Source organism: Crassostrea angulata, chromosome 9 (genome assembly GCF_025612915.1).
Source record: "Crassostrea angulata isolate pt1a10 chromosome 9, ASM2561291v2, whole genome shotgun sequence".
In the NCBI taxonomy this organism is placed as follows: domain Eukaryota; kingdom Metazoa; phylum Mollusca; class Bivalvia; order Ostreida; family Ostreidae; genus Magallana; species Magallana angulata.
The window spans coordinates 30,211,102-30,355,280 of record NC_069119.1 but is presented as its reverse complement, the minus strand read 5'-3'; the positions used below and the strand labels follow the sequence as shown (position 1 = coordinate 30,355,280).

The 144,179-nt window shown below is 33.1% G+C and overlaps 6 protein-coding genes, 1 long non-coding RNA gene and 1 pseudogene across 14 annotated transcripts in view; all 8 read right to left on the bottom strand.

Moving 5' to 3' along the window:
* Nucleotides 1-4,611: 4,611 nt before the first annotated feature.
* Nucleotides 4,612-10,431, bottom strand: LOC128162782 (multiple epidermal growth factor-like domains protein 6). The gene is made up of 8 exons (XM_052826167.1): nt 10,251-10,431; nt 9,057-9,284; nt 7,182-7,436; nt 6,615-6,749; nt 6,270-6,407; nt 5,524-5,661; nt 4,936-5,073; nt 4,612-4,805 (listed from the first exon to the last, which is right to left on the bottom strand). The coding sequence occupies exons 1-8, from the start codon at nt 10,333-10,335 to the stop codon at nt 4,624-4,626; spliced, it is 1,299 nt and encodes a 432-aa protein (XP_052682127.1). The 5' UTR covers nt 10,336-10,431; the 3' UTR covers nt 4,612-4,623.
* Nucleotides 10,432-29,777: 19,346 nt separating this feature from the next.
* On the bottom strand, nt 29,778-44,524 carry LOC128162758 (tripartite motif-containing protein 2-like). The gene is made up of 7 exons (XM_052826124.1): nt 44,418-44,524; nt 41,195-41,258; nt 40,374-40,445; nt 34,802-36,487; nt 33,446-34,387; nt 32,003-32,085; nt 29,778-31,641 (listed from the first exon to the last, which is right to left on the bottom strand). The coding sequence occupies exons 4-6, from the start codon at nt 36,453-36,455 to the stop codon at nt 32,018-32,020; spliced, it is 2,664 nt and encodes an 887-aa protein (XP_052682084.1). The 5' UTR covers nt 36,456-36,487; nt 40,374-40,445; nt 41,195-41,258; nt 44,418-44,524; the 3' UTR covers nt 29,778-31,641; nt 32,003-32,017.
* A 9,064-nt stretch (nt 44,525-53,588) lies between these two features.
* LOC128162786 (uncharacterized) lies at nt 53,589-54,614 on the bottom strand. Its single transcript, XM_052826172.1, has one exon. It carries the CDS (start codon nt 54,612-54,614, stop codon nt 53,589-53,591), a length of 1,026 nt encoding a protein of 341 aa, XP_052682132.1.
* A 7,379-nt stretch (nt 54,615-61,993) lies between these two features.
* On the bottom strand, nt 61,994-72,718 carry LOC128162757 (uncharacterized). Its single transcript, XM_052826123.1, has 6 exons — nt 72,055-72,718; nt 70,444-70,507; nt 65,129-66,814; nt 63,775-64,719; nt 63,210-63,292; nt 61,994-62,880 (listed from the first exon to the last, which is right to left on the bottom strand). Exons 3-5 carry the CDS (start codon nt 66,780-66,782, stop codon nt 63,225-63,227), a joined length of 2,667 nt encoding a protein of 888 aa, XP_052682083.1. The 5' UTR covers nt 66,783-66,814; nt 70,444-70,507; nt 72,055-72,718; the 3' UTR covers nt 61,994-62,880; nt 63,210-63,224.
* A 4,905-nt stretch (nt 72,719-77,623) lies between these two features.
* LOC128162795 (uncharacterized) lies at nt 77,624-81,283 on the bottom strand. Its single transcript, XR_008240706.1, has 2 exons — nt 80,137-81,283; nt 77,624-77,922 (listed from the first exon to the last, which is right to left on the bottom strand). It is a non-coding gene; the product is annotated as an uncharacterized LOC128162795 (long non-coding RNA).
* Nucleotides 81,284-83,537: 2,254 nt separating this feature from the next.
* LOC128162760 (uncharacterized) lies at nt 83,538-91,134 on the bottom strand. Of its 8 annotated transcripts, none has more exons than XM_052826130.1 (15): nt 91,078-91,134; nt 89,153-89,216; nt 88,600-88,810; nt 87,939-88,094; nt 87,482-87,526; nt 87,158-87,211; nt 86,832-86,918; nt 86,411-86,708; nt 86,042-86,324; nt 85,691-85,927; nt 85,426-85,502; nt 85,226-85,330; nt 84,890-85,110; nt 84,603-84,767; nt 83,538-84,512 (listed from the first exon to the last, which is right to left on the bottom strand). In XM_052826130.1, the coding sequence occupies exons 3-15, from the start codon at nt 88,794-88,796 to the stop codon at nt 84,260-84,262; spliced, it is 2,178 nt and encodes a 725-aa protein (XP_052682090.1). In that variant the 5' UTR covers nt 88,797-88,810; nt 89,153-89,216; nt 91,078-91,134; the 3' UTR covers nt 83,538-84,259. The 8 variants fall into 8 exon arrangements, with proteins under 8 accessions (XP_052682090.1, XP_052682089.1, XP_052682093.1 ...); XM_052826129.1 differs by having other exon boundaries at nt 88,600-88,869; nt 91,078-91,128; XM_052826133.1 differs by having other exon boundaries at nt 91,033-91,119.
* Nucleotides 91,135-96,190: 5,056 nt separating this feature from the next.
* LOC128162790 (MAM and LDL-receptor class A domain-containing protein 1-like) lies at nt 96,191-108,835 on the bottom strand (annotated as a pseudogene).
* An 11,054-nt stretch (nt 108,836-119,889) lies between these two features.
* The window catches only part of LOC128162267 (integrin alpha-8-like), a 37,049-nt gene continuing 12,759 nt past the window's right edge, over nt 119,890-144,179 (bottom strand). The window contains exons 6-27 of the mRNA XM_052825430.1: nt 143,944-144,133; nt 142,289-142,621; nt 140,872-140,978; nt 140,331-140,520; nt 139,565-139,659; nt 135,645-135,699; nt 135,077-135,187; nt 134,628-134,722; nt 134,292-134,348; nt 134,024-134,194; nt 132,994-133,099; nt 130,072-130,257; nt 128,871-129,077; nt 127,539-127,690; nt 126,902-127,039; nt 125,712-126,193; nt 124,571-124,736; nt 124,094-124,300; nt 123,593-123,733; nt 122,919-123,014; nt 121,868-121,996; nt 119,890-121,523 (exon numbers count right to left, since the gene is read on the bottom strand). Of these exons, the coding sequence (XP_052681390.1) occupies nt 121,326-121,523; nt 121,868-121,996; nt 122,919-123,014; nt 123,593-123,733; nt 124,094-124,300; nt 124,571-124,736; nt 125,712-126,193; nt 126,902-127,039; nt 127,539-127,690; nt 128,871-129,077; nt 130,072-130,257; nt 132,994-133,099; nt 134,024-134,194; nt 134,292-134,348; nt 134,628-134,722; nt 135,077-135,187; nt 135,645-135,699; nt 139,565-139,659; nt 140,331-140,520; nt 140,872-140,978; nt 142,289-142,621; nt 143,944-144,133 (3,612 nt within the window). The 3' untranslated portion in view covers nt 119,890-121,325. The remainder of the gene's footprint in view (nt 121,524-121,867; nt 121,997-122,918; nt 123,015-123,592; nt 123,734-124,093; nt 124,301-124,570; nt 124,737-125,711; nt 126,194-126,901; nt 127,040-127,538; nt 127,691-128,870; nt 129,078-130,071; nt 130,258-132,993; nt 133,100-134,023; nt 134,195-134,291; nt 134,349-134,627; nt 134,723-135,076; nt 135,188-135,644; nt 135,700-139,564; nt 139,660-140,330; nt 140,521-140,871; nt 140,979-142,288; nt 142,622-143,943; nt 144,134-144,179) is intronic.

Sequence of the window (144,179 nt, the reverse complement as noted above, 5' to 3'; positions counted from 1 at the left end):
TAAGTGTTAGTATAAAAAAGGTAACAAGTTCTCTTGATATAAAACTGTATAAGGATGTTAGATGCCATCAGATTCATCTACAACGTTTATAGCTCTAGCTGTTTTTTAACTATAAAGTATTAAGCATTAGTAAATATTTTTTTTTTTAAAAATAACACCTCCCAAGATTTTTAATTAACTACCAGTAAGCATCCTTATTCAAAAATTTCAACTTTGAATCATTAGGCTATTGTTTGTATTATAAATCATTAACAACTGTTCATCGTTCCAGTCACGTCAAACTAATGAGCATTTCCAACTTTTTCACAAACTTGATTATTCAAGTCTTCTGATCAGTATCTCCGTTTGATTAAGTGACTAAGATCTGAGAAAAATTATTTAGAGAAATAAAACTATTTCCTCCGAGCTAAATTTTTTTGCGCAAGGTCACAATAACCGTATAACACAACGTTGAATCATCGTTAATCTTTGGAAAAAAATAATGCGGGTCATATAAGGGGCTGGCTCAAACATTTAATAATATAAATCAAATTGTATGAGTTTAATTGAACAACTTTAATTACGTGATTATATATTTTTTTCATCCAACTTGTTGAAATGGTTATATAACGACCATAAAAGAAATATAAATTCAAATAAAATATATATATATATATATATATATATATATATATATATATATATATATATATATATATATATATATATATATATATATATATATATATATATATATATATATATATATTATGCTGTTAGTCTCATTTTATATCAATTTATATTTTGTGTAGTTAATTACATATATATAATTTTTTTTAAGGAACCCTATACGCAAACTGTAATTCACTACACAAAAAATAAATTGATATAAAATGAGACTAACAGCATAATGTTAACCCTTAAATTTTGTTGATTATTTTTTAAATTGATAATAAGATAAACTTGTTTATTACTACCTCGCTTAGTAAACATATAAAGACCTAAACAAGGATTAATAAAACAAATGATTACTGTCATCATAGTTCTTTCTACAAAAAACTCATTGTCCATGGTTTATTCCAGAGGCTTTACTTAGAAATACTTTCTTGTCTCGGCGCTGTTCTCTGTTTAATAGTCCTACTACCTCGCTTAGTAAACATATAAACATGTAGAGTCATTTCAAGTGCAAAATTATCAAACTTCATACATGTCTAGCAGAACACAGAATACATGTCATTACATTTTTATCTATACCAAACAGACGGAAATAAGTATGGGAGGAGAAATTCTTGCTAAGACTTAAACAAGGATTTATAAAACAATATTTACTGTCATTATACATATAGTTCTCTCTACAATCATTTTTCATGGTTTATAATTACTCCAGAGGCTTCACTTAGAAATACTATCTTTTCTCGACGCTGTTCTCTGTTTGATAGTTAACTATATTTGATTGATAATAATAATTTTAAAAAATACCCCCTCCCCAAAAGACAAACAAACAAACAAAAATGCACTTAAAAAGAGTTTTTATCATTAACGTCTCTTGACATTTAATTGGAACGGTGTTTACAGTCCCTGAAACGTTCTTCTTTCCCACTTGAACGATGAGTGAACGGTGGCGCACTCTGAGCGTACGATGAGCGCACTCTGAACGAACGTTGAGCGCACTCTGATCGAACGTTGAGCACACGCTGAACGGAATTTGGTGAACGATAATTTGGTGAACGATGAGCGAACGCAGAGCGCAAACGGAGCGCAAAGTGAACGGTAAACGATATGTAAATGCTTTGTGAACGCAAGATAAACAATTTATTCGCTGTGTCTCGGGAGGTATCCTTACATTGCATTTAGTTGGTAATCAGGAAAAAATAGCTAATAAACTACATGTACAGTGCTGCTGTCGTAAAAGTTGACAAGACAATCCTATTCTATTTTATATCATGTATCCTACACCTTATCCTTAAATAATATCCATCCTATCCTATTTTATGCAATACCATTTATGTTTCGGAATAAGAGTTAGATAAAACAATCAAAGTACTGAAGTACAGAAAGCCGGGCTCTTTTGATATGTCTTTACGCATATTGTGAAGTAAAGACTGAAAATCTCTCTCTCTCTCTCTCTCTCCCTCTCTCTCTCATGCTTTTAATGTCGGCAAAGCATCAGAGAGCGACCAAATTTTGTAAGCGGCTATAACCAAAAAATATGTCTGTCTAGTAGAAGTTTAAATGTTCAACAGTTGCTGCCTTGAATTTTGCAACAAGCATTATATATTCAATCCCCAGTTCTTCATTGCGCAGCAAAGTAGTTCATGGAAATTCATGCGCAGTGTATGTGTCCAAAATGCATAGTAATGTTTTAAAAACACGTTATTAATAAGAAAACTAAAGAATAGACAATTCATTCGAAAATCCCCCCAAAAAAGAAGAAAGAAACAAAATGCCAACATTTTTGACAAAACGTGGCTCTTTGTGTAACTATTTGGTATAGCGGAAGGTTTACCTTGACGCTGTTTGGTTTTTTGTTCACTTTTGAAGTTGTGCTATTTATAGTAACATTGGCGATTTGCCTGCTTATAGCCAGGTCTCTGCTTTCAGCAGAGCCCGGCTAAAAATTAAGACAATAATTATTTTATCAACGAATAAACAAAAATTGTAATAATAACTAGACTCTTGTTGCTATTGCAACAAAAAGGTCTTCCGTTCCTCATGTATTAATCTGTACAAAAATCCATTTCTCTTGTAAACAGAAAATGGATATAATATATACTGTACAGGAATTCCCAAGAAATAAAAAAAAGACAAAATGTCAATTACTGAGTACTCTCTGTTACGACTGGAAGTTACGCCGGAACAGAATATAGTAAACATATCTTCATACATTGTTTTTTCTTTCCTCAAAGTTTGGATGTTTAAGCTTTTTGAGTTTTAATGTCTCGTAGAGAAAAAGTTTCTGCTTTGGGACCAGAAACGAACAAACGGAAGTGATTTAATAAATTGAAAGTAGATATTTTAGTACATTTACCTACGGTACGTTACTGTTCATTAAAATTGAGTGAAATGTTTTTAAAAAAATTAAAGTTAAAAAAAACAACTTCAATTGCTTGAACGCATCGAGTGAGAACCGGAAGTGACGTACGACCAAATGAAACCCGTTAAACACATGTTCAATCAAACGTCCATTATCCATATAAGTTTTGTGTCTTGATCTCTCACACTTTCTGAGATCTTGTGGGTAATTTTTTTTAAAAAAGAAGGCTACCTGAGATATTTGAGATGTCTCAACGGAAGTACAACTTTTTTTACCATGTACAGATGACCTTTTGTATTTCTATAGCTAAAATGTTACTTCCATGCTAAATAACCAAATTATTTTTAAAGAATCAAAATAAGATGTACTTCCTGTGACGACTGGAAGTTACTCCGGATAAAACAAATAGTGTTAGCATATGTACATACATTGGTCTATCATCCCATTCAAGTTTTGTTGGTTATGTCGTTACCTTTTTGAGATCTCATCAAAATAAGGTTTTTTTTGTCTTGGGACAGGAAACGGACAAACGGAAGTGCTCAATGTAAATTGTATTAAATATTTCTTGTAAACTTGCCTTTTGTACATCATTATTCATCGAGCTAACTACAATTATCAAAGGAATAAAGTTAAACTGATAAACGGCTCGATTTATTTGAACTCTTTTTTTGTAGACCGGAAGTGACAGAAGACAAAATAAAACAGGTTAAACACATTTTCAATCAAAAGTCTATCATCCATGAAAGTTTCGTGATTTGATCACTTATTGTTTCTGAGATCTCGTGTGTACAAAATGTATTTTAAAAAAGGTTCCTGAGATAATTGAGATATCTCATCGGAAGCAGATTTTTTTGTTGATTTAACATCGTGTAGATAACCTATGTAACAAAGCAAATATTTATTCATGTACACTAAAATGAAAATTTAATACAAAACTGGCTAATGAGAAACATTAAAACTGCAGGGGTTTGAAATTTAAAAGCTCCTTAACAACTTTAAATATTAATTAATCAGAAAAAATGGTCATGCTTCATTTATTCCACAGGCAAACACTTACCTGCGATGCACTGCGTGTATTATTCCCCGTTTGTTCATACATACCAGAACTTTCCAAAAAATAACGCGACAACGCGTTGTAATAGGCATTTATATCAATTTTAAAATCATTCACGGTCATTACAATTTAAGTACAAATTTCTTTTTTCATTTTTTGTAAAAGCTGCCATGTATCCAATATTTCCAGATAATGTCATGCATTATTCACTCTAGAAACAGTTCCACTACACTGTCATTGATTTTATTATCATTGAATTCTAGCCACATGAGTATTCATGTTTATGCAAACATTGAGTATGTTCCTGATATAATGTATGTTTTGTAATTTTTAGTCTGTTTGTGGTTGTTTGACGCCGTCTCTCTTGTCAAATAAAAGAAAAAATGTAAACACTTACCTATGGAAAAAGCATCTGCTTCTGATATACTTATCTTTTAACACGATTATATTTTCTCAAATAATGTTTTCTTTTGTATCATCTTGTATGCAATTTATGTTTTTACATTTGTTATAAATGATATATGGATAATAATTAACATTTTTTTTAAACAAAAATTTAAATGAAAATATGCGTGTAAATGAGATTATTACTTTTTTGACAGAAGTAACCAATCCAGCCAGGAGGGCACTCATAATCGCATGAACCACTGACATCGTTACAACCACCACATGTGTAACTGGCGTAGCTGTTGATACACATCTCAGAACAGTCTTGTCCAAAATATCCAACAGGGCAAGCTGACATGGACCAAATATGTAACAAAATTAGAATTAATCACCACCTATTATGTCATTCTACTTTCCTAGGATATACATGAAGTATATATCAATTTGTTCTATGTCTAATATTTGATATATATCTACTCACGGGTTTTACACAAGTCTCCTTGAAAATCAGCACCACATCCAGTCAAACATGTCCCATTTATATTTGAACACTGGTCTACGTCACGACAGTGTCCACATGTTTCCCTGCATTCAAATCCATACGACCCTCTGTCACATGCTAAGAATAAAATGTTCATTCTCATTAGGTAAGCGTATGAATTTTTTTTCGATTTCACTGTTTTGAACTCAGTCTTATATTATCACATTTAGATAGTATATTTCATTTTAACAGCAACTTGATCTGATAAGATTTTTATCAATAAGACATATAAGAGACATAGATTAACAGATCAATAAAGAAGCAAAGTGGTCCGTCTGATCAAGTTAGGTACATGTACATACATTATGCTATTCATGACTTTTTTCCCTTCTCATTCACAATTTTAAAAAAAATCCAGCATAAGTGTTATAAGACAGAAATGATATGTATACAGAAAACTTCTTAGTATTGATCTAGAAAATCAGAATGATACTGTAAAATTATCAATACATCTATTATGATTAAGTTTTGATCGCAATAAATATATTTGTTTTATTTAAAATGTATATCATAAAACAAAACACTTACATGTTTGACACAAGTCCCCTTGATAACCAGCATAACACCCAGTCAGACATGTCCCATTGATATTGGAACACTGGTTCACGTCACGACAGTGTCCACATGTTTCATTGCATTCAGAACCATACGAACCTCTGTCACATACTAAAAGTTTAAAATCATTTTTTCTATTTGTACAAATAGGTGTATTGATAATTTTAAGTTGCAAATATAGAAGTTTGTCCATATTACACAGGTGACTAACTAAATCTATGATTATTGAATGCATTCATACATGTACTTATATTCTAGGCCTGTTTATTTAGATTGAAGACATAAAAAATGATGGTTAATACGAAGTTGTCGTTTTTTATAAACATTTGATTTAAACAACACATATGTTGTGATTTTCTTCTTTTTCCTGAATATATGTTTCGTGTGTCGATATAGGTAGGTGAATATTAATACATGACTCCTATTTAATGTGTGTGAGAGTCTGTGAAAGTGAAAAATAAATTAAAAAATGATAAAATAAAATAATACCAACCATTTTCTATATTACACCCTGCATCAGCCCACGACTAAATTATCCCCTTGTGTCCTTGGCCCTCTGGCAAATATTGGTGTTTCAGGCTGATATAGGGTGTAATATGTAGAAAATATGTAGAAAAGTTTCCCATTACAATAGCGATACATCCAATTAAGCAAGTATCATTGTTGAAAGAACACTTGTTTACGTCACTTTATATGTGTTTATTTATCCACACACTTACCAGTTTTACAGAAGTCTCCTTTAAAACCAGCATCACATCCAGTTAAACAAGTCCCATTAATATTGGAACACTGGTTAACGTCACGGCAGTATCCACATGCTTCTTTGCAACCAGCACCATAAGACCGTCCTTCACAAGCTATCAATACAAAAACAATTTCTTATGGGAAATAATCGAACATGACGTATTAATTTATACTTTATTTTATTCTGATATAGGCTGAAAAAACCCCAGAAAGATATAAAATACTATGTTGTATCTGCATGTTCATCAGTATTTAATCCACTGTATCTATAAGGCAACTGAAAAAGATTTTTTCGTCGAGCTACATATCTGCAAATTTACCTAATTCACATCGGTGACCTTTGTATCCAGGCATACAGCCCTGACAGGTGCCCGTCTCTATGTGACAGTACTGACAGTTGACGTCTGGACAGGGAAAGGAACAGTTGGATCCAAAATATCCGGTAGAATAACATCCTTCAATTTATACAATGGCAATGATTTAGTTATACTTCTAAAATGTTTCGTTCTTAATATGATCACCATATGATCAAATGTAAAATGACATTGTTTTACTTCTACGTAATTATTAGTGAGTTATATCATGGTTATTAAATGATGCATAAAATAATGCATATGCATCTTGTAATTATTATTAATTTTAATATGGTTCATTTCAATTTTTATGAAGCATTGTGGCGGGACACTATTAACAAAAAGAATGCAATCATCATTGTATAAGTTTATGTGCAATTATATATTTAAAATAATGGTTATTATTGCGTGGAAAAAAAACTCCAAAATGGATATAAAAAACACAATATATATGTACCATACTAAAGATATTGGCAAAATCACCGCTTCTATCATTTTATTTACATATTTAATAAAAGACTAAGGAAAACTCACCATACACCTCCACTTCACAGAGGTCACTGAAAATATAATCAGAGTACTCGTCAGGGTAGGTAGCTCCGGGTAGTCTCTCGTTGTAATAGATGACGTACTGTCCATGTACAGGACAAGTGGTGGTGAAGACAGCAGGTATAGTGTCCCTTGTAAAGTTGTCGTCCTTGTAACACAGTGTTCCCTGTAGTCTGTCTGTTGTATTCGAGACGTACACCAAGAATCCAAGAAAGTACTTTGTGAGCTCATTAGAAGGACCTGCCAGAGAAATTAGTAGAATTATTGTAAATGGAAGGACATATGTAGCTAAATAAAAAATAACGATAAATGATACGCGACATTGTCTATTCACAAATCTGTTTGACAGACAATATAAACGCACAAATAAAGCTTGCATGTAAACATAATTCATGTCAACGAAATTGCGTCTACTAAGAGGCTTTTTCATAGTATATATAACAATGTTTTACAAAAGTGCAAATTCATGTAGATGAGTATATCAAAGGATCAACAATGAAACAAAAAGATCTTAAATACTAACAAAAAAGCTTTGTTAGTGTATCCATGCCAATAATACAAAAAAAAATTACTTGATGCCCCTACCACCTAATGTAGAAGGGGTTTACTTGATGATTCTGTCTGGTTTAAAAGTGTGCTGTCGCCTTATAGCAGCGTTAGTGAATACCTGAACATATGCATTTAGAATTCACGAAAATAATAATTGTCGACTTAAATTTAAAATGCGGTTATCTTTAAATTTTTACTGTAAGTTGATAGGAAGCACATCTTAGACATAAATGTATAAATATTGTTTTACTCCATGTAATGGTACATTATTAGTAAAGAAATGATTGATTCGGTTTCATATTTGTATTTCTAAGTTTCTTGAATTGTTCTGTTGAGCTTAACAGGGGTTCGGCTCGCAGAAATGATTTAGAGCAGGGGCGTAGTTAAAGTTTGTTTATTGTGGAAGCAAATTAAGACAGGGGCATAAGGCCCCCAGTGGATCCAGGGCGAAGCCTTGATGAGGGCCCAGAGTGTGAAGCCCCCGGGACCTGGCGAGTTTTCAGCATTTCAGACATTTAACTTTCAGTATCTAGAAAAAAGAATTTCATAAAAATAACCATTTTTAATGTGTTAAATGCTTACTTCATCATCTTCATCATAAAATTACCGACAAAGAAAGAAAAAGTAGTGCCTGTTTTATGACGAGATTATTTTGATTTTATCTGATAAGTCTTGTGATTTTTCTACTACTGATCTATATCTTTTTTGTCTACGAAAACACTCTTTACGCTTTTTCTCAGTATATTCTGTAAACATATGCTACATTGACTAATCGGTGGAACAATAAAATTCCGGAATGATTTATACAGTTTAGTTTAAGTTTCATTCCTTAAACAAAATTTTAATTTTTTTTTGCGTGAAAATGATGAGGAAGCACTTGCATACGCCTAGCAATGCGCCTGCAGAGGATCGTCTAAACGAATAGAGGATTTTGATTTCTCTGATAATCTTGTTAAAAGTCCGACCATTGGTTGTGCCGGGCGGGGGGGGGGGGGGGTCATATCAGACTAAAACTTACATCGTTATCAAATAAACGTAATTTCGTAATTTAAGTTAACAGTATGTAAACATCAAACTTTTTTTGGATTTTTGAAAAAATATTTGTTTATACCAGGTAGGTATTTCATTTTTGCCTGTTCGTTGTTAATCATAGAATTTACTTATAAAGACATTAACACTAATTCTCTTGTTTTTTGTCCTGATGATATACGGGACTAAAACCCCAACAGCCTTGTTACAAATAATAACAACAACGGAGTGTACGTCTGATAGGAGATTATCATTAACGAAAAGTAGAAAATGTGGCAATACCCCATGGATTATTGTTCGTCAGGAAGTAGATGGTAATGTGATGGATGCTGTGGATCCTTGTCAGGTCCAACCACCAGGTGGCAGTTTGTGTGGGATATGATCCAGCACATTGACCTCCCCTCTCACTCAGGTCTGACTTACGTCCGTCTACAGCGTTACTGGCGTCAATTGTGTCGTCACCTAGTGCAGGGAACTGTTGGTATGCTGGTTTGTTGAGGGCAATATTAACTATGGAGATAAACACACGTTCTAACAACGTTACAATCGTGATGATGTAAACTTATGCTTTTTATTGCTTATAATACATTAATGCATGCATTGAACATTTAAATGCAGTTGTTTTTATGAAACGATTTGAAGATATCCCCTTTTCTCCAGCAGAACTTATATATAAAATTCAAATGTAGTTCGATAAAAGAACCTAAGTAACTAATATTATAAATATTATGAATATAAATGTTCATATCTGATAGAATTAAATTGAAGTTTGAGAGAATAAATTCCTATGGATAAATTATTGTATAATATAAATTGTGTATACTGTGTGTATATCTATATTTTTTTTTCAAAACTAATAGTGTTTTAAGTTTGAAGAGTTTAAACAGTGCGTAAAAGATAAGGAAGCATTAGTTAGAGACCCGAAAAGAAGTACCCCCACCCTGGAAGACACGTGTGCTATCGTTACAATACACAAAATTTAATCATTTGATTAAAAAAAATGAATTTTTCCTAGCAAATATGTATATAATTCAAATGTAGTACAATCAGTAAAAATACTTTAACATACACTATAAAGGTTGCAGCATTATCCTAAATTAGAATTCACGAGTCCTTAGTTGCCATTGCTCCTAACTACCGAACCATTGACCTTTTCCGGCATCAAGTGACAATAGAAACTTAATATTTCCTTTTTTATATATTTCTTCAAAGTACGTTAAGCATTTAGCCTTTCAGATATTTGCAGTTAATATGTAAATACTGTTTTGAGTGTAGAGATTGGTTTTAGAATGTGGTATCGCTTTGATTATTTTATCAATATTTTCTTGGAAATTCAATAAAATACCCTTAAATCATTTTCATTTTTTTCTTTCAAATTACCAACTAATGGTTTGGTTCATTCCTTGTAAAGCAACCTAAACAACCTCATTTGGAAAATATCAATGATTTTAAGAAATGTTCATAATGTGGACTCACCGTACGCTTGGGATACTGTCAGCAAACAGAACCACACAGAGAGAATATCGTGGGGATACACAGAGTGTTCGGACAGGGACAACATGGTGTTGTCAATCTGGTCAAACGACAAAGTCTATGAGTATAGATTTGTTCGCCCAGCCGAAAGAACGTAACAAATATCAAACATTACTCCGTCTGAGAAGACAGATGTAGAAGGCTATTTATGTAGTTGCTCAGACGTTTAAGTAAGGGAAATGTTAAGTGTGTGTGGCGTAGTGAAGACGCAGACTCAGTGATCACGTAATGAGGAAGTAAATCTATAAACATCAAGAGACACAGGATGAATGACCATCTTTAAGTCCTCCTTAAAGATAGCTTAAAGGTGTTTAAAGGTAGCTTAAAGACGATCTTTAAGCCACCTTTAAGCTACCTTTAAGCTATAAGTGTTGCTTAAAGGTGGCTTAAAGAAAGCGTAAAGATGGCTTAAAGGCAGCTTAAAGACTATCTTTAAGCCACCTTTAAGTCACCTTTAAGGACAACTTATACGTCCTTAATGTCCAAACTTCTTTAAGCCACCTTTAAACCACCTTTAAGCCATTAAAAAAAATTTAATTCAATATTGTGCTTAATTTCCAACAAAATGTATTAACTTTATGAAAGAAAAGGTATTAAAACGGTTTTTGTTCTAGAAAGAAAAATGAAAAAAAAACACAAAAAAAAAAAACCGGCCACGGCGAGAATTGAACCCGGGACCCTTAGTTTACTAACATCATCACACATCCTCTGCGCCACGGCAACTTACATATATATGAGCGTTTTTATATCCTATATATCAGTGGATATTGAATCACTGTATTGAATGTGTTTACTTGAAAAGATTTTGACAAACCATTCAGTTTGTAACAATCAATTATATCTAATTTATAAATTACATGCATGCATGTATTTAGAATGAAATACGGAACTTGGTCTTCAGTGAACAAAAATATATTATACCTAAATGGAAACCGTTAGGTTCACTATAGTAGGCTTTCTTAGTTAATAAATTTAAACCGAGTAGATATACGTTCATCTAATTTATAGCTATAAAAATGTAAGAAAGAAAATGAAATCATTTCTTTTATTAAATGCATTTATACAATTAGGGTATTTGTTCAATTTCCCGCAATTTCCCGGTTTTCATGATCGCGGCGCCGTTCCAATATGTTTAAATATTTACATGTAATTGTATGTACATGATTTTTAAACTATCAATTCTATAACAAACAAAATTACCAATTACCGGTGACGTATTTACTGCATGTGGCAATTGCAAATGACTTGTACATACAATTGTATGATGTGCCAGGCCGGGTATATTTGACATATTTACCCTTATACATATATTTAAATAATCAACCCCTATTTATGATCACCGGTACATTAATTAATTAGCCTCAAGATTTTACTTTTACATTCATATATCGTTAATTTGTAGACGTAACATCTTTGAAACCCAGAGCTAGGAAATAATACTTTCAAAATGAATTACAAATGTAAATTAACTTTTATTCACTAGACTTATCGTATACTCATACATACTAAGATTCAACGCCTTTAGAAACCCTGACGTGCACCTGGGCACACGACACACCTGTTGTGTATATCTTGTATATTCTGTGTTAGTTCCAGGGGTTTTCTTAAGTTGGACAAACAATAGACTTTAATTAGATATACACAAACATGCACCTGGGCACACGACACAACTGCTGTGTATATCTTGTATATTCTGTGTTAGTTCCAGGGGTTTTCTTAAGTTGGACAAACAATAGACTCTAATTAGATATACACAAACGAACAAAACTATGTCTAGACAAACAAAGCAGTAATATCCTGCCCGATATAACAAAGGCAGTTTGGAGTCTTTTCATCTTTAACATGTATCTAGCAGATCTAGAGTTAGAAATAATGAAAATTGAAAAAAAAAATACAAACCTTAAACCGATTAACAAATTAAATCATGCATTTTTGGTTCATTATCTTTATTTTGTTTAATAATTTTTTTCACCGATTAATTTATAATAGGAAACAAACATACTTTAATTAGTTTTATGCACATATTAAGATACAGAGACTGCGCTCATACCTACAATAATTTTGAAACCCCCAAAAAATTATAAAGAATTTTATAACGGCAATCTGTGTCCATCAGAGCGGTGCTGATGATAGCGATCTGTGTTTAATGGAGCGACGATTAAAACCGCCTGGAACAACCCCCCCCCCTTCCTTGGAAATTATATTATCACTCGGATGACCCCCTCCCATCTCTATAAAAGAGCTTTTGCATTTAATATATGGTTTTATTGTTCAGCTTGATCAATATTGACTTAAAGGCCACTTAAAGACAGTGTAAAGGCAGTGTAAAGAGAGCGTAAATGCCACTAAAAGATGCTTAAAGGTGGCTTAAAGGTGGCTTAAAGGTAGCTTAAAGAAGTTTTGATTATTAAGGACCTATAAGCACTTGCTTAAAGGTGACTTAAAGGCGGCTTAAAGGTTGTATAGCCTTTAAGCTCCTTTAAGTCACCTTTAAGCCACCTTTAAGGACTTGCTTAAAGATGGTTTTTCGCCCTGTGAGATTGTACAATGTTGCATAACCAGCTGTCAATCATTATTACTTTAAGTAGATATTATGTGACATTTTTTTCTCCCTTTTAGAAATTAATCAATAGATTTTAATATGATAAGATATGATGCACACATGTAGGTGAATTAAAGGTTGTTGATGTAAACATTATTTTATTCGTTCAAGGTCGTATAAAACAATATCTTGAGCATATTGAGTTATATACGGGAATTAATTTATAACTGCATCGATTAAAAGAGGGGTTTTCAATGCGGGGTTTGACAGAAAATAACCATCTCAATAACGTGAAAACATAATAGGTGGATACCCGATGAGGCGTACCTTAAGAGTTAAAAATCAAAATAACTACCGAAACACTATATGCATCCATAACAGGCTTGGGGTAATGCTAAATGTAATGGTAATGCATTGCAATGCATTACATGTTTTCAAAGTAATGCTTGTAATGTGTAATGCCACAAAATTAGCATTACAAGTAATGGTAATGTAATTCATTACTTTCCAAAATTTAGTGTAATGCTGGCATTACATGGCATTACTTTGCATTACTATGCTTATTTATGCATGTTCACTTTAAAAAATGTGATGAACAAATGAATAGCTGAAATTGAATTTGATTAACTTTATTATTAAGAAGAAAGAAATAATTCATCAAATAAAAATGTTTTAGTTGTATTAAAAAAGATTTATAAAATTTCATTTTTAAATTGTTCATATTACTAAATATAACAACACAGTTTCATAACATTTTTATGAGTGTTGTTTTTAAGAGTTTTAAATCATTTAAACAATTTACTCCAATTAGTTTGCACTTCAATAGAGATGTGTCAACAATACACTATGCCCCCAGGATAACCTAAGTATCAAAACAATCTATTGTTATAAGAAGTGCTAAACACCCCAATCCCCTTCCCTACGCCATGTCCCAATAGAATAGAGGACAGACATGCATGCACCTTTAAGGGCAAAATGAATGCACTGTCCATCCATGATGAAAATCAAAATCACTTCCAATATTATAACCCATTTGAAAATAATTTTACTCTCGCTTTCTCTCTCTCTCTCTTCCTTCTCTCTTTCTCTCTCTCTCTCTCTCTCTCTCTCTCTCTCTCTCTCTCTCTCTCTCTCTCTCTCTGTTGTACAGTTGTACATGTATATTAAGTACATTAGTTTGGACTGATAGAAAATACAAGATTCATGTATTTTTTCACTTAGTATATCCTAAGATAAAGATTGTCAAACAATCTTTCAGTCCCAGCTTCCACTGCACCTGTACACCATTTATTTAGTATAGCTGGGAAGATTTTCAAACTAATAGGAAGCAGTTAAAAGATGAAACCTTTGAAACTTTGATCATAAAGTGCAACAGCAATCTTTTGTATTAAAGTGTCCTCAGCATATAAAAATCCGATTAAAATATATCAAGAAATATAACTGGGAAAACCCCTCTGTCTATAAATTAATACAACTAAGTGTCCAAAATTATAAAGATTTGTGTTATCTGGGGAAATATCTCTATTTAGCTTTTTAATAACTGCAACATTATTCCAGAAATTGTTTTCTATTATGCACAAATTCTGTGTCTCTATATCATATCTGACATTGTATCATGCCAAATGTGTATAATATATCTTTTTACTTATATAATATGTTGTTCATAATGCCACAAGATTATTATATATTGAGCAAATAAAGAATGACTCTTGTATATATAGTCATTGAATTTGAACCTGATACTGAACATGAACCTGTAGATATGTTAAAGAGTGTTTTATATTTGAAACATTTGCAAAAAACTCTTTATTAAAGAAAGTAATGGTAATGGTAATGCATTACTTTACTCATGTAATGGTAATGTAATGCATTACTTCAAGAAAAACAAGTAATGGTAATGGTAATTTAATGCCCAAATTCATGAAGTAATGGTAATGTAATGCATTACTTTATGATGTAATTCACCCCAAGCCTGATCCATAATAACATTATCATTGTAATACATGTACAATGTGGTCTAGAGTGTCGGGACGAGGTCTTTTTTTGTGACTATGGTTGAGGAAAATGTCAGTTGAGAGACATCTAGATAACTCTCTACCATGTCATTTACAAACTTATGTACAATAGAATGACATCAAGACAATTCTTTATCATGTTGTTTTATAATATCGGGACAATTCTTAATCATGCTGTTTTACCATGTAACAATCTGTACAGTATACTTGTATCCAGACAATTATTAATCATGCTACCTACCATGTATAAATCTGTACAGTAGAATGGTATCCAGACAATTATTATGCATGTTGCTACCACATGAAAAACTCTGTACAGTAAGGTATCTAGACAATTATCAAGCATGCTGCAATCTCATGTATAAAGGGAGCATGTTCTAATTTTTTTAGCTGTCATTACAGTATATGTTTGTAAATAGGACAAATGAGATAAAAGCTTGGTTTATGGTTGTCAAGACGCCATTACAGTATCCATAGTTTTATAAATAAGAGAAATGGGATAAAACTTTGATAGACAGATATCAAAGTGATTTAAAAAGAGATATAAAGCTTGGAAGACGGTTGACAAGATAACCTTTTTTATGAGACAATTGAGATTAAAGCTTAGCAAGTGGTTGTCAAGACGCCACTCCAATATTCATAGTTTTGAAAATGAAAAAAATTAGATGAAAGCTTGGCAGACCATTATCCAGATGCCATTTTAATCAGCATAGTTTTTTTAATGAGACACCAGAAATAAACCTTTATTATTTGAAAGACAGTTATCAAAGGGACTTTTTTAATTATAAGACAAATGAGATATAAAGCTTGGATGACGGTTACGACGATAACCTTTTTTAATGAGAGAAATGAATCGTCAAGATACCACTCCAATATTCATAGTTTTGTAAATGAGACAAATGAGATGAAAGCTTGGCAGACAGTTGTCGAGATGCCACTCCAATAAGCATACTTTTTTTAAATGAGACATATTAAATAAGTCTTTATTATTTGAAAGACGGTTATCAAAGTGATTTTTTTTAATTATAAGACAAATGAGATATAAAGCTTGGATGACGTTTAGTTGTTGGTTATTAAGATAACCCCTTTTTAATGTCACAAATGAGATAAAAGCTTGGCAGACAGTTGTCGAGATGCCACTCTATTATTAATAGTATTTAAAATGAGACAAATGAGATAAAACTTGGCAGACAGTTTTCAAGATGTCACTCACATATCCATATTTTTATAAATGAGACAAATCAGATAACCCCTTAATATTTGGTAGACAGTTATGAAAGTTTTTCTAAATAATCAATGAGACAAATGAGATATAAATTTTGGAAGACAGTTGGTAAGATAACCTTTTTAATGAGAGAAATGAGATAAAAGCTTGGCAAGTGGTTGTCAAGATGTCACTCCAATTTGCATAATTTTGTCAAAGAGACAGTTAGGATAAAATCTTTGCAGATAGTTGACAAGATGGGATTCCAATATTCATCGTCTTATGAATAAATAAAAGCTTGGCAGTTCTACTTTAGAATATTTCATGTGGTCGTTCTAGCCTTGAACTGTCATTCCGTAAAATTGAATATCCAAATACTTTAGCATGTAAATATATTTCTATATTTTCAGCTAGAGCTCTTCTTCTCCAGATGATAAATAGAGTCTAAAAATGGCGACAGCCATCCAACCCTCTTACCACTTGTTTAAATAATTCTACTTAGTGAAACTGAAAAGTTTTCTCATGACTAGTGATCTTTATATGTTAGTGATGTAACTTGCGTCGCTTTAATTATGAAATTTCTCTCGATAAATGAATCTTAAAACAGTCTTTGATGTAAGCCTTCTTGAATAATTGACTTAGGTATCTTTGAACGGAATCAAGGAAAAAAACAATTTTAGAAACCATCAGGGCGAAACAAATCGTGGATTATTATATTTAAAAGATCTTCAGACCTACTACATTAAGTCAGTCACAGAAGTGCACTATCCCTTCTAAACCAAGGATCAAAACAGCAAAAGGTTTGATCTACGTCTGTTCATTTTTGAGGTCGTAGAAAATAGTTCTTCAATTGAGATTTCTTTGAGAAAACGGAAAGTGATAAAAAAAATCATATATAGTTAATTTGTAGACAATTTAAAAAAACGTTTTACATGATGATTTAGTTGTGAATGCAAATCTTATACAAGGCACAAATTATGTATTTAACTCTCGGTCAACAATTTATTTCAAGGATAAATTATAACAAGAGGCACAGGTTAATTCTGATCAAATTAGCATTACAGTATCAAAATATCCTGACAACTGAGTACAGTAGATCTTGCTAAAAAAAATTGAAAATCTGCCAATTTTATCCACCTCTTATTTTTTGGTAAATACAATGCCCCTTTTGTTGTTGTAAATGTAAGAAGATTTTTCTCTATTCCTATATACCCCCTTCCCATTTCGTGGCCCCACTTTTCTCTAGGGAATTATGGTTTCATCAAACATAAATCTGCATAACCTGTGCTTTCCCACTAAGAACTGAGTTTTGGACCAAAAACTTTCCCAAAATATTTTTAAAGATTTTCTCTATATATTCCTATGTAAAACTTGATCCCCAATTGTGGCCCCACCCTACCCTCGGGGACTATGATTTGAAGAAACTTGAATCTACACTATTTGAGGATGCTTCCACTCAAATTTGAGCTTTCCTGGCCTAATAGTTTTTGAGAAGAAGATTTTAAAAGATTTTCTCTATATATTCCTATGTAAAACTTGATCCCTCAATTGTGGCCCCACCCTACCCCCGGGGACCATGATTTGAAGAAACTTGATTCACTCTATCTGAGGATGCTTCCACTCAAATTTGAGCTTTCCTGGCCTAATAGTTTTTGAGAAGAAGATTTTTAAAGATTTTCTCTATATATTCCTATGTAAAACTTGATCCCCCAATTGTGACCCCAACCTACCCCCGGGGATCCTGATTTGAACAAACTTGAAACTACACTACCTGAGGATGCTTCCACTTTGATTTGAGCTTTTCTGGCTTAATAGTTTTTGAATAGAAGATTTTTAAAGATTTTCTCTATATATTCATATGTAAAACATGACCCCCCTCTTGTGGATCCACCCTACACCCAGGGACCATGATTTGAACAAACTTGAATCTACACTACCTGAGGATGCTTCCGTTTTAATTTGAGCTTTTCTGGCCTAATAGTTTTTGAGAAGATTTTTAAAGATTTTCTCTATATATTCCTATGTAAAAGTTGATCCCCCTCTTGTGGCCCCTCCCTACCCCCGGGGACCACGATTTGAACAAACTTGAATCTACACTGCCTGATGTTGCCTTCACAGAAGTTTAAGCTTGTGAAGCCTTTTAGTTTTTGAGAAGAAGATTTTTGAAAAATACCAACAAATTTTCAATAATTCTCAATTATCTCCCATTTAAAGAAGGCGTGACACTTCATTTGAACAAACTTGAATCCCCTTTACCTAGTGGTGCTTTGTGCCAAATTTGGTTGAAATCTGCCCAGTGGTTCTTGAGAAGAAAATGAAAATGTGAAAAGTTAACAACGACGACGACGACGACAACGACAACGACATACAACGGACAAATTGTGATCAGAAAAGCTCACTTGAGCCTTTGGCTCAGGTGAGCTAAAAACGGAACTAAAGAGGTAAAAATTCTCTAAAGGTGAATTATTTACCACAACCTTTCTCTCTTTCTTTTTTCTTGCTCTTTCTCTCTCTCTCCTCTATATATAATTATTTACTACAGGTTTACCACAGAACAAGACAATTTATTCCAAAATGTCTGCTGCCAACGTATCAGCAGAATTGCTGATTATGTGCGGAGCTCTGTTTTGTTTTTATTTCATCATCTTCATGGTATATCTATTTGTGGACAAATATCTGTGTAACAGAACAAGAAAACGTTTAAGTCCGTTAAAGCAAAACGAATCGGCCAAATGTTGAACAATACGGAGTTTACAATGTAAATATAATGGTTGTGTGATATATTTGTTCTATATTTTTTTGAGGTTGGAAATTTTTGTTAATCAAACACCAAATATGTAGACGCCTATTTACAACCTGTAATCAGTACCAACCATTTCATTTCATGTTCGAAAACAAAACCTTTTCAGAAGATGTGATAGAACAATCTAATAGCATTATTGTAATGTTACGTTATTATTTGATTTATTTGTTTGGATGCTCATATTTGTTTTACGTAAATAGTTTTAATGAGTTGTTTTGAAGAATTTGCAAAAGAAAATTTTGACTATTTCTAAAAAGTTTTGATTCAAATAAAGATATACAATCATTTTATATATTTACTCTTTTTTTTCCGTTTATGAATATGCAATTAATATCAAAACATGTACACATAATAGAACATTTTTCATTTATTTTTTTTTTATATTATTACAATAAATTCATATGTGAGCTCCAGTATATTAATTCAAGTGAGACATTTTTGCGTAGAAAATTCAAATACGGAATAACTCTTTTCAATAGAAAAATTGTAAAAATTCAACTTTTAGAACCAAAGTATCGAAAACTTTTACTCCAATATTATGCATCATCTCTGTGTTGCTTCATTCATAGACATATTAGCGTCTTTTATCAGACTGATTTTCACATGCGCGCTTGTTGTAATTACATCTTTGTTTTAGACTCAAAACTATTTGAAAAAAAAAATGTATAATTTCGTTATCTTTTCAAAAGAGACTTTTTTCTTTTCAACAAACAACAAAAGAAATCCTCCATTTTAAAAAAAGTTGTTATATCATCTATCGACTATGGTCTGTAAGAGACGCATGGGCAGTTTATGGAAAGTAAGTCTTAGGCGGGTAACATTTTAAAGCCACCTTAGCACTGGCATTAAGATTCGTTTTGATGTTGATTACTGAAAAAAGCTCTGAGCTGTTACATCCTTTGCTTTCTGTACACGGGTCTGATCCTTTTGAAACAACATTTTTGTCAACTTCAGAACGAATATAACACTACGTGATTAAATATTCAACATCTGGTACGGTATTCCAATTGATAAACGCATTCTTAAAGGGGCATGGTCACTATTTTGGTCAAAAAATTATTTTTCCGATTTTAATATTTACAATGCTTCAGAAATGCATTTTTAATAGGCAACCAAAATTTGAGTGTCATTTGTTGAGTTATAAGCGAGTTACAGAGCTTGAAATTCTTCGCTACATTGTATGTAAACAAAGTGTTTGTTTACATTTTGAACATTAAAGTAAAAAATTAATTTTTAAACTTAAAACGAATATGTTATACGTAAGGAACTGTTTATCCATGCCCATAATAAATAAAAAGATATAATAAGCTGGAAATAGATTTTTTACTGGTATATTGGACCTATGTAAACAAAAACAGGGCACGAGCTTTGTTTACATGGCAAAGAATTGTGAGCCCATTAACTTGTTTATAACTCTACGAATCACTCTCAAATTTTAATTGATTATTAGAAATGCCTTACTGGAGTATTGTAAACAATAGAAATCGAAAAAAAAATTTGACCAAAAGCATGACGAGATTGAGAATCCTCGTCAGATCATTCCCTTTTTAAGACAAAACTCCTCTAGATCTTAAACCGCTAAATGGAATTCCGAAAAACATTGTGGGTTTGATGAAAACACTGTGAAAATGTTCATATAACCACAAACATTCGACTTCATTAATTTATATTTACTTCTACTAAGTATTATTTCCTCTATTTCTTACGGAAACTTATATAAGGAATAAGGAATCATTCGTTGAGTATTATGAGGTGATAATTTCGGTCGGGGCGTGATCAAATCCAATAAAGCCCGAAGGGCTTTATGATAGATTTGATCACCCCAAGACCGAAATTATCACCTCATAATATTCAAAGAATGATTCCTTATTATATTTATATTATTTCAAGCCATCGTATGATTAAGTATTTAAATATAAATAAGCAAACCCCGCTGGCGCCTCAATTTGGCGTCATTTGTATTATGGGTTATATAGTACGAATCGATACGTAGTGTTATCACAGGCAAAAGACACTGATAAATGTAAATATAGTTAATTCATAGCTCTTTAGAAACAGCTAGACAGAAATATACACGCACCGTTTATCGATTGGTCGAAATCTACAGCGGCTGAAACTGAGAAGAAACTGACAGGAGTAAAATTCACAAGCCCTGGCCCCGAGGTTATAAAACTTTTTTCATACTCGTACTCATACTCATACTCCGTACTCCGAGTATGTGCTCCACTGAGTACGACTTTAAAAACCGAGGTTATAAAAGTGTTGGAGTACGTTCTCCGCTGAGTACTATTTGGAGTATGCTCCAAAAGCCGATCGATGAATTTTTACGTCTCTGAAGAAAGACAGAGTACGGTAATTCATGTAAATAGTCCTGGCATGAAGGCAAACTGTACATGTATTCAGATTAATTATTTATTAACAAAATGTAACACATTATTTACATGTACATATTACCTTCTCCATCTGCAAGCATGGAGATGTGTCTGCATCTATAACTTATGAATTTTTGAGCAACAGAGACGATAAATCCAGTGTAATTGGTAAAATTATCAACAAATTGTGTTTATGTCAAATCTTTCTCTCTCTCTCTCTCTCTCTCTCTCTCTCTCTCTCTCATGAGACTCAGATAGTGATTCATGCATGTTATGATTAAGTATAATTATGTTGTAAGGAACGATATGAATATAAAAGAAAGAAGTAAGAATTTACACGGATATGAAGAGAGTATTTCAACATAGAATTTAGTTCGATATATCTTAAGTTTTCCTGGCTTTTATACGATTTTGATATTTTACATGCTAGGAAAAGGTCAGAAACGACGCCAATATAAAACTGGAAAGTCACTGCCCCCAAGTGGATATCTCTTAAGATATTTAGTGAGCAGTTCCTGTATTAGGGAAAACAGGGAAGAGTTTAATTCAAAAATAGAAACATATACTTGGGAAAATCACAAAAATACTGAGAAGATCCGTTTATTTTTACACTCATATAGTATACACTAAGGAAATTATATGGGCATTCCAATTTAATTGCAACATACTTAGTACTATATTTGCCTTTTAAAATTCTTGTGAGAAAAAAACATCTAATATCTTGAAGGGGTGGGGTGGGGGTGGGTGTTGGAATTGCATCAATGAACATATGCCAAAGGCCAAGGACACACGTAAAGTTTCTCATTTTAATATTGTTGGGAATGTGCACGAGAGTTTAAGAAAATTCACTGAAATATTTTTGAAATTTCCAATTTGAGGACCACGTTAAACCGAAACAACGTGATCAAGGAAATTGTGTACTAAAGTTGCTGTACCCCTTTTTGTGGGTTTTTTTTATGGTTCAAGTTTTTCTCACTTATTCAAGGCTTGAAAATGTGTGTTTAGAATTTATATATACATACTGTGTCATTTTTAATCTTAAGTAACGTCCATTGATATTTTTGAGCAAGCCTTTTCCTATTCATCTTTAAAATTCGAAATACATGTGTTAATTTTGATGCATTTGACATAGATATTTGGTTACTTTGGATAAAAAAGGAATAGCTATATGAATTATCTAAATAGTTACTTGCTAATAAAATTAAACAATTTAAGAGATGAATATTCCCACAGCTAAGCTATATAGAGAAAAATCTCTCACATGAAAATGCGAAGAGGCTATTTAAAGTAGTACATGTGTTTTCAATCGATTGCATAGAATAACAATAATCCCCTTCAAATCTCTCTCTCTCTCTCTCTCTCTCTCTCTCTCTCTCTCTCTCTCTCATAAATTCTAGCTTTTATCATGCGGGTTATGATTAATTTAGGCGTTATCTTTTTTTTCTTTTTTTTTTTTAACATAAACAAGCTTTTAATTAACTTTAAATTACCCGAATTCTCAAGCAGAATATATACGTCGATCATACTTAATGTTTTTCCATAACTGTGTATTTAAGAATAAAATTTGATGTCATAACACCAAATTTTATTTGTAGAAAGATACTAATATAATACTTAAGACTATGGGGTCACCGGGACCCACCATCCCTATATTCGAGCGTTTATAATCAAATGTTAAACCAAACAATGCATTTCACCTTACGTATACTTAGACATGTCTATGCTCTCGATGTTTTAATTCGAAATAAAAAATAAAGATCGTAAGGTAGGTGATGTTCCATGGTAAAATTTCTTTAATATTTGGAAAATAAAAATCAATTACTGGTAGATGGTTCGGAATGGATACTCTACCTTCCCGCAGTAAAATTAAAAAGAAGTTGCGGTCTATATTAGACAAAGAACACATCTAGATCTCTGCAGCTACATTTAGTATATGGTCACCTAAATTCATATGTGAGCTCCAGTATATTAATTCAAGTGAGACATTTTTGCGTAGAAAATTCAAATACGGAATAACTCTTTTCAATAGAAAAATTGTAAAATACAACTTTTAGAACCAAAGTATCGAAAACTTTCACTCCAATATTATGCATCATCTCTGTGTTGCTTCATTCATAAACATATTAGCGTCTTTTATCAGACTGATTTTCACATGCGCGCTTGTTGTAATTACATCTTTGTTTTAGACTCAAAACTATTTGAAAAAAAAATGTATAATTTCGTTATCTTTTCAAAAAAGACTTTTTTCTTTTCAACAAACAACAAAAGAAATCCTCCATTTTAAAAAAAGTTGTTATATCATCTATCGACTAAGAGACGCATGGGCAATTTATGGAAAGTAAGTCTTAGGCGGGTAACATTTTAAAGCCACCTTAGCACTGGCATTAATATTCGTTTTGATGTTGATTACTGAAAAAAGCGCTGAGCTGTTACATCCTTTGCTTTCTGTACACGGGTCTGATCCTTTTGAAACAACATTTTTGTCAACTTCAGAACGAATATAACACTACGTGATTAAATATTCAACATCTGGTACGGTATTCCAATTGATAAACGCATTCTTAAAGGGGCATGGTCACTATTTTGGTCAAAAATTATTTTTCCGATTTTAATATTTCCAATGCTTCAGAAATGCATTTTTAATAGGCAACCAAAATTTGAGTGTCATTTGTTGAGTTATAAGCGAGTTACAGAGCTTGAAATTCTTCGCTACATTGTATGTGAACAAAGTGTTTGTTTACATTTTGAACATTAAAGTAAAAAATTAATTTTTAAACTTAAAACGAATGTGTTATACGTAAGGAACTGTTTATCCATGCCCATAATAAATAAAAAGATATAATAAGCTGGAAATAGATTTTTTTACTGGTATATTGGACCTATGTAAACAAAAACAGGGCACGAGCTTTGTTTACATGGCAAAGAATTGTGAGCCCATTAACTTGTTTATAACTCTACGAATCACTTTCAAATTTTAATTGATTATTAGAAATGCCTTACTGGAGTATTGTAAACGATAGAAATCGAAAAAAAAATTTGACCAAAAGCATGACGAGATTGAGAATCCTCGTCAGATCATTCCCTTTTTAAGACAAAACTCCTCTAGATCTTAAACCGCTAAATGGAATTCCGAAAAACTTTGTGGGTTTAATGAAAACACTGTGAAAATGTTCATATAACCACAAACATTCGACTTCATTAATTTATATTTACTTCTACTAAGTATTATTTCCTCTATTTCTTACGGAAACTTATATAAGGAATAAGGAATCATTCGTTGAGTATTATGAGGTGATAATATCGGTCGGGACGTGATCAAATCCAATAAAGCCCGAAGGGCTTTATGATAGATTTGATCACCCCAAGACCGAAATTATCACCTCATAATATTCAAAGAATGATTCCTTATTATATTTATATTATTTTAAGCCATCGTATGATTAAGTATTTAAATATAAATAAGCAAACCCCGCTGGCGCCTCAATTTGGCGTCATTTGTATTATGGGTTATATAGTACGAATCGATACGTAGTGTTATCACAGGCAAAAGACACTGATAAATGTAAATATAGTTAATTCATAGCTCTTTAGAAACAGCTAGACAGAAATATACACGCACCGTTTATCGATTGGTCGAAATCTACAGCGGCTGAAACTGAGAAGAAACTGACAGGAGTAAAATTCACAAGCCCTGGCCCCGAGGTTATAAAACTTTTTTCATACTCGTACTCATACTCCGTACTCCGAGTATGTGCTCCACTGAGTACGACTTTAAAAACCGAGGTTATAAAAGTGTTGGAGTACGTTCTCCGCTGAGTACTATTTGGAGTATGCTCCAAAAGCCGATCGATGAATTTTTACGTCTCTGAAGAAAGACAGAGTACGGTAATTCATGTAAATAGTCCTGGCATGTAGGCAAACTGTACATGTATTCAGATTAATTATTTATTAACAAAATGTAACACATTATTTACATGTACATATTACCTTCTCCATCTGCAAGCATGGAGATGTGTCTGCATCTATAACTTATGAATTTTTGAGCAACAGAGACGATAAATCCAGTGTAATTGGTAAAATTATCAACAAATTGTGTTTATGTCAAATCTCTCTCTCTCTCTCTCTCTCTCTCTCTCTCTCTCTCTCTCTCTCTCTCATGAGACTCAGATAGTGATTCATGCATGTTATGATTAAGTATAATTATGTTGTAAGGAACGATATGAATATAAAAGAAAGAAGTAAGAATTTACACGGATATGAAGAGAGTATTTCAACATAGAATTTAGTTCGATATATCTTAAGTTTTCCTGGCTTTTATACGATTTTGATATTTTACATGCTAGGAAAAGGTCAGAAACGACGCCAATATAAAACTGGAAAGTCACTGCCCCCAAGTGGATATCTCTTAAGATATTTAGTGAGCAGTTCCTGTATTAGGGAAAACAGGGAAGAGTTTAATTCAAAAATAGAAACATATACTTGGGAAAATCACAAAAATACTGAGAAGATCCGTTTATTTTTACACTCATATAGTATACACTAAGGAAATTATATGGGTATTCCAATTTAATTGCAACATACTTAGTACTATATTTGCCTTTTAAAATTCTTGTGAGAAAAAACATCTAATATCTTGAAGGGGTGGGGTGGGGGTGGGTGTTGGAATTGCATCAATGAACATATGCCAAAGGCCAAGGACACACGTAAAGTTTCTCATTTTAATATTGTTGGGAATGTGCACGAGAGTTTAAGAAAATTCACTGAAATATTTTTGAAATTTCCAATTTGAGGACCACGTTAAACCGAAACAACGTGTTCAAGGAAATTGTGTACTAAAGTTGCTGTACCCCTTTTTGTGGTTTTTTTTTATGGTTCAAGTTTTTCTCACTTAGTCAAGGCTTGAAAATGTGTGTTTAGAATTTATATATACATACTGTGTCATTTTTAATCTTAAGTAACGTCCATTGATATTTTTGAGCAAGCCTTTTCCTATTCATCTTTAAAATTCGAAATACATGTGTTAATTTTGATGCATTTGACATAGATATTTGGTTACTTTGGATAAAAAAGGAATAGCTATATGAATTATCTAAATAGTTACTTGCTAATAAAATTAAACAATTTAAGAGATGAATATTCCCACAGCTAAGCTATATAGAGAAAAATCTCTCACATGAAAATGCGAAGAGGCTATTTAAAGTAGTACATGTGTTTTCAATCGATTGCATAGAATAACAATAATCCCCTTCAAATCTCTCTCTCTCTCTCTCTCTCTCTCTCTCTCTCTCTCTCTCTCTCTCTCTCTCTCTCTCTCTCTCTCTCTCATAAATTCTAGCTTTTATCATGCGGGTTATGATTAATTTAAGTGTTGTCTTTTTTTTCTTTTTTTTTTTTTAACATAAACAAGCTTTTAATTAACTTTAAATTACCCGAATTCTCAAGCAGAATATATACGTCGATCATACTTAATGTTTTTCCACAACTGTGTATTTAAGAATAAAATTTGATGTCATAACACCAAATTTTATTTGTAGAAAGATACTAATATAATACTTAAGACTATGGGGTCACCGGGACCCACCATTCTTATATTCGAGCGTTTATAATCAAATGTTAAACCAAACAATGCATTTCACCTTACGTATACTTAGACATGTCTAAGCTCTCGATGTTTTAATTCGAAATAAAGAATAAAGATCGTTAGGTAGGTGATGTTCCATGGTAAAATTTCTTTAATATTTGGAAAATAAAAATCAATTACTGGTAGATGGTTCGGAATGGATACTCTACCTTCCCGCAGTAAAATTAAAAAGAAGTTGCGGTCTATATTAGACAAAGAACACATCTAGATCTCTGCAGCTACATGTAGTATATGGTCACCTAGGAAGCCAAATATGTACGTCATAATTTTAAAAATATTGCCAATACAAAACTTAAAAATTCGAAATATTATCTTTATGTTTACATCTAACGCCCTTTAACATGCGTTTTAATTGCTTACTGCTGATTCTTGATTACTTTCTACATTTCCAAGTAAGATTGCTTTTTGTTAACTTTCAAAATAGGTTTAATTATCGATATTTCGAGATAAAAAGAAATGAACCTTGTTCAAAATTACTCTATATTTCACAGCGTTTTTGACACTACAGAGGAAAGGCGATTTATAAGCCAATATTTTCCACATGCAGACAGTAACTGTTTTATGAAAATAAAAAAAACCCAACAACAATCGTATAGATAAACCATAGGAAGAAGGATTCGCCGCCCCCCCCCCGCTTTGTGGCCTCCAGATGGTCCAGGGCAAAGTCCTGTTGGTGACCCAGGGGGCAAAGCCGGCCCCGGAAGCTCCAGGATTCTAGAGATTTTGTAGGGTAAAAGGAAGTCTTTAAATAGACGTTTGAGATATTTCTTCTCGTGATTACCGGTATACTTAAAGTAATAAAATTATTTACAATTTTTAAAGGTTTGTAGATTTAAGACCTACAGTCATCAAATTCCTCTGTCTTGTAGAAATCCAAGAAACATATCCTTTTATTTTTTTTTCTTTCGAATGACTGTAAATTAATCAGTTTAAAAACCAAGTTCAATGGGACAATGTAAATTAATGAAGTTTTAATAAAAGATACATGTAACTACATATACCAGCTTATATTATAATAACAATGGAAGAGTCGTTAAAACACTAGTTAGTATAACCAATTACTTAAAGGTGGGTATATGGGTGACTGATCATATTTGAACCCAAGGACAGCGTAACCAAAATGTTTTTTTCTGGGTTTTTTTAGTTACACCATTGAACACACGCGTTTTCTTCATATTGCACCATTGAAACAGTCTAATGTAGAGAAATCCCCCAAGTTAAAAAAAAAGATAATTAAGACTCGCAAGTTGTACATTTTCTTTGCCAGAAGGAGTATGATTTAACTTTATTTGGACAATTTTTTTAGGGCTGTGGGGGGGGGGGACGCCGGGTGCGACCTCCTTTACTCCGCCACTGATTTACCGCTTATTCTATAAAATGTTTCCCTTTCCAAGTTTTGTGGCATGCAACATAAATGATAATTGATTAATAAGTAAGTAATAGAAAGCGTTAGACTTTTATGCATCCCCCATTCTTTGTAATGTTTAGAACTAACCTACATTTTCACTATAATCAAAAAATGGACCCAGCAAGTACATCTGATTGAAATTGATTAATAACGATACATGTACATTGATTTCTTTGTTTTAAATGATGGGGTGTATGGGTCGTATTTGACAAAAAACAGAATTCTTAAAAAGTCAGGCTATTCAACGGTAGTATTTTGTACGTAGTTATACATGTATATGTACATTGATGAATGAAGCAAACTATCTAAAGGTTATTTTGATAATCTTGGTTGCAGTTCGCCCTTACTCTTAAATTCACCTCCTTTATATCTAGATATGTCATTAATAAAATGGTAAAAACTTTCCATTTTAATTCATATACATGTAAATATGATTAAATTAGAGCGTATAATACAGCAATGTTACAGTATGAACAATATTATATGTTTGCACTGCATTTTATTTAGATTAAATGTCTTGAGTACGACTTTGAGAAAGCTTCAAAGCTTACTCAGAAAATCGCATTTTTGTACTCAGCCGGAGTACGAGTAGGAGTATGAAAAAGTTTTATAACCTCGATATCTTGAGTAGTAGGAGTACGATTTGGAGTACGAGATCGTACTCAAAAAAGTTTTATAACCTCGGGGCCTGTTTATCGACTGGTCGAAGCCTACAGCGACCTAAGAAAAATCACGGACTGCACGAAATAATCATGATGCTGTCAGACTCAAAGTCTCACAGGAGACGATTTGGCTGTTTCTTTTAGCTAAAGTACTCACGTACATTAACAGTAATTGAGTGAATTTTACTTACTTTTGATAATCAATTTATTAATTAGTTAAAAGAAAGATGTTAATATGAATAATAAAATTCTTTCTTTGATGATTCATGCGGGTTATGAAGGTAGCGATCATTGCAGAAAAAATTTACATAACCCGCTAACGCGGTTTATGTATTTTTTCTGCAATGTCGCTACTTTCATATCCCGAATGAATCCCAAAAGAAGGCATTTTATTGTTTAAATAATTGGTATAGTACTTAATGAATAGTTTCTAAGCGCAACTCCTCGCAAACCGCTGCACGGAATTTCGTAAAGCCTTCTAGCTTTTTAGGACATAATGTGTGAATGTGCATAATACCAGTAATTACTAATTCCACCAATTTTTGCGTTTCTGTATATTTCAATTTATAATTTAATTGTCGTTAAAAAAAAGTATAGACATGCATGATTGCAGGACAATTTGATATGATAGATTTTTGAGTTATGCCCCTTTTAAAATCAAATCATTTTGTTTATAAAATATATATCCTGCTTCTTATACCTGTTAAGCCATCATACTGAGGTAGATTCACAATACTTAGATGATTGATCCATTATTGTCTCCTTGTTCTTTTGTAAACTGCACAGAGTCTGACTAATAAAAAGATATAACTATATGGATAGTTGAATGTATTTTATTCACTTTCATATACATCAAATGTGGATCATAAATGAGATTACTTGGGAAAAAAACATAACATGAACCGCAAAATGCAGTATCTGTGCACACAAAAACCCTGCACCAATGAAAAAGAGGTTGATTTGACTTTCAGTTCAGAGATGACGTTATATTTAATAATAACGTTGAATTGTATTCTCACATCAAGAAATGTAATTAATAAACTGTTGTTGTACAGGGGGGCATAGAGACATTTTGTACTTGAGTTCGAACAACATTAAATTTACTTAATATTTCAATTTTTAATATTTAGGATAAATTTAAATAAATTAAACAAGCTTTGCCCCGGATGGATTAGATTTTAGCAATGTGCCATTTAACTGACTAAATTAAGGAGGAATTCTGTATAAATGTACACTTATAAAATCTAGTCATCCCTATATTTCATGTTAACTCAGTTCAATGATCAATATCATTTCTATCAGCTATAATTATTAATTTTAAATTATCTAAACATTGATCAAACATTTATGCATGTACTATGGTTGCATGTATTTGAACTTCTCAAAAAATATTTTCAAATACTTCAAGTTGACAGACATAAAGATAAAGGGAAAAAAAATGGGTGTACAATATTGAATAATATTGTATTAAGAAGACATAAAATTTTGGAATCAACATGTAAGTAAAACCAAGATACATGTATAATTGATGAGAAATATCACTTTAAAAACCAGTTCTCTGAGAAATCATTTACCCAAAACAACAGTTCATGTAAAAGAAGAAACTTCTGTTACATCACTGAATAAGTTTGTGTAAAGCAGACTAGAGCTAAAAACACACGGTCCGTTACATCACTGAATAAGTTTGTGTGGAGCTATAAACACACGGTCCGTTACATCACTGAATAAGTTTGTGTGGAGCTATAAACACACGGCTCGTTACATCACTGAATAAGTTTGTGTAGAGCTATGAACACATTGTCCATTACATCACTGAATAAGTCTGTTTAGAGCTAAAAACACGTGGTCCACTACATCACTGAATAAGTCTGTTTAGAGCTAAAAACACGTGGTCCATTACATCACTTAATAAGTCTGTGTGGAGCTATAAACACACGGTCCGTTACATCACTCAATAAGTCTGTGTGGAGCTATAAACACACGGTCCGTTACATCACTCAATAAGTCTGTGTGGAGCTATAAACACACGGTCCGTTACATCACTGAATAAGTCTGTGTAGAGCTTTAAACACACGGTCCGTTACATCACTCAATAAGTCTGTGTGGAGCTATAAACACACGGTCCGTTACATCACTGAATAAGTTTGTGTGGAGCTATAAACACACGGTCCGTTACATCACTGAATAAGTTTGTGTGGAGCTATAAACACACGGTCCGTTACATCACTCAGTAAGTCTGTGTAGAGCTATAAACACACGGCCCAATACATCACTGAATAAGTCTGTGTGGAGCTATAAACACACGGTCCGTTACATCACTGAATAAGTCTGTGTAGAGCTTTAAACACACGGTCCGTTACATCACTCAATAAGTCTGTGTGGAGCTATAAACACACGGTCCGTTACATCACTGAATAAGTTTGTGTGGAGCTATAAACACACGGTCCGTTACATCACTGAATAAGTTTGTGTGGAGCTATAAACACACGGCCCATTACATCACTCAGTAAGTCTGTGTAGAGCTATAAACACACGGTCCGTTACATCACTCAATAAGATACTGGTATCTGTCTCTTCAGGAAATATTTTGTCCGATTCCACCATAAAGTGTGTTGGATATACTTTAAATGGAAAATCATGGTCAGGAATCCACAATGTTTGTATGAATTCAATAGCATTCTTCATATCTAATGGTGAAAAAAGACACAAGTTTAAATCTAAACACTAAGTATTATTAATTATTATCTTATTAATTAATTATTATCTTATTAATTTATTATATCTTATTAATTAATTATTATCTTATTTATATCTCCAGTCCATTTCCATTACATTTTATTCACATATCCACATATAGCAACAGACAACCATGTATGTGCAACAGACAGCCATGTTTGGATGATCACAAAGTGTGAAATAAGCAGGAGTCAGTATTACAGTCAATATGGATTATACACAGGTCAATTTCAGCTGCAGATGTTGAACAAAGGGACAAACAACAGGTGTGGTTTTGAGAGCAGACTAGATTTGTACAGAAACATTTACAACCTGTCAATATCCAAGCTATCTCCATTCTACGGCTGATGTTGAGCTAAACATGGCCTCCTCATCAGGACGTGGTCTGTGCTCATCTTCAAGAGATTAATTAGCTGTTAATTGATTAATCAACATCATACAGTATATATAAGACAGGGCTACATCTACAAATAAGTTTAACCTAATTGCATTAACACATGCTTTAATAGTTATGTAATTAATTAAATCATTTCAATCGACTTGTACTCGTAACAAAACAAATTACAAATACATGTGTCACTTCATATTTTTGGAGTTATTCCCCTTTGGTAAACATTTATCGTCAGCACAACAACATAACGACGAACGACAGAAAACGTATGGGAAGCCAGAAACAAGTCGTAATACAGATGTCAGATTTGAGATTTATACATTACCGTAATAAAACTGGAAGGATCAACTGAATAAACAGCCGAAACTGTTATGTAACGTTAAAGTTTAAAAATACGGAATAATGGTAAAATCGTAACTCGAACTGGAAATTGTAAGATTAGGTAACCATGAGATGACTGAGTACCATTTCAAAGTCCCCAGAGACAACCAAAAACATGCTTTCAAAAATCAAACAGCTTGATTTACAGCAAGACCAAAGTATAATGTGATGAATAAAACTGTAAGTAGACTGCTTCTCATCAGTAATTGTTTGTCACTTCACAAATTGCCAATAGCTTGTTAGAAAGAGATAACCAGACATCTAGGCCCAATTAAACAGAGCAGAAAGACAACATCAACACATACTTTGGCTTACATACTGTTCAGACATTAATATCATTAAAATGATGTGAAAAATGCTGATAATACGGTTACAAACTTTAAGGTAAAAAAAACGAAATCTGAATTTCCGTGACCTAGAAAAAGTTGTAGTTGACATTTCGAGTAGTCTCACTTTATATTGAATACAAGCCTTTACATCATTAAACGAAGAAAATTGCAAGAACATTTCATATCCTAGGATATAAAACAAAGTAATATATATGTTTGCCAAGTCATTTTTACTTTGTTGTTAAAAGTAGTTAGTCAAAAAACTTCAGGGGATATGACGAGATCTACGTTAACGTCTACCATTTTGGGAACATACTTATGGCCAACTACTGTACATGATTGTGTTACTATATTAACATCTGGTTTATTAATTACACTGACCTGTTATATTAATTAATTAATTAACTAATTAGAATGACATGTGACTGCACATCTTATTATAAAATACATTCAATTTCTATTTATTTTAGATAAACAATTATTCCCAATGACTGGTAGATACAGCTAACCCTGTAACAATGAGCTGTTTATATTGACAAACAATCACACAGATAAACATGTCTTACATGTATCTTATTTACTGATAATTAACATGGACTGTGTGTCTTAGTTAGCTATATCTAATGAACGTGAATGATAATGACTCAGACTTACCTGTCAGAGCGTCCTGTCTGGTGATATACCTGCAGATACACACCTTGTTGTTGTGCCGTGATCCGACCCAGAGACAGTGAGTGTTGACATCATAACTAAGGCTCCGTGGTTCACCCATCTCTTGTGATTTTGTCAGTAGATGCGACAGGAACAGACCATCTTTGTCCAACATCTGTACTGTTTTGGTTCTACCATCACACACCAGGATGTGTGACAGCGCGTCAGTACAGATTCCACGTGGCCTTAGTCCTGATCCTGATGGACGTCCTGTGTAGGAGAAACAATGTCTTCCTCCACGCTCTGTCACCACTACAGCACCAGACCCATAGCCACAGTCAGACACCACGACATCCCCATTGTTGTTCTCTGTTATATAGTGAGGTCCACTGTACAGTCCCCGTCCTGTGTTGTCGTTCTGTATGGTTTGGGTCAGTTGTCCGCTCTGGTTGTACCGGGTTACCTTGCCTATTTTTATATAGTTATTTATATAACACACCCCAACCAGTAGATCCCCAGTGGACGGGGACCAGTACACACACCGTGGTCTCCATGTTGAGTCTGTTCTCTCTATAAATGTGGTGGTTGTTTTTATATCCTTTGACAGTTTGTTGATGTTATGATTCCTATCTATATAAATCAGTTCACTCTCACTGTTCACTGTGTGTAATCCATTATTACCATCATATAAATCACTACATGAATCCTCCACACGATGTAGAGGGACACCTGTTGTGTCTGTCAAGATGAGATTGTTTCTGTCACTGACCCAGACCCGGTCTGATGTCACACAGGAAATGTGATTACAACCAACACTTGTCACTGTGAGAGATTGAAGTATATCAGGGGGAGACATCAGTTTCAGCAGACACTGGTTTTCTTGCTGTGGTTTTTCGGTCCCTGGGGTTGGGATTCCACTTAATGACTCCATCACACGAGTTTGATCTACAAACATCAAACATAGAGTTCTAATCCTGTATTGTTACAAGGAGTAGATTAAGTTAATTAGATACTCTGATTAAAGTAATTATCAAACTCACTCAAATACTTTAAATGAATTTCTCTTGTATATCCTAATTTCATAACCATGATTTATATATACTGTTTGCATCTTATTTAAATAAGTTTGAGGAATAAACTACATTTGTTAACATGTACATAGATATAATAATGGATAACAATTACATGGATATATAACTAATATATGAATTACAATCACAATGAAATAGATATAAACTGATTTAACAATTTAATATGACTTGTGTGATATAACAAAGATAACTAAGGTATACTTAGATCTCATTGAAACCTGTATGATACCTAACACATATATACTACATCAATGATAATTACCATTACCTGTCAGAGCGTCCTGTCTGGTGATATACCTGTAGACACACACCTTGTTGTTGGACCCTGATCCGACCCAGAGACGGTGAGTGTTGACATCATAACTAAGGCTCCATGGTTCACCCATCTCTTGTGATTTTGTCAGTAGATGTGACAGGAACTGACCATCCTTGTCCAACATCTGTACTGTTTTGGTGGTATAATCACACACCAGGATGTGTGACAGCGCGTCAGTACAGATTCCACGTGGCCTTAGTCCTAATCCTGATGGACGTCCTGTGTAGGAGAAACGATGTCTTCCTCCACGCTCTGTCACCACTACAGCACCAGACCCATAGCCATAGTCAGACACCACGACATCCCCATTGTTGTTCTCTGTTATGTAGTAAGGTATACTATACAGTCCCCGTCCTGTGTTGTCGTGCTGTATGGTTTGTGTGAGTTGCCCACTCTGGTTGTACCGGGTTACCTTGCCTGTCTCTGTATGTATATACCACATCCCGACCAGTAGATCCCCAGTGGACGGGGACCAGTACACACACCGTTGCCACCATGTAGAGTCTGTTCTCTCTATAAATCTGGTGGTTGTTTTCATATCCTTTGACAGTTTGTTGATGTTATAATTTCTATCTATGTAAATCAGTTCACTCTCACTGTTCACTGTGTGTAATCCTCCATATAAATCACTCCATGAATCCTCCACACGATGTAGAGGGACACCTGTTGTGTCTGTCAAGATGAGATTGTTTCTATCACTGACCCAGACCCGGTCTGGTGTCACACAGGAAAAGTCTAAACAATGACCGACACCTGTCACTGTGAGAGATTGATGGAACTCAGGAACAGATGTCAGTTTCAGCAGACCCTGGTTTCCTACGCGTCGATTTCCTCTCTCTGTGATTTGGATTGCACTCAGTGACTCCATCACATCCTCCTTGTTGAGTGACTCAGTCATGGAGAGCTGGCTGGTGTGGAGTGTAAGATGTATCTGGGCAAGGGCTGTCTTTATGGAGGAGAGGAATTGTAGCGGTCTGATTACTTTCCTCTGTTCATATATGTGTACATATCTCTGTAGGCTGACAATATGTACGATCATTTCTTTCTTTTGTTTTAAACATCTGTGTTTGAAATCAAAGTCACAAAACACATTACACATGAAATCGTTTTGTATATAGTAAATGAGATGCATCAGTGCCTGGGCCTTTGTTAACATCTCTGATTGATAGAGGGAGAATTCTGTGTGACAGGTTTTGAAATCAGTTTTGATTCGTGGCAGGAGAACAGGTCTGTAAAAGAGAGCCTCACTTCTGATGGTGTGAATGGTTCCTCTGTGTTGTTCTCGCTTTGTGTCATAGGATGTTGTAATAACTAATTGTCGGTGATTTCCAAGTTGTGTGCAATGGTAACAGACAGGAACTTGACAAGGTTCACAGTACTTTCTATAAACATGGCTAGGATGTCTCACGCAGATCTCTTGTGTTGGGATGTAGTTGATTTTATCAAGGTGTGACACAACATCATGGTCTATTGTTTGGAGATCTTTTACATGGTTCTCTTTACACTGGGGACACAGATCACATGGACACGATACACAATAGTACTCTGTGTCCCCCAGACACTTAGAACATTGATGTACTTTACATGGAATGCTTGCTGTTTCCATTGTGTGGAGGGACTAGGTCTCAAAATCACAACCTGTTTAATTAAAAAAAAGTGTTTTAAATGAAGTCAACCCCATTCTTTCCACATATCAATATCAAATTTTATATGAAATGTTTTCATTTAAAACATGTTTCTTTAATGTAATAATATATCATTCCTACAAAGATAATAATGACTCATATAAATTATGATTCATCAATATGGCTCTGGTTACAGAGACACTTAACTTGTTAAAGAAATGGCCCAAAATATGATTGACATTAGAGAGAAGGAGTAAGAGAGAGAGAGAGAGAGAGAGAGAGAATTCTCTGACCTTCTCTGTAAAACATGTTATCTTGTTTTCTCTTTTTATCTATCCTTTTCTCACTCTCTAGAACATTTTCCAGACAAGAATTCTCTCTCTCTTTGAGGCTTAACACATACCCTTGATTCTTTTCTTTCAATCTCTCTCTCTTTATTTTTCTCTCTCTCTCTCTGTATATCCCTCAGAAGGTTCTTGCTTAGCTTGATCTCATGTTTCTCATTCCTTCTTTCACTCTTTATCCCTCTTTCTCAAAATTTCTCTGCTTTTTACATCCTTGCTTTCTCTGAGAGAGAAAGAGAGTTTCATAGCCTAAATTTATCTCTTGTTCTCTCTCTTTCTCTCTCTCTGACTTAACCTAAATCTTTGTCTCCTTTCACTTTCATTTGCTTTCTCTCTTTTTGTCTGTATGTATTCTTGCTTTGTTCATTTCTCATTCCTTCTTTCATTCTTTATCCTTTTCTCAATATTTCTTTGCTTTCATACATGCTTGCTCTCAATGCTTGCTTTCAATGAGAGAGAGAGAGAGAGAGAGAGAGAGAGAATATTCTCTTTTTTCTCTCTCTCTCTGTATATCCCTTAGAATGTTCTTGTTTAGCTTGAACTCATGTTTTTCATTCCTTCTTTCATTCTCTATCCCTATTTCTCAAAATGTGTCTACTTTTAACACAGTTGCTTACTCTGAGAGAGAGAAAGAGAGTTTCATTACTAAACTTAATCTCTCTTTCTCTCCTTCTTTCTGACTTAACATAGATCCTTGCCTCCTTTCTTTCATTCTCCCTCTCTCCCTCTCTCTCTCTCTGTATGTATCTCAGACTTTTCTTGCTAAGCTTATTGCCCATTCCTTAATTCATTCTATATCCTTTTCTCTGCTTTCATACATGTTTGCTTTCTCTGAAAAGAGAGAGAGAAAGAGAGAGAGAGAAAAAACAAATGAGAAAAGGGATTGAGAGACTGCTAAACATGTACCTATGACACCAGTTTCTCTCTCTCTCTGCTGAACATCTGCCCTTGTCTCTCTTTTCTTTCAATCTCTTTCTCTCTCTCTGTATATCTCTGACTTTTCCTGCTTAGCCTAAACTTATGCTTTTTCATTCCTTCTTTCCTTCTCTATCCTAGCAGGGTTGTCTCTAACACCTGGGGGAGGACCTTAAATAATTACCTTGCTATTATATTGCATTTCAAACACAATCCATTGCATTTCAAACACAATCTAGCTATATTTCATATTTATTTTTTATTTCTTACTTCTACTTCAATTTTCATAGACAACCCCATAGTCCCTTTCTCAAAATTTCTCTGCTTTCTCTAAGGAGAGAGATAGACTTAGAGAGAGAGAGACAGACATGCACACACACACATATATACTAGTATATATAGGGAAGCAAAAGGAGAGAGAGAGAGAGAGAGAGAAAGAAAGAGAGAGAGAGAAACAAGCATACATGTTTAACTGAAAAATTATGGAAGAGGGAATGAGATATATTCTCTACTAAACATGTAACAAGTGTTTCTCTCTCTCTCACACTATCTCTACTAACATTTACTCTCTTTCTCTGACATGTACATTTGCTCTTTCTCTTTATCTATTTCTCATTTTATAAGACTTTTCTCTGCTATACATGTACTTATGGTCAATCTCTCTCTCTCTCTCTCTTTGACTTTCTCTGTTGAACATGTACCCTTGCTTTCTCATTCTTTCTCCTCTATTTATCTTTCCCATTTCCCCTGCTTAACAAAGTTTTGGTTTCTAATTGGGAGTTGAATTTATATTTTTCTATGAGTTAGTAGGGCAAACTGGCAGTGAAACAGTGTTTGGACCTTAGCACATATCATCACTACTGACAAGACTTAGTACTAGGACATAATAATTTTGTTGTAATGTATTCAGAAGCATTGTTTTTCACAGAAACTTATTTTCTCTCTCTCTCTCTCTCTCTCTCTCTCTCTATATATATATATATATATATTATATATATATATATATATTTACTCTCTCATACATGTACTGTTTTCATCTTACTCTCACCGAATTATCAAATATGTTAAACAAGAGGCCCATGGGCCACATTGCTCACCTGAGGAACAATAGGTATGATAAAATCAGCTTAATGGAGTCATAATACAAACAATCTGGAGAATGTACAATAATACATGTAGTTCCTGTATAAATAAAATCCATTTTCCCCCATGGGATATTCTTATGTTTATAATCATTATTCCCTTTTCTAACAGGATGATTTTATAGTCATATCACATGTTGAGTATTGCAGTTCTCAAAAAGATCCTTAACAATTGTTTATATATGGGATATAAAGCTACGTCAAACTCTGAACCTTCTTGTGAGGCTGAAGAATTGTCCTGGAGACAAAGTCTTAACAATTATAAAGAATCATCTGGGTGATTTGTTTCTGAGAAGAAGATTTTAAAAGATTTACTCTATATATTCCTATGTAAAACCTAAACACCCACCCCCCATGTGGCCCCACCCTACCCCCAGGGATCATGATTTGCACAACTGTGAATCTACATTACCTGAGGCTGCTTCAACACAAGTTTCAGCTTTCCTGGCTGATTAGTTTCTAAGAAGAAGATTTTTAAAGATTTACTCTATATATTCCTATGTAAAATTCGAGCCCCCATTGTGGCCCCATCCTACCCCCGGGGGTCATGAATTTCACAACTTTGAATCTACACTACCTGAGGATGCTTCCACACAAGTTTCAGCTTTCCTGGCTTTCTGGTTCTTGAGAGGAAGATTTTTGAAAATTTCTCGAAATTTTTCATTAATTTCTAACTATCTCCCCTTGAAAACGGGTTTGACCCTTAATTTTCACAACTTCAAATCCCCTTTGCCTAAGAATGATTTGTGTCAAGTTTGGTTGAAATTGGCCAAGTAGTTCTTGAGTAGATGTTGAAAATGTGAAAAGTTTACGGACAGACGGACGACAGACAAAATGTGATCAGAATAGCTCACTTTAGCTTTCAGCTCAGGTGAGCTAAAAATAGGAACACATCAATTATATTTGAGGTCACTTGACAATTTGCTGATGGTCTATGACTAGCTTTTCCCCCCACCCTGGCTGAGTATTTGACTGTGGCCCATGACTGGCTTTCCCCCTTACCCTGGCTGAGTATTTGACTGTGGCCCATGACTGGCTTTCCCCTTACCCTGGCTGAGTATTTGACTGTGGACTATGACTGGCTTTCCCCCTTACCCTGGCTGAGTATTTGACTGTCCCTGGGGAAGATAATTTGACAATATCCCAACCCTGACATTACCAGAAAAATATACTTTTCCCTTGTTTGACAAAACAAACCTTAAATAAGGATGAGGGCAATAGTTATTTTGTCAATACCTTTGTAATAAATTGATGTTGACCTTGGCCTATCCTCTCGGGCAACAGTTCTTATCCCATGGCTAACACAATGACTACTGCCCCCCTAACACAATGACTACTGCCCTCATACCTATTTAAGAGGTGTATACTATGATGTCTATGAATGACACACAACGACTAACGAGCGATTGCAATAGGTCTTCTGAGTGACCAAGAAACAAAAAGATAAGCCGTCTAATGAGAAATTCATATATACATGAAAAATTCATGAATACTATACCACATATGTACCACTGTATTTTGTTTTTCTTGACTTCATCTACTGTATCTCCATGTATCATACATTTAAAACCTATAAAGAGACCACGCAATTCTACACGCCAATTCATGTATAACACAAAGTAATATTATACAGAAAATAGTTTGGATGGTAAGTGATTTTAAAATTAAAACATATAGGAAAGCAAAAGTACTGAGAGAGAGAGAGAGAGAGAGAGAGAGAGAGAGAGAGAGAGAGAGAGAGAGAGAGAGTTACTAACACACTAATTTTTATCTAATGTGTGTTTAAATCTGTTTTGTAATAATCAAGATAATTAATTCCTCTGTGCATTTCCAATATAATGATTTCTGAACAGAAACATATATTGTATATTTATTTAAAACTTGGATTGTTTTAAGTAGAGATGAAAAGGGGAACATCTCCTTTCATGTTAAAATTGGAAAATTGTGTATTCCCCTTTTCACTCTGCTTGATTAGTGAGACTGTGTTTAATTAAAAGCGGTAGTGTTCCTGAAACTTAGCTCAATCAACTTTCAGATTTATATGTAAACAGATAATTCATGATCAAGTCATCAATTTATACTAATACTGAAAGAATAGAGAGGGATCAGCTGAATAAAATGTGATTTAAAAAAAATCAACATTACCGCTCTTAACCTGATTCAGTAGTGTCAGAGAAGGTTACCTCTAATCTAAATCAAAGTTTGAATGTAATGAATACAGATGTCAGTCAATTCACCCAACCTATATCATTGTTGATAATGAGTGATTAGCTGAATTAATTACTGCTGTATCATAATTAAATAAATTTAATACTATACCACAGTTATTAATGTTTTTCCGAAACTGGATCAGCTAGTTCTACCTTGAATGAAGATAAAACACCTAAAAAGTAAGCAAATATCATTTCACAAACATTAATGCATCGTTTGCTTTATAAGTTGAAATTAGACTGTTAACTACATAGAAACTTTGAATAACACATTAGCCTTTCTATGGAATTCCTATCATTTTTTATTATTTGAAAACTTTATTTAACAAGTTGACGGAATTTGAAAAAATAACAAATGAATTGTTTTTAGAAATATTCCATATTATCAGATCAAAACACATATAAAACATAAATTTTACATTAGGCCACAACATAGTATTCATTCAGGAAATGCTTAAATTCCTTAAAAATGGAATTTTACAACAATGCAAATTTACAGTTTACAACAGTTTATAAATGTAGGTCCATAGGGTATATAAATATAATTGTTAACTAGATCTCGTTACGAGTAATGAGTAGGTCTTCTGCCCGATTTTGTGTTTATATGAGACGATCGATGAAATATCGATATTCTCTGCCAAATCTGCGATCTTGGTGAATCTCGGTTTTTTGTCTCGAGACCGGAAACGGACGAACGAAAGAGATTTATAAAAATAAAAGCTGTTTTTTTTTTTATACATTTGTCTAGTGAACACCACTGTTGATCATGGAAGATGAAACACCAAAGATAATCGGTTAAACTTGTAAAAAAAAATGGTTTGAACTCTTCTGGTAAGTACTGGAAGTGACAGTTGACAAAAGAAAACCCGTTAAACATATCTTCAATCGATTGTCTATCATTTATAAGAGTTCGTTTCTCAATAACTTACAGTGACTAAAATCTCGCGGTTATCAATTTTGTAAAAAGGCTAGGTACCTAAGATATTTGATGTAACCGGAAGTTGAATATCTTTTCTTATTTAACATATATAAGATCGTGTAATTATATACCGGTATTCAAATATCGGTGACGACCGCAAGTGACAACAATTCAAACAAAACAAGATGCGTTCAGAGTATTTCCAGTGGTACCAATACCTGTTTGCCAATGGCAAGCATTCGTGCCATTGGTGCCATTGGACCCATATATACTCTGAACGAGTTTTGGGGTACGAATAGTGGGAAATTTATCAATGTTAACAATGGTACCTTTGGTATACCATTGTTAACACTGGCTAATTATTTAGCGGAAAATGTTAAACCAAGATGCAATATTTTTGCCTCGCTGATCATTTTGCACCAATAGGATACATTTATAAATATATATGTTTATAAATATTTTTCGTGTACAGTATTTTTTTTTTTTTTTTTTTTTTTACATTTTTTCATCTCCTGCAAAATTGGGTATATCTTTGAAAAACATGGCTAGCGTGAGTCATTACTATGCGATTACTATGCAATCAAATATACCCCCGATGATTGTAATTAATACCGTTTGTCCAGGGACACATTTGAAAGTCAATGCTATGGTTAATGCCAACAAAAATCTAAAGGGTCCTACCCCTAATATTGAAAAAGAACCGTTGGTGTTTTGTGGAAACTACGTTTAAGAGCTTTAATGTAAACAGTATTTAATTCAAAATGAAATAGGATCAAACAACAGGCATGGCATATGTTTGTCCTCTGTCTACAAACAAGATCAAGATAACACTGTGTAATTAAATTAACAATATAAGTATGGTGCATGAAAATAAAAAATGTTTAAACAGGAAATGCATAGACAACAACAATTAAAGAATGAGAAAGGAAAAAATACAAAAAAAAATAGTATAGAAAAAAAAAACAAAAACAAAAGAAGTGTTTTAAAACATCTATTAAAAGAAAGATTTTATAGAGTATATTTTCCTCATAAAATATATTAAGGCCGAATAGATAGACAGTCTACATCACAAGCAAAAAATTGGAAAAAAATTTCAATTTCAAATTGTTTTTGGTGTTTTAGATGGCGGTCATATTCCAACCAATGTCCCCGAACACCTGCAACATGCCTACATATACTGAAAGAATATTTTTGGTATGTTACAATGCTTAGAAGGAATTGTTCAGCTACAACGAGATTTAAGGTTGAAAAGCTGTGAAATTAATCTGTTGCCCTCACTGCATACATAATATCCGCCATTTTGTGACGTCATAAAAAAGTTACCATCGCTAACAGAGCTCTAGATCGTCTACAGAAATGTCTACCTATGATAAATTTTATCGACAAACATTGGTACCGTTGGCATACCAATGGTAAAAAAATTTACCAGTGCCAACGGCAGTACTCTGAACGCACCCAATCGTAAGATTGAAAAAGTTAATTTATTTCAAACCAAATTCATTAATATTGCTTATTATTATAAGCTTTAATATCTTTTTATCTAAGACAAGATGTATGTAACAAAGCGTTATTTTATTTGAAAAAGACACAAAACTTCAATTAGATAAATTGATGAATACTCGACAATCGTTCGACTAATGCCCCCGATGAATTAATTGACTTGTCTCTCCGTGTAAACTTGACATCCCTATAAATAATCTATTATATTGACACTTGTTCTCAAATAATTTTGCCAAAAAGACTATGGCATTGAGTTTTATAACGGTGATATGCGGTCTATGGATCGGAGAAGTGTTAACGCTATTGTTTACACAAGAATATTCGGGGTATACATATATGCACCTGTTCTGGCAATTAACATCTGTTCTGACAATTAACATTTTTTTAATTATTATCTAGATAGATTTGGCATTACAGAAATATAAAAGATAAAGAATATTCGTAATGAACATATTTAATAGAGCAACACCGAAATCTTATCTTATCCGAACCGACTACGCTTGTAGGGCCGAAACCACGAATGTCCAGAAAGCTCTTGGTCCGAACAAACCAAGAGCCGAACTGAGAAAAGGCCGAAACGATTTGCTACCCATGCCATGCATTTCTACGCGGCGCAGACAATAAATTTTCCAGATATGCTATAACACACGCCCATTTTATGTCGCCCATCTATTATGAAATTATTAGGATCACCCGCTATGGGCTTCCAAATTGATTTATGTTATCATAGACACAGAACACGTAAATATAATGATTAATGACACATTCACTCTCACTTTAAACATTGCTTAATATCTTTTTTTTTAACTGTGGTATATGTATTTATTTAAGTTTCATACGCATAATGTTAGTGTAAAAAAAGATTATTTCGGATCGCTGATTCACTAGTAGATGTAAAGGGAATCGTTCTTACCATGCACCGTGTCCCTGGATCTGCTCTATCCCTCCCAATGATTTAAGCTTATACATTACTTGGATAATACATATCTTCAACCTCCTGAAATCAACCAATTATCTTTACACAGGTAAGTTACACATTGAACTTTGTTTAAAATCAAAACGAGTTGAACATTTAAACCAGGCAGTTTATTTGCTATAAAATGTTTACACACAGGTATTAAAACTTTGTCCCGTATTTTTGTGATAGGTAATCGATGTATCGAGTAACCTGACGTTAACATTTTATGCTAAAATAATCTTTATTCGTATTGCAAATACCCTGCTTTTTTAGTATCTTGTCATTTATTTTTTGTGCATAGCGATCCCAAATGAAGTATTTGTTAATATATTGTCATGTATTTCTCAAACCTCTAACAATCAGTTCCACTTCAAACCTTCAGGATTATAAATATATGTCCATGACAAAATTTGATATATACGATATTGCTCACACAATGATGATATGGTCATTGTTATCAACACTGATAAGTTGAATTATAACATCGGGAATGACAAATCCAAATGTTCACATTTGCAAATATGTTTTCTTATATGAACCTATAGATCGTTTCTGTGATGAAATCAAAATAAGTACGGTACGCGCTTATCGTTTGAATGTTGCATTATTATAACCGCCGGGTTTGTACCGTATGGGGTATTTTCCGTACCGGGCGATTACTAGGGAATTAGCTCAACACTCGCTGTATTTTCCACATTTATTCCAGTTAATAACACAATCATATAAACAGTTACTCTCCACTCCGTACACATTAAAAAGGGGAAACTCGCTTATTGATAATTCTAACTTAATGTTAACCTACATTTGACAGTGAGGGAAAACGTAACGGATTAGACAGACGACTTGTATCTTGACTCTTAACCTCTAACTATATATCGAACTCTAACTCTCTTCTCTCTTCAACTAACTTACAATCATCTCATCTCTAAAACATATAATATTATTTTACTGGCGTGACCCTCTAAATAATTAACATGTATAAATCACCCAATCAGAGAATATATTTCTTGATCCTAACTGACCATCGTCCAGGTAAACGCCCATTTATTCACCTGCGTTTATCTGCTAATTGTTATGTAATTGCATTAACTCTATTAGTGTCAAACACAAATTTCTTATCTGAAACCATTGTCCTGCAATCCTGCCTTTCTAATAAGTATATTTCCTAAAGCTACACTTGATTACTTTGATGTCCTATTTCTTTGTTACAGTTAAGACGTTTGATAAACATTAAATTACATTCTATCACATCACAGTCAGGAGGAATTTCACGATAATTAAGAAGAGTAAATAACGTTAATTTACCAACAAGCTTAACTATAGAAAATGTTCGCAACATGTAAAATATACATTTTACATGGTGATTAACACCATGCGCTAATTTTCGTAATTATATATAATTCTCATAGTATTATAAAAGGAAATGCCTAATATCTTAATTCTGACATGTAATTAAAACTTGAATATATAGAGGATATCTATATTGTGTGATTTTATATTTGCTTTATCCAACTCGTTGAAATGGTGTTTATATTCGCGATGCTTGCCGAGCGAATATAACCATTTTAACGAGTTGGATAAAGCAAAAATAAAATCACACAATTATAGATGTTCTATTTACCTCATACAATTTGATTTATATTATGAAGCTTTTGAGACAGTCCCTTATATGACCCGAATTGATTTTTCAAAGATCAAAGACGATGATACAACGTTGTGTTATGCGGTTATTGTGACCTTGCGCAATACAATTTAGTACGTCATTTCTGATATAAATCTAAGTGTTTTGAAGTAAAGTTTCACTGAAATAAACCTTGAAATAATTTTTTAGCTGTAAAATTTTTTCTTAGAGCTTATTTACTTGATTAGATAGAATTACTGATCAGAAGAATTGAATAATCAAGTTTGTTGACATAAACAAAGTTGGGAATGCTCGTTAGTTTGAATTGACTCGAACGAGGAACGGTTGTTGATGTTTTATAAAACAAACACCAGGCCTAGCCTAATGATTCGAAATTGAAATAGTGAATAAGGATGCTTACTAGTGGTGGAATAAAAGTCTAATAAACATTATTTCGGTAAGTTATTGTATGTAGGCCTATATGAACACAACCTTCATCGCGTCGTCAGGATGAACTCCTTGATATATAACGTAATTTGCAGTTTTATAAACTACACAAAGCAAATTGAAAGTTGAAAAGGGCCTAAACTTATGAATAAAATCTTGACAAACAAGAAAACAGGGTCTATGTATAACTTTGCAAAGAAGTGGGGGGAGGGTGCTAAGCCCTCACCCCTTCCCCGGTTCCGACGCCTGTGCTACGCAGTTATGTGTTTTCCGTCATATCTGAATCTAACTTTTTTGACAAAATCAATTTAATATCAATTTTTGTAGTAGATAAGATATAATTTTTTTACTACTAGCAAAGCTTCGAAAGTAGGTCACTGAAGCGTTGAAGCGAGGGGCTGTGTCAAAAGTAGTTCGGACCGGAAGTATTTGATAAAGCATCACCCGTTTGATATAGCAAAGGTTTATCACACGGGTGATATACACCTCACGTATGAGATAAAAGTTAAAACGTACTCTTTTCTAGAAATGAGACGGATCAAGAAATTTCTTAATTAAGGGGGTAAATATATTTGGAGCGGCATGGGGTTCGAAGACCGCCGTGAGGTCCCATGAAACTCCATTGCTCTTGAATTCTAAGAATTTTGAAAGAGAATTTTTAACCGGGTTTCCTACTATTGAAATAGTAAAAATAGCGGGCGGGCGAGTTGGTGTCAAAAAGGTACCCTTATTGTACCGATAACTGGCAAAAATATTGTATATAGAATACCCCATTTCTTTGGATAGGCAGTTTTTATGAATTCAGTATTGACAAATGGATCATGGATACTGTTCACACTAAAAATAACCCGGTTTGCTGTCACATTGACAGCTTTACTCTTGTTATTTTTCTGAATTAGTTAGAATAAACGACCTGCAAAGATTTGGTAATTTTTCGCGGAAAAATTTATGTTACTTTACATTTATTTATACTTTTTTGTTGTGTAAGTAAAAGATAAATAATAACACAATCTTCAATAATAATTAAAAAAAAAAAACTAGCGCATATTTTATTGTGCGCTGTAAATTGAATTTTTACTATGGGAGGCACTGTAGCTTCCAGTTCGTCCATCTGAATTTTTTCAGACTGGGAGCTACAGACCTGCAGCTAGTTCACAAGTGGCTGTAAAGCTGTATTATAATAGCTCTCCACAAAATTTGTATCAACCAACTTCACAAAGTGAGTCTGTTTTGAACCGACATTCAGGACGTTATACTCATATCCCGTAATAATTGCTTGAAATAATACCTGCATGATAGGCTTTTTTCCCTATATATTGCCGACAATGTAAAGAAATATTTCTTAAAATAATTTATACACATTTTAATTTCACCACAGTTAACCTTATCTTTGGAATTATTATTCAATTTTTTGGAAGTGATTTTAATCAACTCTCCCAGACAAACCGAAAGTGAAACAGTGTTTGGACCTCAGAACAAATCATCGCTGCTGACAAGACTTAGTTCTTGAAAATAATTGATAAATTCGATGTAATGTATGCTAAAGCATTGTTTTTCAAGGAAACTTATTTATAAATACCTGGAAAATAGTCAGATTTTAAATGGTACGAACAATTTAGATATTTTTGTAGTCGTATGTATTCCTACGCCAGAGTTCAATATAGTCTCGTTCAACTCGACGCTCGGCTGTCTCCGTAAATCTCCGACAAGCAGAGAGTCTCTCTTGCTTGTCGGAGATTTGCGGTGTCAGCCTAGCGTTTGGTTGAACGAGACCTAAGTTCAATATTGCTTGGATCCATACAATTTTCGAGATATATTTCTATTACTGATACATAGTTTGATTGAATTAATTTTATCTTTAATTATTATTATACATGATTCATATGGGGGTTTCTCGACATTCTTGTCGAAAAAGTCCAAAAATTCATATTATAAAATCGTGCGTAATTCAAATACAAATTAGAAACTACATGTACTTGTCATGCAAAATAACATATTATTGATTTTAAAAGAAATACAAATCAACAAAATCAACTCCCGTCAGTTCTTCAGTACTTTGATTTTAAAGAGGGTCGCTTCTTATGTCTCATATTATTCACAATCTCAAAACCAATGTCTTTAAATAGTTTGTTTTTCTTATCGATAACTTTGCAACTCAGCTGACCGACCCCGTGTAATTTTTCGCAGGGTGTGTGGTGGAGGGGGGGGGGGGGGGGGAGTCTTGTCATGTCACAACTTTGTGGTAGCGATAAGGATGCATTTGGAGATATTTTCTTAATTCAGCCGAGGCCTATACTTTAACAATTTGTTGCATGTACTCTAATAACAATGGCGTCGGAAGCAAATTGAAAGGGGGGAGGCGAATCTAATCATAAAAAATCTTGACAAGAATTCCCAAAATCATGAAAATCCTAATGACATTGTGTGTGTGGGGGGGGTGGGTATACCTATAACTCCAATCTTACCTGCCCAATTTTCCCCCAAATTCCTAATCTGTGGTAGTGGTGGTGGTGTTGGGGGGTGTGCTAGTATACGTGCTATGATTCCAATTTTCAATATCACTATTAATATTTCATTCCCTTCAAGGTCTTTTAAGGAACAATTTTGTTTGCTCCGAGGAAAAAGGGGGGGGGAGGGGGGAGGGGGGCTGAACCCTCCCTGTTGCTATGTTCCTATTGGTTAGGTCTAACTTGGCAAAAAAAGTGGGGGTGGGGGGGGGGGCTAAGCCTTACCCCCCCCCCTAAAAAGTTATGGATATATTTGCGCAGTCTGGCTGTTGAAAATAAGTTCTTAAAAGTTCATCTTCTGCCTCAGATGTCCTTTAAACGATAGAGAGCTCCACAATTATAAAAAGGCGAAGGCGAAAGCGAACATGCGATGGCAAGAGTGCAATTTCGCTTTCGCATCTTCGCGTTTCGCCGTCGCAACTTCGCACTCTCGCATCTTCGATCTTAAGGCGAAAAAGCGAAGGTCGAAGTAGCCCCATTGAAACACCATACTTAGCAGACATATATGGTACTTGTATTATATCCTAGGGAGAGGAATAATCTTAGAATTTTCTTCGTTAAGCGATATACATTTGTACAGGCTTTGTATTAAATTTAAAGGGAGACTACTCGAAATGTCAACAAGAACTCTTCCCAGGTCACAAAAAATTTGGGTTTCATTTTTTTACCTGTGTTCTTGTGTACTCAACATTTTTGCCTTGTCGTAATGATATTAATGTATGAACGTTATGTATGCCCAAACTCGTGTTGATATTGTTTTCCTTTACGGACTAATTTGACATAGAGATTGTGTTATCTGTGTTTAATAGTTTGTCCCAAGTTATTGCTTCCATCACTTTTTTTATTTTAAATAAAATACACATACATGTGAAAGAAAAACAGTTGAAATCGATAAAAGGGAATATATTCAAGAAATCTTCACTAAAAAATATTTAATATTCACTCATAAAAGTTCACGGGAACGAAACAGATTTCTTACGAAGATTTATAATGTGAAATGTTTACAGCTTTTTTCCGTTCAGAACTCCCTCGGAATACCTCGCACAATTTTTCAACATTATCATCCAGGCTAATTAAAGGCTGATGCAATTGAAAATCTCCGTAAATCTACTAGACTTTCTATTCTGGGGTGTGTATTAATACCTGAAGCGACAGAGAGGGCGTTTATTTAACACAATAGACTCTGATCTTGCAGTAAATCAATCTTAACGACTCTTAATAGCATGGTTTTTGTTATATCTGGGGACTCGAAAATGGGATTTAGTCATCTAGCAGTGTCTTTTTTCAAAAACTTCCACTTTGAGTTACGATTTTTGCATTACACCGGTCTTCAGTATTAAACCTTTGCCTCAAAGTTTTTGTTGTTTATTCCGATGATCCTAATTTGGATTATTTCACTTTAATAACGGGCGGGAAAATTTTTTGAAAAATTATCCTTGTTCGGGTTGGGCATTTGATCCCTCGGCACCCAATTGGGTCGAAGAAATTACAGTCAAACTTCACCTTCCAGGTAAGTCTCGTTTAACTTTTTAATTTCTCCTCCCCCAATTGGTACCTCTGTCTCAAATGAGACTTTAGAGCTGAATCCAAATTTGTGGTAAAATAATATCTCGTTTTATAAAACAAAAGACATTAGTTCATAGAACTTTATCTAAAACAATCCAATTCATGTACATGTAATATAATATCTACGAATAGTTGTTCAACAAATTTTTACTCATTTGTACATCAAGACTAACAGGTTTCTTGTAAAATTTTCTAAACACTGAGTCCTTAGACCAGCCCACTGTCCGTATGATAGTATCTACAGGGATGCGCATAGCGTATGCGGCGTTGGTGGAAGCTGCTCTCATGCTGTGAGGTTTGAAAATGCTGACATCAATACCAGCTTGCTTCATAACGGTTTTCAGCCATCGGCCGATGGTATCTCGAGATACTGGTTTGTGCGGCCTTTGTGTCGTAATGAACAGTTTAGTCTCTACGCTGCAGGTAGTGCGTTAATGCATTCACAACACAGAGATCGGTGTCTTCGTCATATCTGGACAGATTAATTTCACCCAGATGTTTCTTATTGTCTGATGTTTTCAACAAGTCACCAATTACAATTTTTACACAAGAGTCTTGTAAATGTATGTTTCTTATGTCTATCAAATGAAGAGTCTGGCCTCGTTGACCTGATAATAAGGCTAACAACATAAGCAATTTTTGCGATAACTTTAATAATGATAAAGATGAAATTGGTGTTAAATTTTTTAAAAACTTAAGAACAATATTCACATCCCAAGTCACGTTATATCTTGGTAAACTTGGTCTAAGATTAAAAACACCTTTCATAAATCTACGTACAAGGGGATGAGACCCGACACTTACACAATTTTCTAATTGTAAAAGCGATGACAATGCGCTTCTGGCGGTATTAATACAACTATATCCCAAACCAGCATTATACAATTCAGTCAAATATGTTAAAACACTGTCTACATTTGCTTCGAAAATATTAATTTTTCTTTTATAACAAAATGACACCCATTTCTCAATATATGTCCGATATTGTTTTTTGGATCCTCTCCATGAAGACAATTTAATGGCTTGAGTGTCTTTTGATAGGCTTCGACTTTCAAAGGATTTCCCGACACACGGAAGGCTCCCAGTCTCATTTTCTTCAGCGGGTGGTTTATCTGAGGCTCGTTTGGAAGAGTTAGTAAATTCGGTATGTTTGGTAATATGTAACTTTGTTTGCAAACCAAATGCAGTAGCTGCGGGAACCAATGTTGTGTCGGCCAGATTGGTGCAATTACAATGGCTTCCGTTACGTCCGTGGAAATCTTTTGAAGCGCCGATCCTATCTGACTGAAAGGACAAAAAATGTAACACATTTTATTTCTCCACAGTATGCTAAAGGCGTCAATTGCCTCTGCGTTTATATCGGGGGTATAGGACACATACGGTTTGAATTGAAAATTGTGTCTAGAAGCAAATAAATCGATGTCACATTGACCATATATTTCGATTATCTTATCGAATACGACGGTATCTAATTTCCATTCCAAATCATTATTTTTGTGGCGGGAAAGAAAATCTGCCTCCGTGTTTTCAACTCCTGCAATGTGACTTGCAGAGAGCCAAATATTTCTATCCATACAAAACTTCCAAATAGATGTTGTCAAAGTGTTAAGCGATTCAATTTTTCCACCCATTTTTGAAACATAAGTTACCGCAACCGTATTATCCATCAAAAGTTTCACATGGCAATTTTGCATTTCTTCACAGAAAGTTGTTACTGCTATCAACCCAGCTTTAAGTTCTAAATAATTAATATGATGCTCTTTGTCACTAATTGACCATTGTCCTTGGATACATTCACCGTTACTTTCGTTAAAGGCGTCCCACCCTGATTGTGAACTGTCTGTTTTTAATGTTACTAACGCGACGTCAACATTAATATATCGTGGAAATAAAGCAACGTTGTTTATCCACCACTTCACCGTTTCTTTACTAGTATCCGATATTGTTATCTTTGCTTCAAAGTTTCCACAATTTATTTTCAAATGTTTGTCCTTCTCAATCTCAAGAGACTTGTAATACAGAGGTGCATATCTAACACCGGGTTCACTCGACACGAGTTTACCGATTAATTGTGCAAATTCGCGTATAGTCACTTGATGATGGTTAAGAATATCTTGACATTTTTCCTTAATAGATAAGGCGCGTTCTTTTGTTAGAGCTACTGTCATAGTCTCAGAGTTAATCTCAAATCCTAGAAATTGAATACATATTGTCGGTTTAAATACGGATTTATCTTCGTTGATAGTTAAACCAAGAGTGTCCAATAAATGCGCTGTTTGCTCTACATTTCTTTGGCATTCTAATTCTGTTTTGCTTATTAAAAGATAATCGTCTATGTAGGCCACATTAGCATGTCCTCGTTTTCTTAAAATAGCGAACACAGGTTTTAACAGTTTCGTGAATATTCGTGGGGCTGATGCAAATCCCATGGCCAAACACGTGTATTGGAACTTCTGGCCTTTCCAATTAAATCTCAAATATTTTCTGTCGTCCTGACACACATTACACGAATAATAAGCGTCTTGTAAATCAATCGACGCAAAATAACAATTCTTTGACACTAAGTTGATTGCGGACGACAACGTTTCCATCTTAAAATGGTGATATTCCACAAAGTAATTCAAGTGTTTTAAGTTTAATATAACTCTGAACTTCCCATTTTTCTTTGGTCTGACGAAGATATTTGGAATAAATTCGTTTTCGTTATAATCTGCTACTTCTTCAATAATTTTCTTTGATTGAAATTCTTTGATTTCAATATCAATGATTTCTAAATTAGTTTCATTGAAATTAATTGGTTTGGGATTGCTGCGTTGAAAAGGTGTATTTTGAAATTCAATTGAATAACCTTTCACTAGTTCTAAAATTTTTGAATCACTTGAAATCATTTCCCAATTTTCATAGTGACCGGCAATTTCCCTGCCGTAAAATTTTTAGAGGTATATAGAAATTCACTCACATTTTCTGAAGGTAACACTTCCTGATTTATTTCTTCGTCAGCTTGTTGTTTGGGTACATTTTCTTTTTGTAGCCCTGGAATGAACGCTGGCCTAAAAAAGGCTGAGGTCTGTTGGTCTGGTTGTAGGGTGTTTGACCTTGGTATTTCCGACTTGGGAAACTCCTCTTCTCGGGTCTGTTGCTGGTACCCGAGATCTTTGACCCAACCTTATTTGCTTTCGTGATATCTTCGACCTTTTTCCGCAGATCAACCTCGAACAGTTTGTCCGTGACGGGATAATCGTTTGAAAATAGCACCCGGAATTCGTCGTTACTCTTGGGTTGGATAATGAACTCTCGTCTTCTTTGTGATAGATCACAGTAGACGTACGTCATCAATTTGAGACCGTCCATTGCCAGGGTTGTGAGGTCCTTCATTGACGGGCCCTCTCCTTTTTGCTTTGCATTAAGCAGAAGATTGATCTGCTGCAATTGAGGCACAATTGCCTTGGCTACCAGAGTCTGGGTACGTTGAAGTTTGATGTCTTGATTTCGTATTTTCCGACTGAGGTGGGCTCGAATTTCTTCATTAATCTTAGGTGGTGACAGATTAAGCACATTCCGTGGTCGATTATACTTCTCGCTCACTTCCTTGATCTTTTCAGCATTGAGCACTGCACGCACACCATCGCTAGTTACTTTGGCCAGTTTTTCATGAACCGGCTCGCCACATTTTTCTTCTGTGCCAAAACATTCGGCAAGTTCATCTAAAATAGTGTCGTTATCGAACTCTTCAACCTCATCTAGTTCATCAACTAAATCGCCGAACTCGTCCCTCTGAGTTTTCTCTTCATCTTCTTCATCCGATGACACGTCACTCAAATCTTTCGAGGAACACGGCTGATTTTCGGCTTTCCGTTTCTGTCCTCGTCTTTTCATTTCACCGACAGATGATGCCAAGGAAGCAATATTGTTTTGCATTTCCTTCATCATTGTCAGTATTGATGGGTTCACTGGAACCTCTTTTTCTTCCGAAAGGCCATCAGCCATTTCAGAATGCTCAGAGACACTCATTGTATGAATATGCGTTAAATACGCAAATGTCAATGCGAATAATTCGCAAAATAATGCATCAATACGCAGTTCAGCGTTAATACGCAGTTTAGCGTGAAATACGCTATATGTTTTTTGAGCAAAGTTATATAAATTTCACAAATCACTACAGTCCTATAATAAAACTCACAATGTAAATCCAGATAATTAATACACGTCTGCTGCTGAACCACGCTAACTCATCTATATGAACCACGCGATAATCTTATCATCTCATTTGAGACAGAGGCACCAATTGGGGGAGAAGAAATTCACTTTTGTTGGAGCTCCACCTTCCGCCCCGACCGAGGCTTGAACTCACGACCTCTGGAACCCATTCTCCTAGCAGTGAGCGGCCATCGTGCTCCCCACTCGGCTATCTAGGCAAGACAAAAATCTTGCTTTCGATAACGAACGGAACCTAGCTTGAGATACAGGTGGAATACAGTTAAACGACAATTTGAGAGGATCGGAACGATACACATTGCATAGATACAAACATATATAACAAGCACAAACATTGCAATAACTCTCAAACTGACGTGTACCTGCCCATAATGAATGATATAGATATATATAAAGCACAGAGAAATTCACTTTTGTTGGAGCTCCACCTATATATATATATATATATATATATATATATATATATATATATATATATATATATATATATATATATATATATATATATATATATATATCTCATACGTGTGGTGTATATTACCCGTGTGATAAACCTTTGCTATATCACAGGGGTGATGCTATATCAAATACTTCCGGTCGGAACTACTTTTGACACAGCCCCTCGGTTCAACGCTTCAGTGACCTATTTTCGAAGATTTGCTAATACTTTCAACATAACTATATCTACTACAAAAATTAATATAAAATTGATTTTGTCAAAGATTTAAATTACAAATATGAAGGAAAACACATAACTGCGTAGCACAGGCGTCGGAACCGGGGGCTATTGTGAGTGGGGGGGGGGGGGGGGGAGGTTAGGCCCCCCCCCATACCTTTTTTGCAAAGTTATTCATAACCGTAACCACAAGACCCTTTTTTCTTGTTTGTCAAGATTTTTGATAAATTTAGCCCACTTCCAACTTTCAATTTGCTTTGTGAAGTTTATTAAACTACAAATTACGTTAACTATCAAGGAGTTCATCCTGACGACGCGATGAAAACAGAGCGCTCTGCTTGTGTTTATATACAAGAACTTACCGAAATAATGTTTCATGAGACTTTTATTCCACCACTAGTAAGCATCCTTATTCACTATTTTCAATTTTGAATCATAATGCTAGCCTATTGTTTGTTTTATTTAACATCATGCATCAACAACTGTTCCTCGTTCGAGTCAATTCAAACTAACGAGCGTTCGCAGCTTTGTGTATGTCAACAAACTTGATTATTCAAGTCTTCTAATCGGAAGTTCCATTTAATCAAGTGAATAAGCTCTAAGAAAAATTATCTAGAGCTAAAAAATTATTTTAAGGTTTATTTCAGTGAAACTTTACATTAAAACAGTTAGATTTATCTCAGGAATGACGTACTAAATTGTATTGCGCAAGGTCACAATAGCCGCATAACACAACGTTGCATCATCGTTTTTAATCTTTGAAAAAAAAACCAATTTGGGTCACACAAGGGACTGTCTCAAAAGCTTCATAATATAAATCAAACTGTATGAGATCAATAGAACATCTATAATTGTGTGATTTTATATTTGCTTTATCCAACTCGTTGAAATGGTTATATTCGCTCAGCAAGCCTCGCGAATATATACACGATTTCAACTCGTTGGATAAAGCAAATATAAAATCACACAATATAGATATCCTCTATATATATATATATATATATATATATATATATATATATATATATATATATAAAAGCACTAAAAATAACCAACGACACGAACAATAAAGTAAAATATTGTCAAATTTTCGGGACAACCCGTCCCTTCTTCAGGACAACAAAATAAAAACTACATAAGAAAGAAGAAAAACATCTACAAAACTAGCACTAAACTAAACTAAATAATATATAAAAACTAGATAATGTTTAAACACCGGATCAAAACGTGGCAGCTACATCTTTATATTTAAGAATTCGAGCCCGAGAAAGAAAAATCCCGTCCGACGCAGCGGACGGTCTGTGAAGAAGTGCTGAAAGATAACGCGAACGAATTAACTTGCTAATTGGGGGTTGCTGTTAATTAAGTTGTACTAGTAAGATAATTCGTAGTGAAAGTTTGTAGGGAAGATTGGCCCTGTAAAAGACCACATAAATAATCATGAATGTAAAAACTAATGGAAGTGAAATAAAGCAAAAGAACAAAACCGATTAAGGAAATAGCTAATACTTTGAATAAATAACATGATTAATAGTTTGTACATGGACCGAAAAAGATGAAGATGGTGATATTGCTACGAAAACAAATCAGTACTTAGTTGATGTTCATTTTGGTGAAGTCACTTAATTTGTTAATGCCGTCAGGGCGGAATGACTTCAGTCTATGCATCCAAAATTTTTCTTTGTTTTTTCTCTCCGCATCTGTCCAGTTAGGGTTGTGATCAATGACCAACACCATCATGTCCTCCCATTTGTGATCATCTAAATTAAAATGTTCCCCGACGGGTTCTTTAATTTTCTTAGTTTTGATGGTGGAACGATGATTATTGATGCGCCTGCGGAGGTCTCCTGTTTCCCCTACGTATTGTTTCTGACAAAATTTACAATTGATGAGATATACACAATTGTCCGTACGACAAGAAGTATTTGCGAAAATTTTGTAAGTACGGCCAGTAATGGGGCTAGAGAAGTCGTCTGCATCAGACGTCTGCAGAAGTCGTCTGCATCAGATTGTTCTGACACCAGATGTCTGTTGTGCAAACACAGCTCTGATGCAGACGACTTCTCTAGCCCCATTACTGGCCGTACTTACAAAATTTTCGCAAATACTTCTTGTCGTACGGACAATTGTGTATATCTCATCAATTGTAAATTTTGTCAGAAACAATACGTAGGGGAAACAGGAGACCTCCGCAGGCGCATCAATAATCATCGTTCCACCATCAAAACTAAGAAAATTAAAGAACCCGTCGGGGAACATTTTAATTTAGATGATCACAAATGGGAGGACATGATGGTGTTGGTCATTGATCACAACCCTAACTGGACAGATGCGGAGAGAAAAAACAAAGAAAAATTTTGGATGCATAGACTGAAGTCATTCCGCCCTGACGGCATTAACAAATTAAGTGACTTCACCAAAATGAACATCAACTAAGTACTGATTTGTTTTCGTAGCAATATCACCATCTTCATCTTTTTCGGTCCATGTACAAACTATTAATCATGTTATTTATTCAAAGTATTAGCTATTTCCTTAATCGGTTTTGTTCTTTTGCTTTATTTCACTTCCATTAGTTTTTACATTCATGATTATTTATGTGGTCTTTTACAGGGCCAATCTTCCCTACAAACTTTCACTACGAATTATCTTACTAGTACAACTTAATTAACAGCAACCCCCAATTAGCAAGTTAATTCGTTCGCGTTATCTTTCAGCACTTCTTCACAGACCGTCCGCTGCGTTGGACGGGATTTTTCTTTCTCGGGCTCGAATTCTTAAATATAAAGATGTAGCTGCCACGTTTTGATCCGGTGTTTAAACATTATCTAGTTTTTATATATTATTTAGTTTAGTTTAGTGCTAGTTTTGTAGATGTTTTTCTTCTTTCTTATGTAGTTTTTATTTTGTTGTCCTGAAGAAGGGACGGGTTGTCCCGAAAATTTGACAATATTTTACTTTATTGTTCGTGTCGTTGGTTATTTTTAGTGCTTTTTTATATCTCATCTTATAACCTTGTATCTTTTGATCCGACACTTTAGATAACGAGTGTTGTTGGTTTGCTAGTGCTATATATATATATATATATATATATATATATATATATATATATATATATATATATATATATATATATTAGTAAGGCGCGGGTAGATTAGAGAACCCTATACGCAAACCGTATTTAACTACACAAAATATAAATTGATATAAAATGAGACTAACAGCATAATGTTAAACTCAAATTTAGTTGATTTTTTTTTTAAATTGATAATAAGATACACTTGTTTATTACTACCTAGCTTAGTAAACATATAAACATGAAGGAGTCATTTCAAGTGCAACATTATCAAACTTCATACATGTCTCGCAGAACAAAGAAGACATGTTATTTCATGTTTATCCGCGCCCAAGCAGATAGAAATAAGTATGGGAGGAGAAATTCTTGCTAAGACTTAAACTAGGATTTATAAAACAAATATTTACTGTCATTATAGTTCTTCCTAAAATCATTTTTCATGGTTTACTCCAGATGCTTCACTTAGAAATACTATCTTCTCTCGACGCTGTTCTCTGTTTGATAGTTAACTATCTTTGATCGATAATAATTTTTAAAAAATACCCCCTCCCCTAAAGACAAACAAACAAACAAACAAACAAAAATGCACTAAAAACAATTTTTATCATTAATGTCTTTTGACAATTGATTGAGACGGTGTTTCCAGTCTCTGAAACGTTCTGCTTTCCCACTTGAATGGTGAGTGAACGGTGGCGCACTCTGTGCGTACGGTGACCACACTAAACGGAATTTGGTGAACGCTAATTTGGTGAACGTGATCAGCGAACGCAGAGCGCAAACGGAGCGCAAAGTGAACGTTGAACGATATGTAAACCCTTTGTGAACGCAAGATGAACGATTTATTCGGAGTGCCTCGAGAGTTATCCTTACATTGCATTTCGTCGGTAATCAGGAAAAATAGCTAATTAACATGTACAGTGCTGCTAACGTGAACGTTTATAACACAATCCTATTCTAGTTTATATTCTGTATCCTACATCTTATCCTGCAAATAATATCTATCTTATCCTATTTTATGCCATACCATTAGTGTTTAGGAATAAGACCTAAATAAAACAAAAATTAAGACAATAATAATAAACGAAACATGTAATAATGAAAATGTCTAATTAATACAGAAAGCCGAAAATCTCCGTTTTGAATAAAGATCGGTCTTTCATTTCTACAAATTATATTTGCCTTACCATAAGGATGCTTTGTGCCAAATTTGGTTGAAATTAGCCAAGCGGTTTTAGAGAAAAAGTTCAAAAGTAAAAAGTTTACAGACGGACGGACGGACGACGGACAAAATGTGATCAGAATAGCTCACTTGAGCTTTTAGCTTAGGTGCGCTTAATAATTTATCAACGAATAAATTTTTAATGGTAAGTTGTAAAAATACAAATTTCAGACCAAAGTGTCGAAAACTTTCACTCCAATATGATGCAACATCTGTATGTTGCATTATTCATAGACTTACTTAGACTGGTCCTCTGTCTCTATCGTACGTGTATATCGCGCATATCAGACAGGCATTGCCAGTCTAAGACTTATAATTACTAGCATCTATTATCTGACTGACATTCAGATGCGCGCTTGTTGTAATTACACCTTTGTTTTAGACTCAAGACTATTTGAAAAAAAAATGTATAATTTGGTTATCTTTTTCAAAAAAGACTTTTTTCTTTTCAAAAAACAACAAATAAAATCCTCCATTTACAAAAGTCGTTATATCATCTAACGACTATGGTCTGTAAGAAACGCATTGGCATTTTATGGAAAGTAAGTCTTAAACAGGTAATAATTTAAAGCCACCTTAGCACTGGCATTAATATTCATTTTGATGTTAATTACTGAAAAAATCGTTTGAGCTGTTACATCCTTTGCTTTCTGTACACGAGTCTGATCCTTTTAAAATAACATTCTGTAAACTTCAGAGCGAATATAACACTACCTGATTAAATATTCAACATCTGGTACGTTATTCCAATTGATGAAAACATTCCTAAAGACCATGTTCCGTTAATAGTACGACAGGCTAATTACTTATAAAGACAGTATGAGTATGGATCGAAATGCCAAAAAAAGGCTTGAAAAAAAAGTTATAGTCTGTCCCAAGTTATTGCTTCCATCAATTTTTGATGATTTGTAATAAAAATACACATACCTGTGAAAGAAATACAATTGAAAACGATGAAAGGGAATATATCCAAGATATCTTCATTGAACAATTATCCCTTTTCACTCATAAAATTTCACAGGAACGAAAACAATTTTCTTACGGAGATTTATAATGGGAAATGTTTACATCTTTTCTCCATTCGGAATACACTCGGAATTCATCGCGCAATTTTTTAACGTTATCATCCGGGCTTATTAATGGTTGATGCAATGCAAAATCTCCGTAGACTTTCAATTTTTGGATTTGTATTGAAACCTGAAGCGGTAGAGAAGGCGTTTCATTACATTTTTCATATTAGTGGATGAACGTAGTTTGAGCACAAAGGTATTTACTATTATTGAAATATCAAGCAAAAAGTGATGGAAGGAAAAACTCGGGACAGAGTAACGTAACAAATTCAAGGATATTGTGGTAAAATTTAAGTTACGTCAAAGATGGGAGATAATATTAAATGATTAAAAAATAACAGTCTACTTTGGTGAACTATTAATCAGAAGAAAAAAATCAGAAATTCCATATTTATAAAACCAACCCACAAAATCATTAAAACAGTAAAGAGTTATTTTTATCTAGAACACTCGTTCAGGTTCCACATTAAGTTAGTCGACGTTTAACAGGCACACCTGGTCAGACAGTGCTCTGAATAAATAACAGTAACGCCAAATCTTTCGAAAAAGGAATCTGACCTTTGGTGTAATCAGGGAAAAGAAGATCACAGATATTTCATAACAAAAAAAACAAGACCTCCCCCCCGAACACCCTACTACCCCCCCCCCCCCCCCCGAACACCCTAACCCCCCCCCCCCCCCCCCCAAAAAAAAACAACAACAAAAAAACAAAATCAGTTTAGTGGTGTTTTTATTCTCAACTGGGGTCTCATGTCCGACATTATAGTTTCTAAGTTGACTATCAACAGGCACACCCGGTCAGACGTACATTGTCGATAGCAATGTCTCCGGCCCAGCCATTTCCTACAACACCTTCAACAAGGATCTGTTTATAATAAAAAATATAATGTCATTATTCAGCACTAAAAAAAAATGTTCTTTATTGGTCATGTTGTTAACAGTTCATTCAGCCTACCGTTCTAATGGGGTAAAATTGATTTTAAAAAACGAACTTCTGTTACATCACTTAATAAGTTTGTGTAAAGCAGACTAGAGCTATAAACACACGGTCCGTTACATCACTGAAAAAGTTTGTGTAGAGCTATAAACACATGGTCCATTACATCACTGAAAAAGTTTGTGTAGAGCCCATTACATCACTGAATAAGTTTGTGTAGAGCTATAAACACATGGTCCATTACATCACTGAATAAGTTTGTGTAGAGCTATAAACACATGGTCCATTACATCACTCAATAAGTCTGTGTAAAGCTATAAACACACGGTCCGTTACATCACTCAGTAAGTCTGTGTAGAGCTATAAACACACGGTCCATTACATCACTGAATAAGTCTGTGTAGAGCTATAAACACACAGTCTGTTACATCACTGAATAAGTCTGTGTAGAGCTATAAACACACGGTCCGTTACATCACTCAGTAAGTCTGTGTAGAGGTATAAACACACGGCCCAATACATCACTGAATAAGTCTGTGTAGAGCTATAAACACAAGGTCCGTTACATTACTCAGTAAGTCTGTGTAGAGCTATAAACACACAGTCCGTTACATCACTCAGTAAGTCTGTGTAGAGCTATAAACACACGGCCCATTACATCACTCATTAAGTCTGTGTAGAGCTATAGACACACGGCCCATTACATCACTCAGTAAGTCCGTGTAGAGCTACAGTGTATAAACACACGGTCCGTTACATCACTGAATAAGTCAGTGTAGAGCTATAAACACACGGTCCGTTACATCACTGAATAAGTCTGTGTAGAGCTATAAACACACGGTCCGTTACATCACTGAATAAGTCTGTGTAGAGCTATAAACACACGGCCCATTACATCACTCAGTAAGTCTGTGTAGAGCTATAAACACACGGTCCGTTACATCACTCAATAAGATACTGGTATCTGTCTCTTCAGGAAATATTTTGTCCGATTCCACCATAAACTCTGTTGGATATACTGTAAATGGAAAATCATGGTCAGGAATCCACAATGTTTGTATGAATTCAATAACATTCTTCATATCTAATGGTGAAAAAAAACCACAAGTATAAATCTAAACACTAAGTATTAATAATTAATTATTATCTTATTAATTAATTATTATCTTATTTATATCTCCAGTCCATTTCCATTACATTTTATTCACATATCCACATTTAGCAACAGACAACCATGTATGTGCAACAGACAGCCATGTTTGGATGATCACAAAGTGTGAAATAAACAGGAGTCAGTATTACAGTCAATATGGATTATACACAGGTCAATTTCAGCTGCAGATGTTGAACAAAGGGACAAACAACAGGTGTGGTTTTGAGAGCAGCTTAGATTTGTACAGAAACATTTACAACCTGTCAATATCCCAGCTATCTCCATTCTACGGCTGATGTTGAGCTAAACATGGCCTCCCCATCAGGACGGGGTCTGTGTTCATCTACAACAAGAGATTAATTAGATGTTAATTGATTAATCAACATCATACAGTATATAAAAGACAGAGCTACATCTATGATTCAGTTTAACCTAATTACATTGACACATGCTTTAATAGTTATGTAATTAAATCATTTCAATCGACTTGTACTCGTAACAAAACAAATTACAAATACATGTGTCACTATATTAACATCTGGTTTATTAATTACACTGACCTGTTATATTAATTAACTAATTAGAATGACATGTGACTGCACATCTTATTATAAAATACATTCAATTTCCATTTATTTTAGATAAACAATTATTCCCAATGACTGGTAGATACAGCTAACCCTGTAACAATGAGCTGTTTATATTGACAAACAATCGCACAGATAAACATGTCTTACATGTATCTTATTAACTGATAATTAACACCGACTGTGTGTCTTAGTCAGCTATATCTAATTAACGTGAATGATAATTACTCAGACTTACCTGTCAGATCATCCTGTCTGGTGATATACCTGTAGACACACACCTTGTTGTTTGATCCGACCCAGAGACGGTGAGTGTTGACATCATAACTCAGGCTCCATGGTTCATGCATCTCCTGTGATTTTGTCAGTAGATGTGACAGGAACTGACCGTCCTTGTCCAACATCTGTACTGATTTGGTTTCACCATCACACACCAAGATGTGTGACAGAGCGTCAGTACAGATTCCACGTGGCCTTAGTCCTGATCCTGATGGACGTCCTGTGTAGGAGAAACGATGTCTTCCTCCACGCTCTGTCACCACTACAGCGCTGATTAAGTCAGACACCACGACATCCCCATTATTGTTCTCTGTTATATAGTTAGGATATCTATACAGTTGCCGTCCTGTGTTGTCATGCTGCATGGTTTGTGTCAGTTGTCCACTCTGGTTGTACCGGGTTACCTTGCCTGTGGATATTTGTTTATAACGCATCCCGACCAGTAGATCCCTAGTGGACGGGGACCAGTACACACACTGTGGTCTCCATGTAGAGTCTGTTCTTTCTATAAATGTGGTGGTTGTTTTCATATCCTTTGACAGTTTGTTGATGTTATAATTCCTATCTATATAAATCAGACTGAGTTCACTCTCACCGTTCACTGTGTGTAATCCTCCATCACTATATAAACGACTACGTGAATCATCACTGCATGAATCCTTCACACAATGTAGAGTGACACCTGTTGTGTCTGTCAAGATGAGAATGTTTCCATTATCACTGACCCAGACCCGGTCTGATGTCACACAGGAAATGTGATAACAACGATCAACATCTGTCACTGTGTGAGAGTGAAGTAACTCGGGGGGAGACATCAGTTTCAGCAGACACTGGTTTCCTTTCTGTGGTTTTTCGATCCCTGGGGTTGGGATTTCACTCAGAGACTCCATCACACGACTTTGATCTACAAACATCAAACATAGAGTTCTAATCCTGTACTGTTACAAGGAGTAGATTAAGTTAATTAAATACTCTGATTAAAGTAATTATCCAACTCATTTAAATACTTACTGAATTACTCTTGTATATTTTAATTTCATAACCATGATAATGTTTGCATCCCCTTATTTAAATAAAGTTTGAGGAATAAACTACATTTAGTAACATGTACATAGATATAATAATGGATAACAATTACATGGATATATAACTAATATATGAATTACAATCACAATGAAATAGATATAAACTGAATTAACAATTTAATATGACGTGTGATATAACAAAATTATTAAGGTATACTTAGATCTCATTGAAACCTGTATGATACCTAACACATATATTCTACATCAATGATAATGACTCAGACTTACCTGTCAGAGCGTCCTGTCTGGTGATATACCTGTAGACACACACCTTGTTGTTGTCCCGTGATCCAACCCAGAGACGGTGAGTGTTGACATCATAACTCAGGCTCCATGGTCTGCCCATCTCTTGTGATTCTGTCAGTAGATATGACAGGAACTGACCATCCTTGTCCAACATCTGTACTGTTTCGGTTCTACGATCACACACCAGGATGTTTGACAGCGCGTCAGTACAAATTCCACCATGATCTAGTCTTGATCCTAATGGAGGTCCTTGGTAGTAGATATGATATCTTCCTCCACGCTCTGTCACCACTAAACACCAATGATCAGACACCACGACATCCCCATTGTTGTTCTCTGTTATATAGATAGGTTTACTATACAGTACCTGTCCTGTGTTGTCATACAGTATGGTTTGTGTCAGTTGTCCACTCTGGTTGTACCGGGTTACCTTGCCTGTCACTGTATGTATATATAAATAACGCATCCCAACCAGTAGGTCCCCAGTGGTTGGGGACCAGTACACACACCGTGGTTCCCATGTACAGTCTGTTCTCTCTATAAATGTGGTGGTTGTTTTCATATCCTTTGACAGTTTTTTGATGTTATAATTCCTATCTATATAAATTAGTTCACTATCACTGTTCACTGTGTGTAATCCTGTACCATATAAATCACTACATAAATCCTCTACACAATGTAGAGTGACACCTGTTGTGTCTGTCAAGATGAGATTGTTTCTATCATCACTGACCCAGACCCGGTCTGATGTCACACAGGAAATGTGTAAACAACGACTGACACCTGTCACTGTAAGAGATTGATGGAACTCAGGAACAGATGTCAGTTTCAGCAGACACTGGTTTCCTATGCGTCGGTTTCCTCTCTCTCTGATTTGGATTGCACTCAGTGACTCCATCACATCCTCCTCGTTGAGTGACTCAGTCATGGAGAGCTGGCTGGTGTGGAGTGAAGGATGTATCTGGGGGAGGGCTGTCTTTATGGAGGAGAGGAATTGTAGCGGTCTGATTACTCTCCTCTGTTCATATATGTGTTCATATCTCTGTAGGCTGACAATATGTCTGATCATTTCTTTCTTCTGTTTTAAACATCTGTGTTTGAAATCAAAGTAACAAAACACATTACACATGAAATCGTTTTGTATATAGTCAATGAGATAATTCAGTGTCTGGGCCTTTGTTAACATCTCTGATTGATAGAGGGAAAATTCTGTGTGACAGGTTTTGAAATCAGTTTTGATTCGTGGCAGGAGAACAGGTCTGTAAAAGAGAGCCTCACTTCTGATGGTATGAATGGTTCCTCTGTGTTGTTGTCGCTTAGTGTTATAGGATGTTGTAATAACTAATTGTTGGTGATTTCTATGTTGTGTGCAATGGTAACAGACAGGAACTTGACAAGGTTCACAGTACTTTCTATAAACATGGCTAGGATGTCTCACACAGATCTCTTGTGTTGGGATGTAGTTGATTTTATCACGGTGTGACACAACATCATGGTCTATTGTTTGGAGATCTTTTACATGGTTCTCTTTACACTGGGGACACAGATCACATGGACACGATACACAATAGTACTCTGTGTCCCCCGGACACTTAGAACATTGATTTACTTTACATGGAATGCTTGCTGTTTCCATTGTGTGGAGGGACTAGGTCTCAAAATCACAACCTGTTTAATTAAAAATAAAGTGTTTTAAATGAAGTCAACCTCATTCTTTCCACATATCAATATCAAATTTTATATGAAATTTTTTCATTTAAAACATGTTTCTTTAATGTAATAATATATCATTCTTACAAAGATAATAATGATTCATATTTAAATAATGATTCATTAATATGGCTCTGGTTACAGAAACACTCAACTTGTTAAAGAAATAGCCCAAAAATAATATGATTGACATTAGAGAGAAGGAGTAAAAGAGAGAGAGAGAGAATTCTCTCTCTATGACCTTCTCTGTAAAACATGTTATCTTGTTTTCTCTTTTTATCTCTTTATCTATCCTTTTCTAACCCTCTAGAACATTTTCCAGACAGAATTCTCTCTCTCTCTCTCTCTCTCTCTCTCTCTCTCGCTCTCTGTATATATCTCAGACTTTTATTGCTTAGTTCATTTCTCATTCCTTAATTCATTCTATATCCCTTCTCAATATTTTTCTGCTTTCATACGTGCTTGCTTTCTCTGAAAAAGAGAGAGAGAGAAACAGAGACAGAGAGATAATTCTCTCTCGCTCTCTCTCTCTCTCTGAGACCTCTACTTAACATGTATTCTTGTTTTCTCTTTCTATTTCTATCTATCCTTTTCTCACTCTCTAGAACATTTTCCAGACAAGAATTCTCTATCTCTCTGAGGCTTAACACATACCCTTGATTCTTTTCTTTCAATCTCTTCTCTCTCTCTCTCTCTCTCTCTCTCTCTCTCTCTCTCTCTCTCTCTCTCTCTGTGTATATCCCTCAGAATGTTCTTGCTTAGCTTGATCTCATGTTTCTCATTCCTTCTTTCATTCTTTATCCCTCTTTCTCAAAATTTCTATCCTTTTTACATCGTTGCTTTCTCTGAGAGAGAAAGAAAGTTTCATAGACTAAATTTATCTCTCTTGTTCTCTCTCTCTCTCTCTCTCTCTCTGTGTATATCCCTCAGAATGTTCTTGCTTAGCTTGATCTCATGTTTCTCATTCCTTCTTTCATTCTTTATCCCTCTTTCTCAAAATTTCTATCCTTTTTACATCGTTGCTTTCTCTGAGAGAGAAAGAAAGTTTCATAGACTAAATTTATCTCTCTTGTTCTCTCTCTCTCTCTCTCTCTGACTTATCTTATATCTTTGTCTCCTTTTACTTTCATTCACTTTCTCTCTTTTTCTCTGTATGTATCTCAGAATTTTCTTGCTTTGTTCATTTCTCATTCCTTCTTTTATTCTATATCCTTTTCTCAATATTTCTTTGCTTTCATACATGCTGCTTTCTATGAGAGAGAGAGAAAGAGAGAGAGATAATATTCTTTTTTTTCTCTCTCTCTCTGTATATCCCTTAGAATGTTCTTGTTTAGCTTGAACCCATGTTTTTCATTCCTTCTTTCATTCTCTATCCCTATTTCTCAAAATTTGTCTGCTTTTAACACAGTTGCTTACTCTGAAAGAGAGAAAGAGTTTCATTACTAAACTTAATCTCTCTTTTTCTCCCTCTTTCTGACTTAACATAGATCCTTGCCTCCTTTCTTTCATTCTTTCTCTCTCTCTCTCTCTCTCTCTCTCTCTCTCTGTATATATCTCAGACTTTTCTTGCTAAGCTTATTGCCCATTCCTTTATTCATTCTATATCCCTTTCTCTGCTTTCATACATGCTTGGTTTCTCTGAAAGAAGAGAGAGAGAGAGAGAAAGAGAGAGAGAGAAAACAAATGGGAAAAGGGATTGAGAGACTGCTAAACATGTGCCCACTCTCTATAACACAGGTTTCTCTCTCTCTCTCTCTCTCTCTCTCTGTATATATATATAATTACTCTCTCATACATGTACTGTTTTCTTCTTACTCTCACCGAATTATCAAATATGTTAAACAAGAGGCCCATGGGCCACATTGCTCACATGAGGAACAATAGGTATGATAAAATCAGCCTAATGGAGTCATAATACAAACAGTCTGGACAATGTACAATAAAACATGTAAATTCTGTATAAATAAAATCCATTTTCCCCAATGGGATATTTTTATGTTTATAATCATTATTTCCTTTTCTAACAGGATGATTTTATAGTCATATCACATGTTGAGTATTGCAGTTCTCAAAAAGATCCTTAACAATTGTTTATATATGGGATATAAAGCTACATCAAACTCTGAACCTTCTTGTGAGGCTGAAGAATTGTCCTGGAGACAAAGTCTTAACAATTACAAAGAATCATCTGGCTGATTTGTTTCTGAGAAGATTTTAAAAGATTTACTCCATATATTCCTATGTAAAACTTAAACACCCCCCCCCCCATGTGGCCCCACCCTACCCCCAGGGATCATGATTTTCACAGCTTTGAATCTACATTACCTGAGGATGCTTCAACACAAGTTTCAGCTTTCCTGGCTGATTAGTTTCTGAGAAAACGATTTTAAAAAATTTACTCTATATATTCCTATGTAAAACTTCGACCCCCCATTGTGGCCCTACCCTACCCCCGGGGGTCACGATTTTCACAACTTTGAATCTACTTTTCTTGAGGATGCTTCCATACAAGTTTCAGCTTTCCTGGCTGATTACTTTCTGAGAAGAAGATTTTTTAAGATTTACTCTATATATTCCTATGTGAAACTTTGAGCCCCCATTGTGGCCCCACCCTACCCCCGGGGGTCATGAATTTCACAACTTTGAATCTACACTACCTGGGAATGCTTCCACACAAGTTTCAGCTTTCCTGGCTTTATGGTTCTTGAGAAGAAGATTTTTGAAAATTTCTCGAAATTTTTCATTAATTTCTAATTATCTCCCCTTGAAAACGGGTTGGCCCCTAATTTTCACAACTTTAAATCCCCTTTGCCTAAGAATGATTTGTACCCAGTTTGGTTGAAATTGGCCCAGTAGTTCTTGAGTAAATGTTGAAAATGTGAAAAGTTTACGGACAGACGGACGACAGACAAAATGTGATCAGAATAGCTCACTTTAGCTTTCAGCTCAGGTGAGCTAAAAACTATATTTGAGGTCACTTGACAATTTGCTGATGGTCTATGACTAGCTTTTCCTCCCACCCTGGCTGAGTATTTGACTGTGGCCCATGACTGGCTTTCCCCCTTACCCTGGCTGAGTATTTGACTGTGGACTATGACTGGCTTTCCCCCTTACCCTGGCTGAGTATTTGACTGTGGACCATGACTGGCTTTCCCCCTTACCCTGGCTGAGTATTTGACTGTGGACTATGACTGGCTTTCCCGGCCTTACCCTGGCTGAGTATTTGACTGTCCCTGGGGAAGATAATTTGACAATATCCCAACCCTGACATTACCAGAAAAATATACTTTTCCCTTGTTTGACAAAACAAACCTTAAATAAGGATGATGGCAATAGTTCTTTTGTCAATACCTTGGTAAGAAATTGATGTTGATCTTGGCCTATCCTCTCGGACAACAGTTCTTACCCCAGGGCTAACACAATGACTACTGCCCTCATACCTATTTAAGAGCTGTATACTATGATGTCTATGAATGACACACAACGACAGAAGTACGATTGCAATAGGTCTGAGTGACCATGAAACAAAAAGATTAGCTGCCTAATGAGAAATTCATATATACATTAAAAATTCATGAATACTATACCACATATGTATTTTGTTTTTCTTGACTTCATCCACTGTATCTCCGTGTATCATACGCTTAAACCCTATAAAGAGACCACACAATTCTACACACCAGTAATGTATAACACAAAGTAATATTATACAGCAAATTTCAGTTAAAACATATAGGAAAGCAAAAGTACCAAGAGAGAGAGAGAGAGAGAGAGAGAGAGAGAGAGAGAGAGAGAGAGAGAGTGAAAGAGAGAGAGTATTACTACACACTAATCTTTATCTAACTTGTGTGTTTGGAACTATTTTGTAATAATCAAGATAATTAATTACTCTGTGCACTTCCAGCTTCATTTAACATATTAAACATAAACATAAGGATTTAAGAACAGAAATATAAATTGTACATTTATTAAAATCTTGGCTTGTTTTAAGTATAGGTGGACAGGGGAACAACTCCTTTCATGTTAAAATTCAGTTAATCCCCTTTTCACTTTGCTTGATCAGTGAGACTGAGTTTAATGAAAAGCAGTAGTGTCCCAGAAACTTAGGTCAATCAACCTTTAGATTTAAACTGATAATCCATGATCAATTCATTAATTTATACTATTATTGAAAGAAAAGAGAGGGATTAGCGGATTAAAAAGTTAATAGATCTATACAATCAACATTATACTGCTTTTAAAGTAGTGTCAGAGAAGGTTAACTCTTATCTAAATCACAGTTTAAAGCTATACATGCGATGAAAAAATCGATTTTTTTCGCCTTAAACAGTTAAAGAACGATCCCACGAATGGAGAAAAGTGTTAAGTGGTATAAAATAATACGTTCCACAAAGTTTTACAAAATAAATAATTGAAATAACAAAGAAATTAGGCGTAATTTGCAATTAGGAATTCAACACATTCTCATGAATATTGATGAAGGAAGTGCGTAAACATCTTCATTGCGCATGTCAGCGGGAAATCAAGATGGAAGAAGAGGTAGGTTGTTCAGTTGTTATGCAATCGCAACTTCTCGGGCCTTTCCGGCAAGCTCGGAAAAACACCTCGAGGTGTTTTTCCGAGCTTGCCGGAAAGGCCCGAGAAGTTGCGATTGGTTGTTATGATTGGTTTATAAATCGAAATTACATATCTCTCTTTTTAATGCACGTTAAAAAGTTATAGGTTTTAAATTTTATCATTGTTTATAAGTGCAAAACGTCTGTCATTTACAATAACCTAACTATAGCTCTTGAGTGTGTATGTACGATCTATATATAGGGGAAAATATGGGGCACCTTAGGGGAATACATAAAACTTCGTCGCTTGTTTTGTCCCGTTCACACTCAGTATAACGAATCAATATATGCTGTACGAAAATTAATAATTTTACCCTTCTTTTAGTAAGCAAGTTGCCTGTAAGTTGATGTACATTTATTTATCAGTTTATATTAATATATCAATTTTCTGTTTCAAATAAGGTGGGAATTGCAGATCATAGGGCACAAGATAAATGATCATTTAATATCGATATAAAATTTTTTACAGGATTTCAATCTTCTTGTTATGGATGAACTGGTCCTCCAAATTGCCCAGATGTATAGGCAAGATGTGCTTGCTTTGCCACAGGATGAAGATTACAACAAGGGCAAGCGTCATACCGTCAATTCATCCTGTGGCATCATGGACGCCTTGGTGTAGGTGTGAGGCGAATCATACCAAGCTGCTGCGTTTGGACCATTAGAGACAAATATCCAGACCAATATGGACAATATGTTGGATTTTATTCCATCTCGACTAGGGTGAAGTGACGGATGCTCCTTAAGAAATTATCTACATATCACATTGTCTATGAGTAAATAAAACAAAATTCATTTGATTTGTTACTTTCTTTTTATGATTTTAGCAACTCTCTTGACATTCTAAACCATAATTACTATGAATTACAGATTAATGTCAATATATATCATAATTACAATTAATAGTACAGACAATTTCCAAAGTGAACAAGATATCTGTGAATCAACGCTCACTAGTGATATAACAGTTCTGGTGAGAATAATTCAAAATAAGCAAAGTCAACAGTTAAATTGACAAGGAATTGATATTGCATTTGTGTAAAAATGAGTTCCATTATATGACAAACCTAAATAAAGAGTGTGTTAAAATATCCAATTTGAGAGAATTCTTTCGAAAAATTTACTAGTATGAAATTTAAAGTTATCATTTAACAGGAAATTAATGCCCGATTTATACAAAATGAAATACCCACCATATGGCATCACCTAAACAAAGAGTGTTAAATTTTTCAAGCATCTGCAATTACTAGTTCAGAGTTCTTGAAATCTTTCGGTCCTGTCGGCAAGACCGATAAAAATAACCAAGGACCGATTACTTGAAGTTGCCTGTCAGTCCAAATGACCGGTAGATATGGACAGAGTAACTTGCGAAAATATAACTAATTTTCATACTCACTGAGGAGATCCGAACGCATACGATAAATCTAGAGGAGTTTTTCGCGATTTATAATGCAGCTAACAGATGTAGTCAGACAATAAGAATAAGTCTTTCAATCATTTTCCAACCTAGATGTCGTCAGAAATCATGGGAGAAATTGGAGAACTTGTTTTAAACGGGATGGTGTAAAAGTAGTCCGGGACACATGTCCCGGACATATGTCCCGCGATGTCCCAATTTTCTATTTCGCGTCTAACTTATTTTCCAGTTACTTTTTTCAAAAACCGTTAATTGGATATCAAATGGCATCTAAATCTTAGTCGATGGTATTCTTTCTGCTTCTTAAAAAACACTAATAAGTTAAAAATCGCCAATTTTCCTTCGTCGAAAGTGTAAATGTAGTCCCGAGAAATCGACAATGTTTTTTGATTTCCGGTTTTTGTTTTACCTTTGTATATACCTTAAATATACATATTTCTATATATTTATATACTGTATTTGAATATCAAATATTGTTTTATAATATAAACATAATTATTAAGTCATTCTCAATCCCTAAGATAATTGTTTACACAATTCTTCGCGGGACATCGCAGTTCACAAGAAACAGAAAAGAAAAAGTAAAACCGAAAACCCAACAGGGGTAGTATATACAATTCCGTATAACGATTCTGTAAAGGATGTTAGCTGGTATATCATTTTTATATCATATACCGTTGCCCAGCTCTTGCCACGTGGAGGCCTCCTTTATTAAGAGCCATTTTATTGTTAGAAAAATAGTAAAACATATTTGTTAAGGCAGTTAAAAGCACTAAATCTATCATTTACATGTGTACATTTTACAGACGTTTTATATTATCCAATGGGGACAGTTATGAATCTAAATCTAGCATTATTTACATTCTACGATGTTGATAACATTGTTACATATAATATATTCGTGTTGACAGCACTAGTGTCTGAAACCTAGTCGCCGACCCGCGAGAAGTTAAAGAAACCCGACATAGTGGCGGTACTTTAAAAAGTCCACCCTACGCCTCGATGCGGACCTTGGTACCAGGTATTTTATGGAGAAAAATAAATGATGAGACAATAATTGTTACAATTTTAGCCCAATCGTGGTCATACCAGATGCAATTAGGTTGCGCGCAAATTCAAAATTGCTTAATGGGTGGGACATTTTTAAAATAATCCAATACATTTTCATATGTCCGCGCATTTAATTGCACATCTAATCATTAAATCACGGTCGAAAATCTTAATTCTAATATTTCGACAATTATTATTGTAACAACAAATAAAACTAGAGCAAAGCTCGTTGCAAAGCAACGAGTGGGTTTTCCGCTAATGTCGAAAGCAATGCTAGAAGTACGTCTAAGAAGCAGAGTTCTTATTAAATCTAGTAACAAAGAAACTTAAGTACAAAAAGATAAAAAAAAATCGAATGATTCTTGGTACAACTTAACATGATCCGAATGTTTTTAAGTACGACTTAACCAAAAACCCTTAACCATTTCAAGAACGACTTAACAAAAAAACCCAATGTGCTTAAGTACGACTTAACAAATTTGACTTCATTTTAGGTACAAGTTTACTTTACCTTGAACTAACATCTTTTTTCTTAACCCAGAATGCAAAATTAAAATTTATGTAAAAAATCAATTTTGTTTAAAACATAATTCTGGGCAACTTTTCCTCTTCACTGCTTTTCAAAAGGTTGACCTTTCGTACTGTGTGCTCGTTGCGTCATTAATTGTCAGAAACTTATCGATGTTAAGTTTACTTTACTGTACTTCTGTGAATATTTTCTATGTAAAATTACTATGAACCAGACAACATTGAAATGGTGAACATTTCAAAGGGCCCCGCTTATGTTATTTCAGAGAATTCTGCTTTGACCTTGACCTATAACTTGAAATTTTTCCAGCTGGCATAGAACTTTTAATTCAATTTCATTCCCCCTAACATACATGCATTTTTGTTCAATCTGACCAAGATTAAGCATATTTGGAAAATAATCTACTATTTAAAACTAATTTTAAAAAGATCTGCTATGACCTTCACATTGACAGACTTGGTTCAAGGTCACTGCACGCCATTAACCAATAAACTCTGTAAAGGTAAAATATTAGCTAAATAGGGGCTAAAAGGAGAGTATATCTATGCTCTTAAAATATGGATTTTTGTGTGATCTGATATGACCTTGACTCTTTATCTACAAATATCATTCGAGGTCATTGCATATATTTTGAACAAAGGTATCATGTGGGTAAAGTATGAGGCTGAATGGAGCAAAGGGAGAGAAGATATACTCCGGACAAGGATTTTTAAAAATATAATTCTGATATGACCTTCACAGTTTCTTTTCACTGAAAATAGGTTCAAGGTCACTACACACCCTTTCACCTTTTACTCAAAAGCTCTGCTTATGTGAAGTCTGAGCCAAATAGGGGTTAGTAGAAATTATATATGCTCTCAAAAAAGGATTTTTGCATGATCCGATATGATCTTCACCCGTTACCTAGAAATTTCATGCAAGGTCACTGCACATCGTTTAACCATAGAGACACTCTGTGAGTATTAGCCAGATTGGACCAAAGGGAAAAAAGATATGCCCCAGACAAGGATTTTATATATATAATTCTGCTATGACCTTAACCTTATACCTAAAAACATGGTTCAAGGTCACTGCACATCCTTCAACCAAAGGAACCCTGTGGATGAGGTATGAGCCAGATTGGGCCAAGGGGAGAGAAGCTATGCTCCTGTCAAGCCATCTCAGATGGACAGACCGACAAATTGATCACAAGAAGGCGCCCGCATAAACATGCCTTTTTATCTAAAATAGTATCCATGCTATCTGCCCATGGTGAATAGTCATCAAAACCATTCATTAGCAGAATTTGATTTCCCTCCTTTTTAAGGTGGTATGGGACATCTGTCGATATTAATGTGGATTAAAGTACTATATAATTGAAAACTTTTCACCGGTTTAGAATTTTCAAATTTTACAATATTTAACCAAAAAATAGCTTTTAAAAATATTTGAAAAGGTAAAAATTGTAAAAACCCCAGCGGGATTCGAACTCATGACTTACAGGTTCCTAGTAAACCCTCTAACCCACTGTGCTAAGGAGTTAGGTGACCATTTTTGAGAAGAAACTACATGTACTTATATAATAACACTTTATTTTATTGTTTATTTCGATAAACAATACGTCACAACATGGAAGTGTCCCATATCACCTTAAACTCGGAACACCTCTGACCTAATAAGATCGCCGCATTAAATACAAAGTTTGATTTAACTCTAATTTGTTTATCATCAAGAAATTCTGCATCGCTGACAAATAAAGTTTTCTTCTGTATAATGAAATACCAATTAACTGACTATTCGGACAATAGCAAGTTTATTGTCCCATTCAACAGCTACTATTTCCCTTGGCTTTGCCTCATTAAATATTTGCTGTCTTGGGGGACAATAAACTTGCTATTGTCCTCATACCCAGTAAATACTAAATAGGCATATAATATCCCATCCACCTACATTTCATGTTATATAACCTCCCGTTTGTAACCTTCAATTTCACTGTAAAGTCAACATATCTGTCATAGCCGCAAGTTTCACAATTTATTTCTGCTTCTCATGTACTTAAAACTAGGGGCCTTAATATTGCTTACCAATTCCAACAAGAGACATCCCTCTAACTATTGGTAATCATTAAAATTCATTTCATGAATCTACGCAACAATGATAAACCTTCAAGTACAGTCACTCTCAATTTTACAAAAATATTGACGGTACTTTATCCGAAACTGTTCCTTGTATCTTTAACTTAGTACACTAACATTTTTATGAAAAGACGGTTTGTCTTAGAATAAGAAAGCTAATGCAATTCTGAGAAAAAGAATACCACATATTGCCAACTCCATTGAGGTTTAATAAAAATATGGCCATTTAAGTGAACCCACCATTTCCAATTTCCTTTAGTAAACACAGATTTACAGGGTTCTCCATAGTAAAACATCTTTATCTGACCTTTTAGAGGTCAACTTTTGTTCAACCACCTTTAAAAAGAAACCTTATTCAATACAACATATGCCTACATGATATAATCATGATAAAAGCTTCACATCACTTAGAAATACCCTTACATGTATACCCCCCACCCCCCAATCTTTTGATTTTCATAAAAAGTCATGGTTTGAAATGTTTTACCTAATTTTATGAAACACGTGGCAATTTCCTTGAGTCATTTCTCACACATATTTGAAAACAATCATCAATGATTCTAAAATGTGATCTTTATTTGTTTATTGTATGATTTGTACCATTTTAATTAACAAATAGACAGCTGTCCTGCTTGTGATTTCTTGTTTTCATGAAAAAAGTAAGCTAACAATCATATTTAGTGAATATCTAATCTATTCTGATTTCTAGTCTTCTTCTAACCATGCTAAAACAGTAAGTTACAACCTACAAGTTAGACATCTGCCTTAAATTAGAATTAAATTCAAACACACCCAGGTAGCTGGAGACAGAGTTGATTTCAATGAAAAATGTTCAAATTTGACATGTTTTTCTACTTTTTTATGAATAGGTTGTTTCTTGTTCATTTCAAAAGTAATTATCATAGCAGATGTTATTTCAAAGTCAAATGTACATTTACATATCCTACATGTAATCTTAATGCAGACAATTAAATAGAGGGGGGGGGGTTTCAATTATGTAAACACATCTAAATATCTTTATGAAATAAAAAATAAAGGAAATATAATTGTATACTTTTATTGAAAAACAAATTTTCACAGCAATTATGAATTTCTTTAAACAGCCTTAATTTTGTTTTCATAATTTCTTATCAAACACAAACCACAACATGGCATGATGCTTTCTTCAAGTTCCATTATTGTTCATGCATTATCGGATTTAATTTGAATTACCAGTAAATAGTCTGTAGAACACAAGGAATATGCATGTGGATAGAGGTGACAGGTTAATCTCAGGAGCTGACCCACAAGAATCAACAGGTACCGGTAAAAGCCATGTGGTAACAAGAGTCTGTTTTGAGCTGAAATAAATAAAAAAAATAATTAGCTGTGTTTACATACATGTACTAGTAATAGCTGTGTTTACATTAACATATGCATAGTATTTCTGTAAAAAATACACTGACCATGCAGTGTAATAAGTATGACATATCCCAATACATGACATAACATTTAGGCAGTACAAGATCAAAAATTTGCATATCAAGTCATAATATAATATTAAAAAATTTTCATAGGTATAAACACTTATCAAATTGAGAAAGAGAGAGTTTGAGAGAGAGAGAGTTTATTACCATACTTGTAGTGCAACAGTCAATATTTCAATTCGTAAATTACAAACGAATATTACCCACCGAACAGCGTCAAAGTACATGTACTGGTATTAGCTTCTGGTATACCATTTTTTATCAATTCTACTGTGTATTTTTTGTTTGCAAATAAATTTAGCGAGGGTTTTTGTTTATTTTCTTATAAATTACATGTTTTAAAAACAATACTACGTGTAATAAGCATAAAACATGTATGAGTAAACTTAATGAAGAATTTTTAATAGATTATTTTTCAAAGAATGTGGTACATTACATGTATGTCAATCTTTATAAAACTAGCGTATATTTCGTGCGCCATAAATTGCAAGTTTTTTGTAAATATCATTTACTTGCATGATAGGTATATATGGTCTAACCAAAATTTTCTTCATAAAGCTACAGCTGTATGTACCACATATATGTTTTGTCACAAGTATACATTTTAAAAAAAAATACCCAAATTCAAACAGTTTAAATAAACTCAACTCATTCACTGATAAGTTCATTGTGTTTTGTGCGTGCATATCTTATTTGTCTGCTGCAACAGCAGCCAATCAGCGGTAAGCTGAATCCACAAAAAGAAAGTTTGTGTTTTAGGAGCGGGTAAATTGTTTATGCGACACTGTCAAGAAAACCACACCAAATAATAACAAGAAACATAAATATTCACTTAAATGTATTCTGTTGTAAAGTAAAGGTTTTTAACACTTATTGCATCTTGCAAAACATGTGATGACCTTAATCATCTGTCATATATCTGATATACATGTATATGTAAAAGATGGGAGAAATAACGACGGAACAAAGTGGGATTTGAACCTGGCCCTCTGAATCTCTAGTCAAGTGCTCTACCAACTGAGCTACATGTATCTGGCACCGGTATTCAAACCAGTCTGACCGTCACATTCCTCCCCCTTAAATGATCTTCACCCTCGAAGATCATCCCTGGCAGGATCGAGTTAACCTGTTAGTTCCAGGGGTTGGTCACAACACCAATACTGTAACAGGATGGGAGAAATAATGAAGGGATTTGAACCTGGGCCCCCTGAATCTCTAGTCAGGTGCTCTACCAACTGAGCTATCTGGCACTGGTATTATTTTAAACAATGTTGTTCAATTAAAAATATCACTCGCAACCTTCAGTTTTTGTCCGTAATTAATCAATATTGGCGTGCGATCAGTTCTCGCCGAGTACCATTTCTCACCAGTGCATTGTTACGTCATTTTATCAACACATAAAATTATATACGAAAATATGATGTAACAGTGCACCAGCGAGAAATGGTCCTCGGCGAGAACTGCTCGCACGCCAGTACTGCCAGTAGTCAGATTAAAAAAAGAGAATAAAAAATTACATTTAAAACATTAACAAGGACAATTTAAGTACACATCATAACTGCTAAACAAGAAAAATTATGTGAACTGGTAGAATGGTAGGCATAGTTCTAACTTGTAACCTACATGTACAAGTACATGTACCGGGTACCCTTTGGTCTGCTAAACCTCTTTAATGATACAATGATCGGCATCATAAAGATATTAAAGTCATGTTTTAACTCTGAAGTCTGAAGTATACAATTTTATTTACTTGAAGTTATGTCTACAGGGTATTTCATGACTACATTTGGAGTCCTCTGCACAAGAATATATGGTATGTTTCTAATTAGACCCTGCTTTGAATTTTGAGTTGAAAATTCACAATCTGTTATTTTTTTGAATAGATAAATTCAGTTACCCTTTCCAGTCCCCCATGAACCTCGAGCGAGTCTAAACACCCATGAAACATGTAAAAATTACACGTTAGTAAACAAAACCCACACCATAACAAAAACATCTAACAGTGTGCACGTACTTACATGTACATCTATACTATATACTAAATTTTAACCAGTTAACAAGAAACTTTAAAAGGAGTAAAAGCCTCACCTTCTTCAGTAACATCCACATAAATCACACACTTTAATGTCCATCTTTTCTCCTTCATTACTCGTAGCTTATCAACGGCTGATCGTTGACAGAAGTGTGGCTGTCAGAATTTCCTCGTAAACGATTCACACGAGAAAAATATCCTCCTTAAACAAATATGTAGTATTGTTCCCTGTGCATGTTCATATGTTTCACAGCAAATTGAAAATGCATGTGTACACCGAAAGAATACACAACTTCTCTTCTGCATTACGGCTCTCTCTTTTCTACAATGCCGTACGTTACTGTTTACATTCGACGCGCGCGCGCGGGGGTCACAAACAGGGGCGCCCCGACAAATAGTTGCACATAGAACGTTTAAATAATGTGTGTTCATTGAATTCATAAATGATATAGATGAAAAAAATGAAATTGAATCACAACAATTTATCTAAGACGCAACACAACGTAATGCAGTAAATGCCTGGGCCTTAAAGTGGCATTTGTTCGCTTGTGTGTCTATGTAGACATATTAACTCGTTCATGTACGATTCTCACATATTTGTTTTATGAAATTTGAAAAAAAATATAGCACAGAACTTGTTTAATTTGATACCAAATGACATTATTTAATATATTAACAATAACTGAATTAATTTTTTTTCATAAAATGATAACGATTTTTGCTATCAGAAAAATACGTGTATGAGCTGCTGACCCCTAATTATAGGGGCCAGCCCTTTTTTCTTAATTTTAAATGAAAGCTTTCGTTATTCTAAACAACTTTTGTTCTATATGTATTAACAAAATATTTTTAGTTTAAAGGTTATAATACAAAAAGCAACAAAATTTCAGCCCCGAAAAAATCTTAAACTTTGGCGACAAATAGCTCAAAAACTAACAAAGAAATTACCAAAATTTTCATGCCAGCAAAATTATAAAATGTTACCGACAATTTCGCCAAATTTCATGCATCTATCATCTGTAGTTCCCGAGATCAACTCTGGACAAAAGACCCCCCAATTTTCAATTAAAGGGCAATAACTCATAACCGGAAGTGAATTTTAAAAATTTGAAAAAAACGTCTAGAGATATTAATATCATCTACATACCCTGAAAGTTTCATAGCAATCAGCCAAAAAATGTTCGAGAAATCTCGTGCACAAAATTTGCGGGAAAAAAAAAAAAATAATAATAAGAAACAGTAGAATAACAGAAGGGTTTTCCGTTGAAAAACGGAAAACCCTAATAATCAAATAATTATTCAATGATTTTGAGAAGATAATTGCTGTCGAAATCCTTTACATGTAATTATAATGATTGAACGTATTTTCTAGTATCAAAGTAATATAAATAAAATTACTATTAATAATAATACTAATATTTGCTTACAAATATATATTTTTCAATTCATCTCAATATCATATGAAATTATTGATAAACGTGAATTTTATTCGGAACTCTTACATGTAACTTTGTTGCGTTTTCAATTGTACTATTTCTTTTCAGCTGTACGTAAACTTCAATGTCCCGCAGGAAAAAGTGTAAATAACTGCTTTTAAGGTTAAAAGTTGATAAATAATTAATATTTCTACCATAAACAAATAAAAAAGAGACAACAACAAGAAAAAGCACATAGAAATATGTATATTTAATGTATATACAAAGGCAAAACAAAAACCGGAAATCAAAAAAAACATTGTCGATTTCTCGGGACTACATTTACACTTTCGACGAAGGAAAATTGGCGATTTTTAACTTATTAGTGTTTTTTAAGAAGCAGAAAGAATACCATCGACTTAGATTAGGATGCCATTTGATATCCGATTAGCGGTTTTTGAAAAAAGTAACTGGAAAATAAGTTAGACGCGAAATAGAAAATTGGGACATCGCGGGACATATGTCCGGGACATGTGTCCCGGACTACTTTTACACCATCCCGTTTTAAACATAGCGTGAAGTGAGGGCCCCCTTTAAATCCAAGATGGCGAGTGTTGTCTCGTTACGTTTTTTCAATGTACATTGCATCACAGGAGTCGGCAATTTTATCAATTTCTGGAAAAAAAAATGAGAAACAGGCAAAAATCCTACCAGTGAGCTTCGTGAGCGTAGCGAGCGAAGCGACAGGATGGCAACGACTTTTCTAGAAATTCTTTATTTCGCTATCCAACTGATATTGAACACCAGACATCAACTCCGTGGTGTTATTTTATCAATTCCTTGCATTTATTTCCCTAAAATTATCCTTCAAAATCATTTTAAATCCATTTTTGCACATCTCGATCTTAAACAGCGGCCATTGCCATTTTCGTGTGACGTCACACACTGGACTTGTCAACATTGGTTCTTTTCTCATGCGTTTTAACATGATATGTTATTGTGCGATAAAAAGAAAGGAAATCCACTTACCAGAGTGACTTTCCAAAGTTGTGTGACATTTTAGGTGTCTTAAAATCATCCGATCTAAACGATTTCCATATCTGTTTTGAATTCCCCGCAAAGGCAAGCACTTGATTACCTCCCTTACTATGTTGGATTTAACATAGTATAAGGTAAAATTTTGAATTATCTTACTGTTTATTTGATTATTTTAAAACGAAAGCATCAATGCACTTAATTTTTTTTGTCTAAATAACGCATCTTTCAATCTTATGAATGAAATATTTTCGACTCTGAGTGTGACGTCACACGAAATTGGCAATGGCCGCTGTTTAAGATCGAGATGTGCAGAAATAGATTTAAAATGATTTTAAAGGATAATTTTAGGGAAATAAATGCGAGGGATTGATAAAATAACACCACGGAGTTGATGTCTGGTGTTCAATATCAGTTAGATAGCGAAATAAAGAAATTCTAGAAAAGTCGTTGCAATCCTGTCGCTTCGCTCGCTACGCTCGCGAAGCTCACTGGTAGGATTTTGCTTGTTTCTCATTTATTTACAACAAATTGATAAAATCGCCGACTCCTGTGATTGCATACACCGAAACAGGGTTTTCAGTGAATGTTTTTATTGCAATACACAGAAATACACACAAAAATCCCAATGTAATCATTTATAAATTTTTTCGGGAAATAAGAACTCCGCTATCTGACAACCGAGCCCTAGTTACATATGAGATGTGCAGAAAAAGAACGAGAAAGAGAACAAGAAGAAAGTTGATAATGAGAGAGGGAAGGAAATAAAAATAATTAATGGAGTGATAAATAAGAATGTTATCAGGAGCCAGCATGTGAAAGTTAGGAGAAATCAGAATAATTAAGGTAAAAATGAGAGAAACTATAAGGCAAATATACTTGTAGTTTTTCATCTTTCTATTGAAAATGTTTGGACTGATAGAAATCAGTCTGGACTGACAAACTTCTGATGGTTGTCAGTCCAAATGACTGACAGTGGAAAAAATATTTCAAGAACTCTGCTAGTTGCTGAGGAAAATATGACAGAAATTTGTTGTGGACAGACTGACATACAAATAAGGAAGAAACTGTATAACACCCCCCCCCCCCCTCTGAGCAGGGTTATAAAAACAACTGTATTGATGAATATGAAATGCATGGCGATATATTTAAACCTCCCTGAGACTACATTTCTGACAGCAGACAAAGTGAACACCATCAAACAATCTTAAGCTATCATGTCCACAACAGATATACACATGCAACTATAAAACATTTTCAGCAGTTGTAACTAGCACAAATTTAGTCTCTATATAAGACAATGATCACATGCCAATACTATATGCTCAGTGTATTGAGCATACAGTAAAACACGGTTATACATGTAGCGAACACGCTTATAATGAATTGACGCTTACAACGAAGTGATTTTCATTCCCCGTGACTATATTACATGTTGAAGACTTGACGGATATAACGATTTACACTTATAACGAAGCAAAATCGCCCGTCCCTGGTTCTTCGTTACAACCGTGTTTTACTGTATATCTATGTAATATATAAATGAACATGACAACTATTACACAGACAAAACTGTCAAAGAGACACTCATATAAACTACTGTGATATACAATCATGTTAACATAGAATTTGGAAAGAGAAAAAAATGCATGTATTGTTGTCTACTCTTTCAACTGTTGTAGGAAAAGCTATGCTTTTTATTGACACAGTGCATTGTTTGAATCAAAAGTTAGTTTTCAAATCTTGATTTCTTTTCCTCAGCCAGTTGAATTGAAGGTGGTGGAATGATGGAGGCAATCGTCTTGGAAATTCTTCTTTGGTCATCTTCTTCTAATTCAAGTTGTCCATGAAATCCCTCTCTGTCTGCAACTTGTTTTTCAAGGACCTTTTGTAAAAGAATGGACACATGATCATACTTCTTTCTTTCCTTCACTGGGTACACCGACCATCGCCCAGACTTCTTATTGTACGTCCTCTGCAGTCTACAATTGGATGAATATATATATATATAGAAAACTCCTATGTACCAATACAAGTACATATATTGTGCATGCATGTATGAGTGTACATACCTGATTGTCCCATCTCTATTCATTATTGGCTCCCTGTTCACATTTTCATTGTGATCCAAAGCAGCCAAAATACTCCTTGCTCTGTACACTGGTGGGGTATAAGCGAACCTCTTGGAGGAGTACATTAGCATGTGGTTATGGTAGCTCTCCAGCTCCGCTGTACTTCTATGTAAAAAAAATACAATATGAACTCAGTTCTATATTACATGTACATAACATGTGTTTATCATGTCTTGTGAACTTCATAATTTGAAATGATATACACATAAAATGCTTTTCTATTGTACCTGAAATTGAGATAGTATGGGATATTGTGAAGAAATCGTTTGTCAAGGACAATTTTTCTGAGTGCCTCGTGGGGTGGGCTGCCTTTCTTCATCCACTCTTTGTCCCGCATTGTATCCTCACTGATGGGATCGTGTCTGCAGGAGCTTGGTCCAGCATCGCTGTATGGCAAAAACCATTCATGTTCTCCAACAACATGGTGGAGAACACCTGCCCATATTCCCTTTAAAATGAGGAAAAAAAACAGCAATTACAATATATTGTACAAAGAAATATAATTTTACATGAGGTTAGATACATAATGATAAGTAAAAATCTATGAAGTGCACAACCCTTACCATGAACTCATCCAAGTCATTTGCAATTTTACATGTATACCAGAAATGGTTTACAATGTCCTTGGACCACTTTTGAAGCTCTCTGCAGTTTTTATCTTGCCCAGCCTGTGAAGTAAAATAAAATATTGATATTTCAAAAGAGTAAAAAGTCACTGTATGCACTTTGACAAAACTTCAAAATTAGGAATATAGAGACTCACTGCAATCAGCTTTTTGCCAAGGTTCTTCGCGGCATGCCATATATCATGACTATGTTTAACTTCTTTGTAAACTTTTTCTGTAAGAAAATAAAGATTTTTCTTTAAACTAAAATGAACTTTAATGTATTTAGTTTGAGCAAATCTTATTCATATTGTACATTCATAAAATATACAAATAGGCCAGACACACATGATTTACAATAGATGAAATTGCTTTGTAATAAATGAAGAAATGGACTATGGTACTCCTTAAAGTGGAACTTACTCATCATGGCACCTATCTGGAGGTGGGCATCTGTCACAACTTCTTTTACTTGCAACCCTCTTTCACGGACATCTTGCATTCCTCTAATGAAGCCTAATGTCTCCAGGTTTGCACTTTTTCGCTCAGTTTCTCTTTTGTCCATTGTTTTGACAGATATGATTTTCTTGCTGTCATTCTCCATGAAAGTGTAAGTGCAATACTGAGCACAGAGTCCTGGACTATCCATCCTGCCATCTCCTGTAAAATATTTGCAATTAATTAGATTTTCTTGCACTATGGAAATTACATGTATTTAACAGTGCATTGAACCACAAACATTGTCACAACAAAAATTTACATAAATACATGTACCAAGAAGTACAAGATCTTTGTCTGCCATCTCTGCTGTCATTTCTTCCTGCTTTTCCTCCCAAAGGTCATCAACAGCAGGCACCAAATATTTCCTCTGAAGCTTGGTGAAGGAGGACTGACTTGGAAAGCCCATATGAAGAATTTTGGCAAATAATTCAATTTTGTTGAAATTATTTCCAGAAAATAAAATGGCAGAGGAAATAAGCAGGTCTCCACCATGTAACCCTCGGTTCAAGACTGGCTGGGAGCACCATGTTTCCGCTACATGAGAGTTTGGACATATCTGAAACAATGAAAAATAAATAAACTTTTATTTTCAACAATAGTGTATACTTTTGAATGTAGCTTTCCATTCAACAAAAATCTTACCCATTTTAAATACACTGCAGAGCCTATATGCTTTATCCCAATGTCAAGAACTCCACCACATCCCTTGGTCTTGCACAATGGGTCTACCTTCTTCAAAGCTAGGGCTTTCAGTTGCTGCAGATATACGAGGGCAGTATGACTGTCTAAAAGCTGGTCATAATCATCAGGACATAGAACTCTGCATATTGACGGACCAATTTCTGCTTCTTCCTTGTCAACCTCCTCTTCATCATCATCTTCTCTTGGGAACACTGCCTCTTCACATGGACAATCCTCAATGCCTGTAACATCTCGTGGTCTATAAATAGAAGTAATTTTTTTAATGTTTGTGAAAGTAGTACTTCTATATCTTGTAATCAATTATATAAACAAAACAATCTGCATGTTTCAAAATATTGTATTTTTACAATTCAATTATTACCCAATTGATATGTTGAAACTCGGGTAGTATGTTTCATCATCACTCCCTTCCAAGGCATCAGATTCCTCCGTTATGTCGATACTTAATCTAAAATACAATATTCAATCCATATTAGATAAAACATACAAATTATATGAAATTAAATAGAACTGCATGAGAAAGAACTAATCGCTCTTTTGATAAATGCTATTTAATGTTAATTGATGACAATGTGATTTTGACCTTGCTCAGATCCGGGGCATGATAAAAATTTTTTTACACCTAACATGATTTTTAATATTTCTTTTTTATATAAGTACAATAAAAAAAAATTGACTTCTACTCACTCTAATGGGTTCAGGAATGATGAGGCATACTTAAATGTTCCTTTGCTCTTCTTACTGTAAAAAAAAAAAATGATTTTTTATGTTTAATTTGGAAAACTATTTCAATTGAAGTAAGTACATGTACTTCATATGTACGTGATAAGCAATCTTTTTAAATACAAAATCAATCATGATACTTGGATTGAAATGATCATTCAATAATTATGTAAATTACATGATTGTATTACTAATTGCAATATTTTACACATATTATTATTTCATTTTGCACTTCTTACTTAAAACAAAAAATATTGGTTTTAATTACAATTCTAATTAAGTTCAAACCTGCTTGATGGACCTGGTTCAAGTTCCTCGACACCTGAAACCCCTCTGCAAAAAAAAAAATAGACCAACATAATTAACATATCCTTCTCCATGCCATGGAGGCGCATAGGGCTCGTGCTTATCTCCGTTTTCCGTTATGCAAATGGGATGAGAGTCATTTAGAAAATGATTTATAAATCTAATATGTGAAATTATGACCTTTTGATAATAAATAACTTTTGAGGAATTATAATTTTTAAATTTGAATGCATCCAAATGAATTTTGGTTATATACAATCTTATTAAAATTAGACTTGTAATTCCGCTCCTCTACGATACGCTATACTTGTATAGCGTATCGTAGAGGAGCGGAATTACAAGTCTAATTTTAATTAGATTGGGTTATATAAAACATGAAAATTGAAATAAATAATTAGGATAATTAATATACTAGATATTTCAATCAGTCTTAACATACAGATCAGAGGCTGCATTTCCTGATTCTGCTGCAGAAATATCTGAAATGATTGGCTGCATGAACTCTTCTTTAAAAAGCCTTGGTGAACCTGTCTGGCAATGCATAGGGGTTGAAGAGGCTACGTCATGTTCAACTATCGGCTGGCTTTGATCATACCTAGTAAAGATTCCAATGCAACCATATAATAGTTATGGCTCTTGGTAGAGAAATTTTTAACATTAACTGCTACAAAACATTTATCTGTCATATTAGTACATAAACATCACCCTGCAAATATGTTATAAGATGAGAAATCATGCACGTCTGTTCATGTGTTCTATTACTTTGTAAACTATCATATAAAACATGCTTTTCTTTGATGATTTGTATTTTCATATACCTAGACTTGTTCACACGTCCTTCTATTCTTATCACTTTTATAAATTTTATGAAACATATTACGATTTGAAAGATAAATGAAATAACAATAAAATTTTCCCTTATGGGGCCTCACGATCTGTATAACATTGATTTTACGATAGATAAACGTGTAATACCACTATTGATTGCTGCTTAATACTCATTTCGACTTAAACATTCATTTATTTACACTAATTTTTCGATTACCATAGTTATAAAGATTCGATCTTCACATAAAAACAAACTAAACTTAGTTACAAACCTATCAAGCAGAAACCCCGCCAATTCAAAGTTGAATGTAAACTTCAGCTGGTCCTTTAATCTGTTCCATCGCTCAGAATGTTCCCCTATAAAAATCTTCTCTCTGCTTCTTTCTCTTTCCGACTTCCTTTTACGCTCTTTTCTTTCAGATAAGGTCAATTGAGCACCAAATGGTCTACCTCGCTTTCTTGACGCCATATTTGTTTACTAGCCTAAATTTGGCAATCGGTATCACATGATAGATTGATATTCAAAAAGAGGCATTACTTTCCTGGCACGAAAATAAATAATCGAAATTATATTTCTTTTTACCGCGATCGATTTCAGCGTTGTAATTTACAGCATTTGTGTAACTTTTATTACTAAACAAAAATATATTTTTTCACCATAGTTTATAATTGACGCAAATTATCACGTGTATAGCTTTAAACATAATGTATACAAATATTAATCAATTCATCCAACTTATACCATTGTTCAGAAAATAATGAGAGATTTAATAGCTGAATAAATTACTGTTGTGTCATAATTGGAAATAAGTGTTCATACTATACCACAGTTATAAATGTTTTTCCAAAACTGGATCAGTTATTTCTACCTTGAATGAGGATAAAACACCTAAAAAGTAAACAATATATCATAATATATATATAATCCTTTTTAACAAGTTTTAGAGGAAATGCAAAATCCAATAAAAAATGAAGAATTTTAAAAACTTGTCAAGGCTCGTGTGATAGTTTGGGAAGTAAACATGGCGAATGTAGAAGGTGCCTATCCCGTTAGTAGATACTCCCTGGTCTGATACAAAAAAGTCAGGGAAACTTGAGTCGAAACAGTGGTCGAAGCATAGACCGTCTTCAGTTCCGACAATTACACGTTAATTGAGGGCTTGCAAAGAGAAGTGGATGTAGGCTATGCCTATCCACTTCTCAAAAGAGAATACCTTAACTCATTTGGTGATTTGTCCCACCCTTCCCAAAACGAAAGTAGATTTTACAGGAAAGAGGAAATATATGATTTATCTACATCCTCTCGATTTCTGAGTTCCCGTAGTTTGTGTTGTCATTATAGAGTGGTATCATTTTATAAGTTTAAATGTTAAGTGTGCACACTGTTAATAAAGTGATACATGTAATGGCTAACTATAATCACACTCCTCTTTTATAGTCAACTGCTTTGTTCTGTAGCCCGGTAATGATAATTCAGGTGCGTCAATTAACCCGAATGGACCCAAATGGAACGTAAAATGACCCAAATGAACCCAAATTGAAACGCAAATGGAAACAAATGGACCCAAATGGAAATCCAAATGGAAATTGAATGGCATATCATTGAAGATTTTATTTAATAATTTTAATTATATGATGAAAAATCAATAAATATGAATTCTAAAACGACAGTTTTCTTGCGTTGTTAATGATTTTTTATTGATATATGAATTTATATATAACTGTTTAAATAACTGTTCATATATATAATAATTTCGAGATACCTTTTTAATCATAACAATATAATTCAAATATTTTCGATATTGGAAAATGGAGTACCATGCATAGTTGTCTTCTAAATATAGATGTATACAAGTTAGTTAGATGGCAAATTCTTGTAATGCATGTCAAATAATTTAGGTCCTGTAAACACAGTGCTGTTCGGTTTTTCTTCTAATAGTGCATTTAATAAAATAGTAGCTGAAACCAGTCATGTAGTGTATGTTTTGATATGATGTTTTTTGTTTGTATATAAATGTACAGTATATGATACATTTTACATGCATCAAATTTTGAATTACTCTTTGGTTTCTCAATCGATTTTTTGGCTGAAATTTTCTTTAAGGTCATAGGAAATTCTAAGTAACCATTAATTATTTTGAAAATACATATTTTATTTTTATACATAAATTTTTTTTTTGCTTATTCTGCTCTGAAATAATTATTTTTACGTTTAATATTTTCAGTTCTTTTCAATCATCTGGCTTAAAATATTTTTATTTCAAAATTATTTCAATATGTTATTTTGGATTGAAATACTTTTATTTCAAAATTATGGCTATTATCGTGATGGCCTCAACGTGAAAAGAGCTGGGCAACGTAACACTACTTACAACAGCCATAAATAGATTCGGAAAAAAAAATTAAATCATGTATTTAAATCATGAAACTAGTTGAAAAGGCTACAGTATCACATTCTTTTTCCATTTGGTCAAAAATTATTGTTTTAAATTTTTCAATTAAAAAACTCATTATATTTAAAATAATGATTGAAATTATTAAATAAAATCGTCAATTATTCCATTCAATTTCCATTTGGGTCATTTTACGTTCCATTTGGGTCCATTTGGGTAAATTGACCAACCGCGATAATTCCACAAATTTTGAGGCCAAAATAAAGCACTCACTTTAAATGAAGTATACTGATATGTAGATAAAATAAATACCCAGTAAAACACGGAGAAACACAGTGAAACACAGAAATCTCTTACATTCTCATGAATCAGACGATCTGCGACGACAATCTACATCTTGTGTCTCCAATATTGCGAGTATGACTAATGACGCGAAACATAAGAAGCCCGAAAAAATACTACTCGTGTATTTGTAAGCATTGTATATAGTAAGATATAAAGAGTTTAAAAAATATCTAGATTAAAAATAAAATCTTAGACACAAATCTAGGATTTCAAAATGTTTTATTACTGTTGCGCTAGCCTCAATATAAAAATCAAAGTACTGAAAAGCGCTAAAGTTAGAAAAATAGGGGTTTACTCCAGAAGAGTTTCTACGTAATGTTTTGACTGACCTTTGTCCAATCAGACCGTAGCTGGGCGGAGTTGCCGCTCGTGACTCGAATGAGAGAGAGAGAGAGAGAGAGAGAGAGAGAGAGAGAGAGAAAGAGAGAGGAGAAGATTAATCATTAGTTTATGACATTGCTAACAAATTAACTGAGGTCTGAATGTATATCCAACATACTGGTATAACTTTAAAGCGTTTTAAAGTGAACGATTGTGAAAATGTCATTGGCCGCGCGCTGTCGACAACATGTACATATATGGATGAGAAGGACGTAGCTAACCAACTAAATTTCCTAGCATAACTCTGCCATTCAGTCATCTTTCCAGACCTTTCATTTAACATTCAGTTGACTGAATAGCAGAGGTTTATCCTGTGTTCTGCAATAGATTTTCTATCCAAATAAATAAATGACACATATTATAATTTTAAATTAACATCTTTTAAAAACTGAACATGTCGTCTACTTCTTTATGACGAAGGCAAATGCCAAAGTGCAGTTTGTCGTTATTTTTCTTCAATTTTTCATGAGAAGTACCGCGCAAACTCTAAGAAAAAGTTGATATACATTATTTAGAGGTTGATTTATGGGACAAAATACCTATCAGAGTATGCTAAATATTTGGTGCATTTCTGTGTCTTTTAAGAGATTCTATGAGGGTACCAAAAGTGATACATTTATCTATGGAGGGTAATCGTGTTCGAAAATCCAGACATGTAAACTGGTAAATCCGAATATGAAATCGTGTTGGTGTGTGAGTCTGAGTATGAATAGAGTAAAACTCGTTTAGTACGAACACGGATATAGCGAATTCTCGGATATAGCGAAGTGTTTTTGAATCCCCGGTAAAATTCTTAACAAATTGTAGCAAAATTTTACGGTTATAACGAATTCGGATATAACGATTTTATGGATATAGCGAACTCATTTTGAGTCACGTAGAAGTAAATAATAACGATTATTACCACTTTTATAACGAATTTCTTTACAGTTAAAAAAGTTTACACTACCATTTAACATAATAGTTTGAATGAATTTATTTTCATTAATATTTTTCAATTTATAATCCGATTATCAAAGGTATCAAAGTAATGTATTTCTATTTTAAGCCTCAATTAACAAACCGTATAGTCTGCTGAAAGAAAACATTTATATAGTGAATTCGCTTTAGTAATTATTACGAATTCGTTATACTGATATAACGAATTACGGATTTAACGAAGTAAATCTATTGGTCCCTAGGACTTCGCTATAACCGAGTTTTACTAAATGTGTTATTCTGATCGTGTAACCTCTAAACTCAGGGATAAACACTTTAGAGTTGACCCTGCAGGCCTTCAATCTAATTTTTTCTACAGATGCTAATTGCAGCTGTAAAATGCTGTTTGTTATTTACATGTAACCTGCCACTAAAATACAGACTTTCCATTTGTAGTCTCTGAATTTGCATTTCCGTTTTCTGAAATACCATGGCTGACATGTTGCAAATCAACAAAAGTGAAGTCTACAAGTTTGTCATATTTTGACATGATCATATATGGAAACAGTGACGTCACCGATAGAAAAAGGCTAGCTGCAGGTAAAGGCATGCCGCAATCGCCGGAATTGGGACGGAATGAATATAAAAAAATATAAGGTAGGTCTATAATCATATTATCTCTGGATAACAACTTTTCTTATAAAGTATTATTTATCGGAACCTTATCGATAAGAAAAACAACGAATTTAAAGACATTGGTTTTGAGATTTTGATTAATATGAGACATTAGAAAAGCGACACCCCTTTTAAAATAAAAAATCTATTTTTGGGTGTAACGCGCTTTCTGATTGGCTAAAAAGCTATTTTATATCTTATAAAGAATGTTGCCTACATCATAGTTAGACTAACGTCAAAAACGTATCAATACGCCTGACGTAACGTTTGAATTTTGTACAATTTTACGTCATTTTAAAGGACCAATAACCGGTTTTTTTCTACAATGAAGAGTTAATAAAGCGTAAAGTGCCCCAAACCATTTTCTAACGTATACAACAAATTAATATTGAATTCATTTCTTAAATAAATAAAAATTCCAAAGATAAGGTTAACTGTCGTGAAATTAAAATGTGAAGAATTTTTTTTTTTAAATGTTTCACTTTGCATTGTCGGTAATGTATAGGGAAAAAAGCCTAGTATCATGCAGGTGAAAATTGGCATTTTTAAAAAAAATTTCAAACAATGATTACGGGATATGAGCATGACGTCCTGAATGTCAGTTCAATACAGACTTACTTTGTGAAATTGGTTGATAAAAAATTTCCGTAGAGCTATTAATGAACAGCTTTACAGCCACTAGTGAACATGTACTGTTTGCTATAAACAACTATTTAATTTTGTAAAATTATCGTCAATACAGTATATACATGTATTTTCAAATAGTTTATGATTCAAACTCTACCAGTTCGTATACGATCTAATTCATCTGACCCACCCCGTTCTTTACTTTCAGAAATCCAATTTATGAAGAAAAATCATAATTGCATAATCATACTAATATACCATTGCTATTTCTTCAAGCCTTTTAATTTTTAACAAAACTTGGTGCTTTTATTAATAATTACAAAACTTCTTTTTATTTATAACAGTTTTATATTGTTTTATTATTTATCTTTAACTTGCACAACAAAATCATTTTGATACTAAAAAAAAGTATATTAAATACATGTTTAGTTACATAAATTTTTCTGCAAAAAATGACTGAATCTTTGCAGGTCGTTTATTCTAACTAATTCAGAAAAATAACAAAAATAACAAGAGAAAAGCTGTCAATGTGACATTAAACCGGGTTTTCTTGTGTGTGAACAGTATCTATAATCCATTTGTAAATTCTGAATTGATAAAGACTACCTATCCAAAGAAATGGGGGACTCTATATGCAGTGTTTTTGCCAAAAAAAGACTAAGTTCAACAGCTGATACATTTGATAAATTATCAGAAATCAAAATCCTAGCAATTAACATACCTCTGATATATATATATATATATATATATATATATATATATATATATATATATATATATATATATATATATATATATATATATATATATATATATATATATATATTAGGCGCAGGTAGGTTAGGGAACCCTAGATACGCAAACCGTTATTCTACACAAAATATAGATTGATCTAAAATGATAACCTAAGCATAATGTTCACCTAAAATTTAGTTGATTATTTATTGAATTGATAATAAGATAAACCTTTTTATTCCTACCTCGCTTAGTAAACATATAAACACGAAGGAGTCATTTCAAGTGCAAAATTATCAAACTTCATACATGTCTCGCAGAACAAAGAAGACATGTTATTTTATGTTTATCCGCACTCAATCAGATAGAAATAAGTATGGGAGGAGAAACTCTTGCTAAGACTTAATCTAGGATTTATAAAACAAATATTTACTGTCATTATAGTTCTTTCTACAATCATTTTTCATGGTTTACTCCAGAGGCTTCACTTAGAAATACTATCTTCTCTCGATGCTGTTCCCTGTTTGATAGTTAACTATATTTGAACGATAATAATTTTAAAAAAAATACCCCCTCCCCTAAAGACAAACAAACAAACAAAAATGCACTTCAAAAGAATTTTTATCATTAATGTCTTTTGACTCTTTTTAATGATAAGTTGTAAAAATACAACTTTTAGAACCAAAGTGTCGAAAACTTTCACTCCAATATGATGCAACATCTGTATGTTGCATTATTCATAGACTTACTTAGACTGGTCTTCTGTCTCTATCGTACGTGTATATCGCGCATATCAGACAGGCATTGCCAGTCTAAGACTTACTAGCATATTTGACTGACATTCACATGCGCGCTTGTTGTAATACCACCTTTGTTTTAGACTCAAAACTATGTGAAAAAATGTATAATTTCGTTATCTTTTTCGAAAAAAGACCTTTTTTTCCTTCAAAAAACAACAAATGAAATCCTCCATTTACAAAAGTCGTTATATCATCTATTGACTATGGTCTATAAGAAACGCATGGGCATTTTATGGAACGTAAGTCTTAAGCGGGTAACAATTTAAAGCCACCTTAGCACTGGTATGAATATTCATTTTGATGTTAATTACTGAAAAAATCTTTTGAGTTGTTACATCCTTTGCTCTCTGTACACGAGTCTGATCCTTTTGAAATAACATTTTGTAAACTTCAGAACAACTATAACACTACGTGATTAAATATTCAACATCTGGTACGTTATTCCAATTGATGACAACATTCCTAAAGACCATGTTCCGTTAATATTACGGCAGGCTAATTACTTATAAAGACAGTATGAGTATGGCATGGAATTGTCAAAAAAGACTTGAAAAAACAAGTTAGCAACAAATTCAAGGATACTGTGGTAAAATTTAAGTTACGTCAAAGATGGGAGATAATATTAAAAAATGACAGTCTACTTTGGTGAACTATTAATTAATCAGAAGAAAATAATCACAGAAATTCCATATTTATAAAACCAACCCATAAAATCATTAAAATCATTGAAAAGTTATTTTTATCTAGAACACTCGTTCAGGTTCCACATTAGTCGATGTTTAACAGGCACACCTGGTCAGACAGTGCTCTGATTAAATAACAGTAACGCCAAATCTTTTGAAAAAGGAATTTGACCTTTGGTGTATTCAGTGAAAAGATCACAGACATTTCATGAAAAAAAACAAGACCCCCACCAACCCCCTAACCCCCCCCCCCCCCAAAAAAAAAAACACAACAAAAAACAAAAACAAAATCAGTTTAGTGGTCTTTTTATTCTCAACTGGCGTCTCATGTCCGACATTATAGTTACTAAGTTGACTATCAACAGGCACACCCGGTCAGACGAACATTGTCGATAGCGATGTCTCCGGCCCAGCCGTTTCCTACAACACCCTCAACAAGGATCTGTTTAAAATTAAAATATAATGTCAGTATTCAGAACTAAAAAGTGTTCTTTATTGGTCATGTTGTTACTTTTCATTCAGCCTACCGTTCTATAATGGGGTAAAATTGATTTTCAGCTATAACGGACAGAGAGTCACATGATGTAGAAAAAGTATTTGTATATCTTGGTTAAATTTTAACTTTTTACTTGTCATTGTTTAAGAGATCCTTGGGATATCTAAACATATATTAAATCCTCCGTTTTTTGAAACTTGGCGCCAACATATATTATTGTATTAATAATTAACTAGAAATGAATAGTCTTTTGCCTATAAAACATGTTAAAAAACCAAAAGCTACAAAAATTTAGAGAATAAGATATAAGATAGAAAAAAAGATACCTTTGTTTTAGAGTCCAGCTTTAGGCTGATTTGCATACTCCTCCAGAATAATCCTTGATTTCCGGAAACTTCCCATTGCGTCACTGGCCTTCTGGTTCCGGTCTTTGTCATGATACGCAAACTTCCCATATGATTGACATATCCGGAATACATGTGATATTTCATTTTAAAGCAATAGACTTGATCTAAAACAGAAAATCAAAAAATCAAAATGTAAATATATTTAATGCTATCAATTATTCAAATTAGTCAATAATGCCCAAGAGTGGATATTAAAAAAATGTACTAGTAAAAGAGGATATAAGGTAAAATCCAAGTTTTGATAATAGATAAGACCAGTCTCTCCAGATTACAAAATATGCTGGAAGCTTGCGTACAAAAAATATTATAAAAGTTTGTATAAAAGATTCCCTCTTTCAATATAACTTTTCCATAAAAACTGTCAGGTCCTAATATAAATTTACTTTAAACACTGTTACTCTTTCTTTTCGAAATAACCATACTGGGCGTATCTTTTTTCTTAACATAGAGACATATGTTTTGCGTCAGTTAGACTAACCTTGGAATATCTGGTTGCTCCGCAGAATAGCCCTATCACCAGCAACACGTGGAGCAGACGCCTCAATGTACGCATAATACAATCCCTGATAGGCACCGTTTGGTCCAGTGTTGTATGAGCTTGTAATGCCCTAATAAGTAAAAATATAAAGTAAATATATTATAAAATGAAACTTTACCAAAGTTTGTTTGTTTTTTCAGGTAAAGGTGAAGAATAAGAGAGAACAATATAAGTGATGCTCTATCAGGGGAAAATAAACAGTCCTAATCGATATACTAAAAAATAAAATATTTAAATCTTTCTTAAATTCCAGTAAATCTGGTTGTCAACAAACATGAGTATTTTGATTTAATCAAGGAATATCTCTCATCTCCATCTCTTAAAGATATTTAGTGTTTCTACATGCATCTCTCTATCTTTCCTATAAATTTATTCCCAGTTAATACACCTATATCTGCCAACGATGCTAATAGCATAGTTTATATGCACGTATTTTTAAAAATCAATTATGTATCTTTTTAAAAGTGTAATATATATAATAAATACTTTTGTAACCATAGCGACATACTTGTTGAACTTTCCAATTAAATTCGTCATATCGTACGTCATCAAGAAAACAATTTGAATTTTCAAACGTACAGGAAAAAGCTAGATCTGCAAAAGAAATGTTTACATTGAATACACTACAATTATTATATTTTAAATAATAATGAATCAGTGAATGTCGAAATGTACAGTGTTAATCAGATAATGAGAAAATTGAATGAAATGAAAAGACAATTGAAGCAAAAACGTTGCAATAACTCTCAAATTGACATATACTTGCATATTGTGAAGGAAATAAATATACGTAAGGCACAGGGAAATTTACTATATTGGAGCTACATGTACACCTCCAACCCAGCCGTGGCTTGAACTCACGACCTCTGGAACCTATTCTCCTAGCAATGAGCGGTTACCGCTAACCACTCTGCTATGTTTGTCAATTTGAGAGTTATTTCAATGTTTGTTGCAATGTGTTTATTATTTAAGAAATAAACAACGTTATTTAGTGAACATGGCGTTATGAATAGCAATCGCTCTGTTGGCATATTTCATGATGCGCGCTAGCGCATCGTGGGAAATATGCAAGCAGAGCAGTTGCTATTCATAAAGCCATGTCCACTAAATAATCGTTGTTTATTACTTATATTTGCATTTTACCACTTGCAAATACCCTGTATTAGCCTAACGTTAGACTTTCACATTTAGCTATTGCATCAAAAATTAACATTCAGACTTTAATGTATCTTTTTAATTCATATAGATTTGTTAACAGAATCAATGATATGTTATAACAGTAATTCCTTTAAATGTTAGAGTAAGACATGTTTTAACATTAAATACATCAATTTTGTGGAGTTGGAGAAAACACATGATGTATCGTATAATGGTTTAAATCTATAACGTCATGGAAAAGTATATGACGTCACACCTTTATGACGTCATAGTATTGCGTTTATAGAAAAATAATTGCAGTTCCTCCGTATGGACTTACAGTGGGAAAGAACAATGGATATGCAAATGTATGTATATATCTATGCAATGTGTATCGTTTAGATCATCTCAAATTGTCGTTTAACTGTATTCCACCTGTATCTCAAAGGACCATGTAGTGAGCGACCAGCGCGCTAGGTTCCGTTCGTCATCGAAAGCAAGATTCTTGTCTTACCGAAATGGCCGGATGGTTAGATATATGTCTGATATATAACTCAATCCCTGTATGTTTTTGTTTTTGAAATGAACATTTTCTTATCTCTTTATTAGTTCATAAATATAAAACTCGTAAGCATATGAATTGTTCATTACTTTTTTCGTGATCAGATCATAAGTTTATGAATCGAATATTACCTATCTCACAATACATTCCTCCGAATCGACAGGAGTTACAGCTACACGTCGCTAATGACCCAGATGGTACACACTGGGCACCATTCTTACAGGGGTTAAAATCAACGCAGGGGACTGACTCGCCTGTAAACAATAGAGAATTTGCATCATTTAAAAGTAGATGAATAATGAGGTAAATTTGAACAACGAAATTATAAATTTAACACTGAAATACGTTTAGACATTTAAAACCTTATCTTATTAATCTCGCAATATTAATAAATAAGATATATTTTTAGAACAAAAATGATATTTGTGGTAAAAATTTACAAAAGGTCGTGACAACTTGATTATTTTGTCCCAGGACTAAAATATTAAAAAAAAAATGATTGCATTTACATCGACTAGAATGATTGCTCTTAAAGAGGTTGGATGATCTTCCAATCAACTTTAATAATGACTAAATCGTGTCAATCATTTCGTTATTGGTCAAATTGTATATACTCACCACAACCCCTTGGTTTGATTGCGATATCATCCAAAACAACCTTTTGTCTCCCAATCGTGCCCTCAATGGTCAACTATTGATATCAATACTAATTATAATCAAAGTACTGAAGTACTGTTGGGAGTTGATTTTATGATTATTATCAATTTTAAAATTAACGATATGTTATTTTGCCTGCGAGTAGTTTCTAATCTGTATTTGAATTTCGCACATTTTTATAATATGAATTCTCGAACTTTTCCGACAAGAATTTCGAGAAAACCCCGTATGAATCATGTTGTGTAATATTTAAAGATATAATTAATTCCATCAAACTGTTTATCAGTAATCGAAATGTTTCTAAAAATTGTACGCGTCTGGATCCAAGCAATATTGAACTCTAGTCTCGTTCAACCAGACACTCGGCTGTCTCCGTTAATATCCGACAACCAAGAGAGACTCTTTGCTTGTCGGAGATTTACGGAGACAGCCGATCGAGCGTCTGGTTGAACGAGACTATATTTAACTCTGGCGTAGGAATACATGCAACTACAAAAAAAACAATTAAATTGTTCGTACTATAAAAAATCTGACTATTTTCAAGGTATTTATAAATACGTTTCCTTTGAGGAACAATGGTACAGCATACAGTACACCGAATTTATCTATTATTTTCAAGATCTACGTCTTGTCAGCGGTGATGATTTGTGCTTAGGTCCAAACACTGTTTCACTTTCGGTTTGCCAGAGTGACTGCATAGGAGAGTTGATTAAAATCAACTCCCAAAAAGCCGTATTTTTAAGCAAAGGCTCAGCTTAATACAAATTTTAACACATTGCTATTTTATCAGTTTTTTAAAAATTTTTATACATGTATGGTCATATTTTAGAAAAAAAAAGTTTAGTACAAATCTTTTAACATCTTGTTACATCAATTTATTGTTTTTTTTTAATTTGGACTTAAGAAACCCCAACCTTGTATATGCAATAAGTTTTATAACAACAATAAAAAGTTTGCATACTTTAAGACAAATCTTTATGCACAATTATATATCCTTAAAGCAGTTCCCCATTCACTACAAACGATGCATGTATTTAATATTATTTCAGAAGCAAACTGATCAAGAACTCTTTTATTATGGAGTTCATTTTAGTTAGTACAAAACTAAATAGTCCTACGACGTTTCTATCTTATCTGCAAAATACTCAATCGTAAACATTGCTTTATATTGATTTTAGAGTCATTAATCGCTGGGTGAATTTAAAAAAAAATACAAACTTAATTAAAATCTGAAACAAAAAAAAATTACAGGCAGTAAAATACTCTTCAAAATTTATTAAAGGCCAAAATCGCAATTTTAAAATAATGCATTGAGTCAATTTCTTACTTATTCGCTGAAAACAAGATCTATGTTTACTACAATGTAGAAAAAAATGGCTTAGATAAATAATTAAATTTTAATGTTATAATATATGTATCAAATATATAGACAGAATGGTACGTATTCTAGTATTTACATAACATACCTTCAGATTGTTGACAGATGGAATGGTAACTTCTTTGTCTACCCACGCTTCTGTAGCATTCTCCTTGGTCAGCATTAAGGCGTTTGTTTTAGCTAGCCCGTCCCCTTCGTAAAATATGGAGACCGACGAGGGAAAATTCTCTGTTATTGCATTGGTCGGAAAAATGTACCTGAATGACAGGCACCTCTTATTTGCTGTCAAAGAGAAAATAAAACTCTAGTAAGTGACCATGATTGGAGTTTATCTTTGTTTATTTAGTGGAGTTTAGTCGAACTCTTCAAACCAATATTCATGACCACTCATGTTTAAACTCAAACTATTTTCTCTTGAAGAGCGTTTAATAAACAAGTTTAAAATATTGTATTAGCGTATCCTATTTGCAGAAATGTCGGCGAGAGGTGGAATATTGCTGTTGGAGAATCACGAGGTGCCCGGATGGAGACCACGTGACCAGGCGGGCGACCACCATACCTTCTTAAATATGACATCCTGCAATTATACAGGAGCTAACTTGGGTCGAAGCGTACAAGACCAGCGTGTTAATTAACTAATTTTCTTGTAATTTCTTTTAGATTTACCTTCAAATGTAGCGGAAGTTGTTATCATTGACTTCCATCCGTAGAAAAATGAACCATACTCCAGAGGGAATAGAATCAAAGCTTGGTTGTTATTAGTGCTGGCAGAAAATTTCTGAAAGAGATAGTTAATAGTGTAAGTATTTTAAAAGTAAATCCATGTTTTATTGATAACATTTAAGGAGGCTAGATAAAGAAGAGCCACCGGATTTTTAAAAACTTCAAAGCACTTTCAATAAGTAAAATCTTTAGAATTTCCCTGTTATCTCACATCTATAAATATATAGAACAATAAAATCTAACTATTGCCTCCATAAATTATATTAATTTTCAAAAAGATGAATTCTTTAAAACGTTTTAGAATACTATTAATATACATAAAACAGGATCTTACTGATGATATTGCCCACTGAAACTGGGATTCGGTTCTGTCCTGCTTAAAAGCACATGTGTACAAGTCGTTATCTAGTGTGCAAACGTTGGTTGAATCAGCTGAAAATATAGTTTGAACAAAACATGTTTTAATGAATGACATTTGTAACATTGTTTTTAAAACACATCTAAACCCTTCAAATACAAGGTAATTCTATGTGGTTAATGTGCCCTGAGGTAGAAGTATCGACAATATAATCACGAAGACAATATTGATTGTGATTTTTTAAATTTTACCTCCGAAAAATTCACACGTTGAACCAGACCAGCCTTCAGTGCATGTACAAACAAAACCCGCATTTTCAGTTTCTGTGCATTTTCCTCCGTTTTTGCAGGGAAACTCAATGCAACCTTCAATGAAATAAAATGAATATATAAGATAAAAATAGGGTTTTACCAGAATGTCAGTTTATTCTAAAAACATATAAGGATAAGAATATCTTACATCGTTTTGTACTTTTGACATCATCAAATTTTGCTATTTTTTCATTCAGAAAAAAAACCCCAAATGTTCCCATTCAATTGAGGGAAACATAATGAGAAAAAAAATCAAAATCATTGTCCAATATTTTGTATAAATTTTGTCATTTGGGATCATTACATGATGATTTCAGTCATTGTCATTCGCCCTGTCTTAAATACCTGAGCGATATGCTTCCACTGTGACATAAAAGCCTAGTCCTGGTGTCTTGTCACTGTGCTTGGCACTATTGAATCGTATCATCATCATGGACGGGTCTCCATACAGACTCTTCACAAACTCGGCGCCACCGACGTCCCCACATTTTCTATACAATCGAAAAATTTAGTATGAAAATTTATTTGTGATTTTTTTGGTATTTTATCAAATAGAAATGATAAGTTATTGGCTTCATCCTTTAAAAGTGTAAGTAGTTATTGGAGGTTCTACATATCATTATCTAAAAAAGAAATGCTTCGTACTTTTTCAAATAGTACATTGTTGCAATGCAGTATTAAGATTGGCTTACTCCTTTCCGGATTGTCCAATCAGATTGTCTTTAAACTCGATCCAATGATAACAGTCAAACTGTGAACTGTAAGGCAGGCCCATTGTTAAAACTTTCGCTTTTATTCTTGTTCCAGGTGTACCCTATCAGAAATTGTGTAAAGCATATGATCAAGTTCTTGCACAATTTAATCAAGAATATTGTAATATATTGGCACCTAACAGCGTAGCGCAAAGGCTTAGAGAGTTAACGCTGGGGCTTTTTTTTAACCTAATCTCCATTTTTTACTAACATATGTTTTATATATGATAGCAATGGAACTCGCATAAAAAGGAAACTAGCATTTCTTTTAAAGGAATGATTGACATATATTAGCAAGTAATATCATTTGTGAGCTGTTCATGTAAGACGAAAACATTGCATATATACGGTATATGATATTAAACACCGTTCTGCTGATTTCCGGAATAGCAAGGAATGAAAAAAACTTTACTCTTTGTTGGCAAAGTGTAACTCCGACTCAAATGAAAAAGCTTGTAAAGAAAAACGTAATATGAATCAATATGTATCTGTACAAATTTTATTGTAACGCACTGAAAATACGTTTGTTCGTAATCTACATGTAATTATGGATTCACATGAATTACATGAACCAGTCACTGCATAGTCAACACAGTAGAGCGAGGCTCAATATTAATGCGTGCGCTAATTATAAAATTTTCCAGATGCCTCATGCGGACACAGTTGGTATCGGCCTAAGTCGATTACAAAATTTCCATTTGCCATAGGAACAAAACAATTGAAAAAGGGACCCATTCTTTTACGAAATAAACAATTTTCACATAGCACTGTCGAATATATTAAGATAATGATTAATACAATCATACCTTCACCAACCACGTACAGGTGAGACCAGTAACGTAGTTAATTTGACTTAGTGCTGAAATTTGTCCCTCCGACAAATTAATAAATCCACCACAACCTGTAAACAGACGAATCATGGCGGTAAAATAAGCTATTATCTCAATTTTGAAAGAAAACATTGAGATAAATTATTTTTATTCAGAAGTCTTCTTCTTTTGGAGATAAAAATAGCATACACATGGACACAATCATTGAGCCCTCTTAAGGTGGGAAGTCGACCGCATTGATATCGATCCAAATCTAGTGTTTTGATTTCTCGTTCTTATTTTGTTTTTGTATAACTAACCTGGACTAGTGTCTAACTGGGAGCAGTCTGACCCTTTGAGCCCGGGGGGACAAGAGCAGCTACAGACTGAGTTGGACTTCTTAACAACACCTCCATTTTTACAGACATTCGTGCAACTTGCTGAAATATTGAAAATTAATAATAAAACAATTTTTTTAAATCAGCACTTCTTTTAATTATAATAAAAATTCTAATACTTCAAATTTAGAATTTGAACACTTTTTCATATCTTTATACAAAGCTCTTCTTCTTAAAGAGATTAATTAAATTGCTTTCATACATTTCTGTCTTTTTATTTTAAAAAAATGTAGCTTAGTGTGGTAAAATGTCTTATCTTTCTTACCATTTTGCAATTATGAAATCTTTCGTCAATTATTTTTTTTTTATTAAAAAATCCTAATATTATTAGTTCAAAATTTTAATATTTTTCCACATTTTTATGGAAAACAAAGCTCTTTTTCTTAAAAAGAATAATGAAATTGATCACGACTATTTAGCCTTCTGAACGATGTTTTATCAATTACAACTATATTACCTGTGCATTGATAGGCGTCGTTTATTTCTGCTATATCGTAAATAGTCAGGGTCTTTCCACTCTCTGTTAAAAGGTACTCCAGATCGGGTTTGATCAATTCCATGGTCTTTTTATTGTTTTTACTGAAGTCCTTCAAGATTCATGACAAAATGAAATAAAAAAGTACACACTCTATTACGGAAGCTTGTAATATCAAGAACAGCTCAAGTTCAGATACTTATTTGGACGTGTTTAAACCAACAATATTTTTATGAAATAGACAAATGTCATATCGTGTGGTATGTAGGGTGGGTTAACCATGCATCGGACACATACCTTGGATCGGACAACTTTGGTTACAAATATACAAATAAATGTGCATGCGCTAATGTGTTGTTTCGTATATTCCTGAATTAAATCTAATGAACTTTATCATTATTAAGAATTTGACAGTCACATTGTCAAAGAAATAGCAATATAGGCATCGTAACTTTTAAAGAAGTTTTATTTATATTTGGACGATATTTGATGCATGAAATTAGGAAAAAACCCAAAGGTGTCCGATTCATGGTGAAATCACCCTTATACGATTTTATTTTTCATTTAATCTTACAAATTTTTACTCTTAATAGAAATTAAAGTCTATGATTAATCTTTTTTTGTGTTGAAAGTTTTTGTATATAAAATTTAAAAAAATGATTATGCAATTAATGAACATCTGTTGATTGATTCTTAAAACATTACCCATAAAATTTACCTAAAGAATTTTTTTCAGCTATATACTGTACAATATGTTTTTTTTTTCAAGAGAAGTGTTAGATTTATAGATTTTAATAGCGTTCTAATAAGTTATACAGAACTCTCGTCTCAAGGAAGTCGATATACACGCGGTCGCAAAATGGACACGTCTTAACAAAGGCATAAAAGAAATTAAATGAATCTAAACTTCAAATTACGTAAAAGAGAATCAAAACATTACCAGGGCTTCCACTTTGATGCGTTCAAGCAGTTAAAGAAAGACTTATACCTAACGTCAGTTTTAATTTTCTTTCTTTGCAATTGACACATTATGGCCTAAAAAATTACATGTAAGCCTTTCTGGAAACGTATCTACATAATTGAAGATTTGTCTACAGCAATTATCACTAATAATACGCATTTTTTCACCGACTACAGGGCATTAAAAATAAATCACTGTTGATGTTACCATTTTTCATAAACACATATTAATTTATCAATCTTAATTGATAATTAAGAACATATCCTCACCTTCAGTCCGTATTGCATAATCGATGAGAGGTCATAAGGGGCATCATTCTTTGTCGGCCTTAATATATTATTATGAACAGCATTTTCTTCTATATTTTCCCAGTTAAATTTCAAATGTCTATTCCTATCTCCTCTAGTCTGTTCATGCTCACCGCCCATAGCATGTAACATTTCGTGAATAACGGTCTCTAGCTGAAAATGTACGATGACTTATCCTTTATATCATGATAATAACAAAAAATAGAAAAAAAGCCATTTCCATAAAATCTAGATTTCAATGAGTTCACCAGAATGAACACAATGGCTATTCAGAACCTAAATGGTATGTTTTTATTTTTTATGCCTTAACTCGATGTCTGATTGTATTATGTAAATACAATAATCGACTGTTTAAAGACTACCCCATATTTTTGATATATTTTTTTCATATATTTTTACAGGAATATCACTTACAAACAAACAGTTTGCGCTGTTCAGAGACAAATTTTGCCCGGACGTAGATCCGCTTACTTTTCCAATTATTGAAGAACAGCTGAAAAAAGGTATCAAAACAACTTATGAATGGCTTTAAAATTTAAGCGGGGCATGGTATAAAATAATAAATTAGGGGCGAAAATATATATTAAGGACGACGAGGCTCTCAGGATACCCGTGAAAATGTATCGCACGGGAATAAAAGTTGGTTCACAATCATGCTTTTATACAATATATTTAAGGTAAATTTCACACTGTACCAAAAAAGAAAAAAAACTTTCAGAACTGATATAACATCCCCATTTGTTTGCATCTAAACAATTTTGTACGTGCCCGTTTTTATTAAAAACTCCAGTAGAGGGAGTGTCTAGCTTTTCCCAAACTTATTACGTTTATCTGAATAATAAACTTTTGCTTGAATCATAAATAAATACTATTACTCTTCTCCATTGAAAATCCTGACATATTCTTGTTCGTTCTCTCTCAGCTTCCACGTGACACACGATGAATTGTGAATGATCTCTACAGCCCAGTTGATTAAATTAGACAGTCTGCTTGCATCAGAGGAATCTACAGGTATACAAATATTATGTTTTAAAACACGTTTTTAAACCCCTATATTTAAGACCGATATTGAAGTACTTGTGTGTACATATTACATACTAAACAACTTGTAAAACTTTATTTCTTTTGAGTTTTATGTTTTAACAGCATATTTGGTCGGACTTTGGCATAAGAAAGTCAGATTACAATGAATGTTAACAATATTTGGTCCACATATGCTTGAACATTCAATGGAACGTCTACCATTAAATTGTCATAAAAAACTGTCACCTTGTTTTATTGAATACGAACCGAAAGAAGCGTAGTCTACTACGTATGGAATAACACCGTTTGGCCACAAAAATGGAAAATCTTCCGCAAAATTCCTCTTAGAGATAGTGTTGTTATTCTTTTCTTCCGGGGGTGGCTGAATCGATAGAATACACGTAGAAGAGCTGCATATACATGCTATCAATAATCAAATTGTATTGTCTAATGTAGACTGTATACCCTTATACACTTGCAAACAGTTTGGCGCGTCTTAAATTCGCTCAGACATCAAATAATAAAATAAATAACTGTATACATTTAAGAAGTGATCGTAGAAATCTAAAAATGCTCTGAATTCACCTACTAGTCTTAAATTAGTGTATGGCAACGAGGGCAAAGGGACAAAGTAAAACGGGGGCATATATTTTACTTTGTAAACAGTAACTTTATCATTGAGGTTAAGACGAGGTTATGACTATTACCCGGCCTTTTTGGAAGTTCCAAATATGGTTGTCGTATTTCTGATTCAGTAGATATTTCTTCAACTCAGGATGAATGTTCTTCGGCTGTTAGTAGAAGGCATATGATATTACTTAGAAAATAATTATGACCCACAGTATCTGTAAGAATGTTGATTTGTATTCATGAGGCTATATGTTCAACATAAATCTTTAAAAAAATGAAGATTCGTAATTGGCAACGTTACAAATATTGTAAACAATAGAATAATTCCATCAATTTTTTTTAATGATTGAGTTAAACAAATTACTATTTTTTTTAGTTTTGAATTTTAAGTTTGCTTTTAGTTTGCTTTGAATTTTTATTTCGTTTTATGGATTTTTCAGATGGTTCACGGTTTGTTATTGTCATTTTGTTCATTTTAAACTATTATCAGTGAAGAAAAATGTCTGGTATATAACTATAAAATTTGTAATTTGTCCTATATATTTATACAGAACCCTTTTTCTAAAAAAAAATTAATTACTTAAGATGGGCACGACCTACATTCTGTTTCATTTTCGCAAAACCCAGCTTACTCTGAATGTTCCATTCCTTGTATCTACGCTCTGCTTCTCGGCATCGTTTTCAAAATCTGAATTGGGATCAAGGTCCTAAAAATATACATTTAATATTTCAAAAAAGATGTTCTTATATAAAAGCATATATTTTACAAAAACTCTAAAAATAAAGTAGCTTTACATAGAATCTGGAATTTATTTCATTTTGTCAATATGTTAATCATTTTTTTTATAATACTATTAATTTTACTTTGCAATATATCATGATATTCATTTTTTTTTTTACATAATCAGCTGTTATCCCCTTTTTTTAAACAATAAAATAAAAAAAAATGATATAATAAAAATAAGTAATAAAATACCTTTTCCAGAGGGTCATCATTGCTGGGGTTTTCGTTTGTTTGCAGAATACTTTCAAACAGATCTTCTTTTTATGATATAAACAACAAACAAATTTATTAATATATGAAATACAATAACAGCATTTCATAATCGTTGCCACTGGAAGCAACAGATATAAATATAAAAAGTTATTTACACTTAAAACATTTTATTCAACAATAAAGTCGCACACCTTTCTCGGCAATCTATCTTTTTGCTTTTACTTTTTAGCCAGATTATGAAAATAATACTGTTGTACATGTATGTGAGAAAAAAAGCTAAGGCAGAAATTCATATTGACTTCTTTTCTTCACAAATTTACGTGGTTTATTTCATAGCACGGTCCATCTGAACGGTCATAACCAAGATATAAAAAACATTTACAATCATACGTTGTCAAAATTGATTGAACAACTATTAATCAATTTTGAATAATTCTGAATCCTTTTTTCATAAAGTTTTGATTTCGTAATTTATCATTATAGTATTCAATTATTTCGTTAATTTCGTTTTTTCTTCTTTTCAGACCAGTTTTAAGATTTAAATGAATATTAAATGCCCTAACTTAGAAAGGTACATGTACCAAGCTTAAGACCAAACTACATAAAAACTACATTTAAATGCATTAATGTTATACCTAAGTAAAAAGTTACATGTACCTACGCTGGCAAAATATTTCAATGCAACAAGAGCATGTTGTACTCAAATATCTACAGCTAAGTGTATAATGGCCGCCTTTTCTGATACATGTAAAAATAACATATTGTCATTCGAGTTTAGCATTGTATCTGTCGATATTTGTTCTGCCTGTATTGATATAATGCTACTAAACTGGCCACTCTTTCTGTGCATTTACGATTTTTCAAACTAATTTTTAAAAACAGTATTCCAGTATAACAATTTTAATTGCATTTCAACAGCAACTGCATTAGACTCTAAGAAAATGACAGTCATTGCATAAAAATATGCTCATTTGATGAAGCAATTTTTTTCAGACAGACAAATTTTATGGGAAAATTAGAATCATAATTTAACAAATATATTTTAATAGATATATCTAATATATACCAATCATATATTAGAAAATTTAACAATATAAAAATATGAGTTCTAAATCAATAAACTGACGGTTAAAGTATGAAATCGTATTTTAACAGCCATCGTCTAAACGTCTTACCTCTTTCATCAAATTTATGGAAGCTCTCACCGAGTCCTACCATTGTAGAGACAATGCAAAATAAGAGTACCAACTTCATTGTTGCAAGGTGTCAAAACACTGATGATTAAGGAAAGGACTAGTGTTGATTATATACTTGTCTGTCAGTCCATCAAAAAAGTGACAACCCCCTGGAGATTTCACGATTGTACTTTAATCAGAGTTTAATCTTTGGAATCTAAATGACAATACACGTAATAACTTTTTACGTATTTTCTTACATCCGTCTGCAGATATACATATTTTTCAAATTAAAAAAAATCAACAAAAACCTCATGACTTTTGAACTTTTGTCAAAAATGTAGCAGGATTGTCTTCTATTATGAAACAAATTTTTTTTGTACTTTAATCTAGTTTTCTGGAATGTTAAAAAATCAATTTAAATTTGTTCAATTCATTCTGTTGTACCCTGTCCTCTTCCGTATATCCTAAGAAATGAGGCAGTGTCTATAGAAATTTGTTTTTAGAAAATTTAATTGTTGCTTTGCTTTGAATTTGTATTTCGTTTATTGGATTTTTGGATTTTTTAACGGTTGACAGTTTGTTATTGTATTTTTTTCAATATCTAAAATTAGTAAATTAGTAATATATGTCATTTTTCATAAATACCAAATTAAGATGAACGTTCATTTGAATAAAAGATTTATCAACGATTATAATTCTATAAAGATTACGAAGACAAGTGTAAATTTGTGCTTATTTGAGTTTTTGTGAATTTTTAACATTTACTAGTTATCTGTACTTAGCAACTAAATATTATTTGACAGAAAATTTATAAGAAACAAATCATTTGAAGATGAACTCCTGGGTGATATTTATATATTATAAACTTTAAGAGATAGACAATACAAACTTGAGCTTATTTTTACTCTAGTTTATATATCAAATAATATTACTCAAGTTATCTGCAACGAGTAAATTAGTAATAGTTTACATTTATCAGGAAATTAAACCAATTTAAGACTCGTTCGGATAAAAAAAATTCATACGTTTTTGATATAAAAAAAGGTTTTAATGCTTGAACAATTTTTGCTTATTTTCAAACATACTTGGTTTTTAGATTTATATTTATTATAACTTTTTTCAAATACGCTACAATTGATTAATTACAAATTCCAATGTCATTTCTTTTAGAAATATTATTCATCAGGTGCCAAAAAATAAAGAAACATGTTATTCAGCATTTTGTTTTTTACATGTATCCACCATCGAGAGCAATGAATCTGATACGAGAGTTATTGACGTCACCGTAATGGTTATAAAATTTATACTACGTAAGATAAAAGTGCAATTATTATTTACTATGATGTATCACACATTTTAATTTAATAAATGAATTTTGAAATTGTGTCAATTGCAACCATTTCAATTTTATTGACCAAACGGTTGGAATCGAGACACTTCAAAAAACATTTATTACATTTAAGTTTATGAATTTAATGTGTGGTTTTGAAATGCTACTATGGTGGCTTTTTTTTAACTTTACACTTAAGTTTTTGAATTCTTTGAATTTTTTTTGTTTTCTAATAACATGAACCACCCCCCCCCTCCCCCCCACTTTTTAAATGTACAAGCTATACATGCAATTTTGCACTCTCTACTGCATCAGATTTTATATCCGTAAGACATTACTTTAAATTCAGATAGAGACAACCTTTACTATAAATAAGAAAACAATGTTTTCCTGGTCAATAAATAAGAACATGATAACATGTACGTTATCTACTTAAAATGCAAATTAATAATACCTTTTTTTATTTATTACAATGCGCTTTGGGTCACATTCTTCAAAAATTAAATGATCAAACTTTGCCAGAGTAAAATAAGATTTTATATTTTTTTTCATATTTTGATGAAAGGAGACAATATAAAACAGCTGTCAACCATCTCAAAAATCCATAAAGCGAAATATAAATTCAAACCGGAGCAACATGAACCTCTAAAAAGATAGAGGTTGGATTGTGTGCCTAGGAGAAGTAAGCATCCCATGTTGTCCGGACGCACCCGCAGTGTGTTCCTTGTCACAATTGGGCATGTCATGATGACTTAACTTAAAATGGTTGCAAAATTCCTGATTTGAAAAAATATTTTTTTTGATGTATGGTATACATGATGTTTTTAAAATGGAATGATTCAATAGATTACATGATATTCTTACCGTGATTTTTACTGAAAGTATAAAACAATCTTTTATTTTTGAGTACCTTGAACTTATTATACTTATAGTATTATAAAGTAATTTAACTTAACTAAAATTGAGTTTCATTTTTCTACTTTATTGTAAAAATAATTATCAGTCGGTAATAATATCTAGTTAAGACAAAACTCGTTAGGATACAATAGTTTATGCTTTGTTTTCGCTGATCAATATTATAGATTAATATTGATTATAACAGCACACTTTTAAACAGGTAATGTAAAAAATAAATTTGATTTCACCTAAAAATAATTTTGAGTTGGGACAAGATGTTCAACATTTGCTTGTTAACTATAATGCCACAAATAAATTATCTGGTTAATTTTTGAAAGCACTCAATTTGTAAAACGCTAGCGCTTTGAAACATTTTCCTATCATCAAATGACCAGTACCTTTGCTTTCCTATAAATTATTAAAATTAAGATTTTGTATACGTCACCTCTTCAATACGTATAATTTGGAGAAAGTTTTACATGAGAAGATTTGAAAAAAATTAACAAACTATTTCCAAGATCTCTGTTATGAAAGAAAAACTTCTCCGTCTTTTTATGAATCCTTCTGGTATTCTTCTAAATCATTAGTATAAAAAAAACATTTAAAAAGGAAACCAGGCGGCTTCTTTTCATTTTGAGTATCATGTAAGCTCCATTTCTAAACTAAATATATTTTTTTAGAATAACTGTTTGAGAAAATTGTATCATGCAATTGAAATTGCGTTATTTGCTTGCACCTACTTTCGCTATGAATTTTCTAGCTTTTGATAAAAACTAACGAACTTTTGTAAAATAGATAACAAATTGTATTGCACTGTACTTTAACACCCTTCATAAGGCTTGGAAGTAAATGATTTTAGTATACGTTTCTTAATCTAATATTATTAACATTTAGTTGCTTTTTTATGCATTGATACACCAAGAGGCAGCCATTCCACTTAACACCATCTTTAAAATAGGTGACGTGGAACGAACCTCTTAAATGTTTATATTCACTCCATTAGTTTTTTGTAAAGGTACACGTGACTAAACATTAAAATATTCGCCATCCGTTAAATAGGTTGCGATTTCAATCCAGGATGTTATGATATCAGCACTTAACTGACGTACATGTAAAATAGCTACGACAATACTTTCGTTCATTAGCATGAGGTTAGTAAATAAAGGTGTCAATATCATTCAGGCATAATATATTTTGTGATTATAAGTTTGAAATTCGGTAACTGACATCATATATGACTAGGTTTGTTTTAATTGGGACTTGCATGTACTTCTAAGTTTCATGTACTTATTATCCCAACTTCTAGGGTGATAGATTCCTGATCCTAAGAAACATCGAATACCTTTCTTAAAGGACTGGTGATTTCGTCGAAAAGATTTATAATGATTTTATTTTCTATCATAAATTGACCAGACAACCTGATTAAGACCCCTTGTGTGAATAAAACTTGAAAGAAACAGTTTTTGTCTTTACTTGAAGTGTGTGGCTAACAATATGTTTACTAACTGCAATCATTCGTCTTATTTTTTTTTCAAAAAAGTATTTAAAAGGCAAATAATAATAATAGCGTTCTTCTAAAGTGTCAAAAGTGAAATTATTATTTTTTTTTATTTAAGGAATGAATTCAATATTTATTTGTTTTATACGATATAAAATGGTTTGGAGCAATTTATGCTTTATAAACCACGAAGCGGTTTTAAAAAAGCGTAAACTGTTTCAAACCATTTTATATCGTATTAAACTGATAAATATTAAATTTATTGCTTATAGTTTAATTTTTTTTACTCTTCATTGTAGATAAAAACGGTCATTTGACCTTTAAAATGACGTAAAATTGTACAAAATTCAAATGTTACGTCAGGCGTTTTGCTACGGTTTTGACGTTAGCCTTACTATGACGTGGGCAACATTCTTTATAAGATATGAAATAATTTTTAAGAAATCAGAAAGCGCGCTACAATCAGAATTAAATTATTAGATCTTATGTTCGTATCCTGGGAACAGTAATTTAAGACATTCCCAGCAGCTTACTAAAAATAGGAGTATCTTCAAAGTTCCTAATCAATGTACTAAAATTTCAAATATCGTGTGAAATGTATTAAATATTCAAAATTTATATCATTATAATTAAAAATGACAATAACAAACCGCACACCATTTCTGTAATCCATAAAGCAAAATACAAATTCAAAGCAGTGCAACACGGACCTCTAAAAAGATAGAGATGGGATTAAGTGCAAAAGAGGAGTTGGCATCTCCAGCCGACCGGTCACACCCGCCGTGTGCTCATTGTCATTTGTCATGAAAATCGGGGGGGGGGGGGGGGGGGGGGGTAACGTAGTCAGTCCGGTGTATAAATAATGGTCAAACAAGTAAAAACGTCAGTCAGCATGTCACCTTATGACACATTGTACGTGCAGACAATGGCATTATATTGTTCATAGAAGTTACGTTATGATGATTTTAATCGACGTTTTTGATATTCTTGGTCCAACAACTTGTTTGTAAGTAGCATGTCTCATTTAAGGAATTATTTGTTTGTAAAGTACGCTCTCGCATAAGGATTGAATATAATTGAATTAATTCTGCTTCAAATGGATATGAAAATAAGCCAGCCAATAGGGAAGCACAATTTCTGCCAATGGGAATTCCTATCGATTTTTGGAAGACCTGGTCTTCAATCAAAGTACTGAGAGTACTGAAAGACGGGGTCTTGAAAGTTTGATTTTGTAATTGTCCTGGATTTCCTCGAATATGCTTCCAAAATTTATGAGTTTGAATTAGTCGTTACAATCTATGTTAATACGGCTTTTTTGCAATTGTCTGATACTTTGTCTAAATTTTACTCCATCCCGGCCTTCATAATTTTAGAAAATTGACACAACGGTATATTATGTAATATAAGACCCCAAGGAAAATTTTTAAAAATTACTACTTACCGTGAAAATCAAACAACTATATCAAAGAAAATGATTTTAATCATTAGATTTAGTCAATTTTGTGATCCAAGGGAAAATCCACATGTCGGACGGTATCCGTAATAAAAGTTTTATAAAAACCCCGAAAACTCTTAAACTGCTGAATTAACAAACAAAGTGAACATTTGTATACCGATAACAAAATCAGGCACCTGGCGTTAGAAATATTTTTTTTACAATAAGATTCCAAGAACTTTGACAATAAAAAGATTTGTCACGGTCGCCATTTTGATTTTTAAGACCGACTTTTCTGACACGATTTTCTTCATTTGCGATTCATGCAAAATCAATAGGTAAAAATAAATCTGTTCGCCACTTACTACTTTTTTGTGTAAACTCGTGCATCACCTTCACGAATTACGATACAACCGTTCCTTCCATTAAAAATCATACTCCGAAAATCAGAGACATAAATAACAGAGATTGTCAACTCCGCCATTAGCGTGTAAATGTTACGGGACCAACCTTACTTTGAGAACTACAAGTGCAACAGCAATCTTGAATAAGTCATTAAATTTGAACCTGATAGTGAACATGAACATGAACATGAACCTGTAAATATTTTAAGCATGTTTTATTTATGAAATATTTACAAAAACTCTTTATTTAGTTTTTTAATTACCTTTTTAAAACTTATTGACTTTTCACAAAGTAATGGTAATGCATTACTTTACTCATGTAATGGTATTTTAATGCATTATTTCAAGAAAAATAAGTAATGGTAATGGTAATTTAATCACCTAATTCATGAAGTAATGGTAATGTAATGCATTATTTTACAACGTAATTCACCCCAAGCCTGATTCCAATTAAGACGGAAAACATGAACATTAACTTTGTTCTTCAATCGATGAGATTGTATATATTATATGATGTATAAGTCTTCCAAAATGTATAATTTATTATAGATTTTGCTTACAATGCATTGTTTAAAATTTAAATTCAGTTTAATCAACTAAAGAGCCAACGAACGAGAAGGCAAATTCAGACTTGTTTTTATTTTCTTTGTACAAAATTCTTTCCGAGACGAACAGCAGTCATACCGCAAGTAGACTGGAAGCCAATGAAACACCTATTTAATTTGTAAAACATCTGTGTATAACCCGTCCCGATTTCAACTTGGGCTTGCGCATGAAGTTTGGTAGTATTAAGGTGAAAGATTGTCAAAATAAAATTCACAACTTTTAAAAAACGGCACATTGCGTTTGGGAACTTTAATTTCGATTCCACCATCAACCTCTTCTATTGATTAATGAGCTCCAACTGAATCGTCACCAGCGCTGTGCATTCAGTTACGTAACTCATTCTACATTTGAACCCGAGCAAGAATATTTTGATCAATAAAACTATTTGTTTTTTTTTTGTAAATAGAACTTTGTTTATACACAGAGGACTTAAAAAGATTTAATGCGTGTTTTTATACTACATATTTACTTAAATGCATGCAAACTTTCTGCATTATTTTCTTACGCGTAGACTCAATTCATGTGTTCTACGCGTGCCTTCCTGTTTGAGACTTCGGCTGACAGTAAACCAATAGACGGGGTCATGTGACCCCGTCTAAAAACCACAAAGATGGATTATTTATGTCTAATCACGAGCAAAGTAATTTTGTTTAAAGGATAATAAACTGTTAAACCTTTCATTCTCAAAGAAAATGGAAGTTATGAGAAATAATACCCACACTTTTTCTTTCAACGACTTATTCTTGTGCGCAAAAATATAATCATTTATAAAACAGATGGAAAGACCATTTGTCCAAGTTGACAGCATTTTTATTCAAATGTACAATCAATTTTATGAAAAATATCATGCAATCTATTACATGTTAATAAACAAAGAAAATTTGTTTAACGGAGTACAAATTATACACAAAACAATCTACTCATTTGTAATTTTACATACTTGATTTTTCATCCAAAGTCAGTTAAAGTGCCCCAAAAATTTTCAAAAAACGGCTCAATACAGATATCGCAGGAAATGTATAAATTTGGAAAGAGCAATATCTGAATGACCAGAAAACACATATAAGAGCTCTGGAAAATTAGATGTTATATTTTTCAGACATATTCAACAAATCCAGTGTAATTTTAGAAGTGAATTACGTAACTTCATGTAGTACTATACAAAATGTAAAATAAATTTTTATTGTAGCATTCAAAATAGTGTTTCAAGTAATAATACTTGATGCAGATAGAGTAACTATCCGATTAAAAACCATACTTCAATCGAAAATTGACTATCAATTCTAAAATAGTCCATTTTACACATAGTATCTGTAAGGTAAAAAGAAAAAAATGTCGTCTTATACAAAAACTATTTTATTTATTCTTTTTTAAAACTTACTTATTAAATTCAAAAAAGAATTATGCATCTGCTTTCATTTGTATACCTTTTATGAAGAGATTCTTAAGTTTTTGTAATGTTGAAACTCGGAGGAAATACTTTTTTGAGACATAGTTAAATGGTGTTCTTTGTAACGTAATTCACATTAATTCCTTAAATTACAAATCAATATGATTTTTTATGATTAAACAACAGTATTTTCTCAAATGAAAGTATGGGAAATAAAAAAATATATATTGCAATACTTATGCAAATGATAACATATATCTCTAATGTGTTATGATTGTTTCAAATCAGACTATGTCACATTTCACATATCTTGTTAAACATCAGGGGAATTCAAATGCTGTATGTTCTTAAAGAACATAATTACTACTTACTACAAATAATGAAAGCAACATTTTCTTGTGTCCATATAAATTTGATTGGAATGGGCAATAAATTATATTCCAAAATAAGTCTGTAGAATAAAACAAGCAACGTAACGTAATTCACAAACGAAGTTGTAAGAGTCAATATGTTACAAATAAACATTAAGAAGTAAATTAAGTTATCTTATTGAAGGGATATTAACAGTTTATCACACAAACTTTGAACTTTTCCTCATATATTTCAGAAAATTTAAACATATTCATAGTCTCTTCCTGCTAAATACTGGATCGTTCAAAGAGAATAGGATATCACTATTTCTCTGTACTAGGAATCCAAGTTTTGTCTGTCTGTTTGGGCCATCTAAAAGACTTTTCCCCACCTATCAAAAAATGTGATATGATATCCTTGGTCTTATTTGATAATTTTTTGAACATACAGTGTACTATAAACCTTCATACATGGTGGCAACATGCGCGCATCTACTTGATACTTTCATTCACCTATTATCACTAACAATATATATGTTCCAGTGCTTGCTTTCTGTAAAACTATTGGTAGGGGTGTCACTCTCACTGCCTTGACAAGGAACAGAGCTCATACAACAAGTTACCCACTCTTTGCAAGCCACATGGTACCAAATTGACGATTTTGAAACATGCGTCCCCGTAAAATGATCTGCACGGCTATTACAACTCACAACCCCCTCCCCCCCCCCAACCACCTGTGAAATAACAGTATAATAACCTCTTTTTTGCGATAGTTTTCTCTAACCTTTGGTCTTTTTTGATCCCAGTATTTCTTTTAAAGCTTCGCATATTTCATTCTAGTCAGTATATAAAATTAAAACAGTAGTTTTGTATGTTCGTGAATTACGTTACACTGTTGTAAATTACGTTACACTCTAATACAGACTTATTCCTGATTTAAACACCCAGCGAACCAATGTTTTATATTTATGATATCAAAGTTTAACCTTTATTCTTCATTCTCAATATAAAATTCCAATAACATCATTAAAAATCAAAAAGTTTTCCTCAGTCACAAATAAGCATAATCACACTTCTGGCGATTGTGTACACTACTGCAGTAGTCAAAATGGTTCCCGCGTGTAAACTCTCTTTCTACAAGTGCGTGTATGTTAAGCGGTGTTAGTGAATAAAGATTCATGGTGATTTTGGCCCCAGTTAGGATTATTTTACAATATCAAGTAAATTGATCATAACGTAATTCACTGTAACGTAGTTCACAGTCTTGGCTTTTAATTAGAATATGAAATAAAACTGCGGCAGTTAGAAGCATTGTGTATGTGGTGATTATGATAGGCATCGGTGTGTTCATCAGTCAGGATAGTTGAAGTTTATAGCATTCAGGCACTGTGTGCAAGGTTGCGTAACGTAATTCACAATTTAATGTAAAAATGGAAAGTTTTCAAAATTAGTGATTCTTTTTAAAAAATGGTATCTTTTGTTAGTGAATCATAATTTTTTTCATATCTTTGTAACATTGTGATCAGTTTTATCAATTTAACCTCACGGTAAATGCCTATTACAGTTTCATTATTGATGCAAGAAAATCGTAACGTAATTCACAGCATTAAATGGGACACTCAAATTTTGGATTGTAATTTTTTTCTTCGGCCAATAGTGAGAAAATTTTAGACAAAAAATGTAAAGTCTATCCCTTGATCATTATAATATACATCACTTCGCTTCCTATATTGGTGTTTTTAGATTTTTTTTTGTAACTAAACACAACCACTCTCGTTTGTGACATCCGGTTTTGATCAAATTTGGCTCATAAATTCTTTATTTTAGTACAGTAAATGGGATTAATACATCGTAATATCTTAATTCATAAGTCAGTCATACCTAGATATTAGATTTTATCCCCTCAACAACTAAAGATGGAGAATTTTGTTTTCAAAAATCGCTTGTGACAACGAAAACTGGTTTTGGGGCACTTTAACTGACTTTGGATGTTTTACAACCTATTGCTTCTTTGTTTCAAATTCAGGTAATTTAAAAAAACTTAATTGTGAAATAAAAGAATTACATATAAATAACTGTATTTTAATTAAGTTATTGTCATTGTATGAAAAGGAAAATAACATAATTTATAATCTATTTTTCATATTAAAAGTTTACAATACTCAAATAAGGAACTTCTAATAGTCACTCACAGTTTTTGGTGTCCGTCGTCAAGTTATAAGCTCATTATGCCTTTTTATGTGATCAAATCTGAGATAATATTTTTATTTACATTTTTACAGTCTTGACCTAAAATGAATGCGCTAGAGGCTGTTATCATATTCAAAACAAATCAGCAAATATCAAAATTGGCTTAAAAAAGAATGAATATATACCAATAATTAAACAAATGAAAACAAAAACATGGTACAAACTCTAATACATAACAAAGAATTGTGAGCTCTGTATCTTGCTTTTTGCTCAAGGATTAACACTCAAATTTTGGTTGATGATTAGACATTCATTACTAAAGCATCGCGATTACGCCCTTTAAACAAATCTCTTTTACATAAAGCTAGGGAAGATTTTTGACAAAATTCAAATTTTATCAAATTGATATTTTTTTATTTAAAGCTTTATAATTAAAATGTAAAAAATTATTGTCATTACAATAATATATAGTGTATAATGTGTCAGAAAGCTGATAAGGGTATGACTATTAGGTTGGTTATACTAAATGACACTTCGTGCAAGTGTCTGAAGAAAGTTCATTTAAAGTTCAAATTGAGGCAATGAAAACATATAATTATGTATGTGGGATAAAAATGGGAAAATCTCCGTCACGTGATACTGCAACATACATATGCTTTTTGAACATACCTTCTACCTGATTTCGGATTATGCAGCGAGGTTGACAAAGGTATAACATAACATTTTCAAAACAATATACAGATATCAATCTGCAATATGGCATTGCAACAACATAAATGTATTTTCAAAATATTTTCTCCTTTAATTTTCATAGCACATAAAAATGGAATGAGGGTACTAGAACGACATGTAACTGAGAGCAGAGAAAATTCCATCTACAGGCTTCCGAAGCAACATTTCATATGGCAACAGAAACTAGCATGAAAACTGTTCTGTAACATCTGAATTATGTTGATGTCAACGCGCAGGTAATTGTTCATCCAGGAAGTTGTCAATTGATGACGGTAAGGTAACAATGTTGTTCTTGTTTAGTTGATTCCTATATGCATATGAATATCGATGTTAATTAAACAAAGCTTTTGGTTACAAATTTACATCACCAATAAAGGAACATCGAGTCTTTGGTTTCTTTTACATCTCTTCAATGGTTTGTTAAAAGTGTTATTAAAGCAGTCATTATTGATATATGACTTAACATAGGAATCCTCGAAAACTTACATATCATTTATTACTATTTGAAATATCATGTTGTAAATTGTTCGTCATCCATTTCATCAAATTTTTTGGTGAGTCTTTCCTCTTCAGGTACTCGGGAACGAACCGACCCGGTACCGGTTTTACCACTACGAACCGACGCCAATCGGCTTTTTCTCATGCTGTATCTACTCTTCCTTTTAAAATCTTCAACTTGTTTTCTCTTCTCTCGCTTAAAGAAGCCACACTGTTGAAAAAAATATGAACCATTATATTCGCTTCACTGTTTTCCTATATTCCTTACAGAAATTTTCGGAAGTATAATGGTAGAATGTTACGATACACAGGATCTTAGTAATAATTTTGTATATAGTTACCAATTGCACGACTTTATTCAGTCACTGATATGCATTATAAAATGCATTAATTTTTATGATTTATAACGAAAAATAGAAGTTCCACGCTAATTTCAAAGGAAAAACATTTTTATTGTTTAAAGAAATGATAAATAATATGAATTTGATTAGATATATTGTAATGGAATTCCTTTGATACATTTTTGCCAGACCGTAATCTTCTGTAAAATCTTACCTTCCAGAGAATAAATCCCAACAACAAGAACAATATCAATCCACCAACGGATCCTAGAATAATTATCAGCAAATCTACTTCTTCCACATCTTGTGTGAAAGAATCGGGGAGAAGAATGGATACATATGCCTGAAAAAATTAATCTCAGTTTGAATTCTAATGAAAAACTCTTTATGGCTTACAAGTTGTTTTCCGCTGCATATTCTTACTCAAAGTGACGTCATACTTAATCATAACATAGGTTTAGGCGATTAATTGACATAAAAAAAAAACCCAAAAAGTTAAAAAATATCAGTTGAAGTCTGTGAAGCTGTACACGTACATGTGAAGTATTTTATTTTGTTTGATTTTTTTCTTATGAATGGATGAAAATATGTTCGAAAAATGTAATTTTTGTTAGTTATTATTCAAGAAACCTTTTCCATGCGTAAAGATGTTGATGTCTTGTAGTTAATGTGTTGTACGGCTCATGGTTATGTTTTCTACAGAAAAGATTGAATTTTAACAAAAGACTTGATTAAACATGTGATAAAAAGAATGTCTCGTAATTTGCGATGGTATATGCTTTTTATCCAACGAGTTGTGTATTTTCTATCCCCTCGCCAAGGCTCAATTGAGTTTTTTGATTTTATTTTACATTACACTTACAAATATATATTACCTAATACACGTAATTGAATTTGTGATCTAAAAAATTCAATGTACAATGCACTTTAATTGTATAAAACAAAAACGTCAAATACTGCAGATTCCTAATGAAATGCGATGAACTTATGTCCGTGTAAAGTGGCGAGAAGCACCTTTCAGGGGATTATAAATCTCGCTTTTATTTTATATTGAAATCTATAAGGGACTGGGATAAAAGTTCCGTATTCGCGAATTTATATCCTCTCGTTTTTATACAAAACAGTACAATCGCGGAATTAAGTACTCGCGTAAAATAATAAATCTACAGTATATAACATAGTTCATGAATTTACAAATCCTTCTTCAGAGATTTTATGTGCTTGTTAATTTAACCAAAAACTAAAAAAAAAGAATGAGGGATTACCTCTTGTGACACATTGCTCTTCAAAACGAGGGGGACTTGGGAACTCTGAGAAGGCAAAACCTGACCACGTGTTACGAAGGTCAAAATAGATTTTCCCTGTAAAGAATGTATAATTAATTAAACATTGAATCAATATGTGTTGCAAATGCTATTTAAATGCTCAAAGTTAGGCACATTAATATTAGTGTAAAATATGGTTTGTTAAATATTCTATCGTACAGAAATCTTTATTATTGATATTACAATTTAACAATTTGTTTTCATTTGCTGCAGTTTCAAACGGCTATTGATAATGCAGCACGTTTAAAAATTAAATAAAATTATTATGGTTCATATTGCTTTGAATTTACATAACATTTTAAAAAAATTTGATTTTAAAGTTCATAAATAAGAATGTTTTAAACAACAACTGCTGTTTATTTATCATAGAATCTGCATTTACATGCATTATAATTAGAATACAAACTTAAAAAAAAACCATTGTGTAGATTGAGCAAAACAATTGCAATTTGTATCTGCAAAAATGTACACTCAAAATGAAAGTGCAAAACAAAGTACTCGTTTGTCTGAAAGTACGTCTGACGTATATATCTAGATATTAAGCTAGAAGTTAAAAACTTTTATTAGTTTTTGGTAAGAATATTTGGAGGGAATAAGTTGTCTTAATAACTTACCTTCTCTAATTTAGGTAAGTCATTAATCAACATGTCGAAAGAGAGAACAAATGCTCTGCTATCGAGGTCCGTGGGCTTGATCATGTTAACAGAACACACTACTGTTGCACACTTATATAAATCGGTTCCATCATCACAAAACTGAAATTAGATTATTAAACAAATGGTAAAAAAACTAAAAACAAAAATCATGATAGAGAAACAAGCCACCCCCAACGAAAGAAAATATAAATAAAAATAAAGAAGTTGTAATTAATTTTTCAAAAATAAGGACAATGGGTGGTTAATAAATAACCCAGAATATCTTTAATTTTTAAATAATTGTATTTTTTAGCCGTACACTATTATATGAAAGGAAAATTCATATAATTGAGCTTTAATATTTAATAATTGCAATATCTTAATACATTCTTTAGCCCTTCTTCTCAGTCTCAAAATGCTTCTCCATCCCGCCCCTATTTTTTTTATTCAATGTTTTACAAAAGCCAACACATCACTTACAATATACTGTAAGCTTCCAGTATCATCACGTTGGGGTTGAAAGTAAGAATTTTCACTGGTTTGTCCATCCACTAGAATCACATTTGTGTCGGAATCGTTGTACTTTAAAGTACTGCTACCCGGAAGTGGATTCGGTGTTGTAGATTTCAACTCGGCACTGGGATAGTAAGTCAGTTTACACGAATCCGTTTTGATTTTGCTCGATACCTTCAACAAAACATTACTGAAAGAGTTGCTGTTTGAACTAACTTTTCGACAAAGCAAAAAACAAAAATAAAAAAATCGCATTCATTTTTAAACTAAGTCACTTTTCCGATAAATTGATTTAAAAATGACTGGTTAGTTTTTAAATTTTTAAATATCCGTTACGTAATTCAAAAATTATGAAAATCACTTTCAAATCCTAATTGAACATCATTTGTAATTGTGTGTAAATTAAATCAGACGACCGATGATACAAACGTTTCAGCAATTTACCTTTAGATCTTCTTGTTTTAAGAAAACTTTGTCTTTAGACCTGACCGGTATGTAGAGGAGAAGATTTGCTGTCTCTATTCCACATGGACCTTCATTGATGAAACCGTATGTATTCGAGAACTGAATACTCTTGTTGGAAGCAGTGATTTGTTCGCTGGACGTAGATCTACAGTTGAATACATTTCAGTATTTAAAAACTTAAAGCATAAATATAACTTGTTAAGATTTCCTTATTTTCATAAGACATGATATAAGATGACTTCATTCTGCAAATTACATAACTGAAAAATAATCATTGTGCAAAGATATGAAAATAATGATAAATACGTAAACACAATAAAAATACCCTTTTGTGAAACATCGTTTAACAATAGCAAAGTAATGGAATATATGGTACTATAACATGCCAATTATCAAAACCAATTAGCATTTAGAAGGAGGCTTTCCACATGAAAAGATTTAAAAAAGGGATGTGAACTATAGAATAAGTAACTCCTTTTTTTGCCTTTCCAAGAAACTTAATATATGTAACACACTCTTCTCGCACATAGAGTCAAACATAACCACAGTAAACTTATAAGTCATTTCATGGCAACTTATTATTTAAATGACATTAAATTTGAACAGAATCAATACATCAACAGCAATATATATATATATATATATATATATATATATATATATATATATATATATATATATATATATATATATATATATATATAAAAGAAGCACTAGCAAACCAACAACTGCGTCGGACGGGATTTTTCTTTCTCGGGCTCGAATTCTTAAATATAAAGATGTAGCTGCCACGTTTTGATCCGGTGTTTAAACATTATCTAGTTTTTATATATTATTTAGTTTAGTTTAGTGCTAGTTTTGTAGATGTTTTTCTTCTTTCTTATGTAGTTTTTATTTTGTTGTCCTGAAGAAGGGACGGGTTGTCCCGAAAATTTGACAATATTTTACTTTATTGTTCGTGTCGTTGGTTATTTTTAGTGCTTTTATATATATATATATATATATATATATATATATATATATATATATATCCACCACAGATTTGTTTCTTATTAAATAATGAAGTTTTACAAGTATATTAAATAATTACGTTTACACTTTAGAACCTATGTTTACTCACACTTGCAGTGTAACATGAGAATATACAGCGACGTCCACCTTCTTTATCACTGAATTATCTACAGGGTATGTGTCATTCCGTGTAGTAGCAGTCACATTTATATCAATGCTCGACTTCGAAACGAACCCGGATCCCCTTTCGAACGCGTCCTTGGACACTTCAAAAATAATATCCACTTCTCCTACCATACGCTGGTAAAATGGATTCAAGACTTCGCAGAATCTAGTATTTAAACCTGATTCCTTGCAAATCATTCGTTCTGAAGTTGGCCCATACTTTAAGGTGTTAACTATTATCTCATCGGGGTAGTGTATAATTAGTGAAGTGTTGAACGAAGGCTCGCCGAGATTTCGTAAGGAAGTTTTCATTCGCAGAAAGGTATCATTTCCAACAAGTATTCTTGGCCTGTCGACTGTTACATTAAGATTCAGGTTTGAGAGACAAGTTCCATCTTCTGCTTTGCAGCCTGTGTCAAAACGAACCTGTTCAAAACGTCAAACAAGACTACATAAAGATATCTATAGAACAACAAAGTTATTAACTTTTAGTTATTTGATATACAGTTAAAGCCTTTTCCTTTCGTATTCCAGCAAATTCAATGATTGAAATTTGCAGTGAAATTTGCTTTGTTCCAAATTTTTTTCTCAGTAAAACAAATGAACTCCATGGATATGAAAGAATGTTAAAAAGGTTACATTTATCTGACCCAAGTGTTGTAATTTTTTAATTTACTGTCATGTTGTAAATTTTGCATTTACACCAACCAGGTGAATTCAAAAGTTACAACATAACACAAGACAACATTAACATATCATTTAAAAAATATATTTCAGGGTCTCTTTGGAAGTATTGTTTATAATATATATTTTTGGGGTCTCTGGAGGTAGCGTATATCTGGTTTTTCGCGTCTCAACAACAAAGCGAAAATGGGGAAAATGTGTAGCATTTTTAATTTGCGCCAGTCATTTTTTGCGATTTAACTAGTTTCTTATGGAATATAATACAGAATAAAATTTCTGCGTATTAAAAAATTTGCGATTTAAAAGACATCGCGAAAAAAGCGAAAATTAGATAATCGCGAAAATTACCGGTTATACGTATATATAATACGGTATTGTCTTTATTTCTGTATTGATGATTGGATAAAATAAAATAAAAAATAAAACAAGGAAATAAAAGTTATTAAATACCTCTCCAGAAAATGTAGGAACTGTTTCTCTGTTGAGAATGGCTCGGACTTTCCCTGGCTCCGACATGTTGCTTATTTTGTAATCAACCAACAAGACAATGGGTCTCTCCATTGTTTGGAAGAAGTTTCTATCGATTACCTGTTATAAAGATGAAGATTTTATTTTTTCGGGATAATATATAATTATACGTTTTTTTTTAAATATTAAATGAATTCAGTTTTAAAATTTAAATTTGAATGCTTGTAAATTTTCATGATGTATTATATGTTTAAATAAATTCTTTTCTCGTGCCTTTAATATTTCAACAAACTGAGATTAAAAAATGACGAATTTTTAATCATAAAAATCAACAAAAGGACGACTCGACGATATTTATCGATCGCAGCTATTCGAGTTATTCCTACAAAACTAGAAATGCACTTAAATTGAATTTAAACTATATGTTATAGCAGTACAATCTCAATGTCCAGACTGATTCATATGACATTCTTTTTTTCTGTTATACTTTATTGTTGGTTTACTGAAGTTTATGTATATTATCAGCAGAAAATTAATTTTTTTATGCTTATCTAAAAAAAATATAGTTATATTGACAGTCAAGTCACAGAAGTTATTTGTAAATATGAAATATACAAACCGGGACTCGGAGTTCCGCTATGTAGCAGTGATTAGTGTGTGGGAAGATGATGAATTCTTTGACCTCTATCATATCCCGTGATCCTTCAGTCCCGACAACCTCTACTCGCTGTTTTGTTTCGTTGGCATCAAGTGTTATCGTAAAATCAATGTCTTTGAATAAAGATTAAACCCAGTAAAACATAAATGAACAAGAAATGTTTGTGAAACACTTATGCCCCCTCCCTTGGAAACATCCACAAAGAAAATGAACGTAAAATGCAAATATTTGGAATTTTTCTAAGTCAAAGGGCCATAACTCTGTCGGAAATTGCTCTATCATACCCAAAATCAAACTTGACCTAGATATTATTTAGATAAGCCTGCATACAAAATTTCATATTAATATGTGCACACTTTGCGAAGAAAAATGGGCAGAAACTGCAAATAACTCAAATTTTTCTAAGTCCAAGGGCCATTACTCTGTCGAAAATTACTCGATTGCACCCAATATCGAAGTTGATCTAGATATTATCATGATAAAGCTGTATACCAAATTTCATTTCAATATGTTCATCCTCTGCGAAGAAAATGAGTGGAAACTGCAAAAAACTCGAATTTTTCGAAGTCCAAACGCCAGAACTCTGTTGAAAATTGCTTGATCGTACCCAATATCATTATCAAACTTGACCTAGATATTATCATGATAAACCTGTTTACCAAATTTCATTTCAAAATGTTTATCCTATGCGAAGAAAATGAGCGGAAACTGCAAATAACTCGAATTTTTCTAAGTCCAAGGGCAATAACTCTGTCGAAAATTGCTCGATTGTACCCAATATCCAACTTGATCTAGATATTATCATGATAAACCTGTATGCCAAATTTCATTTCAATATGTTTATTCTGTGCAAAGAAAATGAACGAAAACTGTTGGTGGACCGACCGAGTGACCGACAGACTGACAGACAGCAGCAAAGCAATATGCCCTCCCCTCTTCGAAGGGGGGCATAATAAAGATGATACATGTTTTATATTTTTTAATAATTACTTAAGCCTTTCTTGATAAAACTTGGTTTTGAATTGTCACAACCTTCAATTATCAAAAAATGGAAACAGATCGAAACAAATCATGTATGAAAAAGCATAGTTGTGTGTATGTTTTTCTCACTGAAGTTAGATGTCTTAAAATCAATAATCTTGAATAAATAATTACAAACGGCAAACTGAACCACAAAACAAATGGATGTTTTACAAATTATTTTACACAGGAAGGAACCATATTTTTGAACAATTAATCAAACCAAGTACTTTTACTCAAACTGTCATTTAAAAATGAATATTTAAATGTTACCTGTATTGTTAATTCCCTCCCCTGTATAATTGAAACAAAAAGAAACAGTGAAGCAAGGATTGGAATTTCGTCCATCACTACATGGCATTCCACTGGCATTTAATGGGATCGGGCTCGGGGATGAAGTTATTTCACACCGGATGTCGACGATATTCCTAGTCCTTAGAATCAGTGCTTTGTCGGATCTGTATGCACCAACAGCGAAATCTGGAATGTTAAACAACTCATTTTAGATTAACAGTGCTGAAGATGCATATAATGAGACTGACTAATATTAACAATCACGAAATAATTAACAAGTTTGGGACCCATCGCCCAAATTGGATGTATTAGTTCGTTTAAGATATAATACCCCTAGTGGTACATACATTTGAATGAAAAAAATAATTGATTCAGTGATTTTTGGTAAAAATCCACATAAATGCATATCAAATACAACAACGTTAACTTTTGCTTAGCAAGTTTTCTTTCTGTAAGCCTTTAGTTTGTAAGATTGATCCCCAAGAACTTTTAGATACACTCAGTGATCAATCTCAGTGTCAGTGGGATTAGAGAGTAAGTTGTTTACCAAAATTTGTTACATTTAATTTATTCAAACGCAGATTTACCATATTTTTAGCAAGATAAAATTTTTCAAGATTTTGCACTTCAAATTTATATCCCGACCCACTTGGGATATCCCAGACAGGCTAATATATTCCATTCAGGCAATTGGTACTGACTTGTAAAAGGCGAATGTTTAGTCGTTGCTTTTAATTACATTTGTTTTTTAAAGGAATAATATGAGCAAAGGATGCGGCAAAAACTAGGCCATGCTATAGAAACCTTCATTCAATTTCTCTAAACACAGCAAAACAACTTTCATATGCATGTAACTATACAGAATAAATATATTTAACCGGCTGCATCATCTTTTTGTTGTTCGGCAAATAAACATGAACATTGAAATGGAAACAAGAAAGGATGTCCTAATAAAACATGGAGAAAAATTTCAAAAGGTAAAGAAAAATAAAAGGTAAAATGAAAATACAAGAACCTAGAATTAAATACATTTACAGTCAGTTAACAAATGACTAATCCATAACCCCATTCCATATAAAGACAAGGCAAATAAAGGGTATCTTGGTATTTACAGCAGGCATGCCAAAGGGTTATTTGTTGAATGAACATATAATGTATAATTGCTGAAACAGATAAATACCATTGAATGTGTTGTCATCCAAATCTTTTGCTGTCCTCGAAATATAGAAACCGAATCCTTGAAGACCATATTCTAACTGAGAACCTAGGATTTTCTGTGAGTACATGGAATCCATTCTTGTTTGTTTGCCATTGAATATGTAAACGGCTCCTTCATTGTTTTCAAAGGGTGCACCAATTGCAACATCTATAATAAAACAATTTTAAAAATGTAAATATGTATCGTAAAAATGCGAACATACCAATAAAAACCAGCATTCATAGAATTTTTTTCTATTTTTTTTTTTTTTTTGCAGAGAATTACTGAATACCACAGCTTGCTGAATTGCAGAATATGTGTATACAACTTGTTCTGCCAAATATAGTACATGGATTAGATGTACATTATGTCCGAATCTAGGTAAAGTGCACGTGGTTAATGAAGTGTATTCAACCAATTTATTGCACGAAGAAAACCTATAGGACACTCTCTTCTATTGTTCTATTCTATTCATAGCCTTTAAAAAAGAAAATATCCTAGATTCTAGAGCATCTGGTAAAACTTACATCAGATGTATTTTAAAATCTCGTATCAAACGACCGAGAGGCCAAAGGATAATCATCTATCTTTCTGTTTTCAATAAAGCATAAATGAGAAAAGAACTGCATGATCGGTATATACTGGTTTCTGCTGATAAGACAGGTAAGAACATTGTCTTTGTTTGTTAAGCACATTATATAAATTACATTTTCAAAGAACTAGGTTTCAATTCTACATATGGCTGTCCTACTTACACCCATAGCATCTTTCCAAGGAGGAAGTAAGAATTTATGTGGATTCCAAAGCTTCACAAAAGTCCGTACAAACAGAGATATATAGAAAGTTCCAGTAAATGTTCTACCAAACCTCTCTATTTACTCTTTACTAAAATTCTTACAGTACTGAAGGAGAAACTTCAAGAGTACTGTACAACAATATACTACAGAAGTGGTGTGAATCAGACATGGATACTCAAAAAAGATTTATTAAAACCTTTTAGGTCAAAAAATCTTACCAAAATCAATAACATCAAACATACAATTTTTCAACGCTTTATACAACCATTACCCATGACAAAATAAAATTTAGGCTTTTTGATATCATTGACAGTTGTTTCTTCAATAAAATTGAAATTCGTAAAAATGCTAACCTTGTTATTGAAAATCTTAAAAATAATTTTGTTTAAATTTTTCTGACTACACACACAATTTTTCTGTAGTTGACATTAAGATGATGCTTGAATTTCCGATGGACAACATCTATGTAGTTTTTGGAATCAAGTCTTCCAACAATCTGTTGGAATTCCCATAGGTACGATTTGTGCCCCATTGTTAGCAGACCTATTTTTGTATTTTTATGAAACAGAATTTATTCAAAAACTTGTACGTGAAATAATAAATCACTCAGTGAGGCCTTCAACTCAACATATCAACGAACGTATTATCAATTAACAAGTGTTATTTCCATACTTACGTCGTCTCGAAATATCCGGTGAACATGAAATAAAAGATACCATAGAGTCTGCGTCATCTGTTTCATATTTGGATAATTAACTGGAAATGGACATGGATGTTAACCTAACAACAAAATTTTATGATAAAAGTAATGACTTCAATTTTTCTACAGTCAACTTTCCTTACTTATTTAGCAATATACCTTTATCACCTGCATATGGTTTTTGTCTCTCAGTTATTTCGATACGCAAGGGCATGCTCTCGTATGAACAGTTTCTAAGGCGAGGCAAGCTACTGGCAAACAAGTTCATTAAACAGAACTATCAACAGTCTTGTTTGAAGTCATCTTTTCATAAGTTCTATGGTCGATACAACGACCTTGTCAGCAAATGCAATCTTGCAGTGGGTCGCATGCTGACTGACTTTTTTCATACTAATTGTTAGATCATAATTAATCACCTATACTCTGTCCCGAGATTTTGCTTCAACCACTTTTTGCTTTATATTGCAATAATCATAAATACCTTTGTGCTCAAACTACGTTTATTTACTAGTATGAAAAATGTCCAGATTATCTGTTTTGAAACGCCCTTCTACCGCTTCAGGTTTTAATACACATCCAAAAATAGAAAGTCTACGGGGATTTTGCATCATCCATCAATGAGCCCGGATGATAACGTTGAAAAATTGCGCGAGGTTTCCCGAGTACTTTCGAATGGAGAAAAGATGTAAACATTTACCATTATGAATCTCCGTGAGAAATTTGTTTTCGTTCCTGTGAACTTTTATGAGTGAAAAATGATAATTGTTCAATGAAGATTTCTTGGATATTTTCCCTTTCATCAATTTCAACTGTATTTCTTTCACAGGTTTGTGTATTTTTCTTTAAAATCATAAAAAACTGATAAGCAATAACTTGGGACAGACTATAATCGTCTACGGACTTTTTTGGGTTATTCCTGATTACGACAAAGATCAGACGGTGGATGTGACCGGTCAGCAGAGGATACTCACCCCTCCTAGGCACCTGATCCTACCTCTATCTTTTTAAAGGTCCGTGTTGCTCTGCTTTGAATTTGCGTTTCCTCGTATGGTTTTTTTTAGATGGTTTGCTGTTTGTTATTGTCATTTTTCATTACAGCACTAATTAAAGAGTGTAGTGCTATGACTGTTTAATAATCCAAGCCAAGAAAATAAAATTGTAAAAAATTGAATTAATTATTCTCGCACACTGCAAAATCAGATATTTACTGAATATAGATCACATAATTGCTACACCTAGTAAGTGACTTCATGACCAAAAGTTCAGACCAAATGTGAAACATGTACCCTACTTGGCAGACCAAATCGTATTCCCTATTGACTAATCCAGTAGGCTACTAGTATTGTAAACTTTGACAGTACTCTGTAATTTGCTGTAAAATTTGAAGAAATAGTATATCTAGCACACCATTAAATCCGTCTTTGTTTATGTCCCCAATGCCAGCAATAGCCGTTCCAAATCGTGCAAATGAAACGAGAGATCCTTTTAGTTCTTGTGGAGGTTCATCAATTATCTACGAAGAGAATAACTTTTGATTTAACGTCTTTAATTCTTAAAATTATATTTTGAGGATTAAATAATGTTAACATAGAGATAAAACTGTAGGCGATAGGCAATCTATATATTATTTAAATAGATTGTTTTAGTCCTTTTTTCGCCCTTCTTCACTTACAAACGGTTTCGCACAAAAGTTGCATTTAAAGAGATACATTTTCAGACATTGGATTTTGCCCAGTCTTATATTCATCGGCTGACAACGAGGGAAAGAAGACGAAATAAAACGGAAGCAAATATTTCCCTGAATACAGTATTTAGTATAGTGCATATACATTGTAACTTTAGATATTATTCATACAACAATCTTTACATGATAAAAACATGCTGACCAAACACATTTAAATTCAATTTTTAACATAGAACTTGTCCATTCAAAACAAAACAAAAATCTAGAAAAGTATATTTTCTTTTTTTATATTGATATCTACACCTCGTGCAAAATTAACATTCATTTTACAATTACACTTGGGTTTAATTATTGTTATTGAGAAATTGCATTTAACTCAGTGAACGTTTACCTAAAGAAATAATGATATTCATAAAATCTTTTACTTATACTGTATAACAAATGGATATACGTGAATATTGGAAAAGAAAACGCGAAAGACATGATACCGAAATGATTTTCAAAATGTATGACATTGGACCACCTTTTAGGCTATTTTCATATTCATTCTATCTAAGTTTCATATGTATAACCATATTCTGCAGATCTTTGATGAAACCTGATCAAATATATGGTCAACGGAGTTCCTACACAATTCCGAGTGTTTGGAAATCCAAAAACGTTTTATATTTTTTATGAGATAATTTATGGTGTACGATACAAATAACTACAGAAAAAAAATATATATTTTAAAATATTTGTGATCTTCCATACCTTAGATGAATCACTATTTCCATAGTAAACATAAACTTTTCCAACATCATGTATCACTTGATTTCTTGAAATGTCGTCATAGAACCAATTTGGTGCTGCGACCAGGATTTCATCATTTCCATCCCCATTAACATCAACAAGACAAATTGTTTGACCAAATCCACCTCCCACCTGAAATGTTATACATAAAAATTGTCTATAAATAACATATTGTCCCATCATTACATATTTGTTTTTATTTTGAATTTCAAAATGTTAAAAAATAGACCTGTTTCCCTTCAATTTGTTTGATTTGCGATAGTGCCCCAAATACGAACACTGAAAACTGAAAAAAAACAACACAGAGAATCAATATGAAACCTAAATCAAAACAATTAAACTTCCACTAAGACCTAAAAATAAAAGATTATGCAAATGATTTTTTGATCATTTTTTTTTTATTTGGTATTTTTTTTTATCAAGGACACATTTTAACAAACGTTAATGCAACTGTCACACATTTTGTGGATGACTACAGTAAAAGTGTTAAAAATGTATAACATAATTAAATAAATTGTAAAAAGAACTCTACTGAGTCAGGATCAATCTTTATTTTGGGACTTACAGCTCCAATGTTTCCATTCTTATTGCCGAATCCCGGGGCTCCTAGCACAAAGAAGTTAGGCGACTGAGACAGCTTTCCTGTTGCAACACTGAATCCTGAAATTGACACGTGGTGATCAAAAGTTGGTTGAGAATAACTGTACTTCAAAATTACGATTTCACTACACCCCCCCCCCCCCCCAAAAAAAACGCCGTATGAGAAAAAACGATTAACAATTTTCAAAACCGGAGCTAAAATTAAGCTTAGTTTGAAAGGTTGAGCAAGTGTATGGTTAATGCTTCACATTTGAGCACCACGCCCCTTTGATAAAATAGTAATATTTCAGGATGGCCAATGTCCCCTTGCATTTTAGTCGCCCTGCTCTAAATAATGACACTGATCCTTTTCTCCAAAAAAAAGAACGGTTTTCTGCAAAAATGATCAAACAATATGCATGCAACATTACCTACCCAGTAAAGAAGCAGTCAAGTAAGTTTCTTTGATGGCGTCAGATTTTTCCACTACCAGTGGAAGTGCTTCTACCCCTGCAAGGTTACCATCATTCATAGATATCATCCCCCCTAAGAAATAAAAACAAAACCACATACATGTATAAACTGACATCTATCATCCATCCAATTATTCATTCAATCATCCATCCATAATAGATCATCCTTTCATAAAAAAAAAATTGAGTCATCGTTTTAAGGAGACGGAGCGCTTAACAAATCAGCCATCATAACTGACATATATACCTTCATTTAGAGGTACAATTTAAGAGAGCTGGATGGTCGTCGCCATTTTTAGAGCATATTTATCTCCTTTGGAAGAAGACCACAAAGATATCGGAAAGCATTCTAGTTCTAAAGCTAAACAAAGTTGTTCTGTACTAAATGATTGTTTATTGCTAAAATAATCGTATCATAAAATTTAAGGTAGATCCGATGATGAATATGTTGACCACCCAGCGTTCTTATTTGAATGCACAGTACAGAAGTAATCGAAAGAAATTGTACCTTAAATAGTTCTAAACATTACCTGTGGATGCTTTTCCGATGTTAGGGCCGCCATAAAAGGTGTCAAAAACAGGAACCTGAAAAATAAAGTTCGAATCTTATTACATGTATTTTTTTTCTTTTCTTTTTTTTTTTGCCTTCAAACAAGAATGACATTTTGTCAATGTATAATCGCTTACAATTAAACTTTCTTTGTACCTCTCATGCCTTAATTACAAATGTTTATGTTATACTTAAGTATCTTTGATATTATACAAACACAAGCTGGGTTTTATTCCAATACGATGTTTAGGTACTAGTATCCAAGAGGTAAAAAAAATATTCACTGGCCCCGAGGGGCAATTTGAATATCGTATGCTCTAGGGAAAGCTTAATCGTCATATAAATATCGATAAAAGAACCAACATTATTTTTTCTAAATATGATTAAATGACATACGGCTTGTATCATATTTTAAATTAATATACAGTTGTTGACTGGATACGAGGGCAACATATGCCCTATTGTTCCTCAGGGCATAAATATCGCCAAAGGCCGAAGGCAGGATTCTGAACACAAATATGTATCATAAGGGGATATCATTTTATTATATGTTGCTACAGTACAGGTCACTTTGTGGTTACAATGCACTGCATTTTGTAGCGGAGTGCACAGGTTTCATAGTTGTGAATAAGCAGTAGACCTTAGGTCATAGTTGAGCGAACGTTTTATCCTTCCGCCAACACTGTCTCATTAATGTGTAATTCTGTCACATAGTAATGATAAGTAAAAAGAACTATCAATGATATTATTTACAATGTATTCTTTTTAGACCCTCCTTTTAACAATGAAACATTATTTCATTTTAAGATATACGTATATATAACTAATACAACTATACAAATAACAAAATAGATTTAACGGTTTTCAGTTACATATACATGTATATAAATGGTAACAATAAGTTTCACGTTATGCGTGTCATTAACTGTCTTTCTTCAAAAGGTTAAAGGGTCATGGTCACGATTTTTGGTCAAAAATTATTTTTCCGATTATAATATTTATAATGCTTCAGTAATGCATTTTAAATAGGCAACCAAAATTTATGTGAGCGTTTTTCGTTGAGTTATGAGCGAGTTACAAAGATTGCAATTCTGTGCTATGTTAACAAAGCATTTGTTTACATTTTGAATGCTGAAGTGAAAATTCAAATTTTAAGACCTAATATGAATGTGTTAAATGTTAGGAACTGTTTATTTATGCTTAAAATGATAAGAAGAGAGACAAACTAGCTTGAAAAAGATTTTTTACTGGTATATTAAACCTATGTAAACAAAAACAAGGCAGAGCCTTATTTACATGCCAAGGAGTTGTAAGCTCTGTATCTTGCTTATAACTTAACGACTGACTCCAAAATTTCATTTGATCATTAGAATTGCTTTCCTGAAGCACTGTAATTAATAAACATAGGTAATCATAGATTACTAAGCTCACCGAGACGGAGCATCACCCTTATGAGACATCACCTTTAAAAGACCACCTTTATCATTTTATATGAAAATCATACTTTATGATCTTGGATATTCATGGATTCTGTTTTGACAAAATATCGTATATCATCTGATAAAAATTTTTATGATAATCATATGTTCATATGTTAATCAATACAATGATATAAAATGAAATATTGCATCATGTCATATTTATAATATATATCATATAATACAATAAAATACCGTAATAAACAATAATGAGATATGATATTGTAACGTATGATATGACGTTGTATTGTGTTATACCTTATTGTATTTGATCACATAATACAATATCATAAAATATAATACAATATAGTATTATATTACAATATCATATTACATAATACATCATAACATTGAAACATATGATATTATATAATATAGTATGATATTGTATTAAATGACACTGAAACATATTTGATACATTATATGATATTATATCATATAATACAATATAATTTGATTCCAACATTGTATCTTATCAAATGATACAATATTATGTGATAAAGTAAAAAATTATAAAATACATTATTATATTATACATATTGTATCATATGACACAATAATATATATTACAATATCATATAATACAATTTCATGTGATATAATTCTATATTACTGAAACCAATATCATATTATACAATATTGTATGATACAATATTTAAGAATATACAATATTGTATCATAGGATACAATATAATATTTTGCAATATCTTATGTAATTGTATCATGTGATAAAATAATAAATTAAAAATACAATATAATATTATACAATATTGTATCATAATATACAATACTTTACATAACAATATCATGATACAATATCATATAAAATATAAAAAAAATTGATACAATATCATATCTTATCGTATAACTTTTTATAATATAACATAAGATATCATACTGTATCATATCAAACAATATTGTTTCATATCATACAATACTATATCATAGGAATCATGTTATATCATTTATCAACAAACACATCTATCTATCGAGCTGATTTGAGTGAGGTAGGAGATTTCTTTAGCATCCTTGATAATGGAGATCAGGCTCTGCATCTGAAGCAACCTCTGCATTTAATTTATAATTAAGTTAAATCAACTATGCAAGCTATCATCTATAAAACATGTGACCTGTTCCAAAAAACTAAACCTCATCCAGCATCCGAAAGCTATGGCTCAGATTCAGCATTCAAGCCCATCAGGTGCATTGGTATCATAAGACGCATCATCCATGCAAGTTTGGTGAAGTTTGGACCAGTAATAACTAAGATATCATCATCAGAGGGCACTAGCAATTAAAACCTTAACTTCCTCCAGCATCCGCAACCTATGGCTCAGATTCAGCATCCATGCCTGTCAGGTGCATCTGTATCATAAGACACACCATCCATTAAAGTTTGGTGAAGTTAGGACCTGTAATAACTAAGATTTAATTTTTAGCATCCTTGATAATGGAGATCAAGCTCTGCATCTGAAGCTACCTCTGCGATTCATTCATATTACAGTTAAATCAACTATGCAAGTTTGAAATAGTACTATCATCTATTAAACATGTGACCTGTGCCTAAAAACTTAACTTTATCCAGCATCCGAAACCAGACTCAGCATTCAAGCCTGTCAGGTGCATCAGTATCATAAGACACACCATCCATGGAAGTCTGGTGAAGTCAGGACAAGTAATAACTAAGATATCATCATCAGAGGGCACCTGTTTCAAAAACTTTATTTAACCAGCTCTTAAAACCTTAACCTCCTCCTCCAGCATCCGAAACCTATTGCTCAGATTCAGCATTCAAGCTTGTCAGGTGCATCAGTATCATAAGGCGCACCACCCATACAAGTTTGTTGAAGTTAGGACCAGTAGTAACTAAGATATAATCATCAGAGGGCACCTGCAACAAAAACTTTAACCAGCTCTAAAAACCTTAACCTCTTCCAGCATCCGAAACCTATTGCTCAGATTCAGCATTCAAGCTTGTCAGGTGCATCAGTATCATAAGGCACACCATCCATGCAAGTTTGGTGAAGTTAGGACCAGCAGTAACTAAGATATTGCTATCAAAGGGCACCTGCAACAAAAACTTTAACCTGGTCCAACAACCTTAACCTCCTCCAGCATCTGAAATTTAGGACCCAGATTCAGCATCCAAGTCTTTCAAGTCCATAAGTAGGTCCAGATGCATCATCCATGCAAGTTTGGTGAAGATAGGACAAATAATAGCTTAGATACAGGACCTGCAACAAAAACTTTAACCAGGTCCGGACGCCGACGCCGACGCAGAGGGTATAGCATAAGCTCTCCTTGACTTCGTCTCGGTGAGCTAAAAACAGAAAAAAGATTTTGACTAAATCGTGACCATGTCCCTTTAATGCAAAGTAATAGGCAGTTCGAATTCCATTATAAGTTCTCATTCAAATTGAACTTGAATATTAGAGTCTTTCATTTCTTCCTTGAAGATCGCATCAAATTTTTCATTCATAGCGACAGTAAAATGGTTCTTCCAATCCCCGATTTCACCTAAAAAAAAATAGTTCTTAAATATTCAAGCAATAAGCGACCAGAAATATTAACTATATTATCATTAATTTTGTGTTATATGTGTGAAATGTGGTTTCATGAAATTATTGTGAATGATAAAAATAATTTCAAATTTAAATCAGAATAATATACAGTTCTAAAATTAATATATCTGCTCTTGTTATTCGTGTCCAAGTACTTTTTTTAATTTAAAGTAAGTGAAAAAAGAGTAGGAAAAAACCATTGAATCTTTAAGGTGGAATAACACACCTGAAAAAATATCACTTAACTTAACAGCAAATTATTTGATTATGAAAGATACAACAATAAATAAACTGTACATATGTCAAATAAGCGAAAAATTTGCAGATTGGGGATAAACAATGAATATCTAAAAAAAATCAATTCAGTAAGTAACAACAAAAGCCCTTGCGGGATTCGAACTTGGGGTGTACGGATCACAAGCCGAAATGTCGTTTCGATCAGAGGTCAGCCATTTTGTGACGATGTGTTATTCCACCTCAAACTCATGAAGATTTGGAAATTTACATAAAAATATTGAGGGTTTTTGTTTTTGTTTTGTTTTTTTTTTGTGTTGTTTTTTTTTTGGGGGGGGGGGGGGGGTATAAATATACTTCTTTACTCTAACATAATTCCAAAGAAGACTGTACCTTTCCTATACATGTGTTGGTCCATTTTTCTAGCAAGCACCTCGTCCGCCACAAGGGAATTGTCTTTGACGGTCCGACTCGCTAGCTTAAGTTTCTTGAAGCTGCATTTATCAGCTATATCCTCTATATTTTCGTCGTTTAGGTCAACATTTAAAAATTTGGCCAGACGTTTTGTTTCTTGCAGTGGATTCTAGAGTCATACACATAGAAAAATAATCTTTAAAATCAATGAGTACTACTGTTTTTCAATGCGCTGTCTCTAGAAAATGTTGTTTGTTTTATTTGTTCCATTAATTAATACATGTATGCAAACTATAAACAACAATCATTAAGCTAGATTTTACTATTCTGATTTTGCTTGAAATTCATGCGCGGATCTAGAGAGGGATCCTACCCCCCCCCCCCCCCCCCCCCCGTGCAAACTTAAATATCCCCCCCATATCAACATTAAGCATAGTCGATATTGTACACTAAATTTAATAAAGAGTACTTTCACAAAACTTATCGTAGGATCTCATTCATTTACTGTAATTTCAATTACCTTTTTCAAGCTTTCATAATGAACAGTAAAAATGACCCTTAGTGTGTCGTTCTTTTCTGCTTGCTCAAATTCTTGCTCATACTTGAACCATCCGCCCATTAATTTCACTGTAAAAATGATGCCATGATCAAAGTATGGACATGTATGATAATGTCATTTTCGATCAATGAATGACAAACAATCCAAATTCATTAAGAAGATTTGATTTTTTTTTAATTTAAAAAGCTTTTTCTTATAAGAAATTTTTATCCAAATAACTCTTGAGGTCGTCAGCTTTTCCTGTTCTTACATTGTACATTGTATGATAAAATTTGCACTTCTAAAAATAACCTATTAGTTTTCGCAATTCTAAACCATATCATGATGTTTGCATCATCTATTTCCTCAAAGACGTCTTTCATAATATGATAATGCAAAATGTACGACATTTTATCAGTACATAGACTAATGAAATTGAACTGCTGAATTAAGTAATGCAAGGCTAGCCCAGAGGTCGATCGATCACAATGTCATGCCTTTATCTATTTCAACATAATTTTAATTTTGGTTTAAGACCTTATGGGATTATAAGATCTACTTTAAATTTTAGATAGAAATCTTTTAGCCTTAAACACGAAAATAATAATTATCTCCCCTTTAAAATTGGAATATTTTTCTACATATTTATACAAAGCTCTCCTTTGAAAGGAGATTATACAGTCTAAAAATGAACACGACCATCCGGTCCTCATAAAGGGACATGGTCACGATTTTGGTCAAAAACTTTTTTCTCTCCGTTTTTATTGTTTACAATGCTTCAGTAAGGCATTTCTAATACTAGTAGTCAACCACAAATGTCAGTTGTGATATAAGCGAGATAGAGAGCTCACAGTACTTTGTCATGTAAACAAAGCATGTATCATGTTTTCGTCTACGCTTTGAATGTGTTGAAGTAAAAAGTCCAGTTTCCTAACTAAAATGTGATTAACGCTAAGAACTGTTTAATTATGCTTAAACGAATTAGAAAAGAGAAATTAGCGTGGAAAAGAACGTTTACCAGTTCATTGAACCAATATCAACAAAATCAGGGCACGATCCTTGTTTACATGACATAGAATTGTGAGCTTTGAATTCTACTGCTAATTCTACGACTGACACCAAGATTTTCGTTGATCATTAGAAATGCATTTCTAAATCATTGCAAACGATAAAAATAGAAAAATAAAATTTGACCAAAATGCCAAATAGATAACAAGAATGCTGAGACCAAGAGAGAAGCTGAAAAAACTTGTCATTTAATTTGCTTTCAGACGAGCTTTTTGATAAAATTCAACATTTATCAATGACTAGCTGAACTTTAGGTTCACCATATCGAACATGAACCATTTTGCTTTCATACCAGCATACCAAACACGTAGTGTATATATACGTCGCTTACCTTTTGGATTCATGAACTTTGTTTCAAAGAAATCATCAAAGTTCCCCGGATCACTTGAAGCAAATTCTCTCATATTTGTTAAATGGTGATACAATGATACAGCCACATCTTTTGGGTTTCTAACCACGTGGATTATTTTCCCGCCACTTTCAATGTGTTGTTTCGGAAGCCATCGGTAGGGGACGTGAGTGTTTAATGTCCTAGGAGACGCCATGTCTTGTACCATGCTAAGGTTTGGCATCGCTTCCAAGAAGAAAAATTCCTTTGGTTCTTTTGAATATTCTGCCTTTTGCTTCAGTATCATGTGTAATATTTCCCATAACCAGTGAGTACCTTTACAAATTGTAAAATGATGTTTTATATCACAATAATTTCCTTCGAGCAAGGAACTATTATAGTCTATTATAATAATACATACTACGATACATTTACGACACACGATACGTGTGCATGCAGACGATATATATATATATATATATATATATATATATATATATATATATATATATATATATATATATATATATATATATATCTCACACTCTTTTTAAGTAATTAAGAATCATTCTTTGAGTATTTTGGCCGCAGCGTGGCAAAATCCAACCTAGCCCGAGTGTCTTCATGTTAGAATTGATCACGCTAGTGCAATTATCACCGCCGTATATTTAAAGAATGATTCCTTATTACTTATATTTAAAAAAGTAATAACAGTTGTAGTATCAAATATTAGAATATTGACATATTGATGTTATTTTTATTTCTTTTAATTATGCAAACCCCTAGCTGCAATAATTTAGCCCTCTTTAATTTTTTATTTCTGATGTTTACTGGAGAGGACTACAATTCCACAGGATCTCCGTAATGGTGCAAAATTAATTTTTTCATGCGGCTGACTGCGGCCTGGAAAGATCGTTTTTATATTTTACTTCCTTTAGATAAAATTATTTTTTAATTCTGGTTGAGCAAACAAGTCGTATATTAATCAATGCGATTTTATGGGATCTACGCTTGGAGCTTTGATGAGCTTGAAAACGTGAATGTTAGTGTAGATAAGCGTACTTACCTCCCTCTATCACTAAAACATCATAAAGGAAAATTCATATTTACCGCGTTAATTATTTTGAAAATAGGGAAATTTCTATATTGAGTTCAATAGCTGCTCCTGAATTCTCATTGGCTGTCCCAAAATAAAACCGATCAAGGTCAGTAAAACATGGCGGACAAATTCAACTTGCGTCGTTGACATACACGCAAAATAACAGATATATGTACTATACTTGATATTTTTGGTTTAATTTATGCGCTCACACAACTACAATGTTTAGGTTCAGGTATGAAATGCAAATGTTATTGTCATTTATATACGATTTGAACCGAAATCGTTGCGGAGTAAATCACTCCCTTACTTGCATCATAACGGAAAAAAAAATCGGGAGAGGGCTACATTTTTGCAGCTAGCAAACTCCGTTTGTGCCCAAACATTTCGTCATTTGAATTCATTGGAGAGCACAATACAAAATCAATTCGCAGTTTGACTGCGGACATTTAAAAATGTAAATGTTTAGAATTTAACACTGCTCTCTTCAACTCATATACATATAAGCTTTCCCTTCACTGTGACAATTGCCCACAGATGACCCATGAAATACACATACCTGACTTTGGATAATTGACCAATAGTATGTCGTCTTTCCGGTATTGCAGGTTCTGTATCTCCTCAAACCGTTGCTTGGCATCTTGTATTAATGGAGGAAGAGGTGGTACGACCATTTCGTCGAAAATAACGGGTCCGGATTGTTTCCATACTTGTGAATTTTCCATATTGGATTTATTAAAACGCGACGCCTTTCCACGCAGTTGTTCAATTTTGTGTTCTACTTTCGACCGACCT

Bases quoted from the DNA above. Each gene is read 5' to 3' on its own strand.
- LOC128162782 (XM_052826167.1), bottom strand. From the start codon at position 10,335: ATGTTGTCCCTGTCCGAACACTCTGTGTATCCCCACGATATTCTCTCT. The intron at 7,437-9,056 runs GTATTGCCACAT...TTTCTCTGGCAG, and splicing joins GACGAACAATAATCCATGGG to GTCCTTCTAATGAGCTCACA. The intron at 6,408-6,614 runs GTAAATTTGCAG...TTGTATTGATAG, and splicing joins AGGTCACCGATGTGAATTAG to CTTGTGAAGGACGGTCTTAT.
- LOC128162758 (XM_052826124.1), bottom strand. From the start codon at position 36,455: ATGGAAACAGCAAGCATTCCATGTAAAGTACATCAATGTTCTAAGTGT. The intron at 34,388-34,801 runs GTAATGGTAATT...TGATGTTTGTAG, and splicing joins CAGACAGGACGCTCTGACAG to ATCAAACTCGTGTGATGGAG. The intron at 32,086-33,445 runs GTAAGTCTGAGT...AATCTCTTGAAG, and splicing joins CAGACAGGACGCTCTGACAG to ATGAGCACAGACCACGTCCT.
- LOC128162786 (XM_052826172.1), bottom strand. From the start codon at position 54,614: ATGAGTGTCTCTGAGCATTCTGAAATGGCTGATGGCCTTTCGGAAGAA.
- LOC128162757 (XM_052826123.1), bottom strand. From the start codon at position 66,782: ATGGAAACAGCAAGCATTCCATGTAAAGTAAATCAATGTTCTAAGTGT. The intron at 64,720-65,128 runs GTAAGTCTGAGT...TGATGTTTGTAG, and splicing joins CAGACAGGACGCTCTGACAG to ATCAAAGTCGTGTGATGGAG. The intron at 63,293-63,774 runs GTAAGTCTGAGT...CTCTTGTTGTAG, and splicing joins CAGACAGGATGATCTGACAG to ATGAACACAGACCCCGTCCT.
- LOC128162760 (XM_052826130.1), bottom strand. From the start codon at position 88,796: ATGGCGTCAAGAAAGCGAGGTAGACCATTTGGTGCTCAATTGACCTTA. The intron at 85,331-85,425 runs GTGAGTCTCTAT...TTTACTTCACAG, and splicing joins TTGGCAAAAAGCTGATTGCA to GCTGGGCAAGATAAAAACTG. The intron at 84,768-84,889 runs GTACAATAGAAA...TTTTTTACATAG, and splicing joins CCATACTATCTCAATTTCAG to AAGTACAGCGGAGCTGGAGA.